This window comes from Anolis carolinensis, unplaced genomic scaffold (genome assembly GCF_035594765.1).
Source record: "Anolis carolinensis isolate JA03-04 unplaced genomic scaffold, rAnoCar3.1.pri scaffold_14, whole genome shotgun sequence".
Taxonomy (NCBI): Eukaryota; Metazoa; Chordata; class Lepidosauria; order Squamata; family Dactyloidae; genus Anolis; species Anolis carolinensis.
Window position 1 is genome coordinate 10891440 of NW_026943825.1, and position 115720 is coordinate 11007159.

At 41.0% G+C, this 115720-nt stretch overlaps 2 protein-coding genes across 5 annotated transcripts; both read right to left on the minus strand.

The window, feature by feature from the left end:
- Positions 1-557: 557 nt before the first annotated feature.
- On the minus strand, positions 558-67242 carry tars2 (threonyl-tRNA synthetase 2, mitochondrial). Of its 2 annotated transcripts, XM_062965130.1 has the most exons (17): positions 62757-67242; positions 59260-59450; positions 51584-51707; positions 48871-48995; positions 45487-45604; positions 43333-43397; positions 42056-42134; positions 39419-39664; positions 37041-37207; positions 33564-33726; positions 31300-31437; positions 26173-26250; positions 22703-22803; positions 9279-9383; positions 5481-5553; positions 2911-3025; positions 558-1798 (listed from the first exon to the last, which is right to left on the minus strand). In XM_062965130.1, the coding sequence occupies exons 1-17, from the start codon at positions 62808-62810 to the stop codon at positions 1638-1640; spliced, it is 2103 nt and encodes a 700-aa protein (XP_062821200.1). In that variant the 5' UTR covers positions 62811-67242; the 3' UTR covers positions 558-1637. The 2 variants fall into 2 exon arrangements, with proteins under 2 accessions (XP_062821200.1, XP_062821201.1); XM_062965131.1 differs by lacking the exons at positions 48871-48995; positions 59260-59450; positions 62757-67242 and having other exon boundaries at positions 51584-51669.
- Positions 59314-109684, minus strand: rprd2 (regulation of nuclear pre-mRNA domain containing 2). Of its 3 annotated transcripts, XM_062965129.1 has the most exons (12): positions 109362-109683; positions 91003-91132; positions 90454-90554; positions 89456-89533; positions 88524-88576; positions 85949-86075; positions 84898-85073; positions 81097-81385; positions 79309-79605; positions 74056-74262; positions 72220-73902; positions 59314-59450 (listed from the first exon to the last, which is right to left on the minus strand). In XM_062965129.1, exons 1-12 carry the CDS (start codon positions 109624-109626, stop codon positions 59422-59424), a joined length of 3435 nt encoding a protein of 1144 aa, XP_062821199.1. In that variant the 5' UTR covers positions 109627-109683; the 3' UTR covers positions 59314-59421. The 3 variants fall into 3 exon arrangements, with proteins under 3 accessions (XP_062821199.1, XP_062821197.1, XP_062821198.1); XM_062965127.1 differs by lacking the exon at positions 59314-59450 and having other exon boundaries at positions 68359-73902; positions 109362-109684; XM_062965128.1 differs by lacking the exons at positions 59314-59450; positions 89456-89533 and having other exon boundaries at positions 68359-73902; positions 109362-109684.
- Between the last annotated feature and the right edge of the window lie 6036 nt (positions 109685-115720).

Below are 115720 nucleotides of genomic sequence, written 5' to 3' on the forward strand. Positions count from 1 at the left end.
TATTATGACATTTATTATGTTACTCAATTATTATTATTAAAAGGATACATAAGGGCATTTACATTGAAGAAGATGAGAATAATGATTTAATCAGAGTTGGACGGTCTTATCTTAAATTAGAACTTTATGTAAATATTCAAAAACATTTAACCTTCCGATGCCTCGATTAATGTAGTTTTATGGGTATCTATGTTTATTTCTGAAGTTTATCGCTCTCGGCTTATACTGAAGTCAATGTTTTCCCAGTTTTTTATGGTAAAATTAGGTGCCTTGGCTTATATTCGGGTTGGCTTATATTCAAGTATATATGGTAATTTACTTACCATATATACTCAAGTGTAAGCCGACCCGAATATAAGCCGAGGCACCTAATTTTACCACAAAAACCCTAGAAAAACACTGACTCCAGTATAAGCCGAGGGTGGGAAATTTCAGAAATAAAAATACATACCAATAAAATTACATTAACTGAGGCATCAGTAGATTAAATGTTTTTGAATATTTATATAAAGCTCTAATTTAAGATAAGACTGTCCAACTCTGATCAAATCGTTATTCTCATCTTCTTCAATGTAAATGCCCTTATGTATCCTTTTAATAATAATAACAGAGTAAAATAATACATGTAATAATAATAATAAATAAATACAGGAAAATAATACATGTAATAATAAATAGAGCAAAATAATAAATGCAATAATAATATCAGAGTGAAATAATAAATGTATTAATAATAATAAAAATAGAGTAAAATAAATGAAATAGTAGCAACAATAATAGAGAAAAATAATATATGTAATACAATAGAGTCTCACTTATCCAAGCTTCTGGATTATCCAAGCCATTTTTGTAGTCAATGTTTTCAATATATCGTGATATTGTGGTGCTAATTTCGTAAATACAGTAATTACAACATAACATTACTGCGTATTGAACTACTTTTTCTGTCAAATTTGTTGTATAACATGATATTTTGGTGCTTAATTCATAAAATCATAACCTAATTTGATGTTTAATAGGCTTTCCCTTAATCCCTCCTTATTATCCAAGATATTTGCTTATCCAAGCTTCTGCCGGCCCGTTTAGCTTGAATAAGTGAGACTCTACTGTAATACCAATAATAATAGAGAAAAATAATAAATGTACCATATATTCGAGTATAAGCTGACCCAAATATAAGCCAACCAGGACCCTCACCCAAGTATAAGCCGAGGGGAGCTTTTTCAGTCTTAAAAAGAGGCTGAAAAACTAGGCTTATACTCGAGTATATACAGTAAGTAATTTTAATCTCAAAAAAATGACAATCACAGAAGGTAGGAGATGGGCTTGGAAGGTGGCTGGATTCTCTGGAGCAAGATGGAGGATTTGTGCCAAAAAAACCCCACATTTCACTTCCCAAAAAATGTATGCTTCTTTTTTGCCTCGAACGTTGGTCCAATTTTTTGTCCCAAACTCCAATTTCATCACCTTCGGAGGGATTGCAGTCAATTCAAGTCTGCAAAAGAGTCATCCAGATTTCTCGCTTCTTGGAACAATGAGGACTAGGATCTTGAAACAGATACAAAACTCCTTGTAGGGAAGTGGCGCAAACATCAGCCCCGCACTCACTTTGGTTCGCGTCTTGCCTTTGGCGGATGCTAGGAATCAGCTCCAAAGAGCTCCTCGGCGTTCCTGGCCCGAGTCTCCCGGAGCTCTTTGAGCCGGTCTAAGACCGCATTGAAATCCCGTTCGCCGTGTCGATGACCGTCGCGGCTACGGACGTTCAGGGTGCGGTTGGACATCTCTTTCCGCCCGACGACTGGATGAGAAACGGGGAGAGAAAGAAGGGAAAGGCATCTAGCATCACAAAGGCAGGTTAGGTGTTGCAAAGAGAACACAAAACGTGTGTATTTTGCCTTGGGAACGGTCTGGAGATCTGTGAGAAGGTCCTTCTTATTGCAGGCGAGAACATGGGAAACTTGGCTGTCCCAAGCTCTGAAACTCTAGCTCAGGCCTGGGCAAACTTGGGCCCTCCGGGTGTTTTGGACTTCAACTCCCACAATTCCTAACAGGAAGGGCCTTGAGTCTACACTGCTATATAATCCAGTTAAAATCTGATAATCTGTATTTTATAGGCAGTGTGGAAGAGGCATAAGTGAGGCCTAACTCTGCCTGTCCCCTGGGCTGAGTGGGTTGCTAGGAGACCAAGTGGGCAGAGATTAGCCTTCTAACTGGTAGCAATTGACTAAAAACAATTATTCCTCTCCCTCTAATTAGGACTTTATTTTTCTTTTCCTTTTGTTGTCGGAACCTAGGGGCAAGGATGGTGGATTGTGCTGCCAAATTTCTAGGTTCTGGGGTTTGTACTTTAGTTGTTTAGTGGCAGGAGGGGACACCATTACTCATTTATATATATAGATTATAATATATTGTATAGGCATATAATATTATTTTGTAATACAATATAATACTAATAATACAATATAATAATATTAATTATATATTATATATTAAATGTAATATTACTAATAATATTACAATATATTGATATAGTACAATATAGTAATTTATTGCCAGTATTGTGCTATGCTAGTAATATATTATTGTGTGTAAATTTAATTTGTAAGCTGCTCTGAGTTCCCTTCGGAGTGAGAAGGACGGGATATAAATGTATTAAATAAATATTAAATAAATAACTCCCAGTATTCCATAGCATTGAGCCATGTCGGTTAAAGTGGTGCCAAACTGCATTAATCCTACAGTGTAGGTGCAGCTAGGATTTCAGCGCTTGGGTGCAACCACCAAGAAGACCGTCTCCCATGCAACAACGCTCTGGAGCTTCTCGTACATTTTTATCAGGGTGCATTTCATCTTTTGCCCTCCAACAAAGGCACTCCCCGCCATTTTTCTCTGCCTTTTAGTATTGCTTACCAAACTGGAAGTTGTACTGAGCCAGCTGGGCGTTCCGGATCTTGCGATTGAGGGTTGTTCCCGGGTCCAAATCCACGTCAGTTGTGAATCCCGCTTGGTGGAAGGTCTGGTGGATCTGAAATGCCCCAAACAGAGAGGCCCATTAACAAACAAGAACAACAACAACAACAACTTGACAAAATGGCCAGCACCATGTTGCCGAAGGCTTTCATGGCCGGGATCACTGGGTTGCTGTGAGTTTTCCAGCCTGTCTGGCCATGTTTCAGAAGCATTCTCTCCTGATGTTTCACCCACATTTTCAGAGGTTGTGATGTCGGAGAGGTGTTTATATTTGGGAGAATGGCAGGAAAACCAACTATTCTCAAGAGTATGGAAATCACATTACTGGACATTACTGACAACTTATATAGAACAAGAAGAACTTTTTACAAAAACATAATGTCGGAGTGGACTTATAATGATAACAAGTACAAAATATTCTATCACCTAGAAGAAAAGACGGAAGTACAGTAGAGTCTCACTTATCCAACATAAATGGGCTGGCAGAATGTTGGATAAGCAAATATGTTGGATAATAAGGAGGTATTAAGGGAAATCCTATTAAACATCAAATTAGATTATGATTTTACAAATTAAGCACCAAAACATCATGTTAGACAACAAATTTGGCAGAAAAAGTAGTTCAATACGCAGTAATGCTATGTAGTAATTACTGTATTTATGAATTTAGCACCAAAATATCACGATATATTGAACACATTGACTACAAAAATGCGTTGGATAATCCAGAATGTTGGATAAGCAAGTGTTGGATAAGTGAGACTCTACTGTACAATTTTTTTCTTTTTCTTTTTTTATTCTTTTTTGTATGTTTTGGGGGTTTTTTTGTTTGTTTTTCTTGTTTTTAATCCTTTTTCAATTTTTTTTCACTTATTATATTTTTCTTCCATTCAACAATTTTTATTTTTATCTCCATTGTTTATTTTTTCCCCTCTTTCTTCTTATCACACCCCCCTTTTTCACTTTCTTTTATATACTCATTATTGTTCTCACTCTTTTTATGTTCAAAAACACTTAATAAAAACATTTTTAAAAAGAGTATGGAAATCACCAAAAGATGGCATTATTATTGGGAAGGGGGCTACCAATGGATACATGCAACTCTAATGCATGACATTCCTGACTCCAACAAAGCAATTGGGACCAGCTCTCCAAAGGGACTTTCTCCCGGCATCTATGTAAAGCAGTGATTCCCAAAGTAGCAAAAAGAAAACACTTACACTTGAAGGACATGACTTAAGAACAGGTTGGTACGCCTATCTTTGGTGTAATAGGAAAAGAATAGAAAAAAATTTCGGGAATAATTTTATTAGGGCATAATTACTAAAAATTTGGGAAAAATCCAAAACCAATTTTTATCGTAAAACACCACTATGGATATCACTATTGGAGGCATGTCAAAGAAAAGAATTAAGATGGAATATATGGCCAACATATGAGGACTTACTAGAAAGAAATAATTCAAACTGGGAATTAAAAAGTATAGAGAAATTAAAAACCAAATTTGACAAAATTTCTTGGTTCCAATCTAGACAAATGCAAGACTATTTTAAGGAAGACAAAAAAAAATGGTTTCATGGAAAAAAATCCAACATGGGATAAAATAATTCATAGCAAGAAAAAGATAATAGCAAGAACCTATAAAATACTTTTAGAGTGGAGTATAGAAGAAGAAACGGTAAAAGAATGTATGATCAAATGGTCAAAAAATATCGGAAGAACAATAGGACTGAATAAATGGGAAATAATGTGGACCAAGAAAATTAATTACACATACGCATATGAACTAAAAGAAAATTGGTTAAAAATGATGCATCAATGGTACACGTCCAAAATTTCAAAAAATACAAACTATAAATGTTGGAAATGTGAGAAGAATGAAGGAAACTTTTATCATTTATGGTGGAATTGCGAGAAAGCCAAAACATTTTGGAAAAGAATACACAAATTAATTCAGAAAATTTTAACCTGCTTGGAATGACCAATTTTGAATGGACATTAAACACAGATAAACTCTTTGTATACCTTACTATACAAAGCAAGAATTGTTTATGCTAGACCATGGAGGACGAGTTATAATCCGGAAAAAGAAGAATGGATAGGGAAAGTAGTAGATATCATGAATATGGACAAACTGACAGGGATACTCTCAAGATCTCAAGGCAGGCGCCGCAGGACAGGGATAGAAGCTCAGCCCTGCCTCAGAGCTCGTAACTCCGCCCATCCCAGTCCTGGCCGCCCATTTGTGGCCCCGCCCACCTCCTCCTCCCCTCCCAGCCCTGCATCTTGGACTGGGGAGAGGCTCAGCCCCGCCCTCTTGAGCAGGAGCCACGCCCACCCCTCTAAGCCACGCCCCCTTTCCAGCTGAGTCATATTTCTATTGGAAAGGGGGGCGCTGAGTCATATTTCTATTGGAAAGGGGGCGGCCGGCCAAATAAGTTTGGGAACCACTGATGTAAAGCTATGTTTCTTCCACCAAGCAGTGGAACTTCCAGCCTCTGTCTTCTTACCTCGTGGGCATAGCTCTCTGCATCCGGCCCAACCGGGATCACCATGATTTGGGATGGCGACAACCAGAATGGCCTGCAATGTCAACAGGAAGATAACACCTTCAATAAGGCTCGATTCCTATTGAAGTGCTTGGATAATTCAACGAGTTAACACCTCTTCAATACATTAGAAATGCTTACATAGAAATATACAGGGCGTCCCAAAAAAACATATACACACTTTAAAGGCTGACAGCTCAATTAATGTTTTGTTTTTCCCCAGGTTAAACCTATTGGAATTAATAATGGAAGTCAGACTAATAATAATAATAATAATAATAATAATAATAATAATAAATCACACAGTCCTAAACACTTGTGGAAGTGTTCGACTTGTGATTCTGTGATATGAAATCCAGCATATAGATGTGGTTTGCTGTGTCATACTCTGTCTTTGTGTCAATAATAATAATAATAATAATAATAATCATCATCATCATCATCATCATCATCATCATCTATATATATAAAAGAGTGATGGCATCAGGGCAGCGGACAAAACAACAAAACTACAGGCCCCCCAACCTCGAAATTTGGCAACACAACCCATCATCCACGCCTCTAGGTTGATACAACAAAAAGAAAAGAAAAATAAAGTCCTAATTAGAGGGAGAGGAATAATTGTTTTTATCCAATTGCTGCCAGTTAGAAGGCTAAGCTCCACTCACTTGGTCTCCTAGCATCCTACTCAGCCCAGGGGACAGGCACAGTTAGGCCTCACTTAGGCCTCTTCCACAGATTATCAGATTTTAACTGGATTATATGGCAGTGCAGACTCAAGGCCCTTCCACACAGCTATATAACCCATTTATAATCTTATATTATCTGCTTTGAATTGGATTATCTTGACTCCACACTGCCATATAATCCACTTCAGTGTGCATACTAAACATAAAGACAACCAAACAACAGACATTCAATATCACCACTACCTCAACAATTTCTCACCAACACCACCAGACAACGCCACAGCAACGCGTGGCCGGGCACAGCTAGTAATAATATAATAATAAATAAAACACTTGAGAAGTGTTCGACTTGTGATTTTATGATACGAAATCCAGCATATAGATCTCGTTTGCTGTGTCATACTGTGTCTTCCTGTCAATAATAATAATAATAACTTTATTCTTATATCCCGTCCCATCTCCCCGGAGGGACTCGGGGTGGCTCACATAGGGACCAAGCCCAAAATACAGCATAAAATACAACAGCAAAATGCATCTAAAACATATAAAACAAAGCATATAAAATACAATAAAAACATACTCAACCGACCAATAGCCAAGGCGCAGCAAGCATAAGCTTTGAACAAAGGAAATTCGTTTTAAAAATTCACCATGATTGATATAAGTTGTAGGTCCTGGGATATATAGTTCACCTGCAGTATAAGAACACTTTGAACTCCACATATGATGACCTGGAACTCACCTGGCACACAGAACCCACATGACCAACAAAAAATACTAGAGATCTTTGTAGGGATTTGTAGGAGTTGTAGTTCACCTCCATCCAGAGTGCACTATGAATCCAAACAATGACGGATTGGGACCAAACTTGGCATGCAGACCCGATAGGCCCACATTTGAATACTGGTGGGTTTGGAAGGGAATTGGCCTGGATATTTTGGAGTTGTAGGTACTGGGATGTATAGTTCACCTGCAATCAGTGAGCACTCTGAACTCCACCAAAGATGGAATTGGACCACACTTGGCACACAGAGTCCCCATGAGCAGAAAAAAATACGGGAGGTCTTTGGGGAAATTCACCTTGATTTGGGGGAGTTGTAGTTCACCTACATCCAGAGAGCACAGTGAACCCAAACACCGATGGATCTGGATTAAATTTGGCACAAATACCTGATATGCTGAAATTTGATTACTGGAGGGGTTTGGGGGAACTGACCCTCCTTTTTGGGAGTTGTAGTTCACCCACAACCAGGGAAACTGTGACCTGCACTGATGATGGACCCATATCAAACTTAGCACACAGAAACTCCATGACTCACTCACCTACTGGAGGGGTTGGAGGGGACTGACTCACTGTAGTGAGAGTTGTAGTTCACCCTACAGCCAGAGAGATCACTGAACCCAACCCATGATGCATCTAGAGCAGTGATTCCCAAAGTGGGCACTACTGCCCCCTGGTGGGCACTGGATTGATCCAGGGGGACGGTGATGGCACCTATTAGGAGACGGGGGCGGGGCCAGGGGAGGGGCGGGGCCTCTTCCCAAGTGCCGGAGACAGGGCTGAGCACATGAGACACCTGTTAGGACACACAGGGGGCGGAGCTAAAGGAGTGGGCGTGGCTTCTTCCCAGTGCTGAGAATCTATACCTCTCCTGAGGTGCTTGTTGGGACACAGAGGGCGGAGCTAGGAAAGGGGGCGTGGCCTCCTTCCAAGAGCCCGAGACAGGGCTGAGCCTCTAGATCAGGGGTCCCCAAACTAACGCCCGGGGGCCGGATGCGGCCCATCAAAGCTATTTATCCGGCCCCCACGTCACAAGGGCAGAAGGGGGTTGGGCTAAATGACCCAAGGGGTCTCTTCTTCTCTTACAACCATTATTATTATTATTATTATTATTATTATTATTATTATTATTATTATTATTAATAATAATATTGAAGCTGGGTGGACATCTGTCAGGGGTGCTTTGGTTGTGCTTTTGGTGCACAAAGGCAAAAGGGGGTTGTGTTAAATGGCCCAAGGGGTCTCTTCCAACCCTCTTTATTATTATTATTATTATTATTATTATTATTATTATTATTATTATTATTATTATTAACATTGAGACTGGGCGGCCATCTGTCAGGGGTGCTTTGCTTGTGCTTTTGGTGCACTAGGGCAGAAGGGGTTGGGCTAAATGGCCCAAAGGGTCTCTTCCAACCCTCTTTTTTATTATTGTTGTTGTTATTATTATTATTAATTATTATTATTATTGCTCGGTGGCCAACTATAGTCTGGCCCTCCAACGGTCCGAAGGATCGTGACCTGGCCCCCCATTTTAAAAGTTTGGGGACCCCTGCTCTATACCTTTCCTGAGAGGCCTTTTAGGACTAAAGGGCGGGGCTGGGCAGGGGCGGGGCCTCTTCCCAAGAGCGCGAGACAGGGCTGAGCCTGTGTATACCTCCCCTGAGACACTTGTTGTGACACAGAGGGTGGGGCTAGGGAAGGGGGCGGGGCCTCCTTCCAAGAGCCCGAGACAAGGCTGAGCCTCTATACCTCCCCTGAGAGGCCTTTTAGGACTAAAGGGCGGGGCCTCTTCTCAAGAGCGCGAGACAGGGCTGAGCCTCTGTAAACCTCCCCTGAGGTGCTTGTTAGAACACGGGGGCAGGGTAGAGAGGTTCAGCCCTGTCAGGCACTTGGGCCCCCTCCTCTAGCCCCGCCTCCTGTGTCCAGGACAGGGATAGAAGTTCAGCCCTGCCTCAGAGCTCGTAACTCCGCCCATCCCAGTCCTGGCCGCCCATTGGTGGCCCCACCCACCTCTCCCTCGCAGCCCTGCATCTTGGACTAGGGGAGAGGCTCAGCCCCACCCCTCTAAGCCACGCCCCCCTTTCCAGGGGGTGCCGAGTCATATTTTTTCTGGAAAGGGGGTGGCAGGCCAAATCGTTTGGGAACCACTGCTCTAGAGCAAACTTGCCCAACATCACAAACTGTCCCCTTTGGGCCACACTGTCCCTTCAAATCTCAGTAAAACGGGATTGAGAGAACAATACAGGCATTGCATCCCCCTTGAGACAATGGTGCACAGTTACTTACCATTTGCCGCCATAGTTCTCTGCCAAGACGGCCATCATCCTCTCCACGGAGCCCAGCACAGCCCGGTGGATCATCACTGGTCTCTCCGGCGTGGCACCTTCTTTGCTACGTGGGTTGGAGGAACTATGTCACGTTACCAAGGAAGATCTGTACAGGCAGTCCTCAAGTTACAAACAAGATAGGTTCTGCGTTGCTGTGAGTTTTCCAGGCTATATGGCCATGTTCCAGAAGCATTTTCTCCTGACGTTTCACCCACATCTATGGCAGGCATCCTCAGAGGTTGTGGAAATGAGGCAAGTTGGGTTTATATATCTGTAAAATATATATCTGTGGGAGAAACTCTTGTCTGTTGGAGGCAAGTGTAAATGTTGCCATTGGCCACCTTGACTAGCACTGAAAAGCCATGCAGCTTCAAAGCCTGGCTGCTTCCCACCTAGGGGAATCCTTTGTTGGGAGGTGTTAGCTGGCCCTGATTGTTTCATACTAGTAAATAACACAGATGTCTATTCTAAACAATGTCAAGAAATATCCAAACACAAAAAAGGTTCAAGACATATGTTATAAACACAGTACAGCAGAGTCTCACTTTTCCAAGCTAAACGGGCCGGCAGAAGCTTGGATAAGTGAATACCTTGGATAATAAGGATTAAGGAAAAGCCTATTAAACATTAAATTAGGTTATGATTTTACAAATTAGGCACCAAAACATCATGTTTTACAACAAATTTGACAGAAAAAGCAGTTCAATACGCAGTAATGTTATGTTGTAATGACTGTATTTACGTATTTAGCACCAAAATATCACGAAATATGGAAAACATTGACTACAAAAATGGCTTGGATAATCCAGAAACTTGGATAAGCGAGGCTTGGATAAGTGAGACTCTACTGTATGTATATTAGAGCATCATATACATTTAACATTCATGAAAGTGTTCACAACAATAAAGTAAAGTCAACTGTTGTCATAAGCAGAAGTATCTTATAAAATATAATGTTTAAAGAAACTGCAATCTTAGAGGCTAAAATGAAAATGAACAAAACCTGGCTCCCAGTATTTAAAAACTCTAAAATCAGCACAGTAAATAAAGAACTTAAAAAACATAGGAATTCCAGGCATGAAACAATCAAGGGGTATCTTATAAAATATAATGTTTAAAGAAACTGTATATTAGTATATTACCATGATGCACTAATATACACAGTGTGTTGTTAACAAAAAAAACCCTTTTTTTGAGTCCTGAGAAATTATTCAAATACCGTAGACTACTTTAATTCGGTTTGACTCCAGTCTGCATTTAAGCCTCTAAGATTGCAGTTTCTTTAAACATTGTATTTTATAAGATACTCCTGATTGTTTCATACCTGGAATTCCTATGTTTTTTGAGTATTGTTCTTTATTTACTGTGCTGATTTTAGAGTTTTTAAATACTGGTAGACAGATTTTGATCATTTTCATGATTTCTTCCGTTCTGTTGAAACGGTCCACATGCTTGTGGATAAAATGGACTCTCCATGCCAATGGAGACTCCATCACAAACATTAGAAGAGCTGCAAAGTCAAGAAGAAGCCACGAGAGGAAAGAGAAAGATTCACCCATAGGAAAAGTGTTTTGGCCATACATCAAGGGAACCACTGACCACATAGTGAAGCTGATGAAGAAACACAACCTACACACTATTTACAGACCCACCAAAAAAATCCAACAAATGCTATGTTCAGCGAAGGACAAGAGGGATCCTCTCACCTCTGCAGGAGTCTACCGGATACCATACAGTTGTGGACAAGTCTACATAGGGACCACCAAACGCAGCATTGCCCAAACAAGAGTCAAAGAACATGAAAGGCACTGCAGACTAACTCAACCAGAGAAGTCGGCCATAGCAGAGCACTTGAGGAACCAACCTGGACGCAGCAGCGTATGACTGGAGAACACAGAAATGCTGGACCACTCTCAAAACCACCTTGTCAGACTACACAGAGAAAACACTGAAATCCACAAGAATGTGGACAATTTCAACAGAAAGGAGGTGTTGTAGATCAGCCATCATGGCCTGTATTCCATCAAGAGATGGAGTTGGAAACAGATGAGACTGCGGATTTTGTAGACAATTCTGCCCCAGGCCAAGGCCCCATGGCCTTGCAGCTGCCTGATATGGTGGTTTCAGAAGAACCACTAATTGGCAAACATTCCGAAGTCTCTTCATCGTTACCCACACCAGATGGTGTTGACCTGGGTGAAGATGAGACTTTTAATTGGAAGGATTTTGTTACAAAAGATAGAAGCAGGAAAGAGGGAGTGAGACGGAGTCGAAGATTAGCTCACAAGTTGGATGGCTAATCATAGAATCATAGAATAGTAGAGTTGGAAGAGACCTCATGGGCCATCCAGTCCCAACCCCCTGCTAAGAAGCAGGAAATCGCATTCAAAGCACCCCCGACAGATGGCCATCCAGCCTCTGCTTAAAAGCCTCCAAAGAAGGAGCCTCCACCACAGTCCGGGGGAGAGAGTTCCACTGCCGAACAGCCCTTCTCACAGTGAGGAAGTTCTTCCTGATGTTCAGGTGGAATCTCCTTTCCTGTCGTTTGAAGCCATTGTTCCCTTGCGTCCTAGTCTCCAGGGCAGCAGAAAACAAGCTTGCTCCCTCCTCCCTATGACTTCCCTTCACGTATTTGTACATGGCTATCATGTCTCCTCTCAGCCTTCTCTTCTGCAGGCTAAACATGCTCAGCTCTTTAAGCCGCTCCTCATAGGGCTTGTTCTCCAGACCCTTAATCATTTTAGTCGCCCTCCTCTGGACGCTTTCCAGCTTGTCAACATCTCCCTTCAACTGCGGTGCCCAGAATTGGACACAGTATTCCAGGTGTCCAATTCTGTCCAACTTTCCCATGGGAAGTTTTTGTTTGTCCTGTACAGGCTTGGGATTCCTTAAAAGTGCTCCTCACTGCATTCTTGTTGTGGTGTCAACTTTGCCTTTCCTCGGAAGAGGTTCCAGTTTCCAGCTTCTTGCCTTGCCTCCTGAATCCACGCCGAGTTCCCAGGTCCAGGCGAGCCACGCCGAGCCGTGACTCCCGAGTAGACCTTGCCTTGCTACCACGTCTTCCTTGTTCCCGAATCGAGTTTGACTCTGCTTTGTTTACCTTGTTTCCTTGATCCTGGATTTTCAACGATTTGTTCCTGCTACTGTTTCATGGACAGACTTTGATTTTCTCAAAGGAAGCTATCAAGCTTCACTTGTGAATTACAATTTGGACACTGCTGAACTCTTTCTGGACTGCAATTGACTATATATTAAAGACTATTTCTTACTCTGACTTTCCACCTTAAATGCGCGTAGATATATACATTCTGCTTCAATAAACGGCTTGTGTGTTATATTGGCTCCGGTCTGGTTTTCGAGTGCTCGCGCTGCCTTGGGGTGCAACAGGAGGAAACCATGAAAATGAACACAATCTGGCTACCGTATTTAAAAACTCTAAAATCGGGACAGTAAATAAAGAGCAACACTCAGAAAACAGGGGAATTCCAGACAGGAAACAATCAGGGCCAGCTAACACCTCCCAACAAAGGATTCCCCCAGGCAGCAACAGCCAGGCTTTGAAGCTGTAAGCTATTCAATGCTAATCAAGGTGGCCAATGCCAAAATTCATACTTGCCTCCAACCGACAAGAGTCCTTTTTCCCACCTTGGAGATTCCACAGATGTATAAAGCCCATTTGTCTAGTTTCCAGCAGACTTCACAACTACTCAGGAAGCCTACCATAGATGTGGGCAAAATGTCAGGAGAGAATGCTTTTGGAACATGGCCATACAGCCCAGAAAACTCACAGCAACCCAGTGATTCTGACCATGAAAGCCTTCAACAACATACTGGGGTTGAATTTTATTATCTGGTGGCAAAGAAGCAACTTGTTCTATCTGTTTTGAATAACTTTTCAGTAACTTTAAAACACAGGTTCTTTTTACTGCAATTTCAGTGTGAAAAGATATATCTGAACTTTTACAGAACAACATTTAAACATTTCCTTAACTTGAAAGAACCTTTGTCTCTGCCCGAAAAATTCATCAAGTCAGCAAATGTTGACAGATGTAAACAGATGTAAATGTTTCTGTCATCACTGTCACAATTCTTATCACAGTTTACCAGGCAAGTCAACTATTTCAGCTCCCATTCAGGTTTTTAATTCCAATTCAGCAAGCAGGCAGGCAGTCATTGCAGGCCTTAATCTTCAGATTGATGTCTCCAAAATTTAGCTCTCATTTTCATTCATTCCTTTCATTCAATTCATTCATACCATATACAGTAGAGTCTCACTTATCCAACATAAACGGACCGGCAGAACGTTGGATAAGTGAATATGTTGGATAATAAAGAGGGATTAAGCCTATTAAACATCAAATGACATTATGATTTTACAAATTATCATATATACTTGAGTATAAGCTGACCCGAAAATAAGCTGAGGCACCTAATTTTACCACAAAAAACTGGGATAACTTATTGACCCGAGAATAAGCCGAGGGTGGGAAATGAAGCAGCTACTGGTAAATTTCAAAATAAAAATAGATACCAATAAAATTACATTAATTGAGGCATCAGTAGGTTAGATAATATATATATACGGATATAGATATACAGGTACATGGATCTATATGTATATAGGATTTGCAAAGACCTGCAAACATATGAGGGGAAAAATTCATATATAAAATTAATGTAGATAGATAGATAGATAGATAGATAGATAGAGATAGATAGAGATATATAAGTACACAGGGATTGCAAATGCATGCAGGGGGTTAATGCCTATATATAGGAGAGTTTAACAAATATTTCAGGGGAAAATGCTTTTATAGGATTAATGGATATATATTTTTCTTCTTCCTGACTTGCAAGGGGTACTCTCCCTTTTCAAAACATTCCCTTGATTAAGAGCGAGGGAGGCTTTGTAAAAGAAAACACACTGATAAGGGAGGGTAAGAGAGAAATAGATCATATATTGCAAGCAATGGCCTCCAGGTAATGTTGCCCGGCTTTGACCTTGACCCCATTATAAGCCGAGGGAGGCTTTTCCAGCTCAAAAAAAAAAAAAGACTGAAAAACTCAGCTTATCTTCAAGTACGCAGCAAAACATCATGCTTTACAACAAATTTGACAGAAAAAGCAGTTCAATACACAGCAATGTTAAGTAGTAATTACTGTATTTACGAATTTAGCACCAAAAAATCACAATGTATTGAAAAGATTGACTACAAAAATGTGTTGGATAATCCAGAACGTTGGATATTTATTTATTATTTATAGTATTTATTTTCCGCCCTTCTCACCCCGAAGGGGACTCAGGGTGGATCACATTGCACACATATAAGGCAAACATTCAATGCCATAACATAGAACAGAGACAGAGACAGGCACGGGCTGGCCTCGAACTCATGACCTCTTGGTCAGAGTGATTTGTTGCAGCTGCCTGCTAACCAGCCTGCGCCACAACCCGGATAAGCAAATGTTGGATAAGCGAGACTCTACTGCAGGGGTCCCCAAACTTTTAAAACTGGGGGCGAGTTCACGATCCCTTAGTCCGTGCGAGGGCCAGACTATAGCTGACCACCAAGTAATAATAATAATAATAGCACAAGCACAAGTAAAGCACCCCTGACAGATGGCCTCCCAGCCTCAATGTTAATAATAATAATAATAATAATAATAATAATAATAATAATAATAATAATAATACAGTAGAGTCTCACTTATTCAACATAAACGGCCCAGCAGACTGTTGGATAAGCGAATATGTTGGATAATATGAGGAATTAAGGAAAAGCCTATTAAACATCAAGTTAGGTTATGATTTTACAAATGAAGCACCAAAACATCATGTTAGACAACAAATTGGCAGAAAAAGTAGTTCAATACACAGTAATGCTATATAGTAATTATTGTATTTATGAATTTATCACCAAAATATCACGATATATTGAAAACATTGACTCCAAAAATGCATTGGATAATCCAGAACGTTGGATAAGCGAGTGTTGGATAAAGTGAGACTCTACTGTAACAACAACAACTTCAAAGACTCTGGCAGAAACCAGTGCAGGTGGTCCCGGTGGTGATGGGCGCATTGGGTGCCATACCAAAAGATCTCAGCCGGCATTTGGAAACAATAGACATTGACAAAATCACGATCTGCCAACTGCAAAAGGCCACCCTACTGGGATCTGCACGCATCATCCGAAAATACATCACACAGTCCTAGACACTTGGGAAGTGTTCGACTTATGATTTTGTGATACGAAATCCAGCATATCTATCTTGTTTGCTGTGTCATACAATATAATAATGATAATAATAATAATAATAATAATAATAATAATAATAATAATAATAATAACCCCTCCGCAGGTGCCACCTTGACGTGGTGGGGGGGGGGGGGCTTAGCTGCTCCAATGATGACTGAGGGCTGTGCTGACGGAAGTGTAACTACCGGCAGGTCCAACCAAGCCAGAGAGGCCTCAGCTGAGGAGCACAACCAAGAGCACCGAACCCATTAGCATTATGGAGAAACAAACCCAAACGAAGTCTATACTGGCTCGGTCGTCGCCCAGGATAAAAAGGACCGCGGTGGATGCTGCTGATTCTGGACATCCATCGACAAGTGGGCTACGGAATCATCAAACCCCAAATGAACAGTCACAGAAGCGGCAGAAATACACAATGCCAGAAAACCGCACAATTATGAAATGCTACTACAAATCAGAACCTCAAAGGCGTGGCTACCAAAAAAGGATGCATCAGCTATGGCAACAAGAGTACCCTGACTCACAGATAACAGAACCCCAACTGGCTGACCAACGAAGATTCATAATCAGAAACAAAGTGTTCAGTGAAGTTGAACTCGAAGAAATCCAGAAAATTTGCAAAGTAAATTACCATCAGACCACAGCACAGACAGCAGCAGAGACTCCAGCAACACTTGAAATGGTGGAACAGACTGAACCAGAAGAAAGTGTGGAGCTTTTGCAAGAATTTCATGAACCAGCACTTGAAACATCTGCTGAACCACCAGGAACTTTGACAGCAAGACAAGAAGAGCTCAAGGATAAGATCATGGCTCATGCTGCAGCAAATGCAATAAGAAAGCGGCTCCCAACTCTAAAAACAGTGCCCAAGAGACACCTGGCGCCTCTCATGAAAGATGTGAATGCAGCACTCTCCACTGTCCAAATAACATCAATTGAACAAACAAACCAGTATGCCTACAGTGCAGCAGTGATAGTAACAGAAGAGCTTGGGCTCCTACAACCAAGGCAGCCCCAAAGAAAATCGACTGGAAAACCAAAGTGGAAGGTCAGGCTAGAGTTGAAAATCAAAAAGCTTAGATCAGATGCAAGTAACCTGAAAAATATGAAAGAGAAGAAACTGAAGAATGACAAAATCAAGCAATACCAGATCCGAAAGTACTGGCTGAACACCAGAAAAATTGAAGAAGCTTTGGAAATTGTGAAAGAACAAATTACAGCAACAGCCAGAAAAATTGAAAGGTATGAAGCCAGAATCATCCAGTACAGGCAAAATCAACTGTTTCAATCAGACCAAAGACGGTTCTACCAGAGTCTGAACCAAACAACAGACACAGTAACCATAAAACCAGAGAAAACTGCAACAACGAAGTTCTGGAAAGAGCTTTGGGAAAACAATAAGAACTACAACAAAAACGCTGGGTGGATAAAGGAGTTTGAAGGAAAATTCTCACAGAACAAAATGGAACAGATGGAAATAACAACTGAAATGATCAGCAAACGAGTGCAAAAAGTCAAGAACTGGACATCGCCTGGTAGTGATCAACTTCATGGATTTTGGCTCAAACATCTGATTAGTTTACATGGAAAAATGGCCCAACAATTCAATGAGATGCTGCAGAAAGGAAGTATCAGTGAATGGCTAACAACTGGAAGAACATACCTGATACAAAAGGATCCAGCAAAAGGAGCAGCACCAGGAAACTACAGGCCAATAACGTGTCTGCCCACTATGTTTAAACTACTGACTGGCATCATAGCTGACAGAATTCAAGACTATCTTGAAGAAAAAAACATCTTGCCAGATGAACAGAAAGGCAACAAACGGAAAAGCAGGGGCACAAAAGACCAGTTATTGATTGACAAAATGATTCTGGAGAACTGTAAGAGCCGAAAAGCTAATCTTCACATGACGTGGATTGACTACAAAAAGGCCTTTGACTCACTCCCACACGGCTGGATCATCAAGTGCCTGGACGCCATCGGGATTTGTAAAACAGTTGGCACCTTCATTGAAAACATGATGGAGCACTGGAAAACTGAACTGTTTGTTGGAAATGAAAGCTATGGACTTGTCAACATCAGGAGAGGAATTTTCCAGGGAGACTCATTGTCCCCTCTGCTTTTCATTATTGCCATGATCCCTCTGTCAACAATCTTACAAAAAACAAATCTCAGCTACCAAACATCTAAGAATTCTCACAAAATTTCACATTTGATGTACATGGATGACCTGAAGCTATATGGGAAAACGGAAACTGAAATCCAATCTCTGACCAACACTGTCCGAATTTTTAGCACTGATATAAACATGGAGTTTGGTTTGGACAAATGTTCGACAGTGGCATTGAAGAAGGGAAAAATAATTGAAAGTGAGGGCATCAATATGCCCAATGGCCAAACAATAAAGTGTCACCAGCCAGAGGCCTATAAATATCTGGGCATATTACAGCTGGACAACATCAAGCATGAACATGTGAAGATTGTGGTCAGTAAAGAATACACACAAAGGGTCAGAAAAATTCTCAAAAGCAAGCTCAATGGAGGCAACACCATCAAGGCCATAAACACCTGGGCCATACCTGTCATAAGATATACTGCTGGCATTATAAATTGGACACAGGCGGAACTGGACAATTTGGACAGAAAAACAAGAAAACTCATGACCATTCATCATTCACTGCACCCTCGCAGTGATGTTGACCGGCTGTATCTGCCTCGAAGATCAGGGGGCAGAGGACTCTTACAAGTAAAACAAGCAGTCAAAGAAGAAGAACATGCCCTGGCAGAATATGTAAAGCAAAGTGAAGAACCTGCTTTGATTGAAGTCAAAAATCAGAAACTCCCCAAAGCACAGCAGACAAAAAACCAGTACAAGAAAACCGCACTACAAACTAGAGCTGACAGCTGGCACAACAAAACACTGCATGGAAAGTTCCTTGACAAAATTGAAGGAAAAGCTGATAAAGAGAAGACCTGGCTCTGGCTCACGAATGGGACCCTGAAGAAGGAGACAGAAGGCCTGATCCTTGCAGCCCAGGAGCAAGACATCAGAACAAATGCAATCAAGGCCAAGATCGAAAAATCAGCTGATGACCCAAAGTGCAGACTGTGCAAGGAAACCGATGAAACCATTGATCATATCCTCAGCTGCTGTAAGAAAATTGCACAGACAGACTACAAACAGAGGCACAACTGTGTGGCCCAAATGATTCATTGGAACCTATGCCTCAAGTATCACCTCCCTGCAGTTAAGAACTGGTGGGATCACAAACCTGCAAAGGTTGTGGAAAATGAACACGCAAAGATACTGTGGGACTTCCGAATCCAGACTGACAAAGTTCTGGAACACAACACACCAGACATCACAGTTGTGGAAAAGAACAAGGTTTGGATCATTGATGTTGCCATCCCAGGTGACAGTCGCATTGAAGAAAAACAACAGGAAAAACTCAGCCGCTATCAGGACCTCAAGATTGAACTTCAAAGACTCTGGCAGAAACCAGTGCAGGTGGTCCCGGTGGTGATGGGCACACTGGGTGCCATGCCAAAAGATCTCAGCCGGCATTTGGAAACAATAGGCATTGACAAAATTACGATCTGCCAACTGCAAAAGGCCACCTTACTGGGATCTGCACGCATCATCCGAAAATACATCACACAGTCCTAGACACTTGGGAAGTGTTCGACTTCTGATTTTGTGATACGAAATCCAGCATATCTATCTTGTTTGCTGTGTCATACAACGTCGTTGTGTCAATAATAATAATAATAATAATTATAATAATAATAATAATGAGGGTTGGAAGAGACCCCTTGTGCCACTTAGCCCAACCCCCTTCTGCCTTTTTGCACCAAAAGCACAAGCAAAGCACTCCTGATAGATGGAGGCCCAGCCTCAATGTTAATAATAATATTTAATAATAATAGCAACACCACCACCACTTAGGAAGTGTTCGACTTGTGATTTTGTGATACGAAATCCAGCATATAGATCTCGTTTGCTGTGTCATACTCTGTCTTTGTATCAATAATGATAATAATAATAATCCGAAAATACATCACACAGTCCTAGACACTTGGGAAGTGTTCGACTTGTGATTTTGTGAAACGAAATCCAGCATATCTATCTTGTTTGCTGTGTCATCTATATATATAAAAGAGTGATGGAATCCTGGCGACCGCCAAAACAACAAAACTAAATACCCCCCAACCTTCAAAATTGACAACACAACCCATCATCCACGCCTCTAGGTTGATACAACAAAAAGAAAAATAAAGTCCTAATTAGAAGGAGAGGAATAATTGTTTTTATCCAATTGCTGCCAGTTAGAAGGCTAAGCTCCTCCAACTTGGTCTCCTAGCAACCCACTCACCCAGGGGACAGTCAGAGTTAGGCCTCACTTAGGCCTCTTCCACACTGACTATAAAATACAAATTATCAAATTTTAACTGGATTAGATGGCAGTGTGGACTCAAGGCCCTTCCACACAGCTATATAACCCATTTATAATCTTATATTATCTGCTTTAACTGGATTATCTGGACTCCACACCTTTGCCCTTTACCTTAACTACCACCAATTCCTCAATACTTTATTTCCCATACCACCATACTTCGCCACAGCAACGCGTGGCCGGGCACAGCTAGTACTTTTATAACAATAGAGAGGGTTGGAAGAGACCGCTTTCTGCCTTTGTGCCATGGGGGCTGGATAAATGGCTTTGATGGGCTGCATGTGGCCCGCGGGCCGTAGTTTGGGGATCCCTGCTCTACTGTATCATATTTCCCCCTGTGATATATCTGGCTACTTGTGCCCAAAAAAGAGAGGTGGTGGGAAAGATTCTGGATGGTCATCTGTCGGGGGTGCTTTGATTGTGCCTTTCCACAGAGCAGGGCGTTGGACTGGATGACCTTTGGGGGTCTTTTCCAACTATGGAGTCGAATAGATTTGGACCAAGGCTTTGCCCAGCACCTGATTTCCATCCAATCTAGGAAAAGAGTGACCTGCGTGGCGGGCGCCTCTTCCGCGTCCCTCGCCACTTCCCCTTTCTCTGCTTTTCGGTTTCGAAAGCAAGTCTTGCGAAAGGCCGGCGTGGGACTCAAAGGGGAAGCACAGCGCACCAAGAGCATCGTTGATGGCGTCGCTTGGCCGCTCTTTGCGGCAAGATGTTTTTCTCCAAGGAAAGGTGACGCACCCCTAATGCGCTCGTCTGTTGTAGTTCTGCTATGGCAACGTTCCTGGGCCGTGGGGCTTGCGGGAATTGGGTCAAGAAAGCCAACCATTGCAAGCAGGCCATTCAGTCCCTCTCCACACGCTTCATGTTTACTTGTTGAGTCAAGAGCAGTTTTGGAAACCAGAGGTGAAGAAACTCAAGCTAAAGGTCTGCACATCCGCAGTTTGAATCTTGGGAAACAGGGCTTGGGCAAAAATGACTAATAAATATTTATGACCTTAAGATTGCGTCTACACCAGGGGTCCCCAAACTAAGGCCCATGGGCCGGATGCCCTCCAAGGCCATTTACCTGGCCCCCGCCCTCAGTTTTATAATACAGTGGGGGGGGGGGGGGGTTAGTCAGATACCAATTGTACAAGTTCTCCCACTTTAAAAGATGAGAGAGGCCTGTAATTGACATCATAGGTAGACCTCAACTATGAGAACAACACGAGAAAACACATCCAGAAAATCACATTGTCTGATTTTTCACTAATTTATTTGCAAATTATGATGGAAAATAAGTATTTGGTCACCAACAAACAAGCAAAAATCAAAGCCCTGACAGACCGTGCACAAACAATCTGTGAACCTCACCTCCTCCAAGGTGAACTAAACCACCTAAACTGGGCTCTACAGGCCAATGGACAGACATCAGAAGAGCTGCAAGGCCAAGAACAAGCCATGAGAGTCAAGACAAAGATCCACCCAGAGGAAAGGTGTTCTTAACATACATCAAGGGAACCACTGACCGCATAGGCAAATTGATGAAGAAGCACAACCTACAAACTATCTACAGACCCACAAAGAAAATCCAACAAATGCTACAGTCAGCGAAGGACAAGAGGGATCCTCTCACCTCTGCAGGAGTCTACCGGATACCATGCAGCTGTGGACAAGTCTACAGGAGGACCACCAAACACAGCGCCCAAACAAGAGTCAAAGAACATGAAAGGCACTGCAGACTCACTCAACCAGAGAAATCAGCCATAGCAGAGCACTTGATGAACCAGCCTGGACACAGGATATTATTTGAGAACACAGAAATGCTGGACCACTCCAACAACTATCATGTCAGACTACACAGAGAAGCCATTGAAATCCACAAGCATGTGGACAACTTCAACAGAAAGGAAGAAACCATGAAAATGAACAAAATCTGGCTACCAGTATTAAAAAAACTCTAAAATCAAAACAGTAGATGGGAACCAACACTCTGAGGGCAGAGGACAGCTAATGACTGAACAGGATGCCCCCAGGCAAGAGACAAAACCTTTCCAATGCTAATTAGGGTGATTAACTGAAACATTAATGCTGGCTTCCCAGTGACAAAGGACTCTTGCCACACCCTGGACTCTACACAGATATATATTCTTTCCTTTCCTTACTTAGTTTCTCCATACCTCACAACCTCTGAGGATGCCTGCCGTAGATGTGGGCGAAACGTCAGGAGAGAATACTTCTGGAACATGGCCACACAGCCCAAAAGACATACAACAACCCCGATAATTCAGCCCTTCAAAAGTCTGAAGGATTGTGGACCGGCCCTCTGCTTAGAAGGTTTGAGGACCCCTGGTCTACACTGTAGAATGACTATACTGTAGTTTGACACCACTTTAACAGCTGTGACTCCACATGATGGAATCCTGAGAGTTTTATCTATGTAACTGAGTCATATCCCACCTTGAGGAGAGGTGAGTAAATAACAACAACAACAACAACAACAGCAACAATGGCCAACACACATTTTGGACCTGTTTCTGGGTCTATTTGACCTGCTAATTCCAAAAGCGGCACCAGTTTCCCCCCATTTGCTCCAGTTGCTCCCCCAGAGGTATGCATGCTTCCCCGAGCTTTGAATGGGGTCAGACTCCAATTGCCATCATCCCCGTTGGAACTGCACTCACCTCGTATAAGACAGGTCAAACCGGATGGGCATCTGGAAATCCAGCTGAATGGTGGCACACTGGTGGAACCGCCCCAAGGCGTCTTTGATCTGAATGTCAACCTGGAAAAGAAGATCATAGAAAAGAAGATGTCACATCGAGGAAGGGCCATGCTTGCTTTCTGTGGATCTAGGACACAATGGAGCCATGGATTCAAATTTCAGGGGGGGGGGGGAAGATTCCACTTAAACAGAGGTCCCCAAACTTTTTAAACAGTTCACGATCCCTCAGACCACTGGAAGGCCGGACTATAGTTTAAAAAAAAAAAAAAACTATGAATAAATTCCCATGCACACTGCACATATCTTATTTTGAAATAAAAAAACAAAATGGGAACAAATACAGCCTTAATGTTAATAATAATTATAATCATAATAAAAATGGTTGGAAGAGACTCCTTGGGCCATTTAGTCCAACCCTCTTCTGCCTTTGTGCACCAAAAGCACAAGCAAAGCACCCCTGACAGACGGCCACCCAACTTCAATGTTGTCAACAACAACAACAACAACAACAACAACAACGACACTGCGAGGGTGCAATGAATGATGAATGGACAAGAAAACTCATGAGCATTCATCATTCTCTGTACCCTCGCAGTGATGTTGACCGGCTAGATCTGCCTCGAAGATCAGGGGGCAGAGGACTCTTACAAAGAAAACAATGGAAAGTTCCTTGACAAAATTGAAGGAAAAGCTGACAAGGAGACGACCTGGCTCTGGTTCACGAATGGGACCCTGAAGAAGGAGACAGAAGGCCTGATCCTTGCAGCCCAGGAGCAAGACATCAGGACAAAGGCCATTAAGGCCAAGATCGAAAAATCAGCTGATGACCCAAAATGCAGACTGTGCAAGGAAGCTGACAAAACCATGGATCAAACAGAGGCACAACTATGTGGCCCAAATGATTCATTGGAACTTATGCCTCAAGTACCACCTGCCAGCAATAAAGAACTGGTGGGATCACAAACCTGCAAAAGTATTGGAGAATGAGCACGCAAAGATACTGTGGGAGGCTTTTAAGCAGAGGCTGGATGGCCAGCTGTTGGGGGTGCTTTGAATGTGATTTCCTGCATCTTGGCAGGGGGTTGGACTGGATGGCCCACTTGGTCTCTTCCAACTCTACTATTCTATGATTCTATGATTCTACTTCCGAATCCAGACTGACAAAGTTCTGGAATACAACACACCAGACATCACAGTTGTGGAAAAGAAAAAGGTTTGGATCATTGATGTTGCCATCCCAGGTGACAGTCGCATTGACGAAAAACAACAGGAAAAACTCAGCTGCTATCAGGACCTCAAGATTGAACTTCAAAGACTCTGGCAGAAACCAGTGCAGGTGGTTCCGGTGGTGATGGGCACACTGGGTGCCGTGCCAAAATATCTCAGCCGGCATTTGGAAACAATAGACATTGACAAAATCACGATCTGCCAACTGCAAAAGGCCACCCTACTGGGATGTGCACGCATCATCCGAAAATACATCACAAAGTCCTAGACACTTGGGAAGTGTTCGACTTCTGATTTTGTGATACGAAATCCAGCATGTCTATCTCGTTGGCTGTGTTATACTGTGTCCTTCTGTCAATAATAATAATAATAATAATAATAATAGTAAAAAGGGTTGGAAGAGACCCTTTGGGCCATTTAGTCCAACCTCCTTTTGCCTTTGTGCACCAAAAGCACTAGCAAAGCACCCCTTAATAATTGATTATTAATTAAATAATAATTAAAATACCATTATAAACAAGCAAAGTTTTGGAAGTGCACACCAGGCTGCACTTCCTCGGTGGAGGAGGAGGGAGCCACCGCAGCAGGGGCCAGATAAATGGCTTCGATGGGCTGCATGTGGGCCCCAGGCCTTAGTTTGGGGACCCCTGAATTAAACATTAAGCTGTAAAAACTGTTCACTGCCTATCTGTCCTATCTGTATCACCATTACTGCAATATCCTTTGCCACTGAAATGCGAAGGATGTGGTAATCAGAACACATTTGCATGCATTTCCAGTCCTGGGTCAAATTATTATTAATATTAAATAATAATAATAATAATAATAATAATAATTATTATTATTATTATTATTATTATTATTATTTCACCCAGAACACAACACACCAGACATCACAGTTGTGGAAAAGAAAAAGGTTTGGATCATTGGTGTCGCCATCCCAGGTGACAGTGTTAAAGCGCTGAGCTGCTGAACTTGCGGACCAAAAGGTCCCAGGTTCAAATCCGGGGAGCGGAACGAGCGCCCGCTGTTAGCCCCAGCTCCTGCCAACCTAGCAGTTCAAAAACATGCAAATGTGAGTAGATAAATAGGTACCACTCTGGCAGGAAGGTAACGGCGCTCCATGCAGTCATGCCGGCCACATGACCTTGGAGGTGTCTACAGACAATGGCTTAGAAATGGATATTTGTGGTGATGTAGCAGGGAGGAATCTTTATATCCCACCGCTGCCACCAATTTGTGGTGATGTGGGGTAGAGGAGGAATCTTTTGATTAATTATATTATTATATCTTTAACTATATCTGCTGCCACCAATTGTGGAGATGTCAGGCAGAGAGGAAATTTCTTTTTTCTTTATTCTCTTATTCTTTCTTATTCTTATTCACATTAGATGGTAGTGTTACTTAGTTTTGAATATAGGTGACAGAGACTTGGATATTGAAGAACAAAAACAAGTTTATTTCAGGCACAGAGCTTAGTGGTTACAGTAACTTCTTTAAAGGCACTTAGATAATGGTTGCAAAGCTATTAACTGATCACTTTGGATCTAACTGGGATTTCTTCCCCTTACTACTCAGACTCTACAAATAAACCTAAACAAGTCACCACTAGAGATCTGAGTTCCCCTGGTTTCCCTAACCTGGAACCAGTGTCTTCCCTGTGACTAAAAATCACAGACTAAACTGTTTTTTAAAACATTCCCTCCTTTTCCTTCAAACGGCGGTTGGCTCCGCCCTCATTACTATGGCAACCTGCCTCAGAATACTGAGCTGGTTACCATCCCCCATGAAATAGTAACTAATACTTACCCTTATAAACATAGTTAAACATGACTTTTAAAACGAAATTAAACAAACATGACATCTATAAATCAAAATAAAAACACACTTCTTTACAAGCACCAACCCCCAGAGTCGGTCACGACTGGACTTAACGTCAGGGGAAAACCTTTACCTTTACTTATTTATCCCACTCTCTCTCCACAAGGAAACTCAAAGCAGCTACATCCCCAAACCTATCTGCATCAGTCAAGTCATTAGGACGTCAAGTCCTAAGCATGACCATCATCCATTTCCATACCCCCCCCCCAGCTTTTGCCCTCAAATTAGGACCCAATTATGACGTTGTTTGTTTGTTGCATTTTGTATGGCACTATTTCACTCAAAGTGACTTCCCAAATGAAATGAGCCACGATTCCAAACCTTTGGCCCGTAGAAGGCCCCGTCTCCAGGGTTGAGCTCCCAAGGCTGGCCGAAGTCCTGGAGACTCTTTTCCAGCAGCTGGAAAACAAGAACAGCCCATGTGAAAAAGATCTTGGGAGTCCTAGGGGACAACAAGTTGATAATGAGCCAACAGTGTGATGCAGCAACTCAAAAAGCCAGTGGGATTTTGGGCTGAATCAAAAGGAGTCTAGCTAATTTTATATACATAAATATAATAATTTATAAATATATAATATATTGTATATACATATAATATTGATAATAATATTATTATAATGGAATACAATATTATACTACTAATAATACAATATAATAATATTAATTATATAATATATATTAAATGTAATATTACTAATAATATTACCATATAATGATATAGTACAATATAGTAATTGAATGCTTATATTGTGCTATGCTAATAATATATTGTATGTTCATTTGATTTGTAAACCGCTCTGAGTCTCCTTCCGGGTAAGAAGAGTGGGATATAAATGTAGTAAATAAATAAATAAATAAATAGTGTCTAGATAAATAGAAGTCATGATGCCTCTCTATTCTGCTTTGATGGTTGGACTGGATGGCCCCTGAGGTTGCTATTAGTATTATTGTTATTACTGCAGAGGCCAGATGGTCATCTGTGGGGGATACCTTGTGCTTTTTTTGCCTGGCAGAGGGTTGAACTGGATGGTTCCTGAGATCATTATTATTATTATAGTTATTATTATTATTGTAGAGGCTGGATGGTCATCTGTTGGGAGTACTTTGATTTTGCTTTTCCTGCCTGGAAGGGGGCTAGAATGGATGATTCCTGGGGTCACTATTATTATTGTTGTTGTTGTTGTTGTTATTATTATTATTGCAGAGGCTGGATGGTTTTCTGTCAGGAGTGCTTTGATTGTGCTTTTCCTGCCTGGCAGGAGGTTGAACTGGATGTCACTGGGGTTGCTATCATCATCATCATCATCATCATCATCATCATCATTGCAGAGGCTGGACGGTCATCTGTCAAGAGTGTTTTGAATTAATAAATTGCTGGAATGGGAAACGGAGACGCAAGTGGTGAAGAATTTGATGGTGAACTGGGCAAAAAATATAGGTAGGTCAATTTTTCTGTCGGAATGGACTGAGATCTGGACAAGAAGAATGAAATTCACTTATGCCACGGATCTAAAAGAAAATTGTCTAAAAATGATACATAGATGGTATTTGACCCCTAAAAAACTAAGTGTTATGTATAAACAAGCCAGTGATAAATGTTGGAAATGCAAGACTAAGGAGGGCACATTTTATCACTGCTGGTGGACTTGCAACAAAGTAAGAGAATTTTGGAATATGGTGCATGGTGAAAGTCAGAACATTTTAAAGATGAATTACTCAATGAAACCAGAGACTTACCTTTTGGGCATTTTGGATAAAGACATTTTTCATGATATCAGTAAAGAAAAACTAGTAATATTTTTGTCAATGGCAGCAAGGATGGTCCAAAGATGGAGCAGATACCGGATAGAGAAGATTGGTTTTAAAAAAAAGGGAAATAAAAGACATGGACCAGCTAACATATTATTTGGAAAAAAAATACTGGTAAGGGTGTAAAGAAGACTAACTGGTCGATATTTGAAGAGTACATGAATCTAAATTACAATCCTTGAAGAATAGAAGGAAAATAAAGATTTTCTTTTTAATCAAACGGGAGAGAATTAAAAAGAATTAGAACAAAAGAAAAACAGAACAGGAACAAGAGTTGAGCGGAAGTTCAAAAAAACTTTTTTTTTCATATATATATATATATATATATATATATATAAAATTCTTTTTTTTCTTTTTTTTTCTTTCTCCTCCTTTTCTATTTTTCTTAACTTTCCTATAAATATTGTTCCCCCTCTTTCGATGTATAAGTTGTTTGAAAATTTTCAATAAAAATTTTTTTTTTAAAAAAAATAGTGCTTTGAATGTGCTTTTCCTGTCTGGCAAGGGATTGGACTGAATGGCTCCTGGGATTGTGATGATGATGATGATGATGATGATGATGATTGTTATTACAATAGAGTCTTGATGATCCAACATAAATGGGCCGGCAGAATGTTGGATAAGTAAAAATGTTGGATAATAAGGAGAGATTAAGGAACGTCAAATTACGTTATGATTTTACAAATTAAGCATCAAAACATCATGTTTTACAACAAGCCTGCCACTTGTTTGGGAGGCTTTGAAACAGAGTCTGGATGGCCATCTGTCGGGAGTGCTTTGAATGCGATTTTCCTTCCTTTTGGCAGGGGGTTGAACTGGATGGCCCAGCAGGTCTTTTCCAACTCTAGGATACTATATTATTATTATTATTATTATTATTATTATTATTATTATTATTATTATTATTATTATTATTATTGCAGAGGCTCGAGGGTCATCTGCCAGGGGTGTTATGATTGTGCTTTTCCTGCCTAGCAGAATGGGGTTGGACTAGATGGCCCTTGGGGGTCTCTCCCAACTCTAGGATTCTGTAAGAAAAGGAGTCGATCCTGGTGAAGGCGTCTGCTTCAAGATGGAGTGATGGGAAGTCAATATTTGCAAGAAGCGGCCAGGAAGGACCTGACAGTGTTTACTGAGCAAACAGGGCCCTCCCGTAAGAACATCCAAGGCACACAAGGCTTTAATCCCCTGGTTCCATTTGATTCCTAAGAGGGGCAAGTGATTGGCTTGAAATTTATTATGGTCTAGGGTCCTCATAAAGAGTCTATACATATATGGTGGCATACACCTTCTTAAAATTAAAGTCAGAATGGTAACAATGGAAAGCCTGCTCCAAGAGAGGAGTGGTGATAGCATAAGAGTTAAGGAGAGAGAGCGCAGGAGCATAGAAAAGTGAGGAACTGTTCATTACAAAAATCAGCTCACATTACAAGCTATACAAAATATCCGATTTGCTCAAAAGTAATGCTCACATTTTTGGACTAAATGACCTCGATAAAATTAAAGTACAGCAGAGTCTCACTTATGCAAGATAAACGGGCCAGCAGAACCTTGGATAAGCGAAAATCTTGGATAATAAGGAGGGATTAAGGAAAAAGCCTATTAAACATAAAATAACATTATAATTTTACAAATTAAGCACCAAAACATCATGTTTTACAATAAATCAACAGAAAAAGCAGTTCAATAACACAGTAACTTTATGTAGTAACTAGCTGTGCCCTGCTACGCGTAGCTGTGGCCAATTGGAATTGCAGTGAATAGCCTGGCTGCTTGAAAGCCTGGTCGTTTTCTACATAAGGTATCCTTGCTAGGCCAGGTTGAATGAGATGGAGTAGCCTCGTGGTTTCCAAAATCTGGCTTTGAAGCTGCAAGGCTGTTCAGTGTTACTCAAGGTGGGCCACAAAGGGGTTGATATATGTGTGGAATAATGTGCAGTGTGGTCGAAAGAACTGTTGTCTGGTTGAAGCAGGTGTTGCCATGGATCTCCTTGATTAGCACTGAATAGGCCTGCAGCTTCAAGGTCTGCCTGGTTAGTACTTGGAAGAATCCTTTACTGGGACGTGTTAGCTGGGTGTGATTATTTAAGTTGTTTAGCATTGAATGGTCTTGTAGCTTCCAAGCCTGGCTGTTTCCTGCGTGAGGGAATCCTTTGTTGGGAGGTGTTAGCTGGGCCTGGTTGTTTCCTGTGTGGAATTCTCCTGTGTTCTGAGTGTTGTTGTTTATTTAGTGTCCTGATTTTAGAGATTATATTGTTGTGTATTGTTATTAGAGCACAGTAATTATTATACATTATATTGATAATGTTATATGATTTGCCTATATAGGATTATATGAGGCCCCTTCTACACAATTGTTTAAAATTCACACTGAAGTGGTGTTTTTTGTGGGGGGGGGGGGGGGGGTTTGGTTGGTTTTTTTTTTTTGCTGTGGCCTAGGAGGCAGCCTGGCTTTGAAGCTGCAAGGCTGTTTAGTGTGAATCAAGGTGGGTCACAAAGGGGTCCATTCCGGTTTTTGGGGGTTTTTTGGCCCCATGGAGGCTAGGGATGTGTAGTTTGTTTGGAAGAACGTAGAGACGTGGATGAGGGGTTGTGTTGTCAATTTTCTAGGTTGGAGGGCCTTTAGTTTTGTTGTTTTGCCCGGTGGAGCAATGCCATTCTCCTTTTATATATATAGAAGATTACTGTATTTATTAATTTAGCACAAAAATATCGCAGTGTATTGAAATCATTGACTACAAAAACACTGACTACTAAAAGGCAGACTGCATTGGATAATGCAGAACGTTGGATAAGTGAAGGTTGGATAAGCGAGACTCTGCTGTATTTACAAATTTAGCACCAAAACATTGCAACATTTACTATAAAAACACTGACTACTAAAAGGCAGACTGCCTTGGATAATACAGAACCTTGGATAAGTGAAGCTTGGATAAGTGAGACTCTACTGTACATATAACAGTATGTATTGCAGACCACAGTAAGTAATCCTAGTAATCAATAATACAAAATGTCAAATCTGTTCCTGGTTTGAAAGTATTATTTCCTGTTCAATTTTGCGGAACTAACTTTGAAAGTAATTGTTCAACCCCCAAAACTTTGTTTTTGTGGGTGCCACAAACTATGTTGGATCGGTTGAGACTAGAGGAGATACCATCGAAAAGCTAGAGAAAAATGTGTTGCGGGATGTCCTGGAAAAAACAAAGTTTCTGCAGTTTAATAAACTTTTATAATAATAATAATAATAAAACTTTATTTATATACCGCCCTATCTCCAGGATGGGACTCAGGGCAGTCTCCAATCATAAAAACAACACATACATTACATAACAACATAATAAGACATTATAAGCAAGGTAAAACAATACAATTATATAGCAATAAATAACACTTACACAACCCGATCCTATGTTTTTGTAATAGAACCAATCAGGAAATGACATTTATAACCCAAGAACAAAAATCGTGTTACATAGCGTAATACTGTATATACTCCCACGGTTGGTTGAATCTGTGGATGCAGAAGCTATGGATACGGAGGACTGACTAGATCCATCAATCCATCCATCCACATACAAGAACATGGAGTAAGCAGCAAGTTGGTAGATATGGAGAATTATTTCAAAGCAAATAGCCTTACCAATTCTGCCTGGTCCCAAAGATGAATTTCTCCAAGGAATTTTTCGGGGCGAGTAGAAAGATAGAAGCGGAGGGTGAACCCAAAAACAGAGTATACAGCTTGGAGGAAGTCCAGGCAGCTCCGGATTTCACCTTCCAGCTGAGGAATAACAAAACAGTATCACAACAACAACAACAACAACAATGAGAAATTACACACATATATATCCATGTCAGAAGCGACTTGAATAGTATTACAACAACAACAATAATGAGAAATTACACACACACACAAACACACACACACACACACACACACACATATCCATGTCAGAAGCAACTTGAACAATATAACAACAGCAACAACAACGAGAAATTGGTAAGGCTATTTGCTTTGAAATAATTCTCCATATCTACCAACTTGCTGCTTACACATATATCCATGTCAGAAGTGACTTGAACAGTATAACAACAATAACAGTAATAATGAGAAATTACACACACATACATATATCCATGTCAGAAGTGACTTGAACAGTATAACAACAATAACAGTAATAATGAGAAATTACACACACATACATATATCCATGTCAGAAGTGACTTCAACAGTATAACAACATCAATAATAATGAGAAATTACACACACACATATATCCATGTCAAAAGCGACTTGAACAGTATAACAATAACAATAATGAGAAATTACACACACACACATATATCCATGTCAAAAGCGACTTGAACAGTATAACAACAACGAGAAATTACACACACATATATCCATGTCAGAAGCGACTTGAACAGTATAACAACAGCAACAACAATAATAATGAGAAATCACACACACACATATATTCATGTCAGAAGTGACTTGAACAGTATAACAACAGCAACAACAATAATAATGAGAAATTACACACACACATATATCCATGTCAAAAGCGACTTGAACAGTATAACAACAATAATAATAATGAGAAATTACACACACATATATATCCATGTCAGAAGTGACTTGAACAGTATAGCAACAGCAACAACAATGAGAAATTACACACACACACATATATCCATGTCAAAAGCGACTTGAACAGTATAACAACAATAACAATGAGAAATTACACACACACACACGTATATCCATGTCAGAAACGACTTGAACAGTATAACAATAACAACAATAATAATAATGAGAATGATATATATTTTATATTTTTCGTGTTAGAAGCAACTTGACAACATACTGCAAGTCACTTCTGGTGTGAGAGAATTGGCCATCTACAGAAAATTTGCCCAGAGGTCGCCCAGACCCTGGTCATGTCCCTGCAAGCTAGAGCTGACAGATGGGAGCTCTCCCCATCTCGCAGATTTGAATCAGCAACCTTCAGGTCATCAACCCAACCTCCAGGTCAGCAGTCCAGCCAGCACAAGGGTTTAACCCATTGCGCCACCATGGCTTCCTATTATATATTATTAATATTATTATATTTTATATTATTAATAATGTTTTTTTAATTACCCGCCTCTTCTTTCGGCTCAAGGCAGGGCACGACGTTAGATACAATCGTCCCCTATTCAAACATGGTTAGAATGCACAATAAAAGTATACATTAAAATATACACGTATTAAGTTACCTGTGACCAAACACAGAATGTGATTGAAAAGTTTGCAGTATAATGCTAATAATACATTTGGTGCTGGAAAGAATGTAAAAGTATTAATCTATGCAGGAAATAAAGCTGTTTACAGAAAATGCTGCTTTCAGTGCAAAACCATCATTTTGATTCTTGGGTGGCTGTGAGTTTTCCGGGCTGTGTGGCCATGTCCCAGAAGCATTCTCTCCTGACGTTTCACTCACATCTATGGCGGCATTGTTATTATCTGTTTTATTGCTTTGTTTTATTGTTGTGGACTGGGCTTGGCCCCATGTAAGCCGCTCTGAGTCCCTTCGGGGAGATGGGGCGGGGTATAAAAATAAAATAATAATAATAATAATAATTATTATTATTATTATTATTATTATTATTATTATTATTATTATTATTATTATTGTGAGGTCTGTTGGAAACTAGGCAAGTAGGGTTTATATATCTGTGGAGTGAATGTTGCAATTGGCCAGTGTGATTTGCATTGAATAGCCTTGCAGCTTCAAAGCCTGGCTGCTTCCTGCCTGGGGGGATCCTTTTTGGGAGGTGTTAGCTGGTCCTGATTGTTTCATGCCCAGAATTCCCCTGTTTCTTGAGTGTTGTTCTCTATTTACTATCCTGATTCTAGGATCTCACCTGATCCATGGCGCAGAAGATGTGGGCATCGTCCTGCTGGAAGCGGCGCACCCGCGTCAACCCCGACAGGGCTCCTGAAGGCTCGTTCCGGTGCAGGACGCCAAAGTCCGCCAGGCGCAGAGGGAGCTCCCGCCATGATCGAGGGCGATGACCAAACATGAGGCTACACAAGATGGAGAGAGCGGTGATGGCGAACATTCAAACACACTCCCAAAACACCCACAACATTGGGAACATTAGGAAGAAACTCCTAACTCTAAGAGCTGTTCAACTGTACGAGGGTTGAATGAAAAGTAATGCCTCCGCCTTCGTTGAGTTTGGATGGGAATATTTTATTAAATCAAATGCAAAAATAATCCTTAGAATGTGCTCTTGAACTACCACTATTCACTTTTCCACATCATCACCAGACAATTGGATACACTTCTGCCAAACATGAACAGGTTTTCTGAAGCCGTCATGGAAGAAGTCGACACTCTGTTTCCGCAGTCAGCGTCTCACAGGACCCTTCGTGCACAGATCTTCCGATAGCCAAGCAAAGCCATAATGTGACCCACACATTCTTGTGAAATGCCAATTATGCTTGAAATTTCTCTCTGAGTGATACGACAATTGTCCTGAATCAATCTGTCGACCTTTTGCTTGTGAAACTGGGTGGTTGCTGTCACAGGACGTCTGACTCTTTGTTTGTCACGCAAGTCAGATGTTCCCACCTCAACATCTTTAAACTTACTCGCCCAACGATGCACAGGACTCACATCAACACAATCACCACAAACAGCTTGCATTGTCAGATGAATCTCCTTTGCAGTGACCTTCTGCTGTCAAGAATTCAATGACTGCATGTTGTTTAAGTCACATTGACTGACCGTCTGCGCAGGGTTCCATACTTCGCACTTTAACAACACAACCATTCAATGCTAAGGCTTCCCCGTCTGCGCAGGGTTCCATACTTCGCACTTTAACAACACAACCGTTCAATGCTAAGGCTTCCCCGTCTGCGCAGGGTTCCATACTTCGCACTTTAACAACACAACCGTTCAATGCTAAGGCTTCCCCGTCTGCGCAGGGTTCCATACTTCGCACTTTAACAACACAACCGTTCAATGCTAAGGCTTCCCCGTCTGCGCAGGGTTCCATACTTCGCACTTTAACAACACAACCGTTCAATGCTAAGGCTTCCCCGTCTGCGCAGGGTTCCATACTTCGCACTTTAACAACACAACCGTTCAATGCTAAGGCTTCCCCGTCTGCGCAGGGTTCCATACTTCGCACTTTAACAACACAACCGTTCAATGCTAAGGCTTCCCCGTCTGCGCAGGGTTCCATACTTCGCACTTTAACAACACAACCGTTCAATGCTAAGGCTTCCCCGTCTGCGCAGGGTTCCATACTTCGCACTTTAACAACACAACCGTTCAATGCTAAGGCTTCCCCGTCTGCGCAGGGTTCCATACTTCGCACTTTAACAACACAACCGTTCAATGCTAAGGCTTCCCCGTCTGCGCAGGGTTCCATACTTCGCACTTTAACAACACAACCGTTCAATGCTAAGGCTTCCCCGTCTGCGCAGGGTTCCATACTTCGCACTTTAACAACACAACCGTTCAATGCTAAGGCTTCCCCGTCTGCGCAGGGTTCCATACTTCGCACTTTAACAACACAACCGTTCAATGCTAAGGCTTCCCCGTCTGCGCAGGGTTCCATACTTCGCACTTTAACAACACAACCGTTCAATGCTAAGGCTTCCCCGTCTGCGCAGGGTTCCATACTTCGCACTTTAACAACACAACCGTTCAATGCTAAGGCTTCCCCGTCTGCGCAGGGTTCCATACTTCGCACTTTAACAACACAACCGTTCAATGCTAAGGCTTCCCCGTCTGCGCAGGGTTCCATACTTCGCACTTTAACAACACAACCGTTCAATGCTAAGGCTTCCCCGTCTGCGCAGGGTTCCATACTTCGCACTTTAACAACACAACCGTTCAATGCTAAGGCTTCCCCGTCTGCGCAGGGTTCCATACTTTGCACTTTAACAACACAACCGTTCAATGCTAAGGCTTCCCCGTCTGCGCAGGGTTCCATACTTTGCACTTTAACAACACAACTGTTCAATGCTAAGGCTTCCCCGTCTGCGCAGGGTTCCATACTTCGCACTTTAACAACACAGCCGTTCAATGCTAAGTCTTCCCACCAAATGGAACTGTAGCGGAGAGTCTACTGAACAAGCCAGTCCCTGCCGTAGACCAGGACTGCCATCTGTTGAGGAGTTACAAAGGTGGAGGAATTACTTTTCATTCAACCCCTGTATAACTTGCTGCCTTAGAGTGTGATGGAGGCTCCTTTTTGGGAGGTTGAATGACCATTTGTCAGGGCTGCTTCGATTGTGCTTTCCCTGCCTGGCAGAACAGGGCCCCCTTGAGGTCTCTTTTACCTACACCGTAGAATCAATGCCGTTTTGATGCCACTTCAAACGCCATGGCTCAATCCTATAGAATAATGGGAGTTGTAATCTGCTGATTATTTGGCAGAGAAAACTAAAAACCATGCCTTGAATTTTGTAGCATTGAGCCATGGCAGTAAAGTTGGGGGTCAAACTGCATTTATTCTACCATTTGTATCAAGACACACAATTCAAATTCCTTGTCATTTCCTTCCAAGTCTTCTAGAAGGAAATGGCATCTTTTTAATAATAATTTTATTGATTTTTAACCTTATGACATAGAGTAAATTAACATCAAAAGAGTGAGAACATTTGGTTATATAGAAAGTAGGAAATCTGAGTGAAGAAAGGATCAAAAAAAGAAGAGGAAAAAATGATGAGAAAAAAGACAAAAATAGTGTCTATACATGTATAATAAAAAAGAGAGAAAAAAAATAAAGTAAAAATAAAAATAAAAAATAAAAAATAAGAATAATCTATATATATAAAAGGGTAATGAAATCATGGCACCGGACAAAACAACTAAACTAAACACCCCACAACCTTGAAAATTGACAGCACAACCTCTCATCTATGCCTCTACGTTCATACAACAAAAAGAAAAGAAAAATTAAGTCCTAGCCACAGCAACGTGTGGCTGGGCACAGCTAGTAAAATAATAAAAATAAAATGTTTGTTGACTTCCTTCTTATTCTTGATAGTCCTAAAGTTCATTTTAAGTTAGCATGTTATTGTTTTAGATCTACTTTCCCTCTGTCTTCTTCTTATCCTTAAGATTGCATACTTTCAACAAATGAGGTCTATTTTCATCTGTTTCAGATAGTCTTTTACAAGGTCCCAGTTTGTTTGTTTCTTAGGAAGGCCTTGACTGGGTGACGGCCAATATGTAAGTCTGTCCATGTTCATAATCTCTAACACTTTATGCATCTTCAGAAGGTGATTATTATATGAAGAAAGCCTTTTCTAAGAAGACCTTCTTTGTGGCTGCCCCTAAATATGAGACACTGATCGAAATAAGCTCCCAAAAAACTCACCAGTGTCCAGGACAGTTCATAGGTTTGAGGGCAAAAGTTTCCCCTTCCAGGCGGAAGGAGAACATGTTCTCTTCGTAATGCTGCCAATGACCGGACGTTTCCCAAAGCTTGGAGTTGAAAATATTGGGGGTGATGACCTCGGAGAAGCCACGCTTCAGGTATTCGCTCTGGAAGAGAAAAACCCAAACACAAGGGTCATTTTGGTAATAAATATAGTCATTTGTGTGATTGATGTGAACTTGGCTCGGACTTTTAGGTGGACATAGTGATAGTAGTAATTCTAATACAGGAGAGTCTCACTTATCCAACATAAATGGGCCGGCAGAACGTTGGATAAGCAAATATCTTGGATAATAAGGAGGCATTAAGGAAAAGCCTATTAAACATCAAATTATGTTATGATTTTACAAATTAAGCACCAAAAACATCAAATCGACAGAAAAAGCAGTTCAATACACAGTAACGTTATGTAGTCATTACTATATTTATGAATTTAGCACCAAAACATCGCAATATATTGAAAACATTGACTAAAAAAACATTAGCTACTAACAAACTAACTACAAATAAAGATATACCGTATATACTCGAGTATAAGCCGACCCAAATATAAGCCGAGGCATCTAATTTTCCCACAAAAAAACTGGGAAATCATTGACTCCAGTATAAGCCGAGGGTGGTAAATTTCAGAAATAAAAATAGATACCAAAAAATTACATTAATTGAGGCATCAGTAGGTTAAATGTTTTTGAATACTTATCCAACATAAACGGGCTGGATAAGCGAATATGTTGGATAATAAGGAGGGATTAAGGAAAAGCCTATTAAACATCAAGTTAGGTTATGATTTTACAAATTAAGCACCAAAACATCATGTTATACAACAAATTTGACAGAAAAAGTAGTTCAATACGCAGTAATGCTATGTTGTAATTACTGTATTTATGAATTTAGCACCAAAATATTGAAAATGTATTGAAAACATTGACTACAAAAATGCGTTGGATAATCCAGAAAGTTGGATAAGTGAATGTTGGATAAGTGAGACTCTACTGTATTTACATCAAGCTCTAATTTAAGATAAGATTGTCCAACTCTGATTAAATCATTATTCTTATCTTCTTCAATGTAAATGTGCTTATGTATCCTGTTAATAATAATAGAGTAAAATAATACATGTAATAATAATAATAACTACAGGAAAATAATACATGTAATAATAAATAGAATAGAATAATAAATGTAATAATAATAATAATAAGATCAGAATGAAATAATAAATGTATTAATAATAATAAAACTAGAGTGAAATAAATGTAAAGTAGCAACAATAATAGAGTACAATAACAAATGTAATAATAATAGAGTAAAATAATAAATGTAATAATACCAATAATAATAGAGAAAAATAATTAATGTACCATATATTCTTGAATATAAGCTGACCCAAATATAAGTCAACCAAGATCCTCACCCGAGTATAAGCTAAAAAAGGTCCTAAAAAAGGGCTGAAAAACTAGGCTTATACTCGAGTATATACAGTAATTGCATAAAATGAACTAAAATGAACTTACAGTAGCAGCATTGGGCTGTGGCGCAGCTGGCTAGTAACCAGCTGCTATAAATCACTACTGACCGAGAGGTCATGAGTTCGAAGCCCGGGTCGGGTTAAGCCTCCGACCATTAATAGCCCCGGCTTGCTGTTGACCTATGCAGCCCCGAAAGACAGTTGCACCTGTCAATTAGGGAAATTTAGGGACGCTTTATGCGGGGAGGCTAATTTACAACACCATAAAACTGCCAGCAAAACACGAGGAAAGGAATGAGGAAGTACAGCCACTTCTGGACAGTGAAGCAACAGCTCCCCCTGTGGCCGGAATCGTGAAGCTGGAAAAATGTTAAAAATGCCTCTGAGTCTGTCTAATGTATGTTGTTTGTCTGTTAGCATTGAATGTTTGCCATATATGTGTTCATTGTAATCCGCCCTGAGTCCCCTTCGGGGTGAGAAGGGCGGAATATAAATACTGTAAATAAATAAATCCATAAAAAGTTCAGTCATTGCTGTCTAGAGAAACAGCTGTGGATTGGGGTGGGAGGAAAACTGCGTTGGATAATCCAGAATGTTGGATAAGCGAGTGTTGGATAAGTGAGACTCTACTGTAACTGTTTTTGTTTTTGCTATTAATATTGTAAGAGCAGACAGGTAAAGTCTCTGGTGAGATATAAAGGTTGAAGCAGGTATCCACCAGCATAAAAACCAGGAATAGATTTTTTTTTCCCACGGAACTCTACAATGTCTTGGTGGAATCTTTGGGTTCTGTGGAAGACGGTCCAGGAAGTGCTGTTTAAGACCCAAAGGCCTGATGGATGTTTCTCACCTTGATGAAGTCGACAAGGGTGGTGTAGATGTGAGCCCCTTTGGGGAGGAAGAAGCAGCTCCCGGGGCTGAGTTCGTGGAAGAAGAAGAGCTCTTGCTCCTTCCCGATGCGCCGGTGGTCCCGCCGAGTGGCCTCTTCTTGGGTCCGTTCCCATTCTGTCAGTTGCGCGGAGCTGGGGAAGGAGATGCCGTAGATGCGCTGCAGCGTCTCCTGGGACGGGTCTCCTTTCCAGTACGCAGAGGCGTTCTGCGGCAGCCAAAAGGAGCAGAAATTCAGCATATCGGGGAACAATACAACACTCAGATCTAATTCATATCAACCCATCAAAACTGGGCAGAAATGCACAAGAATTGTCATAATGATTCAATTGATAACACTATGTCAAAAATTGTGCAGTCTTTACTTTGAAAGTTGTTCTACTCCAGAAACTTCATTTTTCTTTGTCAAATATTTTCTTTAAATAGTACATATAAATGTATCATAGGCTCCAAATTAATATCAGTTTCCTCCTTGTCTACAGTCTTATAGGTTCCCCTATGTACATACAGTAGAGTCTCACTTATCCAAGCTAAACGGGCCGGCAAAACCTTGGATAAGTGAACATCTTGGATAATAAAGAGGGATTAAGGAAAAGCCTATTAAACATCAAATTAGGTTATGATTTTACAAATTAAGCACCAAAACATCATGTTATACAACAAATTTGACAGAAAAAGTAGTTCAATACGCAGTAATGCTATGTTGTAATTACTGTATTTATGAATTTAGCACCAAAATATTGAAAATGTATTGAAAACATTGACTACAAAAATGGCTTGGATAATCCAGAGGCTTGGATAAGTGAGACTCTACTGTATTTAGATTTATTTTACACTAGCTGTGCCTGGCCATGCATTGCTGTGGCATCATCCTGAATATTGCCACAGCACCATGAATGTTGTAATTAGCCAGCTTGATTAGCATTGAATAGGCTTGCAGCTTCAAAGTATGGTTGTTTCCTCCATGGGGGAATCCTTTGTTGGGAGGTGTTAGCTGGCTCTGGTTGCTTCCTGTCTGGAATGCCCTTATTTTCAGAGTGTTGTTCTTTATTTACTGTCCAGATTATAGAGTTGTTTAAATGGTGGCTGCCAGGTTTTGTTCATTTTGATGGTTACCCGGAAGCCAAATAATAATGATGATGATGATGATGATGATTCTGAGGAAAGGGAAGGAAGCCTTGCTCTTGGTGTGCGGTGGCCGTTGAAGCCCTGCCCACCTGGCTGATGTCACCAAGTTTCCCGGGGAACCTCTGCGCATGTGTGGTTAGTAATTTTTGGTTTTGGGATTTTTTTTTGTAATTTTGACCTAATTTTAAGGGTTTTTTAATTGAAAGACATTGATTGGATGACAGTGTCTTTTGTGGCCAAATTTGGTGTGATTTGGTCCAGTGGTTTTGTTGTTTACTCCATGGGAATTACGCACATTACATTTATATATATATATATGAGATGTATTTATATATAGATTGAGATGTTGGATCATTGGTTGCCATTCATTAACAAAGTTCTCTAAAAGTTCTCCTCTTAAGCAGTATAGTTATTTTATCCATTATCAGCAAATCTGTAATTTATTTTTCCCATTCTTCTAAGGGAGGTATCTCTGAGGTTTTCCAATATCTAGCATATACCACTCAAGCTGCCACTATCATGTAAAACAATTATTTCCCGAATTTCCTTTCTAGTTCTTCATCGGGCATGTTCAAAAGGTACATTTGTGGTGTTATTTTAAAATTTGTGTTTAACGTCTTTTCGAGATATACATGAATCTGTTTCCAGTAGTTATTTACTTTGTTGCATGACCACATGTGGTATAATGTGCCTTTTTCTTTCCCACACTTCCAACATGTATCTTTGTGCTTTTAACAGTTGATTCAATGTATTGATTGCTATGGTTTTATTATTTTTAATTGATTTTAATATATAATGTATATTGTATTTGTTTGTTTATGTTTAATATGGCACTGAATTGTCGCCAGTTTGGAAGCTGCTCTGAGTCCGCTTGCGGATTGAGATAGAGCGGGATAAAATGCAGTAAATACATGAAATAAAATATGTTGAATTGGTTGCGATATTCATTGATGGCCCATGTGGTCTCTTCCAACTATGGTTCTATGGCAGAGATGGATTAGTATTATTATGTTTATGCATACCTCACTTTTTCTCTCCACAATGGAGACCCAAAGTGGCTGACTTGAAAACTATTATAATACAATTTTAAATCAACAAATATACAAACATAAAAAAAGAAATCAATATTATTATTTTTTAAAAAATAGATGTGACAATATCCTGATCTGAACCCTACTCCCAAGTCCAATCTGACGTTACCGAGATCTGACCTGACGTCCAGGTCTGTCCTCAGCTTGGTGCTTGATCTCCGTCAGACTTGACATCATCTAGATATGATCTCTATACCCTACTACAGAGTGTGCACCTTCCTCTAGAACAAGCATGGGCAAACTTTGGCCCTCCAGGTGTTTTGGACTTTAATTCCCGGCAGGCTGTTAGGAATTGTGGGAGTTGAAGTCCAAAATACCTGGAGGACCAAAGTTTGCCCATGCCTGTTCTAGAACCAGCCCAACTTTGGAAACACACTCACCTTGAGGAGCTTGAGGGCTCGGATCTCCCCAGTGTGCCGGACATGAGGCCCGCGGCAGAGGTCAATTGAGGTCCCACACCTAAAAGCAACCGGAAGAGGAAGCAATATACAGGTAACACCAAAGGGTCTATTAAACGGTTAGAGAGGCTGCTGTTGTGACTCAGCTGGAACCTCAGATCGACTCTGATGAGGATGATGGGATTCAGGTTCACAATCAGGTTCAAAATGTCCCTGTTGTAGAAGATGAGGATCAGGGAATGCAAGTTCATTTTCCCACAGCAAGGAATGATGTTGTTGATACTGAAACTAGCCAGGTGCAAACGGACTTGGGAAAGGAGGACAGTTCTCAGTCTGATCATGAGGCTCGGCAAACTAACAAGCAGGCTGACCTTGATGAAACAGGTTCCTTAGATTGAGCTGACCGTTTGGAATTCAGAGTTCAGAGGAGTGTGAGAATTGCAAACAAGAGGGAGGTTAGAGGCCAGAGAAATGCTTTCATGCTTTGCAAAGGGTATTAAAGCAATGTACAGTAGAGTCTCACTTATCCAACATAAACGGGCCGGCAGAACGTTGGATATGCGAATATGTTGGATAATAAGGAAAGATTAAGAAAAAGCTTATTAAACATCAAAATAGGTTATGATTTTACAAATTAAGCACAAAACATCATGTTATACAACAAATTTGACAGAAAAAGTAGTTCAATATGCAGTAATGTTATGCTGGAATTACTGTATTTACAAATTTAGCACCAAAATATCATGATATATTGAAAACATTGACTACAAAAATGCGTTGGATAATCCAGAACGTTGGATAAGCGAGTGTTGGATAAGTGAGACTTTACTGTATTTGGAGACAAACCTTTGTCAAAGCAACTTTCGTTTAAGCAAGAAGCAAGATCTCGTTTTCCTGGATTGCCTTGCAACTTCTGTATTCATGTTCTTGGGACTTTGTCAAGCTCTATTGGGACCTTGTTTACTCCTCATGATTTCTGGATTTGTTCTCTATGACTTTGTTTTGTAACCATTTTTGGAACTTTACTTTTGCTTCTAAAGAACCTTTTATCTTCTATTTTCTAATAAACTAAAAAGACTTCAACCAGTGTTCAGTTTGGTGTATATAGCAAGGTGAAGTTACCCTGAGGTGCGACAGCTGCCCATTTATTCACAATATCTAAACTCAGGTGAGGAAAGTGGGTCGGGCTTCTCTTCTCTCAGTATGACCCGGTTCGGAAAAGAAGGAAGAGATCGGGAAGATCCCCGCGCCCTCCTCACCTGTAAACAATGGCTGTCGGAGTCCTCACCTTCTCGCTGATAATCCGTAGTTTAAATTTGTTGTGCTGGAAAGAGGCAGAGAGAGGTAAAGGTAAAGTAAGGAAGGTGGAGATCAAATGCCTTTTCTAATCAAATCTTCCCCAAGCAAGATACCATTTTGGTGATGGAATATAACATATGCCAACATGTTCCAATGGACCGCTGCACTTGTAGAATAGCTTACAACAAATTCAAGCTATTCTACAACTAAACAAAATTTTAGTTTATCCAGTTGATCTCTGAAATGTGGGAGTCAAGTCAAGATTTGAAACCAGACATGAGATTTTTTTTTGAGAAGCCTGAAGGCACAATATGTATTTTACTGTATGTACTTTGTGCTGATGTGTTTTAACTGTGTTGTACCCCATCTCGAGTTGTTGTTGTTGTTTTTGTTATAGCATAAGCATCCAACTAGGACTAGGAAGACCAGGGTTTGAGTCATCTTTGCTTATTATTATTATTATTATTTGATATTAATATCATTACTCTTATTGATACTATTATTATCACTATTATTTGTTATTATTATTATTATTATTATTATTATTATTATTATTATAATTTAAGCACTCAACTAGGATTAGGGGACCAGTGTTTGAGTCCCCTTCACTTATTATTATTATAATCATCATCATCATCATTATAGTTTAAGCAAGCAAAATGGACTTGGAAGACCAGGGTTTGAATCCCTCAGCTTGTTATTATTGTTGTTGTTTTTGCTGCTGTTGTTGTTAAAGCATTCAGCTAGGACTGGGAGACCAGGGTTTGTATCACTACTTCTTCCACCTTCTTCTTCTTCTTCTTCTTCTTCTTCTTCTTATTATTATTATTATTATTATTACAGTAGAGTCTCACTTATCCAACACTCGCTTATCCAACATTCTGGATTATCCAACGTATTTTTGTAGTCAATGTTTTCAATACATCGTGATATTTTAGTGCTAAATTCGTAAATACAGTAATTACTACATAGCATTACTGCGTATTGAACTATATTTTCTGTCAAATTTGTTGTATAACATGATGTTTTGGCGCTTAATTTGTAAAATCATAACCTAATTTGATGTTTAATAGGCTTTTCCTTAATCCCTCCTTATTATCCAACATATTTGCTTATCCAAGGTTTTGCCGGCCCGTTTATGTTGGATAAGTGAGACTCTACTGTATTATTATATTAAAGGTTTCAGCTAGGACTGGGGAGACCAGAGTTTGCTCAGTCATGCAGCTCTCCTATGTGACCTTGGACAAGTCACACTCTCTCAGCCTAAGAGCAAAGCTATGGCAAACCTCCTCTGAAGAAATCTAATTTTAAAAAATCCTAAAATAGTTCTGCCTTATGGTTGCTGTTGCTCAGCAATGACCTGAAGACAACACAATGCCGAGATTTTTCTTTTAGAAACATAAAACAATTGTGTGGTTAAAAGCCAATTAAATAAATAACAATGCTACGACACCACTGAGTTAAAAAGCAATTTAAGAGTAATGTTATTTCTATTTTGGTCTCCTTTAGTCACTCTGTTGTGTGTTTTAACACTGATCTTATCAGCTGATGCTAATTTCAATGTTGTTGAATGCCGCCATTCCAGCAAAAGGCTTGTTAATTGAGTGAACAACTCCAAAAGGAAACCCACGAAGTAAACAAGGGAAGTATTTTGAGGTAGACTGCGTCTCAATGTGGAGGTTTCAAGAATGAATAGCTGCTCTTCCTCCGGAACACAAATGCGTGGCCCTGACCACATCCTGCAAAAGCCACGGATGCCATAAAACTAATAACAGACCTTGCTGCCCATTTCAGAGAGTCTGGGAGGGAAAGAAGCACAGTAATAATAATGAAAGATCCTGAACAACGAGTTGGCAGGTATTTTAAATGCAAAGTGTAATATTTGGGTCTATTTGCATGCCAAATGCGCAACTTTATGCACGTTGAACAAATTATACCACTGTACAAAAAGGATGAGCCTTTGGGCAGCAAGCGGCCTGGGAGTTTAGAAAAGAATGCTGACAATGCAACCTGACATCCTCCAGATGTATTGGACTACAACCTCCACCAGCAAGCCAGGGGATGATAGGCATTGTAGTCCAGCCAATCCAGAGGGAGAGAAAGGTTCTCCGCACCTTAAAGAGCTGCATTAAATCCTCCCGGGAGACCTCCAGCCTCTCAAAGGGACACTGCTCTTCGATGATGTCTTGACAGATTTCCTGCAAAGCTGGTAAGTCTTTGCCTGAGACGGTCCTGAAAAGCAATGAGAAAAGTGTCCCTTTCTTTGATAAACTGGCAGCGACATCTTGTGGACAAAAGAAATGCTTTTGGATTTGGTTCGTGATTGTTTTGCCTTTGTCGCAAAATTCAAATACAGAACAAAAATGCAAGCCGACACTTTGAAGAACATGGAAACACAAGGAAAATATTAGAAATTATTATATTATATTATTATATTGTGTCCATATAACAATATAATCTATATACAGTAGAGTCTCACTTATCCAACATAAACGGGCCGGCAGAATGTTGGATAAGCAAATATGTTGGATAATAAGGAGGTATTAAGGAAAAGCCTATTAAACATCAAATTAGGTTATGATTTTACAAATGAAGCACCAAAACATCATGTTAGACAACAAATTTGGCAGAAAAAGTAGTTCAATACGCAGTAATGCTATGTAGTAATTACTGTATTTATGAATTTAGCATCAAAATATCACGATATATTGAAAACATTGACTACAAAAATGCGTTGGATAATCCAGAACGTTGGATAAGCGAGTGTTGGATAAGTGAGACTCTACTGTATATATAAAAGGGTAATGAAATTTCGGCCTAGAACAAAACAACAAAACTACACATCCCAGAAACACTAAACTTGAAAGCACAACTCCTCATCCATGTCTCTACGTTCATACAATAAAAAGAAAAGAAAAATAAAGTCCTAATTAGAGGGAGAGGAATAATTGTTTTTATTTAATTGCTGCCAGTTAGAAGGCTAAGCTCCGCCCACTTGGTCTCCTTGCAACCCACTCAGCCCAGGGGACAGGCAGAGTTAGGCCTCACTTAGGCCTCTTCCACACTGCCTATAAAATACAGATAATCTGATTTTAACTGGATTATATGGCAGTGTAGATTCAAGGCCCTTCCACACAGCTATATAACCCACAAGCTCGGGCTGTGGTGCAAGCTGGTGAGCAGCCAGCTTCAGCCAGCTGAGACCAATCACTCTGACCAAGAGGTCATGAGTTCGAGGCCAGTTCGGAGCATGCGTTTGTCTTCTGTCTTTGTCCTATGTCAAGGCATTGAATGTTTGCCTTATATGTGTAATGTGATCCACCCTGAGTCCCCTTCGGGGTGAGAAGGGCGGAATATAAATACTGTAAATAAATAAATAAATAAATTTATAATGGACTCAATGTCAGAGGAAAACCTTTACCCTTTACCTTCACTACCACCAATTCCTCAATACTTTATTTCCCATACCACCAGACTTCGCCACAGCAACGCGTGGCCGGGCACAGCTACTAATATATAATAATCATATTATACTATACTAATAATATAATATATTGTACATGTATATAATGTTACCGTATATACTCAAGTATAAGCCGACCCGAATATAAGCCGAGGCTCCCAATTTTACCCCAAAAACTGGGATAACTATTGACCCGAGTATAAGCCGAGGGTGGGAAATGAAGCAGCTACTGGTCAATTTCAAAATAAAAACAGATACCAATAAAATTACATTAATCGAGTCATCAGTAGGTTAAATAACGTATATATATATACACACACACACACACACACACACACACACACACAGATATACAGGTATATGGATCTATATGTATATAGAATTTGCAAAGACCTGCAAACATATGAGGGGAAAATTCATATATAAAATTAATGTATATAGATAGAGATATATAAGTACACTAGCTGTGCCCAGCCACGCGTTGCTGTGGCGAAGTCTGGTGGTATGGGAAATAAAGTATTGAGGAATTGGTGGTAGTTAAGGTCAAGGGTAAAGGTTTTCCCCTGACATTAAGTCCAGTCGTGTCTGACTCTGGGGGTTGGTGCTCATCTCCATTTCTAAGCCGAAGAGCCGGCGTTGTCCGTAGACTCCTCCAAGGTCATGTGGGATGACTGCATGGAGCGGCGTTACCCTCCCGCCGGAGCAGTACCTATTGATGCACTCACATTTGCATGTTTTCGAACTTCTGGGTTGGCAGAAGCTGGGGCTAACAGTGGGGGCTCTCTCCGCTCCCCCAATTCAAACCTGTGGCCTTTCAGTCCAGAAGTTCAGCAGCTCAGCGCTTTAACACGCTGCGCCATCAGGGGATATTATTTCCTAAAGGTTGTGAATATACAATATTTCTGATTGGGTTTTTTTTGTCTGTTGGAGGCAAGTATGAATGCTGCAATTAGGAAAAATGATTAGGATGTAATGGCCTTGCAGCTTTAAAGCCTGGCTGTTTCCTCCCTGAGTGAATTTTTTGTTGGGAGGTGTTAGCTGGCCCTGATTGTTTCCTGTCTGGAATTCCCTTGTTTTCAGAGTGGTGTTGTTTGCGATATTTGTTTGAATTGGGGGAGCGGAGAGAGCCCCCACTGTTAGCCCCAGCTTCTGCCAACCCAGAAGTTCAAAAACATACAAATGTGAGTGCATCAATAGGTACTGCTCCGGTGGGAAGGTAATGCCGCTCCATGCAGTCATCCCACATGACCTTGGAGGAGTCTATGGACAACGCTGGCTCTTTGGCTTAGAAATGGAGATGAGCACCAAACCCCAGAGTCAGGGGAAAACCTTTACCCTTGACCTTAACTACCACCAATTCCTCAATACTTTATTTCCCATACCACCAGAGTTCGCCACAGCAACGCGTGGCCGGGCACAGCTAGTGTCTATATATATTTGTGTGTTCATTTCCCCCTGTAATATTTCCAAGCCCTATATATAGGTAGGTAATAATATATTCATATCTATCCAGACATCTCTTTATATAGATATTTGCAGAGACTTGCAAAAATATGAGGGTAAATTCAAATATTAAAAATAATGTATATGTATGGCTACAGATACATAGGTACATGGATCTATATGTATAAAGGATTTGCAAAGACCTGCAAACATAGGAGGGGAAATTCATATATAAAATTAATGTATATAGATAGATACACATATAAAGGTACATAAAGCTTGCAAAAGCTTGCAAGGGGTTAATGCCTATATGTCTGTAAGATAGTTTAACAAATATTTCAGGGGAAAATGCTTTCATAAGATTAATGAATATATATTTCTTCTTCCTGACTTGCAAGGGCGTCTTTCCCTTTTCAAAACATTCCCTTGATTAAGAGCGAGGGAGGCTTTGCAAAAGTAAACACATTGATAAGGGAGAAGAGAGAAATAAATCATATATTGCAAACAATGGCCTCCAGGTAATGTTGCCCGGCTTTGACCTTGACCCCATTATTAGCCTAACTGCCCCATATCCCCATGCTTCCAAGCTTACCGTTCCCCATCCATGTACATATCATAGAAGAAGCCGTGTTCAGTGCTGGGGCCGTGACACAGGAGGGCCCCATAGAAACGCTCAGCTGCACCCCCAAGAATGTGGGCACTGGAATGCCAGAAGAGCTGGGGACGAGATTCGGGGAGAAGGGGATAATCGTTAGGTCGAACGGCACAACCCTGATTTCTGTCAGAAATATTAAAAATTAACTGGGTATTTTTAATTACAAAAATGTGAGTCAAGCACTGAAAGGGTTAAATGGGTACAATGCCTCAGCAAAGGCTGTAGTTCAGTATAAACAGGTGTGCGTGCAGCTTGGAAGGGCCCCAGTGTGAGAAAGTTCAACTGTGAGAAAGCTCCAGTGTGAAGGCTGCTGTATGTAAAGCTATTGTGGGAAGCTCCTGTGTATGTTCCATGTGAGAGGAGGTACTGTGAGAGCTACGCTGTTTATCTTCATGAGAAAGAAGCCCAGCATGGAAGCAAAGAAGGAAGTATAAAGTACCATATATACTCGAGTATAAGCCGACCCGAATATAAGCCGAGGCATCTAATTTTACCACAAAAAAACCTGGGAAGACATTGACTCCAGTATAAGCCGAGGGTGGTAAATTTCAGAAATAAAAATTGATACCAATAAAATTACATTAATTGAGGCATCAGTAGGTTAAATGTTTTTGGATATTTACATAAAGCTCAAATTTAAGATAAGACTGTCAAACTCTGATCAAATCATTATTCTCATCTTCTTCAATGTAAATGTGCTTATGTATCCTTCTTCTATATATATAAATGAGTGATGGCATCACGGCAACCCACAAAACAACAAAACTACAGGCCCCCCAACCTCAAAATTTGACAACACAACCCATCATCCATGCCTCTAGGTTGATACAACAAAAAGAAAAGAAAAATAAAGTCCTAATTAGAGGGAGAGGAATATTTTTTTATCCAATTGCTGCCAGTTTAGAGGGCTAATCTCCTAGCAACCAACTCAGCCAAGGGACAGCCAGGGTTCACTTAGGGGACAGGCAGACTTAGGCCTCATTTAGGCCTCTTCCACAGATTATCTAATTTGCACTGGATTATATGGCAGCGTAGACTCAAGGCCCTTCCACACAGCTATATAACCCATTTATAATCTTACATTATCTGCTTTGCACTGGATTATCTTGACTCCACACTGCCATATAATCCACTTCAGTGTGCATTTTATACAGCTGTGAAGAAGGGGCCTCATATAATCCAGTTCTAAGCAGATAATATAAGATTATCAATATACAGTAGAGTCTCACTTATCCAACATAAACAGGCCAGCAGGATAAGTGAATATGTTGGATAATAAGAAGGGATTCAGGAAAAACCGATTAAACATCAAATTAGGTAATCGTTATACAAATTAAGCACCAAAACATCATATTATACAACAAATTTGACAGAAAAAGTAGTTCCATGCGCAGTAATGCTATGTAGTAATTACAGTAGAGTCTCACTTATCCAACACTCGCTTATCCAAGCCTCTGGATAATCCAAGCCATTTTTGTAGTCAATGTTTTCAATATATCGTGATATTTTGGTGTTAAATTCGTAAATACAGTAATTACAACATAACATTACTGCATATTGAACTGCTTTTTCTGTCAAATTTGTTGTATAACATGATTTTTGGTGCTTAATTTGTAAAATCATAACCTAATTTGATGTTTAATAGGCTTTTCTTTAATCCTTATTATCCAAGATATTCGCTTATCCAAGCTTCTGCTGGCCCATTTAGCTTGGATAAGTGAGACTCTACTGTACATGTAATAATAAGATCAGAGTGAAATAATAAATGTATTAATAATAATAAAAACAAAGTAAATGTAATAGTAGCAACAATAATAGAGAAAAGTAATAAATGTAATAATACCAATAATAATAGAGAAAAATAATAAATGTACCATACATTCTTGAGTATAAGCTGACCCAAATATAAGCCAACCAGGACCCTCACCCAAGTATAAGCCGAGGGGGGCTTTTTCAGTCTTAAAAAAAGGGCTGAAAAACTAGGCTTATACTCGAGTACAGTAGAGTCTCATTTATCCAACGTTCTGGATTATCCAACGCATTTTTGTAGTCAATGTTTTCAATATATCGTGATATTTTGGTGCTAAATTTGAAAATACAGTAATTACTACATAGCATTACTGCTTATTGAACTACTTTTTCTGTCAAATTTGTTATATAACATGTTTTGGTGCTTAATTTGTAAAATCATAACCTATTTTGATGTTTAATAGGCATTTCCTTAATCTCTCCTTATTATCCAACATATTCGCTTATCCAACGTTCTGCCGGCCCGTTTATGTTGGATAAGTGAGACTCTACTGTGTATACAGTACTTTATTTGTGCTATGGAAACCTTGTTTTTGTAAATAGTGCAACCATATTATTTAGCTACAAAGGTAAGCCTCCTAAGAAAGAGATACATAACATTGGTGTTTTTGTTCTTTTTATCACTTTGAATTACTGGTGTTGGGTCAGGCTGCTGCTAATAATTTTCTCTACTAAACATTTAAGGGGATAGTCTTTTGTCACCAAGCCCATTTGCCCAACAATTTCATCTCAAGACCGCTCCCAACCCCACAGAGTTGACCACAATCGTATGAAAACACAACCGTATTAAAAACAACACCAGCACAAGACCAGTTTAGATCCAAATAAATAGGCTACTCACTGCTTGTCCATCCCGGGCATCAAAGTCCACAAATTCCAAGCTGGCGTCTTCTTCAAGGGGGCGATCCAGGTCATGGAGCGTCCCATTCACCCTTGCTGCCACAGCCCCCTTGGCCCGACTCTGGCTGGAAAAAGAGAACAGTTATGAGTTTTTGACACTTTTGCAATGGTTGCAGGTATCTCTTGCATCCAGATACCTGCTTTGCCCAAAACAGAATGGAGCTGGAAGAGACCACATGGGCCATTTAGTCCAACCGCCTGCCATGCAAGCAAAGCACAATCAAATCACCCCCAACAGATGGCCATCCAGTCTGTTTTAAGCCTTTAAGGAAGGAGCTTCTACCACACTCCGAGGCAGAGAGTTCCACTGTTGAACAGCTCTTCTAACAGTCAGGAAGTTCTTCCTAATCTTCAGGGGAATATTCTTTCCTATACAAAGAAAGGATTCCCTGAAATGCACAGGCAAGAGGCCACTATACTATAAAACAGTAATTAAACCAAAACATAATCCATGTGTTACCAACACACATTCATTCATAGAAAGTAGAACTCTATATTCAGAGTTTGTGGGTCCAATGCCCACCAGAGTTCATGTTCCATATGGAGGACTGTATAAGTCACTAATTGTGAGTCCAAATTTAAACGTCCAAGTACAGTAGAGTCTCACTTATCTAAGCTAAACGGGCCGGCAGAAGCTTGGAAAAGCGAATATCTTGGATAATAAGGATGGATTAAGGAAAAGCCTATTAAACATCAAATTAGGTTATGCTTTTATAAATTAAGCACCAAAACATCATGTTTTACAACAAATTTGACAGAAAAAGTAGTTCAATACGCAGTAATGTTATGTTGTAATTACTGTATTTACCAATTTAGCAACAAAATATCATGATATATTGAAAACATTGACTACAAAAATGGCTTGGATAATCCAGAAACTTGGATAAGTGAGGCTTGGATAAGTGAGACTCTACTGTAAGTGAATCCTTTTATGAAATCCAATGTTTTGAACAAGTCCAAGGTTAGTCACCATCCACGACCAGTTTCGACTGTGTAGTCTTCCTCAGGTGGTTATGCAGGTATGGAGAACCTAGAGTAGTCAATTTCGTTCTTCGAGTACAGTAGAGTCTCACTTATCCAACACTCGCTTATCCAACATTCTGGATTATCCAATGCATTTTTGTAGTCAATGTTTTCAATATATCGTGATATTTTGGTGCTAAATTCGTAAATACAGTAATTACTATATAGTATTACTGCGTATTGAACTACTTTTTTCCCTGGAGACTAGGACTCAAGAGTAATGGGTTCCAGTGACAGGAAAGAATACTCACAGGCAAGAGGCCACTATACTATAAAACAGTAATTAAACCAAAACATAATCCATGTGTTACCAACACACATACATTCATAGAAAGTAGAACTCTCCAGGGAAGCAGAAAGCAAGTCTGATCCCTCTTCCTTATGATATCCCATTCTCTTTAAACCAGGGGTCCCCAAACTAAGGACCGGGGGCCACATGCGGCCCATCAAAGCCATTTGTCCCTGAGGCGGCGGCTCCCTCCTCCTCTGCCGAGGAAGGCGCATACGGCGCATGGGAGGAGGAAAAGGCGCGCGCCTTTCCTGCCTCCTCCATCGCCCGGTGCGCGGCTTCCAGAGCTTTGCTTGTTTATAATGGCATTTTAATTATTATTTAATTAATAATTAATTATCAAGGGGTGCTTTGCTAGTGCTTTTGGTGCACAAAGGCAGAAGAGGGCTGGACTAAATAGCCCAAGGGGTCTCTTCCAATCCTCTTTATTATTATTACTATTATTATTATTGACACAAAGACACAGTATAACACAGCAAACGAGATGTACAGTAGAGTCTCACTTATCCAACATAAACGGGCCGGCAGAATGTTGGATAAGCGAATATGTTGGATAATAAGGAGGGATGAAGGAAAAGCCTATTAAACAGCAAATTAGGTTATGATTTTACAAATTAAGCACCAAAACATCATGTTAGACAACAAATTTGACAGAAAAAGTAGTTCAGTATGCAGTATTGCTACGTAGTAATTACTGTATTTATGAATTTAGCACCAAAATATCACGATATATTGAAAACATTGACTACAAAAATGCATTGGATAATCCAGAACGTTGGATAAGCGAGTGTTGGATAAGTGAGACTCTACTGTATATGCTGGATTTCGTATCACAAAATCACAAGTTCCCAAACGTTTAGGGCTGTGTGATGTATTATTATTATTATTATTATTATTATTATTATTGAGGCTGGGTGGCCATCTGTGAGGGGTGCTTTGTCAGAGTAATTTGCAGCGCAGCAGTAGTTGGATGGAATCAGTGGAACGCAGAACGAAGAGACATCAGAGACAATGGTAAAACTATATACAAGTTTTACTGAAAGCAGTAATAAAGACAAACAGACTTGCAGACAATAGACACAGGACTCTCACTAGGCAGACAGAACTTGGCTCAACTCAGAATAGAACAGAACCGAACAATCAGTAATGCATACACACACTTGTGTCTGGACACTCCCCAGTTCCAGCCACACATCAAGATCAACACAGTTTCTCAGTAATTAACTCTTTCTAGACTATAGTACACTCTGGATGATGCAATCAGTATGCAATACAAAGCAAGACACAAATTTCATTTAAACACTATCAATACACAAATCCAACATTAACATGCTTTGCTTATGCTTTTGGTGCACAAAGGTAGAAGGGGGTTGGACTAAATGGCCCAAGGGGTTTCTTCCAACCCTCTTTATTATTTTTATGACGATGATGATTATTAATATTAACATTGAGACTGCATTTGTTCCCTTTTGGGTTTTTTTTACTTCAAAATAAGAGATGTGCAGTGTGCATAGGAATTTGTTTATCGTTTTTTGTTTATAGGTTTTTTTTCAACTATAGTCCGGCCCTCCAACAGTCTGAGGGACCGTGAACTGGCCCCCTATTTAAAAAGTTTGGGGACCCCTGCTTTAAACCTTCATTCAAGTCAGAATAGCCCTGAAAGGCACAGGACAGAGTCCTCATTATGGCAGCCAAAAACTCAACTTCTTTCCAGGATGAAGAGGAACCATTGGATAGTCCAATGTGTTGTCTGGAATCATTGGGTTGCTGTGAGTTTTCCGGCCTGTCTCGCCATGTTCCAGAAGCATTCTCTCCTGACATTTCGCCCACATCTATGGCAGGCATCCTCAGAGGTTGTGAGGTCTGTTGGAAACTAGGCAAATGGGGTTTATATATCTGTGAAATGTTGTCCAGGGTGGGAGAAAGAACTCTTGTCTGTTTGAGGCAAGTGTAAATATTGCCATTGGCCACCTTGATTAGCATTGAATGGCCTTGTAGCTTCAAAGGATTACACCAGGCAAGAAACAGCCAGGCTTTGAAGCTGCAAGGCTATTCAATGCTAATCAAGGTGGCCCATTGCAACATCCACACTTGTTTCAAATAGAGAAAAGTTCTTTCTCCCATCCTGGACATTTCACAGGTACAGTCTCACTTATCCAACACTCGCTTATCCAACATTCTGGATTATCCAACACATTTTTGTAGTCAATGTTTTCAATACATTGTGATATTTTGGTGCTAAATTGTAAATACAGTAATTACTACATTTTATAGTAATATATAATTAATATTATTATATTGTATTGTTAGTATTATATTGTATTACAAAATAATATTAATATTATATGCATATACAATATATTATTTTATTATATATTATTGTAAATTATATTTTATATATGTATAAATGCATGTGTGTATTATTATCCAACATATTCGCTTATCCAAAGTTCTGCTGGCCTGTTTATGTTGGATAAGTGAGACTCTACTGTATATAAACCCCACTTATTTAGTTTCCAACAGAGCTCACAACCACTGAGGATGCCTACCATAGAGATGTCAGGAGAGAATGCTTCTGGAACATGGTCATACAGCTTTGAAAACTCACAGCAACCCAATTTTGGGCCGGGCTGTGGCACAGCTGGCTAGTAACCAGCTGCAATAAATCACTACTGACCGAGAGGTCATGAGTTCGAAGCCCGGGTCGGGTTAAGCCCCTGACCATTAAATAGCTTCCTGTTGACCTATGCAGCCCCAAAAGACAGTTGCATCTGTCAATTAGGGAAATTTAGGTACGCTTTATGCGGGAGGCTAATTTAACTAATTTACATCATCATAAAACTGCCAGCAAAACACGAGGAAAGGAATGAGGAAGTACAGCCACTAGTGGACAGTGAAGCAACAGCTCCCCCTGTGGCCGGAATCATGAAGCTGGAAAAAAATGTTAAATGCCTCTGTGTCTGTCTATATATGTTGTTTGTCTGTTGGCATTGAATGTTTGCCATATATATGTTCACTAGCTGTGCCCGGCCACGCGTTGCTGTGGCTGAGTCTGGTGGTGTTGGTCAGTCTACATTAGGTTGTATTGATGCTGTGACCTCCACCCTTCTTTATACTCACATTAGTAGTAGTATTTGAAGTCTGTTACCTTCTTCAATTTTTGTGTTGATTGATAATTGCTTGAGATCCCTGTTGTCTTTGGTTTGTTGTTAATTGTAATGTCTGATTCTGCTGAGTGCGGTTTATATTTTTATTGTGGTACAATAGTCTTTTTTTTTTGTTTTGCCTGTGTAGGTGTTTATTATTATTGTTGTTGTTGTAGTGATTATGAAGGTTGGATAAGTTAGATGCTACTGTATTGTTTTTTGGAGGCCCAATTTAGCACTGACTGGCCTCTCAGCCTCAGTGCCTGGCTGTTTCTTGCCTGTGATGGTGTGGATTCTTATTGTTGTTGTTGTTGTCATTGTTATTATTGTAATTGTTTTTTTGGAGGCCAAGTGTGAATGTAGGGATTGGGGAGGTGGATGAGTTGTGTTGTCAAATTTTGTATTTGTTATAGTCACAATGCGTTGTTGTGAGTTTTGTGGGTCTGGATTGTGGTTTTGTGGTGTGGTTGTGTTGTTACAACTGAGAGGCATGGCTTTTGTGTTGTGTTGCGAAGTTTTGTATTTCTGGGTCGTTTAGTTGTGTGCCAAGTTTTGTATTTCTGGGGCGTTTAGTTGTGTTGTTGTAGTCACGATGCATTGTTGTGAGTTTTGTGGGTCCGGATTGTGGTTTTGTGGTGTGGTTGTGTTGTTACAACCGGGAGGCAAGGCTTTTGCATTGTTTTGCCAAGTTTTGTATTTCTGGGGCGTTTCGTTGTGTTGTTATAGTCATGATGGGTTGTTGTGAGTTTTGTGGGTCCGGATTGTGGTTTTGTGTTGTGGTTGTGTTCTTACAATTGGGAGGCAAGGCTTTTGCATTGTGTTGTCAAATTTTGTATTTCTGGGGCGTTTTGTTGTGTTATAGTCACGATGCGTTGTTGTGAGTTTTGTGGGTCCGGATTGTGGTTTTGTGGTGTAGTTGTGTTGTTACAACTGGGAGAAAAGGCTTTTGTGTTGTGTTGTCAAGTTTTGTATTTCTGGGGCGTTTAGTTGTGTGCCAAGTTTCGTATTTCTGGGGCGTGTAGTTGTGTTGTTATAGTCATGATGCGTTGTTGTGAGTTTTATGGGTCCGGATTGTGGTTTTGTGGTGTGGTTGTGTTGTTACAACCTGGAGGGAAGGCTTTTGCGTTGTGTTGCCAAGTTTTATATTTCTGGGGCGTCTAGTTGTGTGCCAAGTTTCGTATTTCTGGGACATTTAGTTGTGTTGTTATAGTCACGATGCATTGTTGTGAGTTTTGTGGGTCCGGATTGTAGTTTTGTGGTGTGGTTGTGTTGTTACAACCGGGAGGCAAGGCTTTTGCATTGTGTTGTTAAGTTTTATATTTCTGGGGCGTTTAGTTGTGTGCCAAGTTTCGTATTTCTGGGGCGTTTAGTTGTGTTGTTATAGTCACGATGCATTGTTGTGAGTTTTGTGGGTCCGGATTGTAGTTTTGTGGTGTGGTTGTGTTGTTACAACCGGGAGGCAAGGTTTTTGCGTTGTGTTGCCAAGTTTCATATTTCTGGGACATTTAGTTGTGTTGTTATAGTCACGATGCGTTGTTGTGAGTTTTGTGGGTCCTGTGTCGTTTTGTGGTGTGGTTGTGTTGTTACAACCGGGAGGCAAGGCTTTTGCATTGTGTTGCCAAGTTTTGTATTTCTGGGGCGTTTAGTTGTGTTGTTATCGCATGATGCGTTGTTGTGAGTGTTGTGGGTCTGGATTGTGGTTTTGTGGTGTGATTGTGTTGTTGTAACCTGGAGGCAAGCCTTTTGCATTGTGTTGCCAAATTTCGTATTTCTGGGATGTTTAGTTTTGTTGTTATAGTCACTGCGCAAACAACTTTATCATTTTATATATATAGACTAGCTGTGCCCGGCCACGCGTTGCTGTGGCTTAGTCTGGTGGTGTTGGTCAGTCTACATTAGGTTGTATTTATGCTGTGACCTCCACCTTCTTTATACTCACATTAGTAGTAGTATTTGAAGTCTGTTACCTTCTTCAATTTTTGTGTTGATTGATAATTGCTTGATATCCCTGTTGTCTTTGGTTTGTTGTTAATTGTAATGTCTGATTCTGCTGAGTGCGGTTTATATTTTTATTGTGGTACAATAGTCTTTTTTTTTTTGCCTGTGTAGGTGTTTATTATTATTGTTGTTGTAGTGGTCATGAAGGTTGGATAAGTTAGATGCTACTGTATTGTTTTTTGGAGGCCCAGTGTAGCACTGACTGGCCTCTCAGCCTCAGTGCCTGGCTGCTTCTTGCCTGTGATGGTGTTGATTCTTACTGTTGTTGTTGTTGTTGTAATTGTTATTATTGTAATTGTTTTTTTGGAGGCCAAGTGTGAATGTAGGGATTGGGGAGGTGGATGAGTTGTGTTGTCAGATTTTGTATTTGTTATAGTCACAATGCGTTGTTGTGAGTTTTGTGGGTCCAGATTGTGGTTTTGTGGTGTGGTTGTGTTGTTACAACTGAGAGGCAAGGCTTTTGTGTTGTGTTGCCAAGTTTTGTATTTCTGGGGCGTTTAGTTGTGTGCCAAGTTTTGTATTTCTGGGGCGTTAAGTTGTGTTGTTATAGTCACGATGCATTGTTGTGAGTTTTGTGGGTCCGGATTGTGGTTTTGTGGTGTGGTTGTGTTGTTACAATCAGGAGGGAATGCTTTTGTGTTGTGTTGCCAAGTTTCGTATTTCTGGGGCGTTTAGTTGTGTTGTTATAGTCACAATGCGTTGTTGTGAGTTTTGTGGGTCCTGTGTGGTTTTGTGGTGTGGTTGTGTTGTTACAACTGGGAGGCAAGGCTTTTGCATTGTGTTGCCAAGTTTTGTATTTCTGGGGCGTTTAGTTGTGTTGTTATCACATGATGTGTTGTTGTGAGTTTTGTGGGTCTGGATTGTGGTTTTGTGGTGTGGTTGTGTTGTTGTAACCTGGAGGCAAGCCTTTTGCATTGTGTTGCCAAATTTCGTATTTCTGGGATGTTTAGTTTTGTTGTTATAGTCACTGCGCAAACAACTTTATCATTTTATATATATAGATTGTAATCCGCCCTGAGTCCCCTTCGGGGTGAAAAGGGCGGAATATAAATACTGTAAATAAATAAATAAATAAATTTCAAGTCCATTGTAATTAGAAAAATCTCTCTATGGGCAATGCACTAGAAAAGAGCGAGTGCAGAAGGAACATTAAAAAGCCACCTGATCCTCAAGGCCACCTGATATGGCGTGGTCCTCCTGGCTTCTCCTTCTAACGTTTCACCATCCGGGAGGGAAATTCGGATTGGCCGTTGCTCTTTCAGGGCCCACTCCGCACGGCGCTCTTCCGCAGTGGCTTTGAGCTGTTCGTAAAGCGCCAAGCGCTCAGCGACGTGGGCAGGAAGAGCCCTTGCCTGGGAGACAAAACAAAAGACCACAAGTATTCTTTAATATTGTTTTTAAGGAAAACGGCAGTTTTTGCAGGGAAAGACAGCAGGAGGCAAAAATCTTGGAGTAGACTTGAAGTTGACATCTCTTGGAGAGATTTGTAAGCTGCCCTAAGTCCCCCTTGGGGGTGAGAAGGGTGGGGTAGAAATGTTATAATAAACAAATATAATAAATAAATTGTATACTTTTAGAATGCACGCGTTTGAATTCGTGACATACACAGCAAAGGCACATTCTGCAAACGGCTCACCGTTGAACCATTTAATAATAATCACACCATGTAACACGATTTTGTTCCTGGCTTATAAATGTCATTTACAGTAGAGTCTCCCTTATCCAATGTAAACAGGCCAGCAGAATGTTGGATAAGCGAATATTGGATAATAAGGAGAGATTAAGGAAAAGCCTATTAAATATCAAATTAGGTTATGATTTTACGAATTAAGCACCAAAACATCATGTTATACAACAAATTTGAAAGAAAAAGTAGTTCAATACGCAGAAAAGCTATGTAGTAATTACTGCATTTACGAATTTAGCACCAAAACATCACGATGTATTGAAAATATTGACAACAAAAATGCGTTGGATAATCCAGAACGTTGGATAAGCGAGTGTTGGATAAGTGAGACTTTACTGTACTAATTGGTTCTAACATTGGGAAAGTCTATTCAACTGCAAAAACATTGTCTTTGCAGGACATTATGCTGCGGCACAGTTTGCTATTGTATTTCAATAAATATCTCCAACAACTTATGGCAACCTCATGAACTAAGTTTCTGGAGTTGAACTACAGTAGAGTCTCACTTATCCAAGCTAAAAGGGCCGGCAGAAGCTTGGATAAGCGAATATCTTGGATAATAAGGAGGGATTAAAGTAGAACTCTATATTCAGAGTTTGTGGGTCCAATGCCCACCAGAGTTCATGTTCCATATGGAGGACTGTATAAGTCACTAATTGTGAGTCCAAATTTAAACGTCCAAGTACAGTAGAGTCTCACTTATCTAAGCTAAACAGGCCGGCAGAAGCTTGGAAAAGCGAATATCTTGGATAATAAGGATGGATTAAGGAAAAGCCTATTAAACATCAAATTAGGTTATGATTTTACAAATTAAGCACCAAAACATCATGTTATACAACAAATTTGACAGAAAAAGTAGTTCAATACGCAGTAATGTTATGTTGTAATTACTGTATTTACAAATTTAGCACCAAAATATCATGATATGTTGAAAACATTGACTACAAAAATGGCTTGGATTATCCAGAAGCTTGGATAAGCGAGGCTTGGATAAGTGAGACTCTACTGTACTACTTTCAAAGTAATGCCCGCACAATTAAACAGGAAATAACACATTCAAACCACTAGCAGATAATTTTTCAAATTTTGTTACCTAGCGTTATTAATTACAGTAGAGTCTCACTTATCCAACATAAATAGGCTGGCAGAACAATGGATAAGCGAAAATGTTGGTTAATAAGGAGGGATTAAGGAAAAGCCTATTAAACATCAAATTATATTATGATTTTACAAATTAAGCACCAAAACATCATGCTTTACAACAAATGGATAGAAAAAGCAGTTCAGTAAACAATAATGTTATGTAATAATTACTATATCTATGAATTTAGCACCAGAATTTCGCAATTTACTGAAAAATTGACTACAAAAAAATTGACTACCAAAAGGCAAACTGCATTGGATAATACAGAACCTTGAATAAGCAGAGCTTGGATAAGCAAGACTCTGCTGTACTAGGATTCTGGACTGTGGTCTGCAATGCATACCATGATATGAACTTAGCTACGTCGCAGAAAATAGTGATGTACCAGGGCACAAACAAGAGTGTCCCAATGTAATGTTTGGCTATTGTCCTGACGTGCATTGAGTCTTACCAATGCGCATTGGCCCCTTCTAGCTGGTGTCTTAGTTCCCAATATTTCTTGGGTTCTGAAAATGTACATTGTACTTTCAAGCCCATGCACAATGGGCTTCATCAGTGTTCTTTTTGCTCTACCAATCCATACTGACATTCGCTAGCTCAGGCCTGGGCAAATTTCAGCCCTCCACGTGTTTTGAACTTCAACTCCCACAATTCCTAACATCTGGTAGGATCTGATCCCAGGTTTCCTGTTTTAAACTGGATTATATGTGTCCACACTGCCAGATAATCTGGGATAAGCAGAAAACCTGGGGTCAGATCATGGGATATAGGGCCTGTCGGGAAAGGTCCAGAGATAAAAAAAGTTGTTTTTGTCAGAGATGGGAAGTTACTTTTGGAGGAGACTACAACACTCAGAATCTCCCCCCCCCCCCCCACACACACACAATATATGTGGCCTTTGGTAAAAAGTGTTTCCCAGCCAAAGCTGCCTTTGGAGGGACTATAGCACCCATGGCCTGGAAGGTGCAGTGCAGTCCCCCAATACAATGTCTTTATCTAGAGGGGATTCTGGGGGTTGTAGTCCTTCCAAATAGCAACTCTAAATGGCTGGAGGAAATTCTGGGAGTTGTAGTAACCCAAAATAGCAACATTAAAGGGCTGGAGGGGACTTTGGTCTCCTAAATAGCAACTCTATAGGGATGGAGAGGATTCTGGGAGTTGTAGTTCGCCCAAATAGCAACTCTATAGGGATGGAGGGGATTCTGGGAGTTGTGGTCATCCCAAATAGCAACTCTAAATGGCTGGAGGAAATTCTGGGAGTTGTAGTAACCCAAAATAGCAACATTAAAGGGCTGGAGGGGACTCTGGCCTCCTAAATAGCAACTCTATAGGGATGGAGGGGATTCTGGGAGTTGTGGTCATCCCAAATAGCAACTCTAAATGGCTGGAGGAAATTCTGGGAGTTGTAGTAACCCAAAATAGCAACATTAAAGGGCTGGAGGGGACTCTGGCCTCCTAAATAGCAACTCTATAGGGATGGAGGGGATTCTGGGAGTTTTAGTTCGCCCAAATGGCTATTCTAAATGGCTGGAGGGGATTCTGGGAGTTGTAGTTTACCCAATTAACAACTCTATAGGGCTGAGGGGATTCTGGGAGTTTTGGTTCCCCAGAATAGCAGCTCTGAATGGTTAGAAAGGGTTTTAGGAGTTGCAGTCTACCCAATTAACTCTAAATGGTTGGAGAGGATTCTGGGAGTTGTAGTTGGCCAAAATAGCCACTCTGAATGGCTGGAGGAGATACTGGGAGCTGCTGTCCCTTTTCCCAAAGGCCATTTCCCCAAGTGCGCATGCTCCAAAAGGGAGAAAGAGGGGGGAATTAACTACAGACCCCGAAAAACCTGCAGAGGCGGCTCTTCCCAACCCAAGGCCGCAGAAACAGCATCTTCCCGCACCAGACACGTGTTTCATTGGGTTCTCACGTGACGGGAGAAGGCTGCTCACGCGCAGGAAAAAGAGGTGGGCGTGGCCAAAGGGCCTCCCGAGCAGGAAGAAGCTCCCGATTGGTTGCGAGACCGAGCCAATAGGAAGGCGAGGCCGCAAAGGGTCCTCCCCGCTTTCCCGTCCCTCCTGCAAACAAGGAACCGGGAGAAGAGGTTCCGGGAAGAGAAACAACCCGAAGGAAAGGCTTCAGTTAAGAGTCCAAACCTTTTCAAGAGACAGACATAGTAAGAGCGGTTCTCAATCCCAGTTAAAACATATGGCAGAATCATCTACATTTGTCCCTCTTCCAAACAAACTTAAAATGTCAACTGAAACCAATGTAATTTACCAACAGCTTCAAAGACCCAGATACTATTTGATACACTTGCTCCTGATATGTATAACTCTTTGCCTTCTAGCACACAAATCACTTGTCCTACTCAGCTTTATGCCAGGCATGGGCCAACTTGGGCCTTCCAGGTGTTTTGGACTCCAACTCCCACAATTCCTAACAGCCAGTTAGGAATTGTTGGAGTTAGAGTCCAAAACACTTGGAAGGCCCAAGTTGGCCCATGCCTGCTTTATCCATTCTCCATCAGAAATCAATTTTGCTCCAGGCTCTTGCAACTGATTCTATGTGTTGTCAAAGGCTTTCATGGCCGGAAACATTGGGTTGCCGAGTTTTCCGAGCTGTACGGCCAGGTTCCAGAAGCATTCTCTTCTGAGCCAGATTCCAGAGGCATTCTCTCCTGACGTTTCGCCCACATATATGGCAGGCATCCTCAGAGGTTGTGAGGTCTGCTGGAAACTAGGCAAGTAGGGTTTATATATCTGTGGAATGATGCCCAGGGCGGGAGAAAAAACCCTTGCCTGTGGATAAGTCTACACAGGGACCACCAAACGCAGAAGCATTGCCTAGACAAGAATCAAGGAAGATAATAATAATTCCTACTGGAATCTGCGCGCATCATCCGAAAATACATCACACAGTCCTAGACACTTGGGAAGTGTTCGACTTGTGATACAAAATCCAGCATATCTATCTTGTTTGCTGTGTCATACAATATAATAATCATAATAATTAATTGTTCTATCCTGCCACCATCTCCCGACAGTGACTCGGGGTGGCTAACACGGGACAAAAGCCCGTGAAACATGAAAGGCACTGCAGACTTAAGTCAACCAGAGAAGTCAGCCATAGCAGAGCACTTGATGAACCAACCCGGACCCAGCATATTATTGAAGAACACAGAAATTCTGGACCACTCTTATAGCCACTATGTCAAGACTACACAGAGAAGCCACTGAAATCCACAAGAATGTGGACCATCTCGACAGGAAGGAAGAAACCAGGAAAATGAGCACAATCTGGCTATGTGGTTTTTTTTTTAAAAAAAAAATTAAAATCAGGACAGTAAATAAAGAACATCATTCAGAAAATGGGAATTCCAGGCAAGACACAATCAGGGCCAGCTAACACCTCCCAACAAAGGATTGTCCCAGGCAGGAAGCAGCCAGGCCTTGAAGCTGTAAGGCTATTTGGTGCTAATCAAGGTGATTAATTGCAACATTCACACTTGCCACACTATTCCACCTTGGACCTTCCAGATATATAAGCCTCACTTGCCTAGTTTCCAACAGACCTCACAACCTCTAAGGATGCCTGCCATAATGTGGGCAAAACATCAGAATGCTTCTGGAACATGGCCATACAAAACATGAGGTTTCTCTAGGATGAACGGATCTGATATTACATTTTAAATTTATATATTGTAATTTATAAAAGGTAAAGGTTTCCCCTGACGTTAAGTCCAGTCATGTCTGACTCTGGGGGTTGGTGCTCATCTCCATTCCTAAGCCGAAGAGCCGGCGTTGTCTGTAGACACCTCCAAGGTTATGTGGCCATAGGCATGACTGCATGGAGCACTGTTACCTTCCTGCCGGAGCGGTACCTATTGATCTACTCACATTTGCATGTTTTCTAACTGCTAGGTTGGCAGAAGCTGGAGCTAACAGTGGGCGCTCAAGCCGCTCCCGGGATTTGAACCTGGGACCTTTCAGTCTGCAAGTTCAGCAGCTCAGCGCTTTAACACACTTCGCCACCGGGGCTCATGGTAATTTATATTGTATTATTAATAGTTTTAATTGTCTTATGCATTATTTTGATACAGATTTTGTATGGGCATCGAATTGCTGCCACTACTGTAAGCCACCCTGAGAAGGGCGGGATATAAATATTAGAAATAAAAATAAATAAATACATACATACAGTCCAGAAAACTCACAGCAATCAAAGTTTCTATCCCTGAATATTCAATTCCAATAGACTCACAACTTACATACTGGTTAATTTGCAATTAAATACAAAATTAACTGGGGGGGGATAAAATTCGAGTCTCCACCATCATATAGCCAGTCAATGAATGGCAATGTGGTATGCCAGCATATATGGTAAAGTCCATATAAAGTGGGACTGGAATCAAATCCAGTCTTTTTCCTCATTAAGGACTATGGAATGAGTCTCATTCTGTTGAAGGCAAGGGTTAAAAGCCTGCTGTCTTAAGGTATGCCTCCATTCTGTTTATGGAATGCCTTCAGGAGAAACATCCAGCTGTTGGGAGTTGTAGTCCAACATCAAGACTCCACGATTTCTGCTTAGGGTTCCTCAAAGTTTTCCCCACCAAGCGCTACATTCCAGTCTTTCGGAGGCTGAAATAACAAGGCTCGCTCCATGGCCAAGAGACGATTCGTTCTTCCCAAAACTACTCGCACAAAGATTAAGGCAGATCTGCGCTTGTTCCACATTTGCTTCTGTAAAGTCCAACCAGCCACAAAATGCCACTGTAGCTGGTCTATCCCAGTCCTCCCCTTTCCTTACCACACTGTTCCTGCATCTCCTACACTCGCCCATTGGCTTTACAGCCTATCATTTCCTCTACTATGCCTTTAAACTTTGCCTGAGCAATTCTACCACTCTGCGTAAGGAAGGCGGAAAAGCATTACGAGCTAAAGAGCAATCTTTGGTATTTCCCAGCCCTCAATGGACACACTGATACCCCCCAAGTCAGGAGAAATGACAAGTTTCCTAACAACCAGCAGATATTTTCAGTCCGTTTTGGATGCCATTTTGCTTTCCATGTCGCATTCTAATGTCCCCAGAAATGACAATGAGTAAGACATGTTGGTAGAGTCCAACAAAATGCAAAATTCCCACTGCTAAGAAGCGTTCGGTTAAAATACAGACTTCCTTAGAAGATGGTCGGCTTTCCATTAGAGGCTGGTGGGCTATCTGAAGGTGGACTTTAGGGAATTAAGAGATCCCTCCCGTCTTTCCACTTGTATGCTGCAAAAACAGCTAACTGTACAACCACTTTCTGTTTCAATGTCGATGAGAAAAATGACTTAAACAGTAAATGGAAAATCCCAATTCTCGTCTTCTTTTCCAAGTGGAATCCCAGGTCAAATGGAACAGTAGAAATAAGGGTGCTTTGAGACTGTGATCCTGTGTCCACATCACACAAGCAAAAAACAGAAAGTCTTCATTGGGGTTTAAGCCTGCAGGAAAGCTCCGTAGATGGGGAGGAGCACTGTCTTATCATAACTCTCAAAACACAAATGGAGGCAGGAAACAAGGTCAAGCACAGTGGCAACAAGATAAGGGATTTGTGAGGAAGGCAGAACATTCTCCTGATGCCGATTGTAAAAAGAATATAAAATCTAGTGCTGTATCTGGACAGCTAGAAAATACATTGATTTCAATAAACAAGTGTTTACGGTACTGACGGCTGTGGACACTTCCAATAGCTGCTGCAATCTAGGAGGCAATGGGCCAAAGTTGTTGTGTAGTATTTCCAAACCAATACACATTTCCCCATTCACAACACAGACCACTTGCTGCATGAAGCAATGAATCTAGGCATCACACAAAGGAACACATCCAAAAATGACCTCTCATGACTATCCTTTTCAATCTGAGCTCACCATGAAAGAAAGTTCTATGCTTTAAACCAGCAATATTGGAAAGCTACTTAAGAGTTCAGAGATGGTAAAGTTGGCACAGGCCTTTTTCGCCTGCTCTGTATTTCAATGCCCCAAAGTCCTTCTATGTTCAAGACTTCAATGTGTTTGCAAATTGTATTTACTCCAGGAAAATTGTATTTACCCCCTTCCATCCCAGAGTTTTAAGAAATCACTTAGTTCCCCATATTAGAATCGTTGACCATGTTTCTAAAAGTGTTAACATTACAAATCAAAACAGAAAAGCAAATCAAGAGTGAGTGGGAGGGAACAGAACAAACTTGGCCATAGTATGGAGAAATACATAAGCAAAATATTTTCAGAATTTTCACACGAATGCTTAATGTGCACGATGCAGTTTTTGTTTTTCCCTAGAAAGGCAAATGAACCATATTATGACCAATCTGGTCTTGCACAGCACATACACTCCCATTAGCACCGACTGGAGAACATCTTCCTGACTTTGAAACCACACAATGTGAGAAAGGAAGGTTTGTCTCTCTTTCTCCTAGAAATGGAGGCCACACCAAGTCATGAACACTTTATTAGTATACAATACAAAAATGGGGGGGGGGGGGGGGGGCGCGAACCCTTGAAGGTTTACTGCGTAGCTTGCATTCTGTCTTGGTACCATTTCTAGACCACCTTCCAAAACACAAGACAGTCAACAAGACAGCTGGCTCGAGGATCCTCCATCCACCGCGGCCTTCCTTCCGTGGACATCCGACAGGGTGCCTCTCCCGCTCTTCCGACGTATTTCCAACGTGTGAGACACCTACCACACACTCAAAAGAGGGCTTATATACAAGAAGGTCAATGTTTCTATCAAAACAATAAAACTAGTGCTTTTATTAAAGGTGTTAAGGTACAGTTCCAAGGTGGTGCTGCAGGGGGTTTGCTGCCAGCCTGAGCCCATTCTCCCCACACAAGAAAGAAAGAAAGAAAGAAAGAAAGAAAGAAAGAAAGAAAAAAAACACTTGAAAACAAGCCAACAATATATCCAAACCTTTTTTCTCCTTTTAAAACAATCACAGTTTCGTTTAAAAAAACATTAAATTATTTACAAGGGTTTTCAAAATAGCTGCCCACTTCCAGGATTCCTTCCGTGCAGCCATTTCCACCCAAACTGTTGCGGTGTTTTGCGCCGCGGGACAAAGAGACTATGTGGTAAAAACATGCCAAGGATTGAAAAAATACACAAAGAACATTGTATTTTCATCCTCCTGTGGTATGCTGCTTTTTCTCCCCTTCTAGGAAGGTTGAGATGCAGGTCTGAAAAGGGACATGCACACCCCGAAGCCATCCGAGAGAGAGAAGATGTTAGCCGAAGAACCCAGTTAAGCTTTTGAGTGAGCATTGCTCTTGCGATCTATGAGCAAAGTGGGATGTGGAGAAGGGTTTTATCCTATCAAACTTTGCCTTGAAGGTTCCCAAAACCTGGCCTTTGCTTCCCTCTCTTCAACAGGCCTGTCCTTCATACGAGACACTAACGCTTCCTTAAAAAATACAGGTTTTATTTCAGTTTTTCTTTTAGCAAGTGAAACGCAAACGAAACAAGAAAAGAACAAAAAAAGGGGGGGACACACCCACCTAGACAGGAAAACTCTTCCTGTTCAACAACCTGCTTTTGTTTTGCTACGTTGCTGTTATAATCTTTAGGGGTTTTTTTACACACATTATGTACATGGCGGTCACATTTAACTGCAAAGATGTTTAAAGGAAAAGCACAAAATCAGGGATTTAAGGAAGGGACGGGGGAAGAGAGATGTTAAGATTTGCCATTAAAATATACCGCCTTTTTACAAGTCGTGTTCCCTTCCATGACTTTTCCTGCAAAAGGCTGGGAAGTGGCGAACTGTGTAATTGGGTCTGCAGGGGAATGTGTTTCCATTCTCAGCAAAGGTTTCTTTTTTAAAAAATCAACAAATTGCCACCGCAAAGGGAAGAGAGAGAGCAGCAGAAATAAGACATTTCACATTTTTTCCTAGAAAGGAAACAAACAAACAAACAAAGAGAACAATTGTTCCTTGTTCACTATTGGTTTCGATCTGTTGCACTCTGCAAAAATACAAACACTGCCAAGTATTTTCTCCTGGCACAACCTGCACTATGGGGCTCTTAAAAATCTGGGGCAGATGAACAACCCTCAGCGACTGCAAATATACGGCACAGGAAGGGATTTCTCTCCCTTTTCTGTCCCCACCCAATGTCCGAAGGTGAAACACATTGTCGCGAGTTGTAGAATCATGCGGTGAAGATAAAACATTTTAATAAGAGATGCACAAGCGAGTCAAAACCCTATTGTCGCCTGAGGCAAACAAAGTTGTTTGCTTACCACAAATAGAGTGGGTTTGGTAGATCCATGTGTTACACAAGTTAGACCAGCTACCTAGATGGGCCCAGACACCTATCAGGGATGCTGGGAACTGTAGTTTGGTGAGGGGGCACTCACACTGGCCCACAGTCTCACCAGCCAGGAGTTTCCCTGGACTTTGTGATGGGGAAATCTGCTTACGACAGAACATTGTTCAGAAAATCAAGCTTTTTGCTTCCAAGGTATGGTCGCACATCCTGCAATGGAACAGAAGCTTATTCTGCCGCTGCCTCTCTCTTCTGATGGACTGAGAATAGAAAAGCTTGGAAGGATGGGAGATCTAGTCCAACTATGAGGAGCAGCCTCTTTTATAAAAGGCAGACTTTGAAATGCCCCCAAGCAAATGCTTTCCTTCACGTCTTTCCTTGGATTCTGGATGGCTGGTTATTTTACTGAAATGGAAAGCGGCAGAGAAAAGCAACTCTATTTTGAGAATGTGGAGCTCATGCCATCTGGACAAACTAGAAAAAGCAAGAAGTTGTGTAAACCAAAAGATGACAAGGCCATCCTCAGATGTATTTTTAAAAAATGTGCATAGAAGGGATAGTGTGTGTCTGGCAAATGCACACAACAGCAGAATCTTCTGACAACTATGGGCTGTTTTGCTTTCAGAGATAAGATAAAACAACTATTACGGGAATTCCAGTTTTGTGCCCACTGTCACGTGGGAGAACAAACAATACAAAGTGGATAGAGGGGAAGACAAAGAGAGGACTTTCAGAGCTATTCATTCAGTTTCTAGGAAAGGACAGCCAAATCCAAAGTGGCTGAAATCAGAACCTGTAGCATTGAACAGATTCAAATTGAGAGCCGTGAAGGCAGGAAGGTAGAGCTGCCTTAGGTGAGAATTAAATCAGGTTTCCTGGGGAGCGTTTCTGACCATCAAATACTCCCTTGCATTTGTTCTTTTCTCAAAGGTCATAAGAAGTGGATGGTTCAATACAGCAAACTCCCAATTTAGGAGAAGCAGATAGTGCCCTGCGCCTCAGTACTATTTCTAAACTGACCAAATAGGCTGCTCAGTGGGACAAATCTAGCCCATCCATAGCCATCAATTATGTTTATTTCTGGTGGGAAAAGAGCCCTCCAGTTCTGGGTGGGCGATACCTGGCTGGCTTTGGAAGGGAGAGATCACAGAGGATCTCTCATGACTCTACAGGTGTCTCTTCTCCCCCGTTTTCAACATCAGAGAAGCCAAAAGCTTTAGCCGGCTACAACTGATGGGGAAATAGCTCACTGAACATTTGTGCTCTGCCCTGGAGTCACTAATCTGGCACAAACTCAAGTTCTAACCTGGTCTTGATGTTGTTTTGACGTTGAGAACGTTACCAATCTAAAGGAACAATGTGAGGATGAGGAAAGACACAGACAGCATATGCACCATATCCTACAGCTGACTCAAGACGCGAGATGAACACAACTCAAAAGGCATCAAAGAAAGGGGCACATACGCTACTGAAAAAAGAAAATAAAGTCACTGATGACTAGAAAAGAAAAGAAAGGAAGAATTAAACGAAATACTTTAAAATCTGCCTTCAAGTGTTCAGTGTTCTTTCCTACCTCCCTCTGCTTTTCCAGGACTCCCAAAGCTGGCATATGTCATTCATCCCTTGTTTGGTTAGCTTACTGTCACTACTGAAAGCATTCTAATGTAGGATTTGTTTGTAAATTTTCCTCCCTTCCCTCCCCCCCCTCCAAAGATCTCTGGTTTTTGTAACTTCTGCTTATGTTTAGGTCAACGGTTAAAAAAAGAAAAAAGCTCAAGGAATCAGCAAAACAAAAAAAGGTAGAACGAAACGGTAGTATTGAACATACCTTAATCTGCAACAAAAAAAAGTTGTGAGCCTTCCCCCTTTAGGGGAATTTTTTTAAAAAATGGTGAAAGTACCACTTCCACTGCTCTCTATAAAAGTTCTGGAACACCTTCAATGCGTTCAGTACCTGGGCGGGAAGAAGGGGCGTTTGGGCGAGAAGAAGGGGGGTGCCCTGGCGAAGGGGGGCCGAGGCCTTTTTAAGCTGTTAAAGGGGTCTCTGTTTAGAAACAGCTCCCTGGGGCGGAAGTCGGGCCTCTGGTTCCGCATCCCCAGCCCCCCTCGGTTTGCGGTGTCCCGGTGAGAGGGCAGAGAAGAGGCGATGGAAAGGGCGGCCGCCACCCCCAGCGGGTCTCTCGAGAGGGCGCCCAGGCCCACGCCGTCGCGGGGTCGGCCCAGGGGCGGGTCCCGCTGGGGCGGAGCGCGTTGGTCCCGGGGCCCTCCTGGTGGGATGTTAAAGCGCTCTTTGACCGTTCCTTGGAGGCCAACGGGCCCGTGCTCCGCGGCCAGGGAAGGGGCCGGGAAGGGGCGGCCCAGGTCCCCCCCGGGAGGTGGCGGGGGGCCAGAGAAGCGCATGCCGCCACGCTCCCCAGGGAGAGGAGGGGGCGGCTGGGTAGGGAAGGGCACCCCAGGCAGGTCTAAGGAAGGCGGGGGTGGAGGGGGCACCCCGCAAGGCAGGGACAAGGGGGGATCCTTCGGGAAGGGCCCGGGGTGGTCTGCTGTTGGCATTCGCGGCGGCGGGACAGAGCGATCCCGGGGGAAAAGGCCGCCCAGATCCTTCGGCGGGAGCGGCTGAGGCCCGGCCGGGGGCGGCCCTATTTGGTCCCTTGGGAAAGGCGCCCCTGCTCGCTCTAAGGGGGGAGGTGGCACGTGGCGGTCGAAAGCAGGGCCAAAGCTACCGGCCCGGAAGCTGCTGACGTTCTCCTGAAAGGAGGGAACCCGGTCCTTGTACTGGTTCTGAAAAGAAGATACGATGCCACCGACTCCGCCGTCAGCGCCAGAACCCACGCTGGGCATTTCTGTGGCGCTTGAAGGGCCGTTGTCAAAGGTACTCCCCGGACTGGTCAACTCAAACCACCCGGCTCGGTTGGTCTCTCGCCCGTGACCCCGGTTCCCCTTCCCAAGGACTCTGATGGACTCAACGGTCTGGATGGGTTCCCCGGACATACCCCGGTTGGAGGCGTTGTGGTAACCCAGCGTCTCTATGGGAGCTCCCTTCTCCTCGGTGCTATCTGGTAAGTCTAAGCAGGACGAGGACACCCGGGTCTCGATCCGGTAATGCTCCTCTTGCTGCTTCTGCTGGTCTCCTCCTGCAGAAATCCCTGCCGGGCCGACACCGGCAACATCGCTGGAACTTCCTTTGGAACTGTTTGGGCCAAATTGCTTGTTCTCATCGGAGGGCTTGCGGGAGGCATTTTTAAGCATGTTCTTGAACTCAATGGTCGAAGTGGCCGAGATGGAAGCCGCAGGGAGCTTATCCGCGTTGGTCCCAGCGAGTCGGCTGGCTGGCGTTCCAAGGGCATTTTGGGGAGAGAAGAGTGATCGGTGTGGGACCAAATGAGGAGAATCCGGATACTGCTTCTGGGACAGGTTTGACAGTGCCATGGATTTGGATAAGCTGTTGTGATTGGAATCCGGTGGGAAAAAGACATCGTTCTTGCTTGGTGTGGGTGACGTATCCGGCCCGGAGTCATTCCCTTGCAAACTGTAGCCGCTGTACATTCCTGGAGGGGACAACAGGTCACAGCTTTCGCTTTGGTCATGAAGAGATCTCATAGTTTGGGGAAAAGTGGACTTCAGGCCAAAGCCAGAGGATCTCTGGTTGTAACTCGACATAACTGGTTGGTACTCTGAAGAGTCAGAGAGCTTATTAGGTTTCAGGATGGATTTGGGTGGCGGTTTCTCTAAGTTCATCAGACCAGATGGTGGGGGGACAGAGTAGTCAAAATCACGGTAATCTTCATCTTCTTGGAAGGAGGTGTCTGGGTAGAACTTCTCCTGAGGAGAATCCATTAAAGAAGAAGGCAATTCAATGCCATCAGAGGGCTGCTTGTACAATCCTGGGGAATCCCGGCTCAGACCAAAAGACCGGAACACCGAATTAGAGAGCTCTTGGGAATAGCCATCATCCCGGCTCTGAAGAGGCGATCTAGTGCTGCTGGGAGTCGAAGAGCCTGGGCTGATTATCTTGGAGAGCAGTGACATGGTGTCAACGTTGCTAGAGGAAGGCTTGTCCATCATCTCATCTTGGGTCGGCGTTCCACTCCGTTCGTCACGTACCGGGGTCCCGTCTATGCTGTCCATCGAAGTGCTGGTGGGCCCCCCGCGGTTGAAATCGGTCGAGGAAGAGTGGCTTTCGGGTGGCACGCTGGACCCCAAGCTGCTCAGAATTGGGATGTTGAGATTCAAACCACTGAAACCTGGGTTTCCCTTCAGAAAGTTGTGTATCTTCATTTCCAGACTGGGCGATGTTGGCTCCGACTCTGCCTTTGTCTCAGAGATCTCGGAAGACTGGTTTGTGGGGGGCTCGACTGGGCGTAGGGCAGGACTGCTGACCTGCGAGCCGGCAAACCCAATAGAATTGCTTGGTGGCTTAAAACTGGGAGTGGAGAGTGCGGCCCCATGTCCAGTGGGAATTTTGTTGACCGACGTGGAGGATACCTCAGCAGAAGAAGAGGAATTTGGAGAATACCCAAAAGCCTGAGGCATGAAAGAGGGGGCGTTGGAAGAAATGCTTCGACCTTTCCCCGCAGGAGCTGTTGTGTTGGCAGGCGACGAAGAAGTACTTTGTGACGCTGCCTCACTGGGCTGGGATGTATTTCCAGCCACACTCTGGAGGAAGGATGACAAACCTGAAAATGGAAGAGGAATGTTTTGATCAGATATCAAGAGGCAAAAGCACCGGTCCTTTTAGACAACAAGCATCAAGTCTCCTCTTTTTACATGACAAATCAAGCCAAGCTGTTTTACCAGTGCATTCTGAAACTACGGGGCTAGCAACAAACCTTGCAAACCCGAAGAGGACTGAGACTGGGACTTGGACAGCACAGACAGGATGCTCTCTGGGGTGATCTCCACCTTGGAGAAGATGTTCGCCAAAGGATTTGTCGGTGTTGTGGGCAGAGCACCCGAAGCCGGGGCCTTCACACCACTCGCCAGAGTTGTTGGGCTTGCCGAGGTCCCAGGCGAGGGCCTCGAGGCAGGACTGACACCTGGGGAATGGAGGAAGAAAAAAAAATTCATAGGTTATAAATGCAGCAAGGGTGTTGGGTGCAATAAGGACACATTTGATAGTTTGCAGGGGGTCTCACTCTGACCTGAAGTAGAGAATAATAATAATAATAAATTAATAATAATAATAAGAAGAAGAAGAAGAAGAAGCAGCAGCAGCAGCAGCAGCCATTATCAGGACCTCAAGATCGAACTGCAAAAGCTCTGGCATAAACCAGTACAGGTGGACCCGGTGGTAATCGGCACACTGGGTGCCGTGCCAAAAGATCTCAGCCAGCATTTGGAAACAATAAACATTGAAAAAATCACGATCTGTCAACTGCAAAAGGCCACCTTACTGGGATCTGCACGCAACATCAGAAAATACATCACACAGTCCTAAACACTTAGGAAGTGTTCGACTTGTGATTTTGTGCTACGAAATCCAGCATGTGTCTCTTGTTTGCTGTGTCATCTTTGTGTCAATAACAATAATAAAAAACTTAATTGTATACCGCCCTATCTCCCTGAAGGGACTCAGGAAAGTTTCTAACATGTAGGGCAAACATTCACTTGCCAGAAAAAAAACGTACAGACAATATACAGGAGAGTCTCACTTATCCAACATAAACGGGCCGGCAGAACGTTGGATAAGCGAAAATGTTGGATAATAAGGAGGGATTAAGGAAAAGCCTATTAAACATCAAATTACATTATGCTTTTACAAATTAAGAACCAAAATGTCATATTTTACAACGAATTGGTAGAAAAAGCAGTTCAATACATAGTAACATTATGTAGTAATTACTGTATTTATGACTTTAGCACCAAAACGTTGCAATCTATTGAAAACATTGACTACAAAAAAATGACCACCAAAAGGCAGACTGCGTTGGATAATACAGAATGTTGGATAAGCAAAGCTTGGATAAGTGAGACTCTACTGTATATCAAAATAGATAACACAACCTAATGAACTTAACAACCAAAATATCAACAACAAAAGCATCCTAAAATGCCAAAAACCTATTAAAACATACTAAAAGTAAAAATAAAATATTTAAAACCCATTTCATCAGAACCAGGCAGGAGGGACACTACAAAAAAAAAAAAGATTCCACAGTGTTCAAAACATAGGCATCCCTCAGTTAACAGTGCTTGTGAGAAAGAAGCCCCTTTCAACAAAGACTCCACACTAGGCTGCCTCCAATAATAATAATAATAGTAATAATAATAATAATAATAATAATAATAATAATAATAATAATAATAATAATTTTATTTTTATACCCCGCCCCATCTCCCCGAGGAGACTCGGAGCAGCTTACAGTAGTAAACAAATCAAAAACAGATAAAATCACATCTATATATATAAATGAGTGATGGCATCACGGTGACCAACAAAACAACAGGCCCCCCACCCTCGAAATTTGACAACACAACCCATCATCCACGCCTCTAGGTTGATACAACAACAACAACAACAAAAGAAAAATAAAGTCCTAATTAGAGGGAAAGGAATAATTGTTTTTATCCAATTGCTGCCAGTTAGAGAACTAATCTCTGCCCACTTGGTCTCCTAGCAACCAACTCAGCCCAGGGGACAGGCAGACTCTTCCACAGATTGTCTAATTTGCACTAGATTACATGGCAGTGTAGACTCAAGGCACTTCCACACAGCTATATAACCCATTTATAATCTTATATTATCTGCTTTGCACTGGATTATCTTGACTCCACACTACCATATAATCTACTTCAGTGTGCATTTTATACAGCTGTGTAGAAGGAGCCTTATATAATCCAGTTCTAAGCAGATAATATAAGATTATCAATATACAGTAGAGTCTCACTTATCCAACATAAACAGGCTGGCAGGATAAGTGAATATGTTGGATAATAAGAAGGGATTCAGGAAAAACCGATTAAACATCAAATTAGGTAATCGTTATACAAATTAAGCACCAAAACATTATATTATACAACAGATTTGACAGAAAAAGTAGTTCCATGTGCAGTAATGCTATGTAGTAATTACAGTAGAGTCTCACTTATCCAACACTCGCTTATCCAACGTTCTGGATTATCCAACGCATTTTTGTAGTCAATGTTTTTAATATATCGTGATATTTTGGTGCTAAATTCATAAATACAGTAATTATTTTTTCTAGTTATTTTTATTTATTTATTTATTTATTTAATAAGTAATCATTTATTCTTTATTTAATTATTTATTATTTAATTACTGCATATTGAACTACTTTTTCTGCCAAATTTGTTGTCTAACATGTTGTTTTGGTGCTTCATTTGTAAAATCATAACCTAATTTGATGTTTAATAGGCTTTTCCTTAATGCCTCCTTATTATCCAACATATTCGCTTATCCAACATTCTGACGGCCCGTTTATGTTGGATAAGTGAGACTCTACTGTACTGCATTTACAAATTTACCACTAAAATATCACAATGAATTTAAAACACTGACTACAAAAACATTGATTACGAAAAGGCAGACTGCGTTGGGTAATCCAGAACATTGTATAAGCAAATGTTGGATAAGTGAGATTCTACTTTAATATGAAATAATTACTGGGATAGAATAATGCAGAACAATATAATCTCTAAAACCAGGACAGTAAATAAAGAGCAACACTCTGAAAGCAGGAAAATTGGAAATTCCAGAAAGGAAACAATCAGGGCCAGCTAACACCTCCCAAGAAATTATTCTTCCAGAAAGGAAGCTGAGAAGGGAGTGAAGCACTGTGTATTACCAAGGTCATTATTATTACTATCATTACTTTTATTATTATTATTATTATTATTATTATTATTATTATTATTATTGTTGTTGTTGTTGTGTTGCGGTCAACCGTGAAAATGAATACAATCTGGTTCCAAGTATTCAAAAACACTCAAATCAGAATATATAAAAATTAATGTGGTATAATAAAACAGAACAATACAACCTCTAAAATCAGAACACTAAATAAAGAACAACACTCTGAAACGGGAATTCCACACAGGAAACATTCAGAGCCAGCTAGCACCTCCCAACAAAGTATTCCCATCATCAAAGTCCGGCAAATCCTCTGTTTTCTCAGGGCCACAGACAGTAGAAGCACATAAAATATCGCAAACAACACCACTCTGAAAACAAGAGAATTCCAGACAGGAAACAATCAGGGCCAGCTAACACCTCCCAACAAAAAATTCACTCAGGGAGGAAACAGCCAGGCTTTAAAGCTGCAAGGCCATTACATCCTAATCATTTCCCCTAATTGCAGCATTCATACTTGCCTCCAACAGACAAAAAAAAACCAATCAGAAATATTGTATATTCACAACCTTTAGGAAATAATATCCCCTGATGGCGCAGCGTTTTAAAGCGCTGAGCTGCTGAACTTCTGGACCGAAAGGCCGCAGGTTTGAATTGGAGGAGCGGAGAGAGCCCCCACTGTTAGCCCCAGCTTCTGCCAACCCAGAAGTACGAAAACATGCAAATGTGAGTGCATCAATAGGTACTGCTTCGGCGGGAAGGTAACGCCGCTCCATGCAGTCATCCCACATGACCTTGGAGGAGTCTACAGACAACGCTGGCTCTTTGGCTTAGAAATGGAGATGAGCACCAACCCCCAGAGTCAGACATGACTGGACTTAATGTCAGGGGAAAACGATTACCCTTTACCTTAACTACCACCAATTCCTCAATACTTTATTTCCCATACCACCAGACTTCGCCACAGCAACGTGTGGCCGAGCACAGCTAGTATACCAATAAACAATAAACACACTTTGGTAAAAACCTGGGTTGGCTCCTAAAAGAGGAGTGGGTCAGATAAGTGCAAATAGTGTACGATGCAAATTAGAAGAGAGGTGGGTACCAGGGACTATTCTCCCATTAAAGTGCTGGAGAAGGCGAACCTAGAGACAATGTACGGCTAAGGAGTAAAAATACTATAAAGTAAAATAGACAACAGGGCTATCCAAACTAAGAAAATCAGTCGCCAAAAGCCTGTTGGCAGAGCTAAGTTTTCAGGCTCACCAATGTTTTCCCTCTCCTCTGCTGTTTAGACAGAAGGTTTTCTTAGCAGATTTGGAATGGTGAAAGAACACAGACTGTTGTTTGGAGCAGCAGTTTGGAGCAGTTTGGAGCAGCAGACCCACAGTGAACCTGAGCTAGGAAAGAATGGGATTCTACTCCTACCAATATGTACCTGGTAAACAACAGATGCCTCCAGGATCCCTTGGTGAGTATGTGTGAACAGTGAAAACTGAGAGCAACTAAGCCTGCATCAACAGGAAGGCAGCATGCTTTCCCAGTAAGGTGACCTTTTGCAGTTGGCAGGAAGGCAGCACCTATTAAAATGCAGTCTGAGTCCTGCTACATGCACAATGGAGGACCTTCTCACAGCAACACCAGAGGCACTCCAAGTGGCCAGCTTCTGGTCAAAGGACATTTAGTATAATGCCAAGTTTTTAACTCTGTGTTTTCACATACATTACCACTGTATCCTGGGTTCACTTCTGACATGATAAATAAATGGGCCTGTGCAAAAAGCAGATTATAGGGAAACCTGAGTCCCAGTGGTCAATGACACCTACTCAGCCTCCATATTTCATACATAACATGGCAGAAATTGTCAGAGTAATTTGCAGCGCAGCAGTAGTTGGATGGAATCAGTGGAATGCAGAACGAAGAGACATCAGAGACATTGATAAAACTATATACAAAGTTTCACTGACTTCAGTAATAATCAAGACAAACAGGCTTGCAGACAAACACAGGACTTGACTCTACTCAGAACAGAACTAATCAGATCTGATGCAATCAGCAATACACACACACTTGTGTCTGGACACTCCCCAGCTCCAGCCACACATCAAGGTCATCACAGCTTCTCAGCAATTAACTCTTTCCAGACTATAGTACACTCTGGATGATGCAATTGGTATGCAATACAGGCAAGACACAAATTTCATTTAAACACTACCAATACACAAATCCCACATTAACACAAATGGCTGCAAGTAACCTGGGAATAACTCACCGGTGTTCTTCATCACAGAAGTCAAGCTGCTGAGAATGGAGCTGATTTTAGCCAAATCCACGTTGGCCAGGTTTGGAAGGGCCAAGGCCGGCGACGGCGGGAGTGGGGTGGGTGGGTTCGTTGGCTTGGGGGTCGGCAGGGTTACAGGGGCTGGAGCCAACGGGGCAGCAGTCACAGGCGCTGGGGCTGGAGCCACCGCAGCCACAACCGTTGTCGGAGGTGGTGTCTTTGGGATGCTTTCGACCACCTTTGCAGGGTCTGGTGTTGAAACAGCGGGTTTTTCCTTTCTTTCTTCGACTGTTTCAAAAGCAAAGGGGGAAGAGAGCTGAGTTTAGTAATGGGTCTGCACAACTGGACCTTATTCAGGGCAGAAAGCCTAGGAAAGTTGCAATCCTAGAATCATAGAATCCTAAAGTTGGAAGAGACTTCGTGGGCCATCCAGTCCAACCACATTCTGCCAAGAAGCAGGAAAATTGCATTCAAACTGCTCCCGACAGATGACCATCCAACCTCTGTTTAAAAACCTCCAAAGAAGCCTCCACCACATTCTCGGGCAGAGAAAGACTTCCACTGCTGGACAGCTGTCTCTCACAGTTAGGAAGTTCTTCCCCATGTTCAGTGGAATCTCCTTTCCTGTATTGTTTTTTTAATATATACACACACACACACACACACACACACACACACACACACACTATCTTCCTTTCAAGACGGTGCTCAATATAAGCTAAAACTAAAAACATTTCAAACAACATATAATATAAATTCTGTCTGCATCCAGACAAAAACAGTTCTGGGGATTTCTTCCTGGATCTACCCATCTTGAGAATCAGCATAATCTATCAGTTTTTGTGTTCAACTAGGACACTGGGAGACCAGACTTCAGCCACAGAAACACCTTGGGGGACTTTGCATGGAAGTCACACAGCCAGCATAGTGATCTTGTTTGCTGTATACTCATCTTGTTGTGTATCAAACAACAACAACAATAATAATTTATTTGTAGACTGCACTATCTCCCCAAAGGGACTCGGGGTGGTTTTCAAAGTATAACAAAAATAGTAAACATTCAATGCCAGGAGCAAGTAAACAACAGTCATAACAAAACATGAAATAAAATAAACTAAATACAACTTATAAACAACAGAACTTAAACCAAGGATAAGCTACCGTAAATAACAGTTAAAACACAACCCTCTGCCATGCAGGAAAAGCACAATCAAAGCCCTCCTGACAAATGGCCTATGTTTAAAAGCCTCCAGAGAAGGAGACTCTTCCGGATTAAGAAGCAGGAAGTTCCACTGCTGAGTAGCTCTTCTTATGGTCAGATGGAATCTCCTTTCCTGTCACTTGAACCCATGGCTCTATGGAGTCCAAATCTTCAGGGCAGCAGAATACAAGCCTATTCTATGACAGCATTCCAGATATTTAAACATGGCTGTCATGTCTCCTCTCAATCTTCTCTTCTGTAGCTGAACAGACCTAGCTCTCTAAGCCGCTCCTCAAAGAGATTCATGGCTTCCAGGCCTTTTGATTTTGGTTGCCCTCCTCTAGCTTATCAATATTTCTCTTAAATTGTTTTTTCCCAGAACTGAATACAGGGCCATTTCAAGCGAGGCCTGAGCAAAGCAGAAGAGAGGGGCAACATGATTTCCCTTGATCTAGACACTAGACATCCTTTGATGCAGCCCAAAATCCCATGGTGATAGATTTGCCTCAGGACCATCCTAAAGTAGAAACCACAACTGCCACCACCTCTATCTCCCTCTCTTTCCTTGAAAAACATACCAATAATCTTTGGGGCATCCTCCTCCACATCTGACAGCTCCATGTCCTCCACGTCACGATTGTCAGTCGCAGGCTCCGGAGAGGGGGATTTTGCCCTCTCGGCCTCTCTTGGCACTGGCGAGAGCGCCTCATCCCCCATCCCTGGGAAGGGAGACTCCGAGCCCGTTGGGGAAGGAGCGTCCATGCTGGGCGAGGGGACAGGCGACTCTTCGGGATCTGGAAGGGTCGCCTTCAGCTGATCCAGTTTCTTCTTCAGGTTGTTCACTCTGTTAGCAAATGTTTTGTAGGCCTGGCCAAGAAAAACAAAGAGAGTGAATGGTATTCAAAACAAAGGCCAAGCCAGCCTGCCATAATTTAAGTGCACAACATTATAGCTGAAGCAATCTCCAGACTCAAGCACTAACTCCATGTTGAAGGAAAGGGGCCTTCAAAACCCTGCCTAGAAGCGGGAAGAGTTTTGAAGGCATTTTCTCAAGGAGGGCATGTTAACAGTGGCAGGAATTGCATATGCTCAAAAGTGAAAAACAACAAAAATTACCAAGTGTAGAAGATTGGACAGTTAAGATGGAAAATAGAAATGGACAAATTAACAATGTTATTGAAGTATAGGACATTCCACGCAGAAGAACCAGGTTGGCTCCCTCTTTGCCCATCTTTCGCCGGGAATTGAAAACATGGATGTTCCGGTGCTCGTTTGAATGAATAGGCCCTTCAGACTTGTCTTCATACTGTTATTGGTTATGTTTACAAATCGTCTGGCACCTTATTACTGTTCCTTATCCCATATGTTATAGCACTTTAATGGAACCCATCCCCGTATTCCTCCTTTTTTCACTCTGATTTTATCTATAGACCCTTGAGCTCTGCACTAATCACCTTTTGCCATGTGCAAAATTGATGCTCAGGCTTTTAAAGTAATTGTTATGTCGTTTTTGTTTATTGTTGGAATGTTTTAAATTGCTGTTAAATTTTATACATGTAATGCTATGTTATGTTGTTGTTCGGGCTTGTCCCAGTGTAAGCCGCCCCGAGTCCCTTTGGGGAGATGGGGCGGGGTATAAGAATAAAGTTTATTATTATTCCTGCCAACCTAGAAGTTCAAAAACATGAAAATGTGAGTAGATTAATAGGTACCGCTCCGGTGGGAAGGTAACGGCGCTCCATAGAGTCATGCCGCCCACATGACCTTGGAGGTGTCTATGGACAACGCCGGCTCTTTGGCTTAGAAATGGAGATGAGCACCAACCCCCAGAGTCGGTCACGACTGGACTTAATGTCAGGGGAAACCTTTACCTTTTACCTATTATTATTATTATTTTATTATGACACAGCAAACAAGATAGATATGCTGGATTTCGTATCACAAAATTACAAGTCGAACACTTCCCAAGTGTCTAGGACTGTGTGATTTATTATTATTATTATTATTATTATTATTATTATTATTATTATTATTATTATTATTATCAACACAACAACGTTGTATGGCACAGCAAACAAGATAGATATGCTGGATTTCGTTTCGCAAAACCACAAGTCGAACACTTCCCAAGTGTCTAGGACTGTGTGATGTATTTTCTGATGATGTGTGCAGATCCCAGTAGGGTGGCCTTTTGCAGTTGGCAGATGGTGATTTTGTCAATGTCTATTGTTTCCAAATGCCGGCTGAGATCTTTTGGCACAGCACCCAGCACTGAGATCTTTTGGCACGTCAAGGTGGCACCTGCGGGGGGGTTGTTATTATTATTATTATTATTATTATTATTATTATTATTATTATTATTATTATTATTTAAGAACCATGTTATCAATATACAAGGGTGAGTCAAAAAGTTTTGCCTCCTGTGTCATAAAAACATTATGAATATAACAGCAGAAGTTGCTATAGATCATAGCCTGTACTTAAAACTACCATTCAACATAGTCACCACCAATTTGCATATATTTGCGCCATCATTTAACCCAGGCCTCAAAACCATTTTGGAAAAATTCAGGGTTTTGCTTTGTGACCCATGATTTTGAAGCTGTTTTTCAACGCCATAAATCATTGAATCTGAAACTACACAGGCTTTTTTTGGACCTCTGAAAGATGGTTTTGATGCCTGGGTTAATCAATGGCGGAAATGTGTACAAATTGATGGTGACTATGTTGAACAATAGTTTTGTGGAGAGAATAGTTCAGGCTATGATTTGTAGCACCTTCTGCTGTTATATGTTCATTCAGAACGTTTTTATGACACAGAAGGCAAAATGTTTTGACCCACTCTTGCACATCTGAGGGAAAGGGAAATCATTTATATACAGGTATTTACCTTTTACCTACAAGTCTAGAGACATTAAAGATTGGGATATTCACTAGTAGATAGATAGACCTTTTTACTGGTGAGTCTACTGCCCCTATCAACAATAAAAGACAAAAAACAAAACAAAAAAAACCACACAGACAAATCGCTATTGTCAAACTCATCTCACAATTAACTAAAATGAATTAAAACATAATAAAAGTGTTTGGTAAAATGGGATTAAATTACAAGATGAAAGCAGGGGGAGTAGAGTGACAAGCATAAAATAATCGGTCAGAGAATTTAGATAAGTAAAACAAATATAGTTTTGGGGGGCGGCTTCTAATCTCTAAACTGGTTAGCCAAAACAAAACAACAGTTGGCACAGAAGAGATGTTCCCTTGTAAATGTCAAAACAATTTGTGGGATATAAAGTGGGAGTAAAATGGTAAGTCTATAAAGAAACCCACAAAGAGAAGCTGGAAATCCACTTTTAAAGCTAATATTATGGTAGTTTTAGAGTTATAGATAGAGATGAATGTTTGTTAAGCAATCGTTGTTTATGTCTATGTTTATGTACTCTTTTTGTGTGTTTTTATTGTCAAAACAATTAAAATTATTGGAGTGGGAGCGAAAAGGAGGACATTCAGAATGTTTTTGGCATCATCTGGGTTCTGTCCTTTGTATCCACATCTTTACCCAATCAGAGATCATGAAAAGTTACTTTTGGCAGGCTATAACTCCCAGAGCTAAAATTTACTGGCTACCAGATCCCAGGGCCAGCACCCCAAAACTTATCAAGAGTTCAATTCCTAAAAAGATTGGGATTTCTTTTCCCCGCAATCTTTAAAAGTTCCACCAACATTTCTCTGAGGCTGTTCAGCACTGAAAAGTCAGGTTGGTAGCTAAAGGAAGACTAAGGCCCCTTCCACACAGAGGAATAAAATCCCACATATTCTGCTTTGAACTGGAATATATTTGTAGCACTTTATCTGTTATCTTGAGTTTACAACTTATAACAAAGTGCACTTTAGCTAGTCTATTACTCAACTTCGCTGTTTTGAATTCCGTGTTTTATTAATTGTGTTTTTATTTTCATAGGTTAATGTTTACATTTTATAATTGGTGTATGTTTTGTTTACTGATGCACTGTTTATTGTCACTGTTTTTATCTGATATTATCTGTGAGCCATCCCGAGTCCCCTTCGGGGGAGATGGAGGCGGGGTATAAATAAAATTATTATTATTATTATTATTATTATTATTATTATTATTATTATTATTATTATTATTATTGTATATGGTCATGAAGACACAGATAAGCCAGATATTGTAGGATTTTCTGCCTTGATATTCTGGGTTATATGCAAGGACCCTAAGTGGCTGCTCTGACATTCTCTGTCTCCTCTAAAACACAGTCAGAAAGAAACTGTCACAAAACAAGCATCCAGGGTGTTGATTTGAGTAGGTCAATTCTGCAAATCAGTTGCAGAGGAAGGCCTCCCTCCTCAAGACTCACGTTTGCCACCACCTTGACTTCTTTGTACTGGGCTTCGTAGAATATCCCCGCGTTTTCAAGTACTTCTGTCAGGGAAGGGCCGTTTTTCACCTGCTTGTCCAGGCTGTTGACGAACTCCTCAAGCTTGGCGCTCGCCTCTTCAAACTCCTTGGAGAACTTCTTGCCCCCGGTTTTGTCTGAAAAGAAACAGGGAAAATTACAAGTTTAACTAACTGACAAAAACACAGGAACACACCTAAAACAGACTAGAGTACTCTACATCTTGAGAGGGAAAGGAAGAAAGGAATCCAATGTCTACAAATGTAAGCAAGCAACCCCATCTTGAAGAACAGAGAAATCTACTTAAGTTCCTCCCTGTGTTCACACATATTGAAGCACGTATTTGAGGGGATTGCTCTGTGCAGATATACACATGCTTTTTTTTTAGTCTGAAGGTGAGCGGAGAGAAGAGCAGAGGGTGAGCCCTGGCAACACAAGGATTGAGAATCAAGGAAAAGGCTACCTAAGTAAATCCAGAAACACTCTGGAAAAAAATTGCCCGATTCAGTAACCATCAATTAAGTCTTGCAAAACCCCAGCAAGCTGCTGCTCTCCAAGTTCAGCTGGAAGTTGGCCCCTGGCCCTTTCCTCCTTTCCAGAGCTGAGTCCCTAAAACAGAAAAGTTGCACCTGCCTCTCTTGCCTGTTCTATGGAAATTGGAATCTTGTTTAATGTATTGTTGAAGGCTTTCATAGCCAGAACCACTGGGTTACCGTGGGTTTTTTGGGCTGTATGGCCATGTTCCAGTAGCTTTATCTCCTGATGTTTTAACCTGCATCTGTGGCTGGCATCTTCAGAGATCTGTTGGAACTCTGAAGATGCCGGCCACAGATACAGGCAAAACGTCAGGAGAGAATGCTACTTAAACATGGCCATACAGCCAAAAAACTTACAACAACCCAGGAATCTTGTTTGTAAAAGGTTGAGGAAGACAGACACAGTTGGTGGGGGCACTTTCTCCCCAGACTCTCCCTGTAGCAGAGGGTTGGCTGTGCCACCTGACCGCCCCTACCTTTCAGGCATTTCAACGTTTCAGTGCTGCAAACGTCCACCCGCATGGTGGCAAGCTGCTTCTCCTTCAACTCGATCTGGTCCTCGGAGCGCTTGTGGAACAGGAGTTCGTCGACAAGGGACTGAGGCTGGGGAAGGAGGAACACATTCAGCTAACACAGCCGGCTCAACACATTCTGCTGGACAGAAGTGAGCCTTTTGCAATACTTGGGAGGCTAATAAGCTGGGGCCAGAAGAGATCACAGCATAAAAATACCACAAAACAGAAAGTGACCTCAAACCCATTCCTGCTGCTGTTTTGAGAGGGAAACAGAGGAATCTGTTGGCAGAATGGGGTTCAGGATGCTTGGGTAGTGGGTAGTTTCATGTGCATTGTGGTGCAATGTTTTGTAATGAAAAAGCACAGGGGATTGTTTTAAATTAGGCACCTTGGGGGACTTCAGGAGCCATAAAATTGGGGCCTTTATCATCAATCTACTTCTGAATGGTCTTGCCAAATAACAGATCTAGGCCACTGCTTCTTACACTGCGGGTCCCAACCCCAAATGGGGTTCCCTTAGCTCAGTAGTTCTCAACTTGGGGTCCCCAGATGTTTTTGGCCTTCAACTCCCAGAAATCCTAACAGCTGGTAAACTGGCTGGGATTTCTGGGAGTTGTACGGCAAAAACATCTGAGGACCCCAGGTTGAGAACCACTGCCTTAGCTCAAATGTCAGTAAATCTGTTAGCAACAATATGCAATATTGACAGTGACTCTGAAGAAAATGCTTCATCTGTACTTCACAAAATGTGGATTATTAACCTGGTTAGCAAGCCTTGCAAATGCTGATTTACTGCTGGGGCAGAAAGGGGTTGCAAGTGGAAAGGGTTTAAAAAGCCTCGATCTAGGACACTGTGGGTGAGGTCCCCTTAGCTTAAGGTGTGGGTCCCAAAAAAATTGGTTAGTGACATTTTTAGACATTTACACTGATCTTGTGGACTCTGTAAAAATTCTTTAGCTGTACAGTGTTCTCTCACTACTTTGCGGTTTACCTTTTGTGGATTCGCTGTTTTGCGGTTTTCCAATAAACTCTAAAAGACTATTATAAATCATAAAAAATTACAATTTACAGCCTAAGGAAGGGAGGAAGGAGAAGCCAAAGGGAGAGAAAAGGAGCCCAAGTGGCAACAGGAGGAGAAGGAGATTTATCAACACACGATTGGTTGATAAAGATTTAAAATAGTGTATAGCTACTAAATAATGTATAAATATTAAAATAAATATAGTGTCCCTACTTTGCGGATTTTCACTTATTGCGGGTGCTCCTGGAACCTAACCCCTGTGATAAGTGAGGGAACACTGTACTTCATGCAAAGGAAAACCAGCCTGTTTAGCAAGCCTTGCAAATGCTGATTTGCTTTTAGCAAATGCTCGCTTTGCACATTTATTTTATATATCTTTACATCCAGGGTCATGTAAAGATTTCTTGGGTTGAAAGGGGTTGTGTGTTTAAGAAGTCCTGATCCTAGTATAGAACTAAATCCCTGAAGCCTGGGATAGGAGTACAGTGTTCCCTTACTTCATTTTCGCACCTTCACTGTTTCGCAGTTTTTTAATAAACATTAAAATAATAGTACAGTAGAGTCTCACTTATCCAAGCCTCGCTTATCCAAGCTTCTGGATTATCCAAGCCATTTTTGTAGTCAATGTTTTCAATATATCATGATATTTTGGTGCTAAATTCGTAAATACAGTAATTACAACATAACATTACTGCGTATTGAACTACTTTTTCTGTCAAATGTGTTGTATAACATGATGTTTTGGTGCTTAATTTGTAAAATCATAACCTAATTTGATGTTTAATAGGCTTTTCCTTAATCCCTCCTTATTATCCAAGATATTCACTTATCCAAGGTTCTGCTGGCCCATTTAGCTTGGATAAGTGAGACTCTACTGTATAAATTATAAAATAATATTATAAATCCCTCTTTCTTTTTCCTTTCTAAGGAGAAGCCTAAGGAAGGAAGGAAGGAGAAGCCAAAGGGAGAGAAAAGGAGGCTGGAGCAGTTTTGTTTTCGCCTCACAGGACATGCGTGTGCTTGAGCGGCAAGGAGGGGACAGAGACGCTACTTGCCAGTGAAATTGTAAACAACACAAATATAGCGTCCCTACTTTGCAGATTTTCACTTTTTGTGGGTGGACCTGGAACGTAACCCCTGGTATAAGTGAGGGAACACTTTAACGCCACGCCTCAGCACTGGTTCTGTTGACCCTGTGAAGTCATTGCCTCAGGGTGTGGTGGAGGCTCCTTCTTTGGAGGCTTTTAAACAGAGGCTGGATGACCATCTGTTGAGGGAGCTTTGATTGTGTCTTTCCTGCCTGGTAGAATGGAGCTGGACTGGATGACTCATGTGGTCTCTTCCAACTCTATGGTTCTATGATTCTAGGGGCTGCTCAAAGTTCGGGCCTAATACTCTCTCGGGGATGGACATGATTCCCATGATTCCCACCCCTGGTGTAGATGGTAGGCTTTGTTACAGCCATCTCCTACATCCAGTTTGAGAAAATTACTCTCTCTCTCTCCTGGGACTTACTCGAAACTCTGCAACTATCTTGGACTTCAGGGCCGCTTTTGGATTCGTCGAGGCTGCGGGAAGGAAGGATTAAGATGTTTAGAATAGTATCTGTAGCAAAACTAAGAGAAAGAACAGAAACACATGTATAGGCATGCATGCCCCCTCCACCTCTGCCCATTCAACCAGGGAAAGGGCACAGAGTCCAAACCTAGCTGCAATCTCCTTGCTAGTCAGAATGAGAATGTGTGCATTCACACATTCCATCCCACTTCTGTTCCAGTTTGGCTTCCTGTACTTCCAACAATCGAGGTGCTTTCCAGATGGATACGACCCTCCAACCCGCCCACCCGTTTTCCCAAATGCTGCTAGGCCCAGCGTGACAGAAGCCTTTCCTGTCTGACTTGGTATTATCTTCTTCTCTTAAGCCATTCGTGACTTTCTTTTGACGGAATCCACCATATGAGGTGTTGGCAAAGACGGCTCAGGTAAGCTGTTCTCCCGAGAATGCCAAAGAAAGCTTGGTTGTCTGTGTCATGGCTCTAGCGTTCCTTCCCTGCATGCACTGAATTTTTTTTATAGAAGTGGACACTGAGTCTGTTGCTGATGGATACAGGTTCCCCTGGTTTATTTCTTGCTGGTTTAAGCACTGTTAATAGGTCGGGCCTCCATCTCTTCTGTTTTTCACTCTCCTACCGCCGGTTCCCAAGACGGTTCCGCCACCACCTCTTTACAGTAGCCTCTGCTCTTTCAAAACATTGTCAGGCCCACTGCACCTGTGTGTTTACGCCCTGGTCCTCTCTGCACAATTCTGGAAAAAAACAACACCCCTAGAGTTCCTAGGGTCTTAAGCATTGCATTTTGAGGGTGCAGGTATTCAACACCCTTTCCCGTTTCTCAAAGAGAGGTTCACATATCACGTCGAGACACTTCCCATATGGGATTTTCCTTACTTTGAGATTTCTTCCATGATTTAGTTGGTTGTTTGCTCTGAGTTTCTTTCTGCTGCTTCTGAGCTTTGAAAGAGGAACCTGGAAAACATTGGGTTTTTTATTTTTTTTGGTACAGTCTGAGATGATGGGACATTCTCTTGCGAAGTCTCTCCCCTTTGCTGGCAGGAAAGAGACCCATATGAGGCCTGGGGCAATCAGCTTTATGGAATCTTTGGTAAATGGCCAGCTAGCAAGCCATGAAGAGCCTCAATCACAATGGCCTAACTGTTTCAAACCTTCTGCCTTCAGGGTCCTACTTGGTGTGTTAAGGATGTGGTTGGCAATCTCAAGGAGCAGAGTTACAGCATCAATTGAGTTTGCAGGCTGTCGTTGAAAGCCACTCCAATTTGGCTGAAGAGAGCAGACAGGAAGACTTATGTCTACCGTAGACAGACAATCAAGTGCCCTTCTCAGACTCATTTCTAGATGCGTATAAAGAGAATGTAGCAATTGGACACATCTTGAGGATGCCCCTCTCCCATCCCTGCAACTTTGCTTCTGCTTTCTTGGTCAGATGACTCTAGAGAGACCCCCGCTATACAGAAAACGACCTACACGGAGCTGGCAAAGTGGGCCACTAATCCAGCACTGGCATTAAAAACAGTTGAAGACTACGTGGTAACTAACTCCAACTCACACCCCATTTTCAGAATATAAAGAATGGATTGTACTACATTCGCACTTGACAACAAATATGTGACACTTCTGCATATGACAACTTGGTCAAATTTGGGACAAACTCTGTTGATCTGAACTATAAGATACATCCTTCGATCTTTTAATATACTGTTGTGGTTTTAAAATGACCTTATCATACACCACTCAGAGATATTCAGATAGACAGTACATAAATATTTTAATAGCAATTGTAGCAATAATAATGACAATACTCCAGATTTCAGTCTCCTCCTCCTCCCAACTTCACCCTTTCTCTGTGATATATATAGAAGAGGACTTACTTAAAGCTTCTTTTAGTAACACGATGGTTTCCTCTGGATACACATTTCTGTCCTCCCAGATTTTGAAAATCCTTTCTATAGATTTGGAGATAGATGGATCCCTGCAAATGAGAGACAAAAACACAAAAGGTGCATTTGGTTTCACAGGAAAGTGAAGAAAAGGACATTCAGGAACAGTCTTGATGGCAAAATACAACCAAATCCTGCTACTCCAGAGACTAGAATTCAAATGACAGGGGGGAAAATATTCCACCTAAGGTAAGATTTATGTAGTAGTGGAATATCATGTCTGGGAGTCTGGTAGAGTCTCCTCTCTCTTGAGGCTTTTAAACAGAGTCTGGGTGGGCATCTGTTGGGGATGCTTTAATTGTGTGTTCTTGTGTGGGGAGATAGGACGGTCTAGAAATAAAGTTTTATTATTATTGCATGGAAAAAGCGAGTTGGACTGGATGGATCTCGGAGTTTCTTCCAACAGTAGGATTTATTATTCTACTCGGTTTAGAAAGTAGTTTTATATGACAAATATGGTTTTAAACAAATCAGACTTACTTCACCAATACAGCGGCTTCTGGGAGCACTTCGGCAAAGGTGTCACGAAAGATGATGGCGTTTTTTCTTTTGCAGTTCTGTATGACGTCGTTGGCCAGGTAGAAGAGGTTCAGCCGATGCTGGACGTTGGCTAGAAAGAATGGAAGTTATCCATCAATACACAAAATCCCAATCCCTCCGTCCCACTTATTCCTGATTTATAGAAGTACAGAAATGAAGATGCTCCATATCCAACTGCAAATAGTGCTGTTAATTTGCTACTGTTGTTTTTTATGTGTTGTTTCAACAATTGCATGCTGCCTTGGGGCACTGAGAGCCAGTGTGATGTAATGGTTCAAGAACTGGACTGGGACTCAAAGACCCAGTTTCTAATCCCCACAAAGACACAAAAACTCACTTTTGATTGGCCATTTTCTCCCTGTTAAGATGACCCACCTCATAGGGCAATTGAAAGGAAAACGCTGGTCTGAGGAGAGACCTGTACATTGCACTGAGTTCACTGAATGAAAGGTAGGATGTATATGTAGCACAACAAATATTAACAAAGGAAGATGTCAGGCAGATGTCCGCTTAGGCAGTATCAGCGGAACCAGGTATTTTATTTATTTATGTACAGTATTTATATTCCGCCCTTCTCACCCCGAAGGGGACTCGGGGCGGATCACATTATATACATATAGGGCAAACATTCAATGCCCATATACACATAGAACCGAGACAGAGACAGACAGACACAGAGGCAATTTAACCTTCTTCTGAGGGGATGTTCGATTCTGGCCACAGGGGGGAGCAGCTGCTTCATCATCCACTGTGACCGCACTTCCTCAGTCCAACGTCGTAAATTAGTTAAATTTGCCTCCCCACTTTATAAGTGGTACCTTATTTCCTACTTGATAGATGCAACTATCTTTCAGGTTGCTAGGTCAGCAACGAACAGGGACAGTTCAGTACACGGTAACGTTATGTAATAATTACTGTATTTATGAATTTAGCACCAAAATTTTGCAATTTATTGAAAAATTGACTACAAAAACATTGACTACTAAAAGGCAAACTGTGTTGGATAATACAGAACCTTGGATAAGCGGAGCTTGGATAAGCGAGGCTCTACTGTACATCCAACACACCAACACCATTCATATAGCATTTATGCACTATTCATCCACAATCTTTATTGGTGGTTTGTATTCACCATTACTTTTACACACGAAGCTTAAGATTCATGCATAGGTTAACTTTTCTGATAAGGCTACTGTAGAATGAATACAGTTTGACTCTACTTGAACTGCTATGGGATATTGAGAGTTGTACTTTGGTGAGGCATCACCGCTCTTTGGCAGAGAAAGTTAGAGATTTTGTGAAACTACAACTCCTATGGTTCCATAGCATTGAGCAAGGGGCAATGGTGTCAAAACTGCATTCTAACATTTGTTTAATTCATAAAATTCAGAAGACTTTGGGCCACTTCCAGCTTTGCAGGACAGCGAGGCATTTAGGAAAGTCTAAAGAGGATCTGGTCAAAGGGAAATTGGGCCTTGGACTCATCGCAATGATCCAGTCCCTAATTTACTTTCCCGTTTCCCAGTCTGTTGCATCTAATTTTCCTTCCTCACCTAACTGTCAGATAAAATGAACACCAGAACAAGTATATGTCACTCTGGGTTGTTAACCGTGAAGTAATCTGCAGCCAGCAGGAGTAAGAGGAGCTGGATATGCATCCAGTAAATTAGCTTTGACAAGATAACTCAGCCTGAGCGTCTCTCTAGGTTTTTAATCCCCCTCGGCCCCAATACATTCAGCGCCAGCAATGATATTCAACAGGCTCTTAATGAGAGCGCTACATATCACCTTGCAACTACAGGGGGAATAATGTCTTCTTGCGGCTCCAATAACACAGAAAAGCAGCAATGAGAACCAAACTAAAATGAAATAGCAAACAACGCTTCTATATAAGATCTTATACAAGTCAAAGATCCTTTGGGAGAGGACTTTCTCTTGGCCCTATTCCCTGCCATATTTACAAACTTGTGAAGACACAAGCATTTGACTAAGTGGCAATGTAGAAAGGTCTTTAACGGAGTAGGCTACCATTTCAAATTGTGCTTGCCATTGTTTCAAATGATTTTATGCTATTTAAAAGTAATGGTGTTTTAACATGGATCTAACTCTGTGTTTGTTTTTCTATCCACATTTGCATTAGTTAATTGTTGACAATTCAATGTTGACTGGTGAGAGACCTCTGAGAGCCCAGTTCTGCTCAGGACTTGCAAACTCAGCACAGCAGTCATGGCTTCCCAGGTGGAGTTTATCTGCTGGTATTTTATACTCGTTTTATTTATGTGCAAACAGCCCTGGGTCCCATTCTGGGGAAAGTTGTGTTATTGTGGCCATCAATTCATATCCTATCATGTGGTTTTCTTAGCAAGATTTCTTCAGTTTGTCTTTGCCTTCCTCTGAGGCTGAAGGTGTCACTTTCTCTTGATCAGTGGCTCTCAACTTGTGGGTCCCCAGATGTTTTGGCCTTCAACTCCCAGAAATCCCAACAGCTGGTAAATTGGCTGGAATTTCTGGGAGTTGTATGCCAAAACACCTGGAGACCCAAAGGTTGAGAACCACTGTTCAGCGGAGTGGAGATTCGAACCCTGGTCTCCAATGCTCAAACCAATACATTATGCTGCCTCTATTTGGGAGAAATGGCAACCATAAATCCAACAAACAACAGAACACTTTTAAAAAGCAAATGACTGCAAAGCACACTGCCATGAACCAAGATGTCTGTATTTAGATATTATGCATAAATGAGGAATCTTAGATATGAAACTCAAGTCTAACCATGGAAATTTATTTGTTTTTCAGAAACAGCTTATACACATAGTCTTATGGTCATTTTAAACAGTATTTTAATAATTTTCACAGGAATGTCAGCCACCCCTGTGAACAATTTTGGGTTTTAGAGCATTTCAGATTTTAAGATTCTGGATAAAGAATGCTCAAACTATACTGACACTATGAAGAATAATATATTTCTGAAAACTTAAACTTTAGAACCTTTAGTTCTGACCCAGCTTATCTGTCTGAACACATCTCTCTCTATGAACCATCTCAGAGGTTAAGATCTTCTGGGGAGGCCCTGCTCTCGGTCCCACCTCCTTCGCAGGTGCGGTTGGTGGGGACGAGGGACAGAATCTTCTCAGTGGTCGCCCCCCAGCTATGGGACTCCCCAGCTAAATTAGATCAGTTCCTTCCCTCCTGTCCTTTAGAAAGAAATCAAAAACATTGCTGTGCAAGCTTTTGCACAGTAATGCAGTGCAATAAGTGAAGATGGAATTATGCACAATCACGACAGGAAGAGCTACTTGGTTATGATTTTGGATGGTGTGGTTTTAATATTTATATGGTTTTTTAATGTTATATTTTAATATATATGTTTATTTTATTATATGTCTGTTTTATGTGGCATCGAATAGTTGCCTATTGTAAGGCCGTTCTGTGTCCCCTTTGGGGTGAGAAGGGCGGGGTATAAAGTAAATAAATAAAAAAAACTACACCGCAAATGTTTGCCAAACATAGATTTAAAATCCAGGGGGGGAAAGGCAGTAAAATCAAGACTACAACAAAGGACCTCTTGAAAACTTGGATTTTTCAAGCTACCTTTGACTGAGGTGAACAGTTGATTGAGTCCCCACCTGTTCCTATAGCACAGTCTTTTGTTCCTTATCACGGACAGTCATGAGCTCTCCTAATTCGTTGCACAATCAAAATTACCTCTCCATCAAGACTATGGACTGAAGTGCCATGATATCACCTCTTTTAATGGCCATGCTTTTTACTCTGTTGAAGCTGTGTTGTTGATCTACTGTGATTGTTATGTATTTTATATTGTGTATTTTATACTGTTGTGTTTTATTGTATGTTGTTGGGCTTGGCCCCATGTGAGCTGCTCGAGTCCCTTCAGGGAGATGGGGCAGGATAGAAAAAGAAACTTATTATTATTATTGATACATTCAGTAAACTTTCATCAGACACCTTACACATCAAAACACATAAGAGAAAACCAAATAGGAGAACCTGTAGCTTGAAGGCACTTCTGCTCTTCACTTTTATTCAAAGAAACACTTTCCAAAGTAAAGTTAAGAACACATTATCAAGTGGAGGTGTAACAATCAAACACAAAGGAAATCATGGCAGCCATGAAATTATATCTTGCAAGGAGACAAGAACGGAGTCCACACAAACCAGCACAATCTAAAATAACAAATACCTAACAGATAACAGATGGCCTAGATATGGAAGGCATAATAGGAGTTTGGCACTCAGTTCCTGGGTTTCTCTAGATCCCCTTGTTTTCTTTCCCATGATCTATCGGTCTACCCACATAGAAAACTTATATAAAAGATGTTGCAAGCTCCACTTCAGCCATCCTACTTTTCAACCCCAGCAGAGAAGTGAAGTGGAAATATTTTGATTGAATTTTTTCCCCAACAGAAAGCCTCCCAATGCTATCTTTTTCTACTGAGAATTTACACATTAAATACACATGTAAATAAATCTCTGCTTGCCCATAGTTGTCTGGACTGTTTACTTCAATTCCTCATATTAAATAAACAAAAGATAGACTATGAAGCTCTATTTTTTTCTCCCATACAATCAAGCGCTGTCAAACCTTACTGCTAAGAACAGACTAGAAAATAAATGCACTGCTAAATTTACTTCTCTTCCACAAAAATGTCGTTACTTCCCTTATATTTAAGAAAAAGTGATTGCATCTGAAAGAGCACTGTTCTTTTGGGGTCACATACCTAAAGATAGAAGCACACAATCTACCTTATGTAGTTCATCCCCTTTGCCGAAGTTTCACCATCAGTCCTGAGTGCAAGGTCAAGACAAAACATGATATGTTGCCTGCATCCAAAGACTCACACTTTACAGAAAAAAGTTGAACTAGGAATATTGAGACAGTTTTGCCTCCAATAGAAACAGATTTGATATGCAGTGCTGAGTGAATGAAGTGAAGATACTACAGTTCTACTTTGGCAAAGATAAAGTATAGATATAAGGTAGATCTTTAAGTATGTGACTCTAAACAAACAATGTTCTTTCAGATTCAATCAGCTTTTTTCTGAAATATAAGGGAAGTACAGTAGAGTCTTGCTTAGCCAATGTAGTCAATGTTTTCAATACATTGTGATGTTTTGGTTCTAAATTCGTAAATACAATAACTACTACCTAATGTTACCGTGTAACTGAACTGCTTATTCTGTCAATTTGTTGTAAAACATGATGTTTTGGTGCTTGATTTGTAAAATCATAACGTAATTTGATGTTTAATAGGCTTTTCCTTAATCCCTCCTTATCATCCAACATTTTTGCTTATCCAACGTTCCGCCAGCCCGTTTATGTTGGATAAGCGAGACCCTACTTATAATTATCTCAATATTATTGCAAATGGTCCTGGAAAATAATTTCCACATAAAGCATTGAAACTATACACGCTAAACATCATTTACAGCATCTGAAAGCTTTCCAGAATACGTTCTGATTTATCTCTGAACTCCAAAGAATGCTGGTGAAAATCAAAGAGGATAGAATTACAAGGCGATGAGATGACACTGCCCCCATAGTTTTTGACCTAAAATCTTTGCAACTTCTGTTCAGATCTTGCTGGTTGCCATTCCACAAAATATGTCTAAGTACCCACAGCTCTCTTCAGAAGAGAGACTGACAATATCTATTTAGGTAAAGGTAAAGGTTTCCCCTGATGTTAAGTCCAGTCATGTCTGACTCTGGGAGTTGGTGCTCATCTCAATTTCTAAGCCGAAGAGCCGGCGTTGTCCGTAAACACCTCCAAGGTGATGTGGCCGGCATGACTGCATGGAGCGCCGTTACCTTCCCGCTGGAGCGGTACCTATTGATCTACTCACATTGGCATGTTTTTGAACTGCTAGGTTGGCAGGAGCTGGAGCTAACAGCAGCCGCTCACGCCACTCCTGGGGTTTGAACCTGGGACCTTTCGGTCTCCAGTTCAGTGCTTTAACGCACTTCACCACCAGGGCTCAATATCTATTTAGCCAACTAATAATTAATCGGTCAAGGATGAGCTATGCTCCGGCTGCGTTTGCTCTCCCTGTATTGGGAACAAGTGGCCAGAGAGAACCCTAAAGGGGTGTTTCTCTGGCACAAACTCCACTAAAATGAATGTGGCCCAACAAAGGCACCAATGAATGGGCCAGCCAGAAACTGGCACTTAGCACTGACTAGATGTCATTAAAATAGAATAGGAAGAGGTCAAAAATGGTGGGTACTCGCACCAAAAAAAAGGTTACAGCTGATGCATCTGGAAGCAGTCTGTTTAAACTTACAGAGAGCATCCCTGTTGCCCAGCCAGGTGAATGAATGGCCTTTCATTCAAGCTTGGCTATGGTACCAAGAACCATGCTGTATTGAAAACAAATTCAATCCCTTCCCAAATGCCAACAAGACTCTTCTCCTTCCCAGGCGGTCTCCATTTCAAAGGAGAATCCTGCTGCATTTTCAGCCAATGCATACCAAAGTTCTAAAACAGCAAGTGGAAAAAAGGCCTACTGTTGGATTACAATTCCCACAATCCCTGACTACTTGCCATAAGCTTTGAGTTTCCTTTGTGAAGAGAAAAAGCAGGTTATAAATAAACATAATAATAATGAGTTAAGAACTATGGGAGTGGCCAGAAAATTGTTAGGTCTCTCCTCAGCTAACTCCCTGTCTGTTGTGAACTCCTCTGCCTTTCTATAGGGATTACAATTGTCATTTTAGCTAAGAGTGGGGAAAATGCAGCCCTGGGGATGTATACGTGAAGTCCTACTGGGCAAAGTAATTTGGGAATAACAACTTAATGTTGCCCTTCTCCATTTTTGTTTATTAAAAGACACAGTGTGTCAGATTAGCTGTAAAAGCTTAGCTTTAGATAGATTTGGGGAGAACGTATGCATAAAAAACCCATCTAAGAGTTTTAAAACTTTTGAAAATTTCATCAAAAGGGCTTTAACACTAGCCCCCGAAAACCATTCTGGACATATCAACGTTTTTATTATCAGAAGCGAACCGAGGGTACAGTTGTAATGTATTTAAAAACACATGCAAAGTTTAAAAGTTGGCATTATACTAAATGTCCTTTAACCAGTAGCTGGCCACTTGGCAACTTGCAGCATGCAACCAACCAAACTTTGCTAAGAACACAAAATAAAGCTGACAAAAATTGCCACTGGTCAAGCCCCTTGATGTGTTGGATTTCACCTCTCATCAGTTCCAGCCCAAAACACTGAAGAATAGCCCACTTTTTCCACAGACATACAAGGATAATGAAGCTGGCCAATCCAATGTTTTTATATATATATATATATATATATATATATATATATATATATATATATATTTAAATAGCCATTAGTAAATATTTAAATATTCAGAGCATATTTCAATATGCTTCAACAATGTCACAGAATTCTCAACTGGAAAGGGTCTTCCAGAGGCCATCTAGTCCAGCCCTCAACTCAATGTGAGATCTCTATTTAAATAACGCCAGAAGGTAAACATCCAGGCTCTTTCTTAAGATGCCCAGAGACCCTGCCACTTCTTTCGGTCATAGGTTCCATTGCCAAGCTGTTCAGTTGAAACCAACTTAAAAACACTAGGCTTAGTGTGACAGCCCTTGATATGCCATCGTCACCCTTCCATTTTTCTGGCACCAGGCTGGACATACCCAGATCCCTCAACCTTTTCTCTTTTCTTTTGTCCTCCATAATGTGTAGCATCCTTCATTGGCCTTGTCTCAACCTACTCGCCCTTTTCTTAAAATGAGGTGACCAGAACCAAACACAAGACTCTAGATGACATAAGTCCAGACTACAATGAAAGTATTGCTTCCCTTGACTTGGAAAACATGATCCTATTAACTCAGGCTAAAATAGTGCCCTATTTACTCAAAAGTAATGCTCACCATTTTGGCAAAATTAGATTTGTGTAATATAATAATCTTAGTTCTGAGCCAAATCAAAAGGGAAAGCTGTTTCAGGAGAACCTGGAATTCCGCTTTGAGGGATGCAATTTCTAATTTAATTGCCAAGGCTCAGTGATATGCAATCCTGGGATTTGTAGTTTAGTGTGTTATCAGGATTCTTTGGCAGAGAAGGCTTAAGACCTTGGAAAGCTACAGCCCCCATGACTCCATGGCATTGAATCAAGGCAATTAAAGTGGATTCATACAGCATAGAGGTACCCAAGGTCTTCCTTTCAATTGCTAGAGCTTTTGGTGTCCTAACACTTTTGTTTTTAAAGAACGGATTGTAAGCAAGCTGTAATGCACATCTTTTGGGGTCAAATTACAGAGAGTACACTTTTGCCGCTGTGCACTACTATCGGCAGCAAATGCTTTTCTAGCTTCAAAGTTTTGAAATTTGATGGTGCACTGGACTCGAGTCAATACTATTTGCCTTTTTTGCTGCGACACCATGCTGCTCAGTCATGTTCAACTACAAACCGACAATAACCCCAAGGTCTTTTTCACAGGAATTACTGCTATGCCAAGTGTTCTGTGTTTTATATCTATTTGTTTTTTGTGGCCGGAATGTAAAATTCTAATATTTCATTATTAGTGATTTTCAAAGGAAAGAGATGAGCTGGTTTGGAATGGAAAAATTTGTGTGTTTTTTGGGATCACAAAACAAGGAGACCATCCAACTTTTCTAGACTCTGTTCTGAAGCATTCAAGCAGACAAACAACAAAGTCACAATTTCTAAGTCACTAGAAGCCATAAAAACAAAGAAAGAAAAATCATATGTGCAAACACTGTTGACTTCATGAAAAAGGGGAAGATGTTCTTAACAAATTCCTACACGACTGATTCATCCACAAATTGACTATAAATCTTTCCAATTTAAAGAGCCATGTTGACTTGAAATCCGTCAATACAATACAAACATTTTTTTACATATGGCATAGGGCCAATTGGACAGATTTAACGCACAAGCAATTTAACACAGGATTAGCACATGCATTGAAATTGAAGCCTCTTGTAAGTTTCTGTCACATTTCTTAATGTATTCTTCATTGCCATGGCACAGTCTCTGGTGACTCCAATTGTTTGCAACCTGAGTGACAACATCATTCCTCAAAAGTCCTTTAGATTTGAAAGTACTCCCATAAAAACCAAAACAATTGTTCTTCCTGATTTAATTTTAATTCTGGTTCCCAGGCTATCCTAAAGTCAACAAAGGCAACGTGTCATCACCTCTCCCAGTTCTACTTTTCTCTCCAGAGGCTGTATTACAGAGTTTCAAGCACACGATTGACAGCATCAGTAAACTGTGCAGGTTTTCTATGGCTTCACCTTTACAGGAAAATATCAATTACAGACTAAGCAATACTTTGCCCTGCAGGAACAGGTTTTGATTCAGATCAGATACGGAAAACTGTTCGTATAATATCCAAGCTCAATTACACAGACTCAAGCAAAGGATCAACACAGATTCTTTGTGCACTAGTAAAATGCTCACTTGGGAATCATGTTTTCTTGTGATCCCAACAGCATCCAAGACAGCAGGCTGAAACAGTAGGGTGAAAAAAGCAGGAAGAGACTATTTGAATGGAGTCAGAGAAATCAAGGCAATTGCAGTTTTTTTTCTCCTTTCAAAAACACAAAAAGGAAAATGGATTTGCCTAGATAAGTAGAAATCAGTTTGCTTCACTGGTTCCAAGACCTCTTCGTTTGTCTTTTTGACAGTCTATGGTACTATCATCACAAGACTGTTCTTAAAAGCAGCAATCTGGCTGGTATCAGCATTTATGAACAGTTAGACAATAAATACAAGCCTATCTGAGTTTCAAGATTCCAGATTCTTGGCGGCTGGGAGGCTATCCCATTGTAGAAAAGTTTGATTTTTTTAGGTGTGATGCATCTATATATTTACCATTATTATTATATTTCAATTGCCTTTTATAAACTATCTTAAATTATTAATTTAAAATTATTTTCAGTATTGATTCTACTATCTATTATTTTAACTATAAATAAACTTGTCAAGGTCCAAGCATTTTTCAGGGACTTGTTTGCCTTGTTACTTCCTATCTAGAGAGATAAAACAGTTTTATTTTCCATCCAGATCTTGATTGCATCATTTAGGCTCTGGATTTATCTATGTGTTTGAAAGTTACAAGAGTCAACCTGCTTCTAAGGAGACCAAGTTACAAATTTGAGTTTAAAAGTAAGTATCACTACAGCTGTTTTATTTATCTCTTTCAATATGGATGATGTCTAACAGAAAATTATCTTATAAGTTATTATAACCTGCTGATCAAGGTGAAAATAAAAGAACACAATAAACAAATTAACAGAAGATTCACAGTGAAAGCCATTCTAGGACCAGAGCGTGAAATCAAACACTTTTATAATGTAGCAAATCCATGACTCTCACTCTGTAACCTCAGTTCTCTAATCTGTTGAAAAGAAGCAACACTACCAGGGTGCTATCAACAACAAACAAATGAGGAGACTTATCAGGAACAGTACATTTCACTCATTAATCCTCATTCAGGAGAGAAGAATTCAAAACACCACATCTTTCACCAATGGAATATCAAGCCAAGCCTCTCTCATGCTGCACAATGATAGTTCTATGTTGTCGCTTTAACTGGCTATAAATCTTTCCAACCTAAACAGCCATGTTGACTTTAGACCCATCAATACAATACAAACATTTTTGACATACTTCATAGGGCTTAAGCTGGAAGAGACAGGAAACATGCCAAGAGACCTAACTATGGTGCAATTCTTTCTATGGCACTCTCTCATATGTAATCTCTCATTGAACTTGTAAAACAAGCTCATGAGCCGAATTCCAAACTGTCCACCAAACTGTTGGATGCCATTAATGAAGCTCCTATTCCTCCTACTACTCTACATGGACAGCGTTATATCTACAATATTGATGACTCAGAGATATCAACTGCACCAGAGACTTGAAAAACATTATTATAAAGTACTAGCTGTGCCCGGCCACGCGTTGCTGTGGCTTAGTCTGGTGGTGTTGGTCAGTCTACATTAGGTTGTATTGATGCTGTGACCTCCACCCTTCTTTATACTCACATTAGTAGTAGTATTTGAAGTCTGTTACCTTCTTCAATTTTTGTGTTGATTGATAATTGCTTGAGATCCCTGTTGTCTTTGGTTTGTTGTTAATTGTAATGTCTGATTCTGCTGAGTGCGGTTTATATTTTTATTGTGGTACAATAGTCTTTTTTTTTTGTTTTGCCTGTGTAGGTGTTTATTATTATTGTTGTTGTAGTGATTATGAAGGTTGGATAAGTTAGATGCTACTGTATTGTTTTTTGGAGGCCCAGTTTAGCACTGACTGGCCTCTCAGCCTCAGTGCCTGGCTGTTTCTTGCCTGTGATGGTGTTGATTCTTATTGTTGTTGTTGTTGTCATTGTTATTATTGTAATTGTTTTTTTGGAGGCCAAGTGTGAATGTAGGGATTGGGGAGGTGGATGAGTTGTGTTGTCAAATGTTGTATTTGTTATAGTCACAATGCGTTGTTGTGAGTTTTGTGGGTCTGGATTGTGGTTTTGTGGTGTGGTTGTGTTGTTACAACTGAGAGGCAAGGCTTTTGTGTTGTGTTGCGAAGTTTTGTATTTCTGGGTCGTTTAGTTGTGTGCCAAGTTTTGTATTTCTGGGGCGTTTAGTTGTGTTGTTATAGTCACGATGCATTGTTGTGAGTTTTGTGGGTCCGGATTGTGGTTTTGTGGTGTGGTTGTGTTGTTACAATCGGGAGGGAATGCTTTTGTGTTGTGTTGCCAAGTTTCGTATTTCTGGGGCGTTTAGTTGTGTTGTTATAGTCATGATGCGTTGTTGTGAGTTTTGTGGGTCCGGTGTGGTTTTGTGGTGTGGTTGTGTTGTTACAACCGGGAGGCAAGGCTTTTGCATTGTTTTGCCAAGTTTTGTATTTCTGGGGCGTTTAGTTGTGTTGTTATAGTCATGATGCGTTGTTGTGAGTTTTGTGGGTCCGGATTGTGGTTTTGTGGTGTAGTTGTGTTGTTACAATCGGGAGAAAAGGCTTTTGTGTTGTGTTGTCAAGTTTTGTATTTCTGGGACGTTTAGTTGTGTGCCAAGTTTCGTATTTCTGGGGCATTTAGTTGTGTTGTTATAGTCACAATGCATTGTTGTGAGTTTTGTGGGTCCAGATTGTGGTTTTGTGGTGTGGTTGTGTTGTTACAACCGGGAGGCAAGGTTTTTGCGTTGTGTTGTCAAGTTTTATATTTCTGGGGCGTTTAGTTGTGTGCCAAGTTTCGTATTTCTGGGACGTTTAGTTGTGTTGTTATAGTCACGATGCATTGTTGTGAGTTTTATGGGTCCGGATTGTGGTTTTGTGGTGTGGTTGTGTTGTTACAACCTGGAGGGAAGGCTTTTGCGTTGTGTTGCCAAGTTTCGTATTTCTGGGGCGTTTAGTTGTGTTGTTATCGCATGATGCGTTGTTGTGAGTGTTGTGGGTCTGGATTGTGGTTTTGTGGTGTGGTTGTGTTGTTGTAACCTGGAGGCAAGCCTTTTGCATTGTGTTGCCAAATTTCGTATTTCTGGGATGTTTAGTTTTGTTGTTATAGTCACTGCGCCCGCAACTTTATCCTTTTATATATATAGATCAATGGAATGGTTCATTTGTTCAGAAAATGCACCACCATTTCAGACCTAATGCATGCCAAAGGCGCTTAATATCTGGCTGTTCATTTTGCTTGCATCACTTCCCAAATTCTGGGAGACCAGAGTGTAACTCACTGCTCAGCCAAAGAAACTAATCCTTGGCCATGTCACGCTCTCTCGACCTCCAATGAAGACAATGGGGGCAACCTACATCATAATAAATCTTACCAATAGAAATCCGAAGATAGGGTCTCCCTAAAAACTGGCTAAGCGCTGGACCACGAAACCAGGGAACCAAGTTTTGAATCTCTGCTTAAGCCATGGAACACCCACAGAATGATCTTAGGCAAGCCACACTCTCTCAGCCCCAAAAGACAGCAACGACAAACTTTCTCTGAAGAAATCAGGGTAAGAAAACAATGTGTTGGGAACTACTTTAAGGCATATCACCATCGCCACCACAAAATACATTTATAAACTAATTACATCTACATAACACAACAACAATGATGGGGATTGATCCTACTATATAATCTGCAAGAGAACTGACCTAAGACTTTGGAGATAAAGGGTTGAAGTCTCCACTGGGCCTTATAATGGGAGGGGAGGGGACCTTGGGCCTCTTACCATCTTCCTTACTTCAGAATGGTAATTTTGAGGATCAAGCAAAGGAGACGGAAAGCCACACAACTTCCCCCAGGTTCACTGGAGGAAAGGCAAGACTACAAGTGTAATTAAGAATAAATACCAGCTATTAGCTGTCCCTGTTGCTATCCTACCTTGAAGGGCTGTTGCCAAGACGAATTCAAAGACTGCACAGAAACGTTTGTCCCCATATACAAACAATGTCCCCCTATACATTGTGCCTTTAAAGGGTTTAAAAAGGATCCCATCCTCGGGAAAATGTAGGATTTAAATAAGTAGATGCACAAATATATTATTATTATTATTATTATATTATTATTATTATATTATTATTATTATTTATAGACCGCTTTTTCTCTCCACAAAGGAGACTCAAAGCAGAATGAAAGGAAAGCTATTACGTGATCCTATCCAGCATAATGGTGTTTGAACCCTTTAAAGACACAACATGATTCTACAAGAAGTGTGTATGAGTACTATGAACTGATCTATGCAACCCTCTGCACAACAACTTGCAAGGTAGGGGGTTTTTTTTGTTGTGTCAGTCCGGCCGGCACAAGGATTCAACCCACTGCACCACTGGGAGCTCTGCAAGGTAGGTTAAGATACTGTAGTCTTTTAAGAATCAACAATTTAAAAGATTTATAAGCCCTCCAGGGATGTAGGATGGGAGTTGCATGCAATCCAACCGAAATTGTGGGATGTAAGACAGGGATAAAGCAAGACAGCTGTTCCTTCAATTTACCAAGTGATCAGGAAAATACTCAACATACACAAAGGCCAGTAAACGAACCCTTAAAAAATTAAGTGATACCAGAAAATCCAAAGTGGTTTTTTTTAACAAAGGAAAACTGGATTACAAATTGATTGGTTCCATCAAATAATCTCTTTGTCATTTATAAGATCACCATAAGTCAAACACAAGTTAAGTAAGTAAGTAAGTAAGTAAAAGTTTATTTGTATACCGCCATCTCTCCCGAAAGGGACTCAGGGCGGTTTCCAATATAAAATCAGCATAAAACATAGTACAATAAAACACTGAAAACACTATAAAACGCTGTAAGAATTAAAAACAAAAACAAAACATAACAATTGACTAACACAATCACACAAGCAGAAGGAATATAATCTGATATAAATAATCTGAAGGAATATAACCTGATGACAAACAACTATACTATATGTGTAAGAACATGAATCCACATTTTTCCTTTCAATTGTTTTCCTATCTAAAGTTCTATTTAGCTCTAAAACATAAGATAACATGAACACGATTTCCTTCAGTATTTTTCCCTGTGTTCCTACAGACCCATTCATCAATAGAACTTTTAGACAGGCCCTCTCCGTCTTTTTCCCACTGCTCAATCAGAAAAGACCATGAACATATTTTCCTTGCCCTCCTTTGCGCAGGTGCTTTCTTAAACATCCTGTACAGAAGTGTTCTGAAATTATTTGCTGCCTAAAATCGACACAAAAGGATTGCCTCTGTCACGGAAGTTTGCAAAACCTACACTGAGCAGCCCATAAAAAAACAAACAAGGTCCCTGGAAAATAGCCCTCATTCAGAGGGTCTCTATTATTCAAGTCTGACTTGACATCGTGCAACAACCACAATAGGAGAGAAGGAGCAAAACATTCCCAAATTACCCCATCTCCACCATGCTCTTTCATTGGTTCTCAAGACTGCAAGAAACAGGCACGTTTCCCCAATCCCCATCCTCTTCCTATGCAGACCTACCCAAAAAGCAACACTGTCAGCTGTCTCCTCCAACCGAAAAGAATCATGTACATCCCTTCCCATGGGTCTCTGGCTGCAAGGACCTTTCAAGATCAGACCTAAGGACCCCATCCTCACCCCAGACAATGCTGTCTAGTGAGTGGGGAGGCATATGGAGAGGAGGGTATGGGGACTGTGTGAATGTGAAGCAAGTGAAGTGGGTGGTAGGTTCTGCTTTACTTGAAAGTCATGCCTAGCAGGGAGGTGGGAGGGCATGAGGAGAGGAGGAAGGAAGATGTGGATACCTGTACATTGAAAGTTCTTGCAGCCTGAGACCCACAGAGAGAATTGGTCGCTTTGAGTGTTGTTGAAGACAGGAAATAAAGAAACACAAGAGCAATAATATGCATGGTTTGTGTTGGCGGGAGTATGTATGGGAAACAGTGTGCAGTATCCAGAGAAGGGCGACCAAAATGATTGAAGAAAGCCAAGTCCTATGATGGGACGCTTAGGGACCAGAGTATGTTTAGCTTGGAAAAAAAGCTGAGAGAAGGGGATGTGAGAGCCAAGTTTTACTATTTGAAAGAACGTCCCATTGAGGAGGGGGCAGGTTTCTCTTCTGTTGCTCTGGAGACTAGGATACAATGGAGCAATTGATTCAAATGGCAAGAAAAAAGGATTCCACCTAAACATTTGGCAGAACCTCCTGATAGCAGGAGCTGTTCAACCACTGAATATGCTTCTGCGGAGTGTGCTGGAGTCTCCTTCTCTGGAGGTTTTGAAGGACAGGCTGGATGGCCACCTGTCAGGACTGCTTTGATTGTACCTTCCTTCTTAGCAGAAGGGAGTTTGACAGGATGGCCTTTAGGGTTGCCTTCCAACTCTAGTGTAATATGGACTGTCTAGGAGTCTCCTTCTCTGGAGTTTTTAAGGCAGGGGTTGGATAGCAATCTGTGGGGGAAAGCTTTGATTTTGTTGTATAGACTTTACAAGGGGCTGTATGGAGAGTGGGCCTAAAGAAGCTGGATAGCCATCTGTAGAGAAGGCTTTCAAGGTGTCTTCTTTCCTAGCAGGAGGTTAGACTGGCTAGCCCTTGGGGTGTCTTTCAACTGTTGGATTCTATTATTATTATTATTATTATTATTATTATTATTATTATTATTATTATTATTATTATTCCTTCTAGCGAGATTTTTAAGCAGCAGCTGAGTGGCCACCTGTGGGACGAGTTTTAGCTGTGCCTTCCTGCCTAGCAGAAGGGGGATGCACTGGATGGTGGAATATCTTCCAGTTCTAGGATTCTATCATCATCGTTGTCGTCTTTGTTAATAATTATGTTGACGGAATTTCCTTCTCTGAATGTTTTTAAGCAGGGGCAGGTTGGGCTTTAGTGGTGTCTTCCTACCTGGCAAAAGGGGGCTGGATTGGATAGCCCTTGCGGAAGTCTCTTCCAACTCTATGATTCTATTATTATAATTATGATTATTATTCCTTCCCTGGAGATTTTTAAACTGAGGCTGGATGGCCATCTGTGGAAAGGGCTTTAGTTGTGCCTTCCTGCCTGGCAGAAGGGGGTTGGAAAGAATGACCTTTGGGGTTGCCTTCAAACACTAGTGTATTACAGACTCCTTCTCTGGAGATTTTTAAGCAGGGGCTGGATGGCCATCTGTGCGGACTGCCTTCCTGCCTGCCATAAGTGGTTGGATTGGCTGTCCCTTGGGGAGTTTCTTCCATATCTAGGATTCAATTATTATTATATTCATCTTTCTCTAGAGGGTTTTTAAGCAGGGGCTGGATGGCCATCAGTGGGTCAAGCTTTAGTGGTGCCTTCTTTCCTGGCAGAAGGGGTTGGGCTGGCTGTTCCTTGGGGAAGTCTCTTCCAACTCTAGGATTCTATTATTATTATTATTATTATTATTATTATTATTATTATTATTCCTTCTCTGGGTTTTTTTAAACAGAGGCTATTCACTTATTATATGTGTATTGATGTTGAGTTTTAAGGTATTTATTTATGTGCACATTTTATTGCTACATTGTGTTAGCTACTGTTTTAAATCACTGTTTTTATGATGTTAGGTTGTTATGTTGGGCACGTCCCTGTTGTAAGCCGCCCCGAGTCCCTTCAGGGAGATGGTGGTGGGATACAATAAAGTATTATTATTATTATGGCCATCTGTGGGGAGGGCTTTAGTGCTGCCTTGTTTCCTGGCATAAGGGATTCTATCTATCTATCATCATTGTTAATTATTATTGTTGTTATTATTATTAATCCTTCTCCAGAGGTTTTACGCAGAGACTGGATGATCACCTGCGTGGAGGACTTTATTTATTTATTTAATTTATATACTGCTCTTCTCCCTCAGGGGGACCCAGAGCGGTCTTACATAATGGCAGAAAGCCACATATAATACAACATGTAGAAAAACCAAACATAAAACATAAATGAAAGCTGGTATCCAAATCAAATTAAAACAATTAAAACCATGTGACCATTACAAAAGGGGAAATTTCAAGCCACAGTCAGAGCCAGTCTGTGTTTGAATTACTGTAATATTAATCCATCAGGTCATATCAGATCATATCTTAGGGTGGGCCAAATGCTTGATCCCACAGCCAGGTCTTCAGCTGCTTCCTGAAAGATATGAAGAGGCTTCCCTAACTCCCTTGGCAATGAGTTCCACAGCCACAGAGCCCCCACTGAAAAAGCCTTGTCCCTTGTTCCCGCCAACCGCACCTAGTATGACGGCAGCGGGACCAAGAGCAGGGCTTCACTTGAAGATCTTAAGATCTTGAAGATCTCCCTCATAGGGGGAGATACGTTCTGAGAGGTAAGTTGGACCAGAGGCACACTTTACCTGTACCTTCCTGCCTGGCAGAAGCAGGTTGGGCTTGATAGCCCTTGGAGTATCTTCCAACTCTAGGATCCTAAAATCTGTCATCTTTGTTAAAAATGATGATAACGGAGTCTCCTTCTCTGGGCTGTGTGGCCATCTGTGGGGAGGGCTTTAGTGGTGCCTTCTTTCCTGACAGAAGGAGCTGGCTGGCCCTTGGGATTCCCTTCCAACTCTAATATGTGCACGGGGAGAGGAAGGGTGTGTGTGTATGTATGCCTGTGGCAAGCATGGGCCAACTTCGGCCCTCCAGGGGTTTTGGACTTCAACCCCCACAATTCCTAACAGCCTACCGGCTGTTAGGAATTGTGGGGGTTGAAGTCCAAAACCCTTGGAGGGCCGAAGTTGGCGCCAGCTTGGCCTGTGCGAGTGCCTCGTGGGCGGGGCCTGCGGCCTAGCGGCCTGTCCGAAGCCTCCCCGTTTCCTTGGGCTCACCTCGGCGCAGGTTCTGGATCCAGTGGCGAACGATGGTGGCGTGGTGGCGCTTGTTCTCCAGGCACCACGACGAGAGGCCCTGGATGGACTCCATGGTGTTGGTCACCACCTGCAGCTTCCTGTCCAGCGAGGCCTCCAGCGACGACAACGAGGAGGACGCGGAGGAAGAAGGGGCTGCGGCCGCCGAGGAGGACGACGAAGAGGACGACGAGGACGACGACGACGAAGAGGAGGAGGAGGAGGCCTTGCCGCCGCCGGCCGCCATTTTGCCTCCCCTCTTCGGTCGCACAAGCAACGCCGCTGAGGGGAGGGGAGAAGACGCGCCAGTGCGCAGGCGCGTTTTGGCCTCCTCAGCGCGCAGGCGCTCTTTTCGCATGCCCCCGCCCACTCGCCGCTTCCATCCCCGCGCAGGCGCACTGGAGAGCACGAGCATCCCAAGCACAGAGTAGCATTCGAAATATTTATGTATTTATTTATTTCTTGACATTTATATCCCGCCCTTCTCACCCCGAAGGGGACTCAGGGCGGCTTACAAGTTATATGTACATACATATATGATCTATATATATAAAAGAGTGATGGCATCAGGGCAGCGGACAAAACAACAAAAGTACAGGCCCCCCAAGCTCGAAATGACAACACAACCCATCATTCACGGCTCTAGGTTGATACAACAAAAAGAAAAGAAAAATAAAGTCCTAATTACAGGGAGAGGAATAATAGTTTTTTATCCTATTGCTGCCAGTTAGAAGGCTAAGCTCCGCCCACTTGGTCTCCTAGCAACCTACTCAGCCCAGGGACAGGCACCGTTAGGCCTCTTCCACAGATTTTAACTGGATTATATGGCAGTGTAGACTCAAGGCCCTTCCACACAGCTATATAACCCATTTATAATCTTATATTATCTGCTTTGAACTGGATTATCTTGACTCCACACTGCCATATAATCCACTTCAGTGTACATACTAAACATAAAGACAACATACAACAGACATTCAATACCACCACTACCTCAACAATTTCTCACCAACACCACCAGAAAATGCCACAGCAACGTGTGGCTGGGCACAGCTAGTATATAATAAAATAATATGTAATATATTATAATATAACTAGCTGTGCCCGGCCACGCTTTGCTGTGGCGTTGTCTCGTGGTGTTGGTGAGAACTTGTTGAGGTAGTGGTGGTATTGAATGTCTGTTGTATGGTTGTCTTTATGTTTAGTATACATTTGGTTGTTTGTGTACTGTGAAAGTGGTGAGGGTAGAGGGGGTCTATGTCCCTGTGTAGTATTGTATAGTATTTATACGTTGTCCATGTGTTGTGAATGCTTGGATTGTGTCCTGCTGCATAGTAGAAAGGGTTGGGCTGGATGGCCCTTTGGGGTCTCTCCAAACTCTTGGATTATATGCTTCTATTATTATTATTATTATTATTATCATCATCATCATCATCATCATCATCATCATCTTCATTATCATCATTATGTAGAGGCTGGATGGCCATCTGTCAGGAGTGCTTGGATTGTGTCCTCCAGCATGGTAGAAGGAAGTTGATCTGGATGAACCTTAGGGAACCTAAGGATTGTATGATGGTGTTATTAGTATTAGTATTGAGAGGCTGGGTGGCCATCTGTTGGGAGTGCTTGGCTTGTGTCCTGCATGGCAGAATTGGGTTGGGCTCGATGGCCTTTAGGGGTGTCTCCTAACTGTCTGATGCTGTGATTCGATGTGTATTATTATTGTGCAGATATTGGATGGCCATCTGTCAGGAGTGATTAGATTGTGTCCTCCTGCATGATATAAGGAAGTTGAACTGGATGATCCTTAGGGGTATCTGCTAACCTTAGGATTGTATGATATTATTATTATTATTATTATTATTATTATTATTATTATTATTATTATTGAGAGGCTGGCTGGCCATCTGTTGGGAGTGCTTGGATTGTATCATCCAATGGCAGAATTGGGTTGGATTGGATGGCCTTTAGGGGTCTCTGGTAACTGTCTGATTCTATGATTCGATTTGTATTATTATTGTGCAGATCTTGGATGGCCATCTGTCAGGAGTGCTTGGTTTGTGTCATCTTGTATGGTAGAAGGAGGTTGAACTGGATGATCCTTAGGGGTGTCTCCTAACCTTATGATAGTATGATATTATTATTATTATTATTATTATTATTATTATTATTATTATTAAGAGGCTGGGTGGCCATCTGTTGGGCGTGCTTGGATTGTGTCCTCCATGGCAGAATTGGGTTGGACTGGATTACCACAGTAATTATTTCATACTACAGTAGAATCTCACTTATCCAACATTCGCTTATCCAGTGTTCTGGATTATCCAACACAGTCTGCCTTTTAGTAGTCAATGTTTTTGTAGTCAATGTTTTAAATTCATTGTGATATTTTGGTGTTAAATTTGTAAATACAGTAATTACAACATAGCATTACTGAGCATTGAACTACTTCTTCTGTCAAATTTGTTGTATAACATGATGTTTTGGTGCTTTATTTGTATAATACCGGTAATTACCTAATTTGATGTTTAATCGGCTTTTCCTGAATCCCTTCTTATTATCCAACATATTCACTTATCCAATGTTCTGCCGGCCTGTTTATGTTGGATAAGTGAGACTCTACTGTATATTTATAATCTTATATTATCTGCTTAGAACTGGATTATATGAGGCCCCTTCTACACAGCTGTATAAAATGCACACTGAAGTGGATTATCTGGCAGTGTGGAGTCAAGATAATCCAGTTCAAAGCAGATAATATAAGATTATAAATGGGTTATATAGCTGTGTGGAAGGACCTTGAGTCTACACTGCCATATAATCCAGTTAAAATCAGATAATCTGTATCGTATAGGCAGTGTGGAAGAAGCCTGAGGCCTAAGTGTGCCTATCCCCTGGGCTGAGTAGGTTGCTAGGAGACCAAGTGGGCAGAGTTTAGCCTTGTAACTGGCAGCAATTGGATAAAAAACAATTATTCCTTTCCCTCTAATTAGGATCAATATTATATGTGTATACAATATAATATTATTATCAATGTTATACGAATATACAATAGCTCTGTCCTTAAGGAATGTTGAGATTTGCAGTGAAAATTCTTTGTTTTCATCGTGTTTCCTACAACATCACTTGGGAACCCCTCAATATATACAATATAATATTGTATAGAAATAACATTGTAATGTAATTGTTATGACACGACTGGACTTAATGTCAGGGGAAACCTTTACCTTTACTAATGAAATAATGCTGGTATATTAATAATAATAATAATAATAATAATAATAATAATAATAATAATAGCGTTATATATCGCCCTATCTCTCGGATGGGACTCAGGGCGGTTTCCAATCATAAATAGAACACATACATTACATAACAACATAATAACACATTATTAAGCAAGGTAAAACAATACAATTATATAGCAATAAATAACACACAACCTGATTAAGGGGGCAGGAACCATAAACCCAATATATTAAAGTGTATCATTGTAGGCTAGATAAATCTTGTGCTATATATTCAGGCCCAGAGATCGGCAGTATAAAATATAATAACCATATAAAAACATTATTAATATTACATACAATATACAAGCACTATTACATTACAATGCTATTATTTCTATACACAGTAGTATTCTATTGTATATATTACAGATGTTACTAGTAATATTGTAGTATAATGTGATTATTTTTTATATTTATTGTTAAATAATATTTAATATTTAATTTAAATATTTAAATAAAAATATAAATAAAAACATGATTTAAATATTAAATTAAATATTGTTTTAATATAATATTTAATATTTTCAATATTTAAACATTTTACCTATATCAAATTAAATGTTATTTTAAATATTGACATATTTAAATTGATGCAAATATTAAAACATTTAATATTTTAAATATTCATATTTAAATATGTCATTATTTAAAATAACATTTAATTTAATATAGGTAAAATGTTTAAATATTGAAAATAATAATATTATATTAAAACTATTTAATTTAATATTTAAATCATGTTTTGTATGCACATTAAATATGTAATATAATAGATTGAAATATTAAAATATTTAATAAATATTTTAATTTTAATTTAAAATATTTGATTTTAATATTTAAATAATATTTTAGTAATCACTATAATTAATACTTTAATACATTGGAATAATATTTTGACATTATTTTAAAATAATATTTAATTTTGAAATATTAAATACAGGTAGGAAAAAAGGAAGAAAAGCAATTTTAAAAACCAACATTGGGACAAAAATTCTCCCTCCATTAAAATTTTCCGGAAGAAAAAGGGGGAAAAAAAGCTTTCTATCTTCGCAATGGAAAATTTCGTTTGGTCCTAAGCCCCGCCCGCTCCTGTAATCAATCACTTAACCCGGCAACCACGTTGCGCATGCGCACGGCATCCCAACCCATATAACCAAGGAGGCCAAACGAGAGATTACTCAAGCTGACGAAGCGGCCAAAAGGTGGCCCCTGCCGAACGCTTATTGGTGGGATCTTGCCCGCCTGCTCGCGGTGCAACCAATAGGAAAGCGGAAAGAGTACGACGCTCCTCCAATGAGGCGGCGGCGGCAAAGGAGCCAAACGCAAGAGCGGGCGGAAAGGAGACGAACCCAGATGTGTTTCGGCGCATGCGCCGGCTAAGGACTAAAAAAAGAAAAAAGGCGAGGATCTGTCTGCGCAAGCGCAAAGGATCCGATTTCTTTGGAGTACACTTTCCAATTGTACTAGTGTTTACTTCTGAATCTTTTGCAGCAATGTAATGAGGAGGAATTACAATATATATAGGCTATATATATATATATATATATATATATATATATGAATGAATGAATGATTTACTTTTAAAAAGCAACTTCTGTACATTCTAGCACTTTGCTGCCTATATGTATTCTCATAAATACAGTAGAGTCTCACTTATCCAACACTCGCTTATCCAACGTTCTGGATTATCCAACGCATTTTTGTAGTCAATGTTTTCAATACATCGTGATATTTTGGTGCTAAATTCGTAAATACAGTAGTTACTACATAGCATTACTGCGTATCGAACTACTTTTTCTGTCAAATTTGTTGTATAACATGATGTTTTGATGCTTAATTTGTAAAATCATAACCTAATTTGATGTTTAATAGGCTTTTACTTAATCCCTCCTTATTATCCAACATATTCACTTATCCAACGTTCTGCCGGCCCGTTTATGTTGGATAAGTGAGACTCTACTGCAGGGGTCCCCAAACTTTTTAAACAGGGGGCCAGTTCACAATCCTTCGGACCATTGGAGGGCCGGACTATAGTTGGCCACTGAGCAACAATAATAATAGTAATAATAATAACAACAACAACAACAACAGCAATAATAATAAAAAAGAGGGTTGGAAGAGACCCTTTGGGCCATTGAGTCCAATCTCCTTCTACCTTTGTGCACCGAAAGCACAAGCAAAGCATCCCTGACAGATGGCCACCCAGCCTCAATGTTAATAAATAATAATAATAATAATAATAATAATAATAATAATAAAGAGGGTTGGAAGAGACCTCTTGGGCCATTTTGTCCAACCCCCTTCTGCCTCTGCAGACCAAAAGCACAAGCAAAGCACCCCTGACAGATGGCCACCCAGCCTTAATGTTAATAATAATAATAATAATAATAATAATAATGGTTGTAAGAGAAGAAGAGAACCCTTGGGTCATTTAGTCCAACCCCCTTCTGCCCTTGTGCCGTGGGGGCCGGATAAATTGCTTTGGTGGGCCGCATCCGGCCCCCGGGCCTTAGTTTGGGGACCCCTGCTCTACTGTATATAGATAAATAGTATGGATAACCATGTTAGTTAGGCTAACTAGATATATATAATATGACCTTCAGCAATATACACGCTTATCCTCATCATTATTATTATTACATGCACTTTATGCCTTGCATATCATTATTAGAAATACTGTGTATTAAAATGATATTTAGGTAATATATGTAGACATTAGAAATCTAAATCTTGTGTATTAAAATGACTTTTAGGCAATATGCATAGACTTTTTCCCATATGCAAAACAATATTGTGGATATAACTATCTTTGTTAATAGGTAACAATCATAAGCATTTCTGGCATGTGGTCAATTTCTGGATGAGTCAAATTGATGGCAGAAAGCATTTTCCGACGAGTGGAAGGAGCTAAATAGAAAACCAGGCCACATCTTCACTGCCATATAATGCTGTTTCGGAATGCAGATTGAACTGGATTATATGGCTGTGTAGACTCATCTCATTCAGTTCAATCTGAACTGCATGTAGATGGGGACCCAGTCCTAACGAGAG

What these genes read in the sequence shown, in the direction of transcription:
- tars2 (XM_062965130.1), bottom strand. Translation starts at nt 62,810, where the DNA reads ATGCTGTTTCTGCGGCCTTGGGTTGGGAAGAGCCGCCTCTGCAGGTTT. An exon ending in TCTTCTGCGCCATGGATCAG is followed by an intron (nt 31,438 to 33,563) that starts GTGAGATCCTAG and finishes GTTATTCCTCAG; the next exon opens with CTGGAAGGTGAAATCCGGAG. An exon ending in TTTGACCTGTCTTATACGAG is followed by an intron (nt 9,384 to 22,702) that starts GTGAGTGCAGTT and finishes CAACCCACGTAG; the next exon opens with CAAAGAAGGTGCCACGCCGG.
- rprd2 (XM_062965127.1), bottom strand. Translation starts at nt 109,626, where the DNA reads ATGGCGGCCGGCGGCGGCAAGGCCTCCTCCTCCTCCTCTTCGTCGTCG. An exon ending in GATCCAGAACCTGCGCCGAG is followed by an intron (nt 91,133 to 109,361) that starts GTGAGCCCAAGG and finishes CATTCTTTCTAG; the next exon opens with CCAACGTCCAGCATCGGCTG. An exon ending in GTTACTAAAAGAAGCTTTAA is followed by an intron (nt 89,534 to 90,453) that starts GTAAGTCCTCTT and finishes AATGTTTTCCAG; the next exon opens with GTTCCTCTTTCAAAGCTCAG.